We start from the raw sequence: 121,896 nt of genomic DNA, 5'->3' as shown, positions 1-121,896 counted from the left end.
GTCGGAGAATCCTGCCTGCAGTTGCTGGGCCGCTTCCTTATTGGGGTAGAGATTTAGCCAGGGGGCCATCGCGGTTACGCTCACTGGGGTTCTGCCTTGTAGGCCCTTTGTATGCCGGACGAGTGCACCTTGAAGCTGGGTGTCCCCCCCCGCAAGCGGAGCAGTCATGTCTGAATTTGTATAATGTGTGGAAACGGCAGTTTCCCTCGTTATATAGCCAGCAGGCCCTGGGTTTTCGCACGACCACTGAGTTCTGACCTGCAGCTGTGGAGTAATTAGTGGTCATAGCTGAAAAGGGGGGCTTCTTTTGGGACAGCATCAGCCGCAACCACACGTCTGTCGCTTTCACCCCCCAGCCTAGATCAGGCTGTAGGGCCAGACGCCTGCGGAACTCCCCGTCGTACCGTCGCCAGGCTGAACCGCCATGCGACTTGTACAAACTATATATCATGTCCTGATATATAAACAATTCGGAGCAGCGTTCCGGATGTTTCTGGCCCATAATACAGCCCAATACTGCGAAGGCCTGGAGCCAATTATTCATGGTTAATCCGATTTTTGATCTCCCCCTATCGAAACCCCTCTCGTTAGCTCTATCTACCATTTGTTGGTCCGCTGATAACAGCGACCATATATCAATATAATCGTTGTTCCAGATTTTCTGTCTCGTTTCCTGGTCTATATGAGCGCCTAGCGGGCTGATCCCGCAGAAGAAGGCGTCTTTGTGTAGATTAGCGGACTGTGGTGTTGAATTGTTCACCACATTTCCCCTTGCATGAGATAATTGTAGGATTATCTCCTTTAACGCTGAAGTTAGCTCCATTTCCTTTACATTAACCCCGTTGCGTAACGTTTCCTCGCTATCCTTGGGACACTCACCGCTGTGTGACTCTGGACGAGTGGACACCGATCCTGGAGGAACCCCCGCAGATGTTGACGGGGTGATGTCGCAGGACGGGGAAACTCTGGCTCCCGCTACAGCGAGGGACTGGCCGATGTGCTGAGTATCGTGCGTTGGAGCCCGATTACTACCACGTAGTGGCGGATTGATGGCTCTGTTTTCCGTGACTGCGTGGTGGTTATTGTGGCTGGAAGCCGCGGGGGATTGTTCTCCCCGGCTGAAAGCCCTAGGGGGTGCCCGCGATTTAGATGATTTACCACGTGCATGATGACTCCTATATGGACTTAGCGATACCTCGGACCCCTCGGATGTTGCTGATGACGGCCATCCTGTGGCCCGGGATCTGCGGCGGCTCCTATGGGAGCTGCGTCTGCGACGGTGACGGGAGGGGCGTTTAGAGGAGTAGCGGGAACGGCGATGGGAGTTATCGGAGGAAGATTGGGAGGACGTGCGGCGTCTACGCCTTCGTCCACCGTTATTATGCGGTGTAATGGGGGGATTCTATCAGTAGACAGAGGGGGATAATTGGCCGTAGATGGTCCTGTAGCGCTAATCGGAAGGGGGGGCGTCAGGAGGTAACCGTATTCCTCCCTATTGCTGGGATTTGACAGGGCGGTGGTAAACGGAAAATTTTTATTAAGATTTTGGGCTGTGGGGGGAGGTGATAATGTATCTGTGCTTGGCGCGTTTACTGAGGTGTCGCCGTGATTCCCGCTGTGCGGCTGTTGAGCGCCTTGCTCGGTCCCATGGGACCGAACAACGCTCTCTTCAGCCGCCCTGTGACCGTACAGGCATTAGTGCTGCGCCTGCCGGGGGTAAGCTGGAGGTCACGCCAGGAGATAAATCAGCACGCTGTTCGGACGAGTTCGACCGAACAGCGCACTCTGTGGAACGTGAGGGGTTAAAACCAGCCCCCAGGTTACCCCCTGCGGGCGGCATATATGTGCCCGCAGGGAAGGCAACCGAGGACTGGCCAGCGCTGTGTTCAGCGCTGATATGCGGTGACCGGAAGTGGATGGGCGGGGACCAGAAGTGGCTGGGCGGAGCCTCCCAGCGCTCCGAGCGGTGTCCGAGGCCTCCGGAAGACGCCTGCAGCTGCGAGGTGGCGAGGCCCGCCCCTCCCCGACCTGGAGCCGCTCCGGGGCGCGGGGTAAGCGGGCGGATCGCCTGCCACCCGGCGCCACCACCGGCCTCTCCGGAGCGGCCGGGGAAGGGGGCGACACCATGCGCCGCCGGGCGCCGCCGGATGTAGTCCCGCACAGCTGGGACGGAGTAACCGGCGCCGGCTGCCCATCGCCGCCTTCCGCCCCCACCGGAGTCCGGACAAGAGCCGGCGAGGAGACGCCGGCCACCCTCTGACGGGTGCGACGCCCGGCTCTGCCCCGCCGCCTTCGAGAGGCCCCCAGACCCTCTACAGCCGAGGGCCCCGATACCGGCAGCGGCGCAGAGAGGGGCCTCTGTCCAACGATCGGGGCCAGGCCAAACGACGGACCACAGCGTGCTGATGCTCCCGAAGGCAGCGGAGGTGAGCTAGGCCCGAGGGGGCCCGATGGCAGAGGGGTCAGGGAGAACAGCCCTGGAGAAGGGATACTGGGGGACGGACCTAGGGGACCAGAGGGTGATGAGGTAATGGAGGACGGACCTACGGGACCAGGGGACAAAGGGGGAATGAAGGACGGACCTATGGGACCAGGGGACGAAGGGGTGAGGAAAGACAAAGCGGGGTCGGGAGAAGGTCCAGGGAGGTGAGCCCTGACGCCGGTAAGGATGGCCTGAAGCCAGTGCTCACCTCTCTGCTCCAATCCTTTCCGCAGGGCCTCGACCAGGGGGTCCGACATTACTACAGGGATGCAGGGACAAAAGCTTCCAGGTGTCCTGCCGGGAGTGAAAGAGAAAGTTCCCGGCCGGACACCTGGATTTAACCCCTGTAGGAGTGGCCGTAGGACCCCTCCCCTCTAGTGCCCACTGGCCGGCTGGGGGTCTTCCAATTAGTGCATCACTAAGGGGGGAGTGATGCTAGGGGGGAACTGGCACTGACAACCTTTACGTGCAGCTGTCTATAAGTGCTCCCCAGTCAGAGACGCGTACCTTAATCAGTACCGCATCTGCCAGGATCAGTGATGGTCAATGGAGCAGATCTACATTCTTTCAGCTGGAGCCGTTGTTCCCCAACCTAGCATCCTGCAGAATGTAAAATCTGTGTCCCTCGTGATGGAGCCATTATGCCTTGGCTGCTGTCTTGTAAAGAGTCTCTGGGTCTTTGGATCTCTTGGCAGTCTGGTTGTCTTTGCTTAATATCTGTCTCATGTTTCAGGGGCATATAACCTTTTTTTATAGTTAACAACTGTCCTTCAATCTAGCTTTCACAGGTAAAGAGGAAGAATGGCAACGGGTAAACTGGCATTATTTGATTATTAAATCTATTTGAATAGTTTTTCCTCCTCTGTTTTGCAAGTCAACAAACTGGCTGGCCTGGACAATGTGTAATGAACATATCAGCAAACATCATTGTTCAATGACCCTGTATCACTAGTCATCCAGGATAACAGCACAATATGTTATATCAAATGTCAACTTTCAAGTCAAAATTATAGGCTTAAATTCAAAAGTGAATATAAACATAACAGTCTATTCCTCCTGGCTTGATGAACATAGACATCTGGTTAGTTTAGATAAAATGCTGTGTTGTCACAATAGGTAGGACCAGAGTTGCCAGGAATTTCTGGGCCCCATACTGGCAAAATTTTCCAGGTCCCCTTCAGACTCCGCCCAGGCCCCACCCCAGCCCCTCCACCTCTTAATCTGTCCACATTCCCTCCGCTCTCTCTTGGAAAAACTCCACTTCTCACCAATCACACATTAACAGTTCCCATCACCAGATCACATACATAGCCAGTAGCTTTTGTTTTGGCCAAAAGCTTTTTTAATCTGCTAGAACGACAAGGTAGACGCTTTTGTCCGGGCCCTACTATACTATACTGTAACTTATTAAACATTTGTTGAAATATACAATACAATTTAGGTATAGTTTTATTTATTTTTCAATTTTTAAAATGACCAATAATATCACATACAAGGGACAAATACCACCGCACCATGGCCAGACCACATATTACCACCACATAATGACCGAATACTACAATACTGATCATTAATAAAAAAAACAATACTAATATCACAATAAGTGCCATTATACACAGGAGATCTGTACTTAATATGCAGTGCCCATGTACAGGTAATACAGTGATCGCCGTTGACATTATACACAGGAGCTCTGCCTACATATCAGTGTACAGGTTACACAGTGATCAATGACATTATACACAGGAGCTCTGTACACAGTGTCAGTGTACTGGTAATACAGTGATCACTGGTGACATTGTACACAGGACCTCTGTATATAGTATACAGTGTATAGTGTCAGTGTACAGGTAGCACAATGACTCATCAGTGATGTCTCTAGTTAAAGTCCTTCATCTTCACTTTTCATCTTCATCCAGCACAGACCACCATCACTTCTTCCAGCCAGGGCTCATCTCTGCAATAAATAACAGTTATCTAGAGCACCACTTGCAGAGCACAGTACATAATTATTTCTCAACTTCTACACTATACCAGATGAAGAAAAAGGGTGACATAGTTTTGCTCTGCACAGTAATAGGAGCACCCCCATTTAAAACAATATCTTCAAAAGATAAAATAAATACATCACTGCAGTAAAAATATCCCTTAATTAGCCCGTATGGCAATAACATCCCCCATACTGGCACCCGTGTGTCTCATTCCTGGCTCCAGCCATGTGTTCTCCCATCCTACCCTCATGAGTATCCATTCTGCCCCCATGTGATGTCCCATCCTGCCCCATATGATCTCCCCATCCTGCCCCATCTGTCTCGATCCTGCCCCATCTGTCTCCATCCTGCCCCATGATCCTGCCCCATCTGTCTCCATCCTGCCCCATGTTGCTGCACTATCTGCCTCCATCCTGCCCCATGATCCTGCACCATGTGTCCCCATCCTGCCCTATGTTCCTTCCCCATCTGTCTCCATTCTGTCTAATGTCTCCATCCTGCCCCATGATCCTACCCCATCTGTCTTCATCCTGCCCCATGTTCCTACACTATCTGTCTCCATCCTGCCCTATCTGTCCCCATCCTGGCCCATGTTCCTGCCCCATCTGTCTCCATTCTGTCCAATGTCCCCATCCTGCCCCATAATCCTGCCCAATCTGTCTCCATCCTGCCCCATGTTCCTGCACTATCTGTCTCCATCCTGCCCCATCTGTCCCCATCCTGCCCCATGTTCCTGCCCCATCTGTCTCCATTCTGTCCAATGTCTCCATCCTACCCCCAGGATCCTGCACCATATGTCTCCATCCTGTCCCATGTCTCCATCCTGCCCCATGATCCTGCACCATCTCTCTCAATCCTGCACCATGTTTTCATCCTGCCCCATGAGCCTGCTACATGTGTCTCCTTCCTGCCCCATGTGTCTCCATCCTGCCCCATCTGTCTCCATCCTGCACCATGTGTCTCCATCCTGCACCATGTGTCTCCATCCTGCACCAATTATTTCCATCCTGTCCCATGTCTCCATCCGACATCATGTGTTTCCATCCTGTCCCATGTCTCCCCTCTGCACCATGTGTTTCCATCCTGCCCCATGTCTCCATCCTGCCTCATGTCTCCATCCTGTCCCTTTTCTCCATCCTGCTTCATGTGTTTACGGAGCACCCCCAGACACAGAGCCACAGGTCACTCCGTACCGGTCCTTTCTGTCTCAGTTCTGGGGTTGTCATGGTGGCTGGACCTGGTCCGTGACCCTGTTAAGGGGCGTCCAATGAAAGGTGATGCGAGTCTGTCAAGGTTTTGAGGTGTTCGGTCAGGGTGACTGACGCTGTTTGGGGTCCGCTGGGGTGATGGAATGGCAGCTGCTAGATGGTATACCTTCCCACAGGTGAAGTATGTCCCCAGGGCTTCCCAGTAATGTAGATGGTGATGGTGTGAGGTTCAGACAATAACAAGGACACAAGGTTGCAGTCTCTTTACCTCTTTACTGAAGACTTCAGGATCCGCAATCCAGAGCACAGTTAACAGGGCTGTCTGAGACCGGCCGGTCCGATGGCACATCCAGAGTTCCCTTTGCAGGTGGAAATCGTTGCCTACCAATAGCGCCTGTGTGTTGTAGTGCTACCCTGCTGAGCATTCGGAATAGTCCTCACAACTTCTGTTCTCGTTCGTTCGTTCTTTCTAATTCGTTCCAGATCTTTCTAGTTCTCCGTCCCCCAGGTATGTTATGGCTAGGACGCACCCGTTTGACGGGTAGGCTCGGAGCTCTTCCGGGACCCTAGAGATGCCCCTCTCCACGCATTGCCCCCTATGTCTGCTTAGGTGATGTAAGGTAGACAGCCAACCTATAATTAACTGTCCAGCGGAGTTTGAAGTAAGGCATAGAGTCAGTTACTTCCTCGGTGTTCCGGCCACCGGCTACGCGCCTCAGTAGGATGTTGCCGTTCTCCGGGCACGACTCCTACTGGCTCTCCTTTGTGCTTGATCTCGTTTCTCACTGTTCCACAATATCCTTCGCTTCGTGTCTCTTTCTTAGGATACCGCCGCGGGGTGTGCAGGCGTGGTTCCGTAACGTTCTGTTCTAGTCGCTAGGCACCTGCCAGGTTCCCACGCTTGACAGGGACCCCCCTGAATCTTCTCCCTGCAACACCCCCTGCCACGGGATGTTGCCTGAATCCAACCCAGTCAGCTTCTGACTAACTTCCTATCCAACCCCTAGTTTTACCAGTGTGAGGAGTGGCCCAATAAATAAAGCCAATTAAATAAAGTGTAATGTGTGCTGGTGATACCTGGTCAGAAGAACTCCTTTAGTGCCATCAGACGTACCATCACTCCCCTTAGCGGCAGAGCGTCATACTGCAACGACCAGGTCTCTGGGGCACTGCACTTACATCCTGCCCCATGTCACATGAACTGAATGTGCATCTCAGACCAAGGATCAGTTACTGCATCCCTTTAAACCCTTTACCCCCAAGGGTCGTTTGCATGTTAATGACTGGGCCAATTTTTACAATTCTGACCACTGTTCCTTTATGAGGTTATAATATTATATGGAGCTCAGATAGAAGCTAACTCGGTGAAGCCCAGCTAGCTTCTGCTCTCACTTCCTGTCCAGACTACCAGTTTCACCTAATTGTGAGGAGTGCTCTAATAGATAGAAGCATGGCTCCCCCTGGCGGCCTGGAGTGTGAAGTGTGATGTGTGGTTTGTGATACCTGGCAAGGTTATCTCCTTTATTGCCATCAGATGTAACATCACTCCCCCCTGGTGGAAGAATGACATTACTGCAACGACCAGGACCCTGGGGCGCTGCAACCCCATTTTGGAAACTAGATCCCCTAAGGAAAATATCTAGATGTGTGGTGAGCACTGCTTCACAGAAGTTTATAACGTAGACCCGTAAATATAAAAAAATCATATTTTTTCCACAAAAATGATCTTTTTGCCCCTAATTTTTATTTTCCCAAGGAGAAATTGGACCCCAAGATTTATTGTTCAATTTGTCCTGAGTACGCTGATACCCCATATGCGGGGGTAAACCACTGTTTGGGCGCATGGCAGAGCTCAGAAGGGAAGGAGTGCCAGATTTTACTGTTATGGCTTGCAGGTGCCATGAGATACTGGGAGAGCCCATGAGGTGCCAAAACAGCAGAACCCCCCATAAATGACCCCATTTTACAAATTAAACCTCTGAATGAATTCATCTAGGGGTGCAGTGATCATATTGACACTATGGGTGTGTCACAGAATTTTATACCATTAGGTAGCCATGCGGAGAGACTCAGGAGGAACGGAGCACTATTTGCCTATTCAAGTGAATGGGTCTGTGCACGTCAGTGTGTTTCCATGGATTGTGTGTCGTGGGTAAAACATGCTGACATGTCCGTTTTTTAATGTCAGCACAGGCCACAAAACATCCAGCACACGTGCATATGCATAACACACATGGATGTCATCCATGTGCAGGGCCGGACTGGCACAAAAATTCAGCCCTGGCATTTGAAGTTACACAGGCCCACTTGTCACATGGTGACTGTATAATATCTTTGTACACTTGTAGGCAGGGCCGGTTTTAGGCAAAGTGGGGCCCTAGGTAAAGTTTAAAATTGGGCCCAAAATGCTAACATATTGCACATCACACAAAAGCATTTCGGTTGTATTTACAAGTGCTGAGTTCAGGCCGCTAAATGAGTTTGATCGACAATACTGAAGTTGTTCAACACTTGTTTCCCGGCCTCTTTCCACCGTCTGAGAAAGAATGATGGGACAGAACGATCACTAACAGATCACTAACCGATCCCCATACAGTATCATGTTATCAGCAGCACATCTACAGTTTACAGCGGCAATGTGCTGCTGAGAACAATGATTTTTGTTCCGGCAAAAACAATCTGAATATGCAGCATTTTACTTGTTTAGTAAAATACACCCCACAGTCCTCCATATAGTATAATACACTCCCTATAGTCCTCCATATATTAAAATACACTGCTCAGTCCTCCACATAGTATAATACACTCCCTATAGTCCTCCATGTATTAAAATACACTGCTCAGTCCTCCACATAGTATAATACACTCCTCAGTCCTCCATATAGTATAATACACTCCTCATAGTGCTCCATATAGTATGATACACTCCTCATAGTGCTCCATATAGTATAATGCACCGCCATAGTCATCCATGTAGTACAATTCACTTCCCATAGTATAATGCACCCCATAGTTCTTCATATAGTATAACATATTCCCCATAGTCCTCGATACAGTATAATGCAGCCCACATATAGTATAATGTAGCCACCACTCTACAGAATATAATGCGGCAACCACAGAGTATAATGCAGCCACCCCACAGTATAATGCAGCCACCCCACAGAGTATAATGCAGCCACCCCACAGAGTATAATGTAACCCCGTAGAATATAATACAGCCCACCTCCCCATAATATAGTATATAACCCAACCTCCCCCATAGAATATAATACACCCCCACAACAGTATATACCACAGCCACATAGTACATAACATGGCCTCCCCATAGAAGATAATATACTCCCCATAGTATATAGCAAAGCCCGCATAGTATATAGCACAGCCCGCATAGTAGATAACACAGCCCACACAGCAGTATACAGCACAGCCCACACAGTAGTATATACAGCACAGCCCAAACAGTAGTATATACAGCACAGCCCACACAGTAGTATATACAGCACAGCCCGCACAGTGGTATATATAGTGGTATATCCGGGCAGCACGGTGGCGCAGTGGTTAGCACTACAGCCTTGCAGCGCTGGGGTCCTGGGTTCTAATCCCACCCAGGACAACATCTGCAAAGAGTTTGTATGTTCTCTCCATGTTTGCGTGGGTTTCCTCCGGGCACTCCGGTTTCCTCCCACATTCCAAAGACATACTGATAGGAATTCTAGATCGTGAGCCCAATCGGGGACAGTGATGATAATGTGTGCAAAACTGTAAAGCGCTGCGGAATATGTTAGCGCTATATAAAAATAAAGATTATTATTATTATATATAGCACAGCCCGCACAGTGGTATATCCAGCACAGCCCGCACAGTGGTATATACAGCACAGCCCGCACAGTGGTATATCCAGCACAGCCCGCACAGTTGTATATCCAGCACAGTTGTATATCCAGCACAGCCCACACAGTGGTATATACAGCACAGCCCGCACAGTGGTATATCCAGCACAGCCCGCACAGTGGTATATCCAGCACAGCCCACATAGTGGTATATACAGCACAGCCCGCACAGTGGTATATCCAGCACAGCCCGCACAGTGGTACTGTATATCCAGCACAGCCCGCACAGTGGTATATCCAACATAGCCCACACAGTAGTATATACAGCACAGCCCATACAGTGGTATATCCAGCACAGCCCGCACAGTGGTATATCCAGCACAGCCCGCACTGTGGTATATCCAGCACAGCCCCCGCACTGTGGTATATCTAGCACAGCCCGCACAGTGGTATATCCAGCACAGCCCGCACAGTGGTATATACAGCACAGCCCGCACAGTGGTATATCCAGCACAGCCCACACAGTGGTATATCCAGCACAGCCCACACAGTGGTATATCCATCACAGCCCACACAGTGGTATATCCATCACAGCCCGCACAGTGGTATATCCAGCACAGCCCACACAGTGGTATATCCAGCACAGCCCACACAGTAGTATATACAGCACAGTAGTATATCCAGCACAGTGGTATATCCAGCACAGCCCGCACTGTGGTATATCCAGCACAGCCCACACAGTGGTATATACAGCACAGCCCACACAGTAGTATATACAGCACAGCCCACACAGTAGTATATACAGCACAGCCCACACAGTAGTATATACAGCACAGCCCGCACAGTGGTATATCCAGCACAGCCCACACAGTGGTATATCCTGCACAGCCCGCACAGTGGCATATCCAGCACAGCCCGCACAGTGGTATATCCATCACAGCCCGCACAGTGGTATATCCAGCACAGCCCGCACAGTGGTATATCCAGCACAGCCCGCACAGTGGTATATCCAGCACAGCCCACACAGTAGTATATACAGCACAGCCCGCACAGTGGTATATCCAGCACAGCCCGCACAGTGGTATATCCAGCACAGCCCACACAGTAGTATATACAGCACAGCCCGCACAGTGGTATATCCAGCACAGCCCGCACAGTGGTATATACAGCACAGCCCGCACAGTGGTATATCCAGCACAGCCCGCACAGTTGTATATCCAGCACAGTTGTATATCCAGCACAGCCCACACAGTGGTATATACAGCACAGCCCGCACAGTGGTATATCCAGCACAGCCCGCACAGTGGTATATCCAGCACAGCCCACATAGTGGTATATACAGCACAGCCCGCACAGTGGTATATCCAGCACAGCCCGCACAGTGGTACTGTATATCCAGCACAGCCCGCACAGTGGTATATCCAACATAGCCCACACAGTAGTATATACAGCACAGCCCATACAGTGGTATATCCAGCACAGCCCGCACAGTGGTATATCCAGCACAGCCCGCACTGTGGTATATCCAGCACAGCCCCCGCACTGTGGTATATCTAGCACAGCCCGCACAGTGGTATATCCAGCACAGCCCGCACAGTGGTATATACAGCACAGCCCGCACAGTGGTATATCCAGCACAGCCCACACAGTGGTATATCCAGCACAGCCCACACAGTGGTATATCCATCACAGCCCACACAGTGGTATATCCATCACAGCCCGCACAGTGGTATATCCAGCACAGCCCACACAGTGGTATATCCAGCACAGCCCACACAGTAGTATATACAGCACAGTAGTATATCCAGCACAGTGGTATATCCAGCACAGCCCGCACTGTGGTATATCCAGCACAGCCCGCACTGTGGTATATCCAGCACAGCCCACACAGTGGTATATACAGCACAGCCCACACAGTAGTATATACAGCACAGCCCACACAGTAGTATATACAGCACAGCCCACACAGTAGTATATACAGCACAGCCCGCACAGTGGTATATCCAGCACAGCCCACACAGTGGTATATCCTGCACAGCCCGCACAGTGGCATATCCAGCACAGCCCGCACAGTGGTATATCCATCACAGCCCGCACAGTGGTATATCCAGCACAGCCCGCACAGTGGTATATCCAGCACAGCCCACACAGTAGTATATACAGCACAGCCCGCACAGTGGTATATCCAGCACAGCCCGCACAGTGGTATATACAGCACAGCCCGCACAGTGGTATATCCAGCACAGCCCGCACAGTTGTATATCCAGCACAGTTGTATATCCAGCACAGCCCACACAGTGGTATATACAGCACAGCCCGCACAGTGGTATATCCAGCACAGCCCGCACAGTGGTATATCCAGCACAGCCCACATAGTGGTATATACAGCACAGCCCGCACAGTGGTATATCCAGCACAGCCCGCACAGTGGTACTGTATATCCAGCACAGCCCGCACAGTGGTATATCCAACATAGCCCACACAGTAGTATATACAGCACAGCCCATACAGTGGTATATCCAGCACAGCCCGCACAGTGGTATATCCAGCACAGCCCGCACTGTGGTATATCCAGCACAGCCCCCGCACTGTGGTATATCTAGCACAGCCCGCACAGTGGTATATCCAGCACAGCCCGCACAGTGGTATATACAGCACAGCCCGCACAGTGGTATATCCAGCACAGCCCACACAGTGGTATATCCAGCACAGCCCACACAGTGGTATATCCATCACAGCCCACACAGTGGTATATCCATCACAGCCCGCACAGTGGTATATCCAGCACAGCCCACACAGTGGTATATCCAGCACAGCCCACACAGTAGTATATACAGCACAGTAGTATATCCAGCACAGTGGTATATCCAGCACAGCCCGCACTGTGGTATATCCAGCACAGCCCGCACTGTGGTATATCCAGCACAGCCCACACAGTGGTATATACAGCACAGCCCACACAGTAGTATATACAGCACAGCCCACACAGTAGTATATACAGCACAGCCCACACAGTAGTATATACAGCACAGCCCGCACAGTGGTATATCCAGCACAGCCCACACAGTGGTATATCCTGCACAGCCCGCACAGTGGCATATCCAGCACAGCCCGCACAGTGGTATATCCATCACAGCCCGCACAGTGGTATATCCAGCACAGCCCGCACAGTGGTATATCCAGCACAGCCCACACAGTAGTATATACAGCACAGCCCGCACAGTGGTATATCCAGCACAGCCCGCACAGTGGTATATCCAGCACAGCCCGCACAGTGGTACTGTATATCCAGCACAGCCCGCACAGTGGTATATCCAGCATAGCCCACACAGCAGTATATACAGCACAGCCCATACAGTGGTATATCCAGCACAGCCTGCACAGTGGTATATCCAGCACAGCCCGCACTGTGGTATATCCAACACAGCAGCCCGCACTGTGGTATATCCAGCACAGCCCGCACAGTGGTATATCTAGCACAGCCCGCACAGTGGTATATCCAGCACAGCCCGCACAGTGGTATATCCAGCACAGCCCGCACAGTGGTATATCCAGCACAACCCACACAGTGGTATATCCAGCACAGCCCGCACAGTAGTATATCCAGCACAGCCCGCACAGTGGTATATACAGCACAGCCCGCACAGTAGTATATCCAGCACAGTGGTATATCCAGCACAGCCCAAACAGTGGTATATACAGCACAGCCCACACAGTGGTATATCCAGCACAGTGGTATATCCAGCACAGCCCGCACAGTGGTATATCCAGCACAGCCCGCACAGTGGTATATCCAGCACAGCCCGCACAGTGGTATATCCAGCACAGCCCGCACAGTGGTATATCCAGCACAGCCCGCACAGTGGTATATCCAGCACAGCCCGCACAGTGGCATATCCAGCACAGCCCGCACAGTGGTATAGCCAGCACAGCCCGCACAGTGGTATATCCAGCACAGCCCACATCTCTCCTCCTCCCCCCCCCCCCGAGAATGTCCCCACAGTCCAGCAAAAAAAAAAAAAAAACACTCTCCTCACCTTTCCTTGTGCCCCGCGTTGCTTCCTGCTCCTGTCTCAGCGGCTGCAGTCTGCCCGGGACACAGCAGGTGCGCGATGATATCACGCACCCAGTGTCAGAGGCAGAGCGGGGAATAATGGGAGAGGGAGTGTCTGTAGACGCTCTCTCCTCCATCATTGCTTTCAACTGTACCGGCGTCATAGACGCTGGTATAGTTGAATGCAACGGCAGGGGGGTGAGTCGGCGGCGGCAGGGGGAGGCGGATCGAGCGGCCCATGACTGGCACCAGCCCTTCTGGCATTTGCCAGAAGTGCCCGATGGCCAGTCCGGCCCTGTCCATGTGACATGCATCGGTGCCCGGGAAGAAGCATTACAGTAAGCGCTGTTCCCCGGCGCCAGGTGCTGAACATGACTCTCATCATTCTCCCCTGCTCTGCCAGCGATCGGCACAAGCAGGGGAGATTGAGAGCCGTTATTCTACCCCGCTTGTGCCGTTCACTGGCAGAGCAGGGGAGAATGATGAGAGCCGTGTTCAGCACCCGGCACCGGGGAACAGCGCTTACTGTAACGCTTCCTCCCTGACACCCGTCCTTGTGGTACTGATGCGGCACACAAGGACACTGACATCTCCGGTACCGCAAATATCAGGATGTGTGAAAGAGGCGTTATATTGGGTCTTTATAGCTGGTTTTTATGTTTGGCAGCTGTCACAAGCTAAAAGATGTTTTTATTTCAAAAAATAGTTTTTGCATCACCACATTTTAAGAGCTATAATTTTTCCATATTTTGACCCACAGAGTCATGTGAGGTCTTGTTTTTTGAGGGACAAGTTGACGTTTTTATTGGTACCATTTTCGGGCACATGACATTTTTTGATTGCTTTTTATTCGTTTCGGCGTTTATACCGTTCTGCGTGTGGTAAAATTGATAAAGCAGTTTTATTCTTCGGGTCAGTACGATTACAGCGATACCTCATTTATGTAAATTTTTTTATGTTTTGGTGCTTTTATACAATAAAAACTATTTTTTATAAAAAATAAATATTTTTGCATGACTTTATTCTGGGAGCAATAACATTTTTATTTTTCCACTGATGGAGCTGTATGGGGGCTCTTTTTTGCAGGACAAGATGATGTTTTCAGCGGTACCATGTTTATTTATATTCGTCTTTTTGATCAAGTGTTGTTACACTTTTTGTTCGGCGGTATGATAACAAAGCATTGTTTTTTGCCTTGGTTTTTTTATGGTGTTCACTCAAGAGGTTAACTAGTGGGACAGTTTTATAGGTCGGGTCAATACAAAATATGTGTACTTTTATTGTTTAGATTTTTTTTTCATTTAAATATTTATTTACTGATAGAATAAATATTGATTTTTTTATTATTATTTTTTAAATATTTTTACAATTATTTTTTTTTTTTATTATTTCATTCTTACTGCTACACTGTGTCCCTCTATGGGACAATCATTTTTTGCAGGCTGATCGCTTCCATAGCATGCACATCTGCATGCTATAGAAGCTGTCAGCGCTGCAGCTTCTATTACACTGACCTGAGAGACTTCCTGGTCATCACTGCGCATGACAGGAAGTCTCTCAGCTCTGGAGATCCGGATGTCGTCATGATGACATTGGGTCTCCATGGCAGCGATCAGGACCCCACGGGGTGCCGCGGGGTCTCCGATCCAAAGGCAGATGGGCTGTCAGCCCCTGTGCCGCTCCGGAACTCCAGGTTCTCATGCTTGCTCCGCTAGTAGGCATGTCGGTTCTTTTTTTCTTGATTTTTCACATTTTCTTTTTTCCTTTAAACGTCCTTAATGGTTTCCCATGCAGAATTCTATTGCAATAACCAATAATTATCTTATCACATTTAGTTTATGTTTTTTTCATTTATATATGTCATGTGCTGTATCATGTGGCACCAGACTGAGCTCTGACACTTCTGTCATGTGGTTCAGTTGGTGCCCACATTAAAAAAAAACTAACCTATTTAAACATTACCTCTGCATTCTCTGTATACATGCGTTCAGTGCTGAGGAAGAAGTAATTTTGTACTTCGAAACGCGTCGAATAAACCACTACCTTTTCAGTTATTATACCGGAGTATGCAGTATGTCTGAAGCTCATCTAGCAGTGCGGAAGCCACCCACAAATATCCCTTTATTTGATGGCTCTCCACAAGAAGAAACATTAACCCTTAGATCCTTGGCATTATTGACTAATTTATAACAGCTAACTAGAGATGAGCGAAATTGTTCACAAAACGTTCTCCAATCTCACCAAGTTGTGAGAATTCAGAAGCCTGCAATGTAGTAGTCATACATGGACACTTCACTCACATGCGATTTTCATACTTGTGGTCCTGTGACAACGAGCTTCTCTTCTGCTTCTCTCAGTTTTCACTGAACATTGAGAGCATTAGGGAGCGGCGGGCGCCAAACTGAATTCTTGCCCCGGGTGCCAGAAAACCTAGATACACCTCTGTATTCTTGATGTATGGACTAAGAATTAAAATGACTGTTACACTTAAAAATATGCTTAAAGGCTCCTCAAAAACCCTATGTTCCCGTACCCTTATACTTCAACTGATTCTTCTTCTTTTAATACTTGTCCACTCTTTTTGATGTCATAGATCAGTTATGGAGCTGTTGACCATCTCTTGGGCGATAGACTACATTTCCCACACTTTTTCCGGACAATCCAAACTGAATATTACATAAGTTACAATTTAGCAAAACTTATCAAACATTTCGGATGGACTTGGGTTGGAATTATCACGTCCAATGATGACAGTGGAGAACAAGAGTCCAATTTACTGTATCGATTTCTAACTTACTTTCACGTTTGTGTCGCATTTATATTCAGAAATTCAGTGAGAATAGATGATATTACAAAAACAAGTCATGAACGTGTTAAACATTTTGCTGTGAAGGTTGTTATACTTTGTGGCAGCTATCATGATCTGATCTTGGAATCCTCGGTCTCTAAATGGCTCAATAATGTGACGATAATCTTAACACCTTCCTGGGGACAGAACATCGTTCTCATTGAGAAGTTTCCAGAGATTTTCAATGGAAGCTTGTCCCTGGAACCATCCTCAAAACGTAATGCAGAACTGAAGCATTTCATTGATGGCTTCTGTCCTGCAAATTATCCAGAAGACATGTTACTTGAGGATTTATGGATGATATTATGCCGTTGTGCATCAGGGAAAAAAGAGAAGGATCAATTGTATGAAAAGACTTATGGAATTTCCTTTCAAAATTGCACAGGACTGGAACGTCTAAAGGATTCGTGGAATTACTTGCAGGATGACGTTTATGATCCAGTATCTCATGCGGTGAGCATTATGGCCAATGTCCTACGTCTAGTACATTATTCCAAAAACAACTGGTCAAGAACAGACGCATCCTATCGATTCCAGGTAAATGGAAGAAGTCCACCCTATCCAGCTTTACTCATATAGGAGAACAGGGGTTCCCTTACCTGTCTTTGCCTTGACTGGGTATACATATATATATATCTATATCTTTTCTTTGGGTGAAGGACATCCTGTTATTACCAGCACCCGTCATGTGGGGGCGCTCATAGCTGTTGCTAGTGACTGATTAAGGGGTTTTCCACTTAATAGCTATCCCTGATGGGCTCAAGGTGATATAATAAATCAGACACCTATACCCCCTCCTGCAGCAGCGCTATGTATTGTGTTCCCAGATAGCCTCTAATGGAGGAGGTGTCACAGGACCACTGCTGCCAAACATTAGCTGCTGATCGACTGCAGCCATCACATTCTGAAGGTAAACAAACCAAATTTGCAGACAATGTAAAGCTAGGAGGGATAGTGAACACTAGAGAACACATAGAAAGGATTCAGAAGGATCTAGATAAGCTTGAACAATGGACAGCGACTAATAGAATGGAATTTAACCGGGAGAAATACAAGATTCTACATCTGGGCAAAAAAAGGAAAAGGAGAATCTGTGCCAATGCAGAGGGTGAAGATAGTTTTTTTTAAATTTTTACACCACCATATGGCTCTATAAGATAATTTCCTAGAGTAGTAGACAACCCCTTTAAGATCAGTATAGGGCTCTGAGAGCTACCTTAGGAATTTGACTCCTCTTGATCATCTATAACAGTTACATATCTTGTAAGAGAAGTAGTAAGCCATGCACACGAGCCTTTGAGTTCTATTCTAGCTCCCCCACTAGAATTTAAACGAGAAAGTCACACACATGCGGTCAAAGGTTGACTCTTCTCAGCTGAAGAGGATCACCATAATGCCATCAGGATGTTATGGGCTCATCTGTCCATGTGGATCCTTTAAAAAATAACCATCATTTTAATTTTGATTTCATAAATCTATAGCGTTACACCCAGGTACTGACTGGGGCTGAAATTTAGTCCTGGCATTTGAAAACACACAGGCCCATGATGTCCCTGTCCCCAAACACCAGATGGGATACATTACTAATATTACCCTGGATGGAGGAAAGCAAGATTTACTACAAGACCAATATTTCTAATGATCCTCGTGGCTGCTGGGGTAAGTGACGGAGTCAGTGACTTTGTGCTTCGTCACTACTCTTAACAGTATGAGTGTCTTGAGAACACTGATACTTTTAACAACGTAGCAGACAAGGCAGCACATGACCAGACAGGCCCTTCTGGCATTTACCAGAATTGCCAGATGGCCAGTCCGGTGCTGGTTACACCAGTTGTTACAGTGATGTTGCCTTCCTTTCGGGGAGGGTGATATAATGCTTGGAGGCAAGGAGGATTCCCTTTATCAGGTAACGCACATACATGAAACACAGTCTGAAACCAGTCCAGAAGGCGGAGCTCTGAACCCGGATTCAGGGGAGCTTCCTCAGCTTTAAGTATTCTGGTCTGGAGGAGGAGTCAGACAGTTGGTCCAAGGAGACCAGGAGAGAAGGAAGTCTGGACAGTAGAGGAGGAAGGATGGAGAGCAGAGGGGCCATACATGCACGAGAAAGTGGTGCAGCCCCTGGAAAGAAAGAGAGTTGGACAGAGATTGCCAGAGAGGAGCTTGTCGAGGAACATCAGCTAGGCGGAGCTGGTAAGAGAGGTGTGTAGCTGATCAGACGTGGGAGTCTGCGGCTCCTGGTAGAAAGTGGAAGAGAGCAGTGAGAAGCACTAATGGGGCCGTGCAGCAGATGTATGAGCTGCAGCTCCAGGAAAAGAAGATAACCTGAAGGGTTGGAATGTTAGTGAGCATCAGAGGCTTACGGACCTCACCTGGGAGAGGGATCACCATTGCCTCCAAGCCGGCCGGACCACATCACCACCTATTGCTGGTACCCTGGACTGTGGCCTGCTACCACCAGTAAACCAGGTAAAGACGTTACAACTCTGTGTCCTCCGTTTATTTGCTGGCATTCACCTTCCTTGCCATACACATTGGGAGCCATGGGGACCCCGCTTCACCTGTGAGAAGTGTCACCATCTTTGCTGCAGTAGCATCACCCCAGAGGACCCCTTTAAGCAGCGTCGGTCCCCTCTGACCGAGAACCACAGGTGGCATCACGAACACAAACTTTATTACAAATCCCTTTAAAGGACCTTCCCCTTTTACTTGGATGCCCAGGGCCACGGACTGGGTCGCAGCCACCGTGACATCCCCTTTAATGATGACCGGACCCGGTATTGAGTACCCCACGGCCCTGGAGGGCGACTCAATAGTACACATGAAAATAAGCAGATTTGTAATATATCTTATCAGATAAATCTGCGTCTTTCTCCTCCTGGATAGATCATTGATACTTCTCAATTCACAGGTAAAATCTGTATTCAGTGAAGAAAGATTGTTCCATTACTGATAGCGGAGATGGCAGTGGTTACTGATCACATTCTATGTAGATGAGCGGGTGGAGGAGGAGCTAGAGGCAGCGCTCATCCCGCCTTTTCTCACCACGTCTATAAAGAATCTTATCAGTAACCACTGCCATCTCCAATCTCAGTAATGTAATAATTTGTCTTCACTGAATACAGATTTTACCTGTGAATTGAGAATTATGAAAAATGATTCATCAAGGAGGAGAAAGAAGCTGATTCCTGTGCTAAGATATATTGCTAAATTGCTTATTTTCCATGTACTATTTATTGATTTATAATATAAAATTAAAATGACAATTACTATTTACGTTGCAGGTCAGGGTTAGCAGGATGGAACAGAGACGATGGCGCTGTAAAGCAGGGCTTAAGGTCGGGTATGAGGATTAGCAAGGACCAGGACCGGGTGTATACAGGAGCAGGACGCACCAGATGCAGCAGAGCTAGGAGTGAGGAATCACATGGAAACAGTAGAACTTGATTTCACAGAGTCAGGTGTGAATAACACTCAATAGCAGAGATGAAGGTGTAGCTTACAGATTGTGTCACGCTGGGTAAGGGAGGAGTAAGGTGCACAACAATGGGGAAAGGGAGGAAGAAGCCCAAACACTAGGGGAGGGGGGAGTGGAGACCCCCTAGGCAGATCTAACAACACCCTGTCTGCCCTAAATGTCCCTAAATAGGTTCCGCCCCTATCGCCAAGCAGAAACCCAATACCTGCCTGACCCTAGCGATAGGCCCTGGATAGGGAGGGGATGGGGTATGCACTAGTCAGCCCCCACTGCAACTAAAGACAGAGAGGGTGGACGAACAAGGTGATACACTTAGCTTGAGAAGACCACCAATATATCATGCCAGCAATCCTCCAATGGTACTCCAAGAAGACACTAGCCAACTGCTAGTACTTCAACCAGACAGAGGAAAATTGAGCTAACACCTGCACCCTGCTGAGGAAGCTGAATGTATTTAAACCTTCAACAAGAGGTGAGTTAATTAACAGCAGAAAGTGGAGGTAACTGTTGGCTCCAAGATGGAGAAGGATCACTCCTTAACAAAGATGCAAAAATCAAGCAGGTGCTTGTGGCGCTAAGTGCAAAGACCTTCTACAGTCTGATCCAGGATGACTATCTGTCACACCAGACATACCCGTGACAGTACCCCCCTTGTACTAGTGGCCTCCGGACACTTAGGACCCAGTTTCTCAGGATGGGAGGCATGGAACGAACTAACTAGTCTAAGGGCATTAACCTCTGATGCTGAAAACTACATCCTCTCTTCTGGACCATAACCCCTCCAGTGCACCAAGGACTGCCGGGAACGATGCTGAAGATGAGAATCAACAATCCTCAAAATCTGGAACTCCAAATTACCATCAACAATGATTGGGGGTGGTGGCAGGGGGAGGACTCAAGAGGTTCAACATACTTCTTGAGTAGTGATGAGTGAGTATACTCGTTGCTCGGGTGGTCTCCGAGTATTTGTAAGTGCTTGGAGATTTAGTTTTTGTAGGCGCAGCTGCATGATGCTTGAATTGCCTAGCAACCATGCAACCCCCACATGTACTCATGCTGGCTAGCAGCTGTAAATCATGCAGCTGCATCGACAAAAACTAAATCTCCGAGCACTCACAAGTATTTGGAGACCACCCGAGCAAGAGTATACTCGCTCATCACTATTCTAGAGCAGAGACCTGTGGAACACATTGTGAATTTTAAGAGCCTGGGGTAACTCAAGACGAAAAGCTGCAGGGTTAATGACCGCGGTTATTTTATAAGGGTCAATAAACCTAGGTCCCGGTTTCCAGGAAGGGATCCTCAACTTGATATTCCTGGCAAACAACCACATTATTATTATTATTTATTTATATAGCACCATTAATTCCATGGTGCTGTACATGAGAAAAGTTGTTACATACAGGATTATAGATATCGTTAACAGTAAACATATTTACAATGACAGACTTTTACAGTGGGGAGAGGACCCTGTCCTTGCGGACTTACGTTCTACATAAAGTCAATAACACTTAGGTCTGACCTGGCGAGCGTTTCCTGTCAGCCATACGTTTGTACCTGTCTCCCATGATCTTCAAATTATTCTGAACCCCCAGCCACACAGAAGAGAGGGACGGAGCAAAATGTTCCTCCTCGGGAACTTCTGAAGCCTCTCCCCCACTAAAAGTACCAAACGGTGGATGGAAATCGTATGCAACAAAGAACGGTATCCTGCTGTTAGACTCTTGGCGATGATTATTAATAGCAAACTAGGCCAACGGTAAGATGCCTAATCTTCCTGATTTTTGGAGACAAAATACCTGAGGTAAGTCTCGAAATTCTGATAAGTGCACTCAGTCTGTCCATTCAACTGAGGATGGAAAGCAAAGGAAAGGGACAGATGCACCTCCAGTCGAGTACAGAACGCTCTCTAGAACTTAGAAACAAGTTGGGTCCCCTGATCTGACGCCACGTCGGAGGGAACCCCGTGAATCTTCACGATGTCATTAACAAAAACCTGCGCACGAGTCTTGGCATCTGGAAGTATCGGTAAAGAGATGAAATGCACCATTTTACTGAACCTATCCATAACCAATAGAACCACAGTCTTGCCTGCCGATACCAGTAGGTCGGTAATAAAATTCATGGACAAATGTGTCCATGGTCTGCTAGGAATGGGTAGTGGAAGGACTGACGGACAGGTATGAGATCCTTTAGAATGTATGCTAACACCTCAAGCAGACACCTGTACAACCACATTCAGATACAACCCTGGCAACCAAAAACGACGAGAAAGAAGGTCCACGGTTGACTTACCCCCTGAATGACCAGCAAGTACAGAGTTATGATGTTCCCTAATTACATTGGACTGGACTGAGACACTTACCATACAGCGCGGGAGAAATTTAGAAAAGTTTTGGGGAGTTTACAATGGGAGTCAGGGGGTTATATAAGGATTTAGGGATCAGTGCAGATGCTGAGTAAGGTGATATTTTTAGCAGCTATTTCACAAAACTGGTGACAGGTTCACTTTAATATCTGATGCCCCTGATGTGTCTCCAAATCAGGTGAATAAACCAAAATGTCATCCAGATAGACCACCACAAACCTGCCCACCAAATGATGGAGAATATCATTTATGAAATGCTGGAACACCACTAGTGCATTGGTTAGACCGAAAGGCATAATCGGACTCTCAAAATGTCTCTCAGGGGTATTGAATGCCGTTTTCCATTCATCCCCTTGTCTGATTGTAGCCAGGTTATAGGCCCCCCTTAAATCCAACTTGGAGAAAACATTGGCTCCCACCAGATGGTTGAATAAATCTGGAATACCAGGAAAAGGATCTGGATCTCGGATATTTTTAAAAAAAACTTTTTATTAAAAGATTCCACAGGATAAAGTTACAAACATATAATATCACAGTATATGGTCAGAATGATCAAACAGTCACTCTTTACAATAACATGTAGGTAACATTACACTCTCAATAATAGAGTAAACAAATAACAAAAAATGAACAAACAATATAGAACATAGCATATTAGGATAATTTCCATTATGAAGCATTGCACACTCAATAAACTTAACAGGTTCTGTATCAAAATTGAGATCACGTACTGTTAGGGGTCGAGTTCCCGCTTCTGCACAGGGGGAATCTCGAGCTATCTCTGCTGCGGTCTCCCATTCTTCTCCTGCCGCAGTGGAACCTGCTCGGCGGAGACTTCGGTTCTTGCTTCTGGCTCAGTCTCACTCTGTGCTTAGGCTTGCTGTTGCTTTTCCAGCTTTTGCCATTAAAGCCAGTGCTGGGCAGCAGCGAGCGGATGCTTTTGGGACTAAGTCCTGCTTTTTCACTTCTGAGTATGCCCATGGTGAGATCTCCCATTGGAGATCGAGGGTCACATGCTCAGATGCTGTAGCATCCATTGGTCCTCCTGGAAGGTTCGGAAGGTGCTAACTTCTGTGGCAGCTTCCCATTTGTCTTTTATTTGAAGGTCCTGAACGTGCTGCAGCTATATAAGCTTCGCATGACTGCACGGCCATGCGCTAGTGTACAATTGTATACGTGTGTTTGTTGTGAGTGCAAGTCGTTCATTAAATACCCGTATCCTATTGTATGACTGTTCGCGTAAGGTGTATGGCTGCTATCTAGCGCCCGACTAACCTCTCAACATTTTACACACGAATCAGCGTCTATTGCTGTGACCGCCAGTGCGGCGCCACGCGACAGTAGTGCGCTTCCTAACCCACGTCCAGGTGCTTAGTGGTGTCTGCCAGAACGGCACAGTTCGCACTTTGGTGCTCTTACTATATCTAACAGTTATCTAACACACCCAGTTGCGGTGTTGTGCGCAAGTAGTCTGAACGGACTTCAACCCTGAGTCTTGGGATTGAGTTTGCTGACTCCTTGCTTGCACTCATTAGTGTGGTATTGCGGACCTGTGGCTTTACAGGGTTCGCTTCCACCGCCAGATAGCACTGCCATTTACTAGCAGCAGGTTTTCACCTGCACGGTGTACCCCGGACTGCGAACGCACCAATATTATTTCACCTTATACTTGGTGCGTTCCGCCAGTCCTAACACGTACTAATTTGGGTGATAATAAAAGTGCACTCTTGCAGTTTACACACATCATCACCTTCCATATGTTGACAGGAACAACATCAGTGTTCATATTGTGAGCTAGATGAAGTCATGGCATTAGGGGATAGATGTGTTAAGGGTGAATCACACCATCTCTCCCGTATCTTAAGGAATTTCTGAGGGCATCTTCTATTTCTGTATAATATCTTCTCATATGGTATTATATCATTCACTGTTTTTCCCACTGATTAATAGTAGGAGGCTTCCCCCCATCCACCTTAGTGCTTTTGCTTTCCTAGCAATAAATAAAACCTACGGAGAAATATTTTATCATAGTGCAACCACAGTTCTTCATCCACAATACCCAAGATACATAACTCTGGACCATATTCTATTGGTATCCCAAGCATCCGTTCTAATGTAGTTATCACTTCGCTCCAGTATCTTTGTATTATCCCACAACTCCCAATAAGATGCCAGAAGTGCGCTCCCGATCCCCCACACCTATGACATTCATCAGTTACCAGTCTGCCGAATCTATGTAGTCTACTCGGGGTCGGGTAAGATTGATGTAGGATATATAGTGAATTAACTTAATATTTGCGTCTGGCGACACCATCGTATGAGCCTCTAGAGCATCATTCCACTGATCATCAGTGACAGAAGAGATAAATTGCCGCCATTTACTCTCAACAGCAAGTTGAGTAGAAGCAATCCTGGAGTTTAGTAGAAAGGTATATACGGAGGATATTACGCCCGTGGCCCCTTGAGTTGTCAGCACTCCTATCAATGGATATCTGGATATTCGCATCCTAGGAAATGGAAACTGGTGCGTTATGGCATGTCCCATTTGCAAATATTTATAAAAATCCCTATGAGGAATCCCAAACTTTATATGATTTTTTTCAAATGATAATAAAATTTCATTTTCAAAAATCTGATTAAGTGCTGTTATTCCATATTGCTTCCAGAGAATTGGGTCCTGTAAGTTTTTGAGGTGTGGAAACTCGAGATTATTCCATAGCTCTCTCCCATTTGGTCACTGAATTTCATGTTACGCTTACTTTCTCGCCACACCTGTATTGCCAAGCTGTGTACAAATAATAAACCTTGTGGCGTCTACAGGTCCTTCTCAAAAAATTAGCATATAGTGTTAAATGTCATTATTTACCATAATGTAATGATTACAATTAAACTTTCATATATTATAGATTCATTATCCACCAACTGAAATTTGTCAGGTCTTTTATTGTTTTAATACTGATGATTTTGGCATACAACTCCTGATAACCCAAAAAACCTGTCTCAATAAATTAGCATATCAAGAAAAGGTTCTCTAAACGACCTATTACCCTAATCTTCTGAATCAACTAATTAACTCTAAACACATGCAAAAGATACCTGAGGCTTTTATAAACTCCCTGCCTGGTTCATTACTCAAAACCCCCATCATGGGTAAGACTAGCGACCTGACGGATGTCAAGAAGGCCATCATTGACACCCTCAAGCAAGAGGGTAAGACCCAGAAAGAAATTTCTCAACAAATAGGCTGTTCCCAGAGTGCTGTATCAAGGCACCTCAATGGTAAGTCTGTTGGAAGGAAACAATGTGGCAGAAAACGCTGTACAACGAGAAGAGGAGACCGGACCCTGAGGAAGATTGTGGAGAAGGACCGATTCCAGACCTTGGGGAACCTGAGGAAGCAGTGGACTGAGTCTGGTGTGGAAACATCCAAAGCCACCGTGCACAGGCGTGTGCAGGAAATGGGCTACAGGTGCCGCATTCCCCAGGTAAAGCCACTTTTGAACCATAAACAGCGGCAGAGGCGCCTGACCTGGGCTACAGAGAAGCAGCACTGGACTGTTGCTAAGTGGTCCCAAGTACTTTTTTTCTGATGAAAGCAAATTTTGCATGTCATTCGGAAATCAAGGTGCCAGAGTCTGGAGGAAGACTGGGGAGAAGGAAATGCCAAAATGCCTGAAGTCCAGTGTCAAGTACCCACAGTCAGTGATGGTGTGGGGTGCCATGTCAGCTGCTGGTGTTGGTCCACTGTGTTTCATCAAGGGCAGGGTCAATGCAGCTAGCTATCAGGAGATTTTGGAGCACTTCATGCTTCCATCGGCTGAAATGCTTTATGGAGATGAAGATTTCATTTTTCAGCACGACCTGGCACCTGCTCACAGTGCCAAAACCACTGGTAAATGGTTTACTGACCATGGTATTACTGTGCTCAATTGGCCTGCCAACTCTCCTGACCTGAACCCCATAGAGAATCTGTGGGATATTGTGAAGAGAAAGTTGAGAGACGCAAGACCCAACACTCTGGATGAGCTTAAGGCCGCTATTGAAGCATCCTGGGCCTCCATAACATCTCAGCAGTGTCACAGGCTGATTGCCTCCATGCCACACCGCATTGAAGCAGTCATTTCTGCCAAAGGATTCCCGACCAAGTATTGAGTGCATAACTGAACATTATTATTTGATGGTTTTTTTGTTTGTTATTAAAAAACACTTTTATTTGATTGGATGGGTGAAATATGCTAATTTATTGAGACAGGTTTTTTGGGTTATCTGGAGTTGTATGCCAAAATCATCAGTATTTAAACAATAAAAGACCTGACAAATTTCAGTTGGTGGATAATGAATCTATAATATATGAAAGTTTAATTGTAATCATTACATTATGGTAAATAATGAAATTTAACACTATATGCTAATTTTTTGAGAAGGACCTGTATATGATCCTTCTAATATTGCCCGTGATATATTCCCATCTAAGAAGTGTATAAGCTGAGCTTCTGCATTAGGAAGTCTGCCCCCAACTCTCCACTGCTTCAAGTAACGTATTTGACCGGCCAGATAATACAAAAGTAGGTCAGGTACTGCGTATCCACCCTGGTTTTTGGTTCTCTGCAGAGATCCAATACTTAATTTGGACCTTGATGATCTCCATATCAATGTCGCCATCATGCCATGCATTTTCCTAAAAAACCCTTTGGGGACTTTAGTTGATGAATGTCCCAACACGTACAAACATTTTGGTAGAATTATCATTTTGATTAAGCCAATTCTGCCTGCCACAGAGAGGGAAAGCTGAGACCAGCACTCAAACCACTTCATCATATCATAAAAGGAGTATACGTTATCCTTAAAGGGAACCTGTCACCTGAATTTGGCGGGACAGGTTTGCGGTCATATGGGCGGGGTTTTAGGGTGTTTGATTCACCCTTTCCTTACCCGCTGGCTGCATGCTGGCCGCAATATTGGATTGAAGTTCATTCTCTGTCCTCCATAGTACACGCCTGTGCAAGGCAAGATATACCTGTAAGTCATCTCCTCCTGTATATAGTATATACCTGTGTGTCATCTGCTCCTGTATATAGTATATACCTGTGTGTCATCTGCTTCTGTATATAGTATATATGTGTGTGTCATATCCTCCTGTATATAGTATATACCTGTGTCATCTCCCCTGTATATAGTATATATGTGTGTCATCTCCTCCTGTATATAGTATATACCTGTATGTCATCTCCTCCTGTATATAGTATATACCTGTGTAATCTCCCCTGTATATAGTATATATGTGTGTCATCTCCTCCTGTATATAGTATATACCTGTGTCATCTCCCTTGTATATAGTATATACCTGTGTGTCATCTCCCCTGTATATAGTATACACCTGTGTGTCATCTCCCCTGTATATAGTATATACCTGTGTGTCATCTCCCCTGTATATAGTATATATCTGTGTGTCATCTCCTCCTGTATTAGACCTTGTTCACACGTTATTTGCTCAGTATTTTTACCTCAGTAAGCTAAATTGGCAGCCTGATAAATCTCCAGCCTCCTCCCCCCTGGCAATATATATTAACTCACACATACACATAATAGACAGGTCATGTGACTGACAGCTGCAGTATTTCCTATATGGTACATTTGTTGCTCTTGTAGTTTGTCTGCTTAGTAATCAGATTTTTATTTTTGAAGGATAATACCAGACTTGTGTGTGTTTTAGGGCGAGTTTCATGTGTCAAGTTGCGTGTGTTGAGTTGCATGTGGCGACATGCATGGAGCGACTTTTGTGAGATGAGTTTTGTGTGGCGACATGCGTGTAGCAACTTTTTGTGTCGAGTTGCATGTGACAGGTTAGTGTAGCAAGTTGTGTGCAGCAAGTTTTGCGCATGGCGAGTTTTGCGCGTGGCGAGTTTTATGTGTGGTGCATTTTGAGTATGTGCAAGTTTTGTGTGAGGCAACTTTTGCATGTGTTGCAACTTTTGTGTATGTGGCAATTTTTCCGCGTGTGGCGAGTTTTCCATGAAGTGAGTTTTGCACGTGTGGCGAGTTTTGCCTGAGCCTAGTTTTGCACGTGGTGTGTTTTGCGCATGGCGAGTTTTGAGCGGCGACTTTTGTGTTTCGACTTTTATGTGGCGAGGTTGGTCTATGTGTGGTGAAATGTGTGCTGAGGGTGGTATATGTGTTCAAGCACGTGGTAGTGTGTGGTGCATTTTGGGTGTGTGTTCATATACCCGTGTGTGGCAAGTATCCCATGTCGGGGTCCCACCATAGCAACTGTACGGTATACACTCTTTGGCGCCATCGCTCTCACTCTTTACATCCCCCTTGTTCACATCTGGCAGCTGTCAATTTGCCTCCAACACTTTTCCTTTCACTTTTTCCCCATTATGTATATAGGGGCAAAATTGTTTGGTGAATTGGAACGCGCGGGGTTAAAATTTCACCTCACAACATAGCCTATGACGCTCTCGGGGTCCAGACGTGAGACTGTGCAAAATTTTGTGGCTGTAGCTGCGACGGTGCAAATGCCAATCCCGGACATACACACACACACACACACACACATTCAGCTTTATATATTAGACTAGCTATTGAACCTGTTCTACGCCCGGGTGGCGAGCATTTATATTGGTATATGGTCTCCATCCTGGTATGTGCTGCTCCATCCTGCGTCCCCATCCTGTCATGTGCTGCTCCATCCTGCATCCCCATTCTGTCATGAGCTGCTCCATCCTGCGCCCCCATCCTGTCATGTGCTGCTCCATCCTGCGCCCCTTCCTGTCATGTGCTGCTCCATCCTGCACCCCCATCCTGTCATGTGCTGCACCCATCCTGCGCCCCCATTCTGTCATGTGCTGCACCCATCCTGCGCCCCAATTCTGTCATGTGCTGCTCCCATCCTGCTCCGCCATTCTGACATGTGCTGCACCCATCCTGCGCCTCCATTCTGTCATTTGCTGCTCTCATCCTGCGCCCCCATCCTGTCATGTGCTGCTCCCATCCTGTGCCCCCGTTCTGTCATGTGCTGCTCCCATCCTGCGCCCCCGTTCTGTCATGTGCTGCCCTATTCTGTCATGTGCTGCTCCCATGCTGCGCCCCCATTCTGTCATGTGCTGCTCCCATCCTGCGCCACCATTCTGTAATTTGCTGCTCCCATCCATATGCCCCATACGCTGCTCCATAAAGGTTGATGGCCCCATAAGATGCTCCATAGTATATGCCTCATATGCTGCTTCATTATGGTTGATGGCCCCCATAAGATGCTCCATAGTATATGCCTCATATGCTGCTCCATTATGGTTGATGGCCCCCATAAGATGCTCCATAGCATATGCCTCATATGGTGCTGCATTATGGTTGATGGCCCCATAAGATGCTCCATAGTATATGCCCCGTATGCTGCTCCATTATGGTTGATGGCCCCCATAAGATGCTCCATAGTATATGCCTCATATGCTGCTGCATTACGGTTGATGGCCCCCATAAGATGCTCCATAGTATATGCCCCATATGCTGCTCCATTATGGTTGATGGCCCCCATAAGATGCTCCATAGTATATGCCCCGTATGCTGCTGCATTATGGTTGATGGCCCCCATAAGATGCTCCATAGTATATGCCCCATATGCTGCTGCATTATGGTTCATGGCCCCCATAAGATGCTCCATAGTATATGCCTCATATGCTGCTCCATTATGGTTGATGGCCCCCAAAAGATGCTCCATAGTATATGCTGTTGTGAATTCTGTTGTCAAGCTCCCTCCTGTGGTCGTGAATGGTACTTCGGTGAGTTCGGTCCGTGGGCTCCCTCTGGTGGCTGTGAGTGGAGCTGCTGCTTCTGAGGTTCCTTACACAGGTGACGTGGTTTATCCTTTGGTTGGCTTCTCTATTTAACTCCACTCAGATCGTTTCTCCATGCCAGCTGTCAATGTTTTAGCATTGGTTCAGTTCGCTCCTGGATCTGTCTGGTGTCCTGTCTTCTCCTGCAGAAGCTAAGTTCCTGATTGTTATTATTGTTCTTGTTTCTTTGTCCAGCTGGTTATCTTGATTTTGTCTTGCTAGCTGGAAGCTCTGGGATGCAGGGTGGCACCCCCGCACCGTGAGTCTGTGCGGAGGACCCTTTTGCACACTCTGCGTGGTCTTTTGTAGGTTTTTGTGCTGACCGCAAAGATTCTTTTCCTATCCTCTGTCTATTTAGTAAGTCGTGCCTCCCTTTGCTGAAACCTATTTCATTTCTGCGTTTGTGACTTTCATCTTTACTCACAGTCATTACATGTGGGGGGCTGCCTATTCCTTTGGGGAATTTCTCTGAGGCAAGGTAGGCTTTATTTTCTTCTCTAGGGCTAGCTAGCTCTTAGGCTGTGTCGAGGTGCCTAGGGAGCGTCAGGAGCGCTCCACGGCTATTTCTAGCTCCTAACCACCAGGTCATAACAGTACAGCTGGCCCAAAGTATTAATGCATCTCAATAGAGGGATAAGAGAAGTTCTGAGACCATTTTTTTTCTTTGCACTGTGTTTTGTCTTTCTTTTCCCCTAGACCTTTGGGTGGTTCAGGACACAGGTGTAGAGATGAACATTCAAGGTCTGTCCTCTTGTGTGGATCATCTCACTGCAAGGGTACAAAACATTCAAGATTTTGTGGTTCAGAATCCGATGTTAGAGCCTAGAATTCCTACTCCTGATTTATTTTCTGGAAATAGATCTAAGTTTCTGAATTTCAAAAATAATTGTAAACTGTTTCTAGCTTTGAAACCACGCTCCTCTGGTGACCCCGCTCAACAAGTAAAAATCATTATTTCTTTATTACGTGGTGACCCTCAAGACTGGGCATTTTCCCTTGCGCCAGGAGATCCTGCATTGCGTGAAGTTGATGCGTTTTTTCTGGCGCTAGGATTGCTTTATGATGAACCAAATTCCGTGGATCAGGCAGAGAAAATCTTGCTGGCTTTGTGTCAGGGTCAGGATGAGGCAGAGGTGTACTGTCAGAAGTTTAGAAAGTGGTCTGTGCTTACTCAGTGGAATGAATGTGCCCTGGCGGCAATTTTCAGAAAGGGTCTTTCTGAAGCCCTTAAGGATGTCATGGTGGGATTTCCCACGCCTGCTGGTCTGAATGAGTCTATGTCATTGGCCATTCAGATCGATCGGCGCTTGCGTGAGCGCAAAGCTGTGCACCATTTGGCGGTGTTCTCTAAAAATAGGCCTGAGCCTATGCAGTGTGATAGAACTTTGACCAGAGCTGAACGGCAAGAACACAGACGTCGGAATGGACTGTGTTTTTATTGTGGTGACTCCACTCATGCTATCTCCGATTGTCCTAAGCGCACTAAGCGGTTCGCTAGGTCTGCCACCATTGGTAGGGTACAGTCAAAATTTCTTTTGTCCGTTACTCTGATTTGCTCTCTGTCGTCATATTCTGTTATGGCATTTGTGGATTCAGGCGCTGCCCTGAATTTGATGGACTTGGAGTTTGCCCAGCGCTGTGGTTTTTCCTTGGAGCCCTTGCAGCATCCTATTCCATTGAGAGGAATTGATGCTACTCCTTTGGCCAAGAATAAACCTCAATACTGGACGCAATTGACCATGTGCATGGCTCCTGCACATCAGGAGGATATTCGCTTTTTGGTGTTGCATAATCTGCATGATGTGGTCGTTTTGGGGTTGCCATGGCTACAGGTCCATAATCCAGTGTTGGATTGGAAATCTATGTCTGTGTCCAGCTGGGGTTGTCAAGGGGTACATGGTGATGTTCCATTGTTGTCAATTTCACCTTCCACTCCTTCTGAAGTCCCTGAGTTTTTATCAGATTACCGGGATGTATTTGAGGAACCCAAATCCGGTGCCCTACCTCCTCATAGGGACTGCGATTGTGCTATTAATTTGATTCCCGGTAGTAAGTTTCCTAAGGGCCGACTGTTTAATCTATCTGTGCCAGAGCACGCTGCTATGCGGAGTTATATAAAGGAATCCTTGGAGAAGGGTCATATTCGCCCGTCGTCGTCACCATTGGGAGCAGGGTTCTTTTTTGTGGCCAAGAAGTATGGCTCTTTAAGACCTTGTATTGATTACCGCCTTCTTAACCCCTTACCGGCATCGGACGTACTATACCGTCCGATGCCGGCTCCCCTGCTTTGATGCAGGGCTCCGCGGTGAGCCCGCACCAAAGCCGGGACATGTCAGCTGTTTTGAACAGCTGACATGTGCCCGTAATAGGCGCGGGCAGAATCGCGATCTGCCCGCACCTATTAACTAGTTAAATGCCGCTGTCAAACGCAGACAGCGGCATTTAACTACCGCTTCCGGCCGGGCGGCCGGAAATGACGTCATCGCCGACCCCCGTCACATGTCCGGGGGTCGGCGATGCGTCTCGATTGTAGCCATAGAGGTCCTTGAGACCTCTATGGTTACTGATTGCCCGTCGCTGTGAGCGCCACCCTGTGGTCGGCGCTCACAGCACACGTGCAATTCTGCTACATAGCAGCGATCAGCAGATCGCTGCTATGTAGCAGAGCCGATCGTGCTGTGCCTGCTTCTAGCCTCCCATGGAGGCTATTGAAGCATGGCAAAAGTTAAAAAAAAAAGTTTAAAAAAATGTGAAAAAAATAAAAAAAACATAAAAGTTTAAATCACCCCCCTTTCACCCCAATCAAAATAAATCAATAAAAAAAATATCAAATCTACGCATATTTGGTATCGCCGCGCTCAGAATTGCCCGATCTATCAAATAAAAAAAAGTATTAACCTGATCGCTAAACAGCGTAGCGGGAAAAAAACTCGAAACGCCAGAATTACGTTTTTTTGGTCGCCGCGACATTGCATTAAAATGCAATAACGGGCAATCAAAAGAACGTATCTGCACCGAAATGCTATCATTAAAAACATCATCTCGGCACGCAAAAAATAAGCCCTCAACCGACCCCAGATCACGAAAAATGGAGACGCTACGAGTATTGAAAAATGGCGCAATTTTTTTTTTTTTTTTTTTAGCAAAGTTTGGAATTTTTTTTCACCACTTAGATAAAAAATAACCTAGTCATGTTTGGTGTCTATGAACTCGTAATGACCTGGAGAATCATAATGGCAGGTCATTTTTAGCATTTAGTGAACCTAGCAAAAAAGCCAAACAAAAAACCAATGTGGGATTGCACTTTTTTTGCAATTTCACCGCACTTGGAATTTTTTTCCCGTTTTCTAGTACACGACATGCTAAAACCAATGATGTCGTTCAAAAGTACAACTCGTCCCGCAAAAAATAAGCCCTCACATGGCCAAATTGACGGAAAAATAAAAAAGTTATGGCTCTGGGAAGGAGGGGAGCGAAAAACGAACACGGAAAAACGAAAAATCCCCTGGTCATGAAGGGGTTAATAAGATCACAGTCAAATTTCAGTATCCTTTGCCGCTGATGTCTGATCTGTTTGCTCGGATTAAGGGGGCTAGTTGGTTCACTAAGATAGATCTTCGAGGGGCGTATAATCTGGTGCGAATTAAACAGGGCGATGAATGGAAAACAGCATTTAATACGCCCGAGGGCCATTTTGAGTACCTGGTTATGCCATTCGGGCTTTCTAATGCTCCATCTGTGTTTCAGTCCTTTATGCATGACATCTTCCGAGAATACCTGGATAGATTCATGATTGTATATTTGGATGACATTTTGGTCTTTTCGGATGATTGGGAGTCTCATGTGAAGCAGGTCAGAATGGTGTTCCAGGTTCTTCGTGCTAATTCCTTGTTTGTGAAGGGGTCTAAGTGTCTCTTTGGAGTTCAGAAGGTTTCATTTTTGGGTTTCATTTTTTCCCCTTCTACTATCGAGATGGACCCTGTTAAGGTCCAGGCCATTTATGATTGGACTCAGCCGACATCTGTGAAGAGCCTACAGAAGTTCCTGGGCTTTGCTAATTTTTACCGTCGCTTCATCGCTAATTTTTCTAGTGTTGCTAAACCGTTGACTGATTTGACCAAGAAGGGTGCTGATGTGGTCAATTGGTCCTCTGCGGCTGTAGAGGCTTTTCAGGAGTTGAAGCGTCGTTTTTCTTCTGCCCCTGTGCTGTGCCAGCCAGATGTTTCGCTTCCGTTTCAGGTCGAGGTTGATGCTTCTGAGATTGGAGCAGGGGCTGTTTTGTCGCAAAGAAGTTCTGATGGCTCGGTGATGAAACCATGTGCCTTCTTTTCTAGAAAATTCTCGCCTGCTGAGCGCAATTATGATGTTGGCAATCGAGAGTTGTTGGCCATGAAATGGGCATTCGAGGAGTGGCGACATTGGCTTGAAGGAGCTAAACATCGCGTGGTGGTCTTGACGGATCACAAGAATTTGACTTATCTCGAGTCTGCCAAATGGTTGAATCCTAGACAGGCTCGATGGTCGCTCTTTTTCTCCCGTTTTGATTTTGTGGTTTCATACCTTCCGGGATCTAAGAATGTGAAGGCTGATGCCCTGTCAAGGAGTTTTGTGCCTGACTCTCCAGGTGTTCCGGAGCCGGCGGGTATTCTTAAAGAGGGGGTAATTTTGTCTGCCATCTCCCCTGATTTGCGGCGCGTGCTGCAGAAGTTTCAGGCTGATAGACCTGACCGTTGTCCTACGGAGAAACTGTTTGTCCCTGATAGATGGACTAGTAGAGTTATCTCTGAGGTTCATTGTTCGGTGTTGGCTGGTCATCCTGGAATCTTTGGTACCAGAGATTTGGTGGCTAGATCCTTTTGGTGGCGTTCTTTGTCACGGGATGTGCGTTCTTTTGTGCAGTCCTGTGGGACTTGTGCTTGGGCTAAGCCCTGCTGTTCTCGTGCCAGTGGGTTGCTTTTGCCCTTGCCGGTCCCGAAGAGGCCCTGGACGCATATTTCCATGGATTTTATTTCTGATCTCCCTGTTTCTCAAAGGATGTCGGTTATTTGGGTGGTTTGTGATCGCTTCTCTAAAATGGTCCATTTGGTACCCTTGTCTAAATTGCCTTCCTCCTCTGATTTGGTGCCATTGTTTTTCCAGCATGTGGTTCGTTTGCATGGCATTCCGGAGAACATCGTCTCGGACAGGGGTTCCCAGTTTGTTTCAAGGTTTTGGCGGTCCTTTTGTGCTAAGATGGGCATTGATTTGTCTTTTTCTTCGGATTTCCATCCTCAGACTAATGGCCAAACCAAACGAACTAATCAGACTTTGGAGACATATCTGAGATGCTTTGTTTCTGCTGATCAGGATGATTGGGTGTCCTTTTTGCCTTTGGCTGAGTTCGCCCTTAATAATCGGGCTACTTTGGTTTCTCCTTTTTTCTACAATTCTGGTTTCCATCCTCGTTTCTCTTCAGGGCAGGTTGAGCCTTCGGACTGTCCTGGTGTGGATACTGTGGTGGACCGGTTGCAGCAGATTTGGACTCATGTGGTGGACAATTTGACATTGTCCCAGGAGAAGGCTCAACGTTTCGCTAACCGCCGGCGCTGTGTTGGTCCCCGACTTCGGGTTGGGGATTTGGTTTGGTTGTCATCTCGTCATGTTCCTATGAAGGTTTCCTCTCCTAAGTTTAAGCCTCGTTTCATTGGGCCATATAAGATTTCTGAAATTCTTAATCCTGTGTCATTTTGTTTGGACCTTCCAGCTTCTTTTGCCATCCATAATGTGTTCCATAGGTTGTTTCTTGCGGAGATACGTGACGCCTATGGTTCCCTCCGTTGATCCTCCTGCCCCGGTGTTGGTCGAGGGGGAGTTGGAGTATGTTGTGGAGAAGATCTTGGATTCTCGTGTTTCGAGACGGAAACTCCAGTACCTGGTCAAGTGGAAGGGTTATGGTCAGGAGGATAATTCCTGGGTCTTTGCCTCTGATGTTCATGCTGCCTATCTAGTTCGTGCCTTTCATTTGGCTCATCCTGATCGGCCTGGGGGCTCTGGTGAGGGTTCGGTGACCCCTCCTCAAGGGAGGGGTACTGTTGTGAATTCTGTTGTCGAGCTCCCTCCTGTGGTCGTGAATGGTACTTCGGTGAGTTCGGTCCGTGGGCTCCCTCTGGTGGCTGTGAGTGGAGCTGCTGCTTCTGAGGTTCCTTACACAGGTGACGTGGTTTATCCTTTGGTTGGCTTCTCTATTTAACTCCACTCAGATCGTTTCTCCATGCCAGCTGTCAATGTTTTAGCATTGGTTCAGTTCGCTCCTGGATCTGTCTGGTGTCCTGTCTTCTCCTGCAGAAGCTAAGTTCCTGATTGTTATTATTGTTCTTGTTTCTTTGTCCAGCTGGTTATCTTGATTTTGTCTTGCTAGCTGGAAGCTCTGGGATGCAGGGTGGCACCCCCGCACCGTGAGTCGGTGCGGAGGACCCTTTTGCACACTCTGTGTGGTCTTTTGTAGGTTTTTGTGCTGACCGCAAAGATTCCTTTCCTATCCTCTGTCTATTTAGTAAGTCATGCCTCCCTTTGCTGAAACCTATTTCATTTCTGCGTTTGTGACTTTCATCTTTACTCACAGTCATTACATGTGGGGGGCTGCCTATTCCTTTGGGGAATTTCTCTGAGGCAAGGTAGGCTTTATTTTCTTCTCTAGGGCTAGCTAGCTCTTAGGCTGTGTCGAGGCGCCTAGGGAGCGTCAGGAGCGCTCCACGGCTATTTCTAGTGTGTGCGATAGGATTAGGGCTTGCGGTCAGCAGAGCTCCCACATCCCAGAGCTCGTCCTGTATGAGTTTTACTATCAGGTCGGGTGCTCCTAACCACCAGGTCATAACAATATGCCCCGTATGCTGCTGCATTATGGTTGATGGCCCCCATAAGATGCTCCATAGTATATGCCTCATATGCTGCTGCATTATGGTTGATGGCCCCCATAGTAACATAGTAACATAGTAACATAGTTAGTAAGGCCGAAAAAAGACATTTGTCCATCCAGTTCAGCCTATATTCCATCATAATAAATACCCAGATCTACGTCCTTCTACAGAACCTAATAATTGTATGATACAATATTGTTCTGCTCCAGGAAGACATCCAGGCCTCTCTTGAACCCCTCGACTGAGTTCGCCATCACCACCTCCTCAGGCAAGCAATTCCAGATTCTCACTGCCCTAACAGTAAAGAATCCTCTTCTATGTTGGTGGAAAAACCTTCTCTCCTCCAGACGCAAAGAATGCCCCCTTGTGCCCGTCACCTTCCTTGGTATAAACAGATCCTCAGCGAGATATTTGTATTGTCCCCTTATATACTTATACATGGTTATTAGATCGCCCCTCAGTCGTCTTTTTTCTAGACTAAATAATCCTAATTTCGCTAATCTATCTGGGTATTGTAGTTCTCCCATCCCCTTTATTAATTTTGTTGCCCTCCTTTGTACTCTCTCTAGTTCCATTATATCCTTCCTGAGCACCGGTGCCCAAAACTGGACACAGTACTCCATGTGCGGTCTAACTAGGGATTTGTACAGAGGCAGTATAATGCTCTCATCATGTGTATCCAGACCCATAAGCTGCTCCATAATATATGCCCCATATGCTGCTGCATTATGGTTGATGGCCCCCATAAGATGCTCCATAGTATATGCCCCGTATGCTGCTCCATAAAGGTTTATGGCCCCCATAAGATGCTCCATAGTATATGCCCCGTACTCTGCTCCATAAAGGTTTATGGCCCCCATATGATGCTCCATAGTATATGCCCCGTATGCTGCTCCATAAAGGTTTATGGCCTCCATAAGATGCTCCATAGTATATGCCCCGTATGCTGCTGCGATATATATAAAAAAAAATAACATACTCACCTATTGTCGCTGGGCGCCGAGTGCTGGGGGGCCTGAGCAGGCGGGGACACCGGCGCGCTGTGGGCGTCAGGTGCCGGAATCGCTGCTAGCTCAGGCCCCCGACACTTGCTATATTCACTTGTCCCGTTCCAGCGCTGTGTGCCGCTCCGGCGTCTTCCGGGTCCTCTGGCTGTGACTGTTCAGTCAGAGGGCGGCGCGCATTAAGCGCGTCATCGCGCCCTCTGAACTGTGAACGTCACAGGCAGAAGACCCGAAAGATGGAGCGGCGCGCAGCGCTGGAACGGGACAGGGGAATATAGCTTATACTCACCCTCCTGGCACGTCCCTGCTTCTCCGTTGGAGATCGCGGTGTGCGTTCAGTGCTTACGCATACTGCGATCTCCTGGGCTGCGTCACTCTGTGGGGTCCAGACTATGAAAAAACAAGAAAAAAGAAGAACCACTCTATAATACTGCACACCACAATGAGTATTAATTAGTAAAAAAAGGCAAACTTTATTGATGCACAAGTAAAAACATTAAAAACAAGTGAACACACCACAAGTCCCCACAATGATCCGTAAATATTACAGTGGCCAAACAGGGGCATGTACCCCATAAATGATGCAGAATAAAGTATCATATGACCTAAGCAATATGCATGTCTAAATAGCACATCAATATAGTAAGCATACACTAGGTATAACACATGAAGATGGCCCTGTATGTCAATGCCTCCTAAATGAACACAAAGTACCCTAAGCGGAAAATATATATAATAAATGTTCAGGTAAGAACGTGGACCCTGTCAAAGAATATGGACAAAGATGGCAGAAATGATAAACACCTGTATGTCAGCACACAATCTCATAGCCCTATAAGGCTTATGTCAGATAACAGTCAAAGAGCAAAGTGCCAAAAGAGAAGGTGAATGCATTAAGTGCCCTATGTATGGGGCTACAGTGGCCACATACCCACAATATATGTGAAAGTCCTAGGTCCAGCCATACAGAGCAAACCGAGCAAAACCGCCAGGAGAACAATGTGCAAGGAGGCAGGGATCAGAGCGGGGAGAGACCCCACGCGTATCGCCGTTACAAGGACGGCTTCGTCAGGGGAAGGGTGCCAAACAAACATCAAGATCAGTTTAAATACCTTATGATAATGGCCGGATTTTAGTCTAGCATTCACCTTCTCTTTTGGCACTTTGTCCATATTCTTTGACAGGGTCCACGTTCTTACCTGAAGATTTATTATATATATTTTCCGCTTAGGGTACTTTGTGTTCATTTAGGAGGCATTGACATACAGGGCCATCTTCATGTGTTATACCTAGTGTATGCTTACTATATTGATGTGCTATTTAGACATGCATATTGCTTAGGTCATATGATACTTTATTCTGCATCATTTATGGGGCACATGCCCCTGTTTGGCCACTGTAATATTTACGGATCATTGTTGGGACTTGTGGTGTGTTCACTTGTTTTTAATGTTTTTACTTGTGCATCAATAAAGTTTGCCTTTTTTTACAAATTAATACTCATTGTGGTGTGCAGTATTATAGAGTTGTTCTTCTTTTTTCTTGTTTTTTCATAGTCATTTTATTACCACTTTGCTGCACCCCTCTTTACTTGATATACAGTATTGGTAGTGCGCTGGTGCCCCATATTCTGTTAACTCTGTGGGGTCCAGACTGCGCCGGTGCTTGCGCAGTCTATAAAGGCTTCGGACAGAGTGACGCTCCCAGCCTTATATTATAGATTATAGATATCGGTATTTTTCTAACTGCTCCATATGAATGTCTGATAATGCCACCTCTTTGATTTTTTATTTCTTCGTTTATATATGAATTATGGAAGAGGGTTTTCCCCTCTGTGTCCCTGTACATTGTGTGATTTTCAGAGGGCTTTGTCTCTGACCATCCAACATGGGGTGTTTCTGACAAGCCCCGCAGTTGTATATCACTTCCTTCCTTATCCTTTGTGGCATTATATGATCTGCCTCCCTCAGCGCTTATCGGCCCCGGCACAAACACCGGTAAATCATGTCTCTAATTACTTCTTTGATCGATGGGAGCTGAAGAGATCCCCCCAATGTGTGGTGTTAATGCCGGTGATTCTCCTTCCTTTCTCCTCTGCATCGTCGCAGCGTCATGTCTGTGATCACTTCTTTGGACACGGAGAGCTGAGGAGAACTCTCCGTGTCTGTGCAGTGCTGAAGATGGTGAATCACCATCTTTTTCTGTTTGCTGCGTCATACCTTGTGAGAACTCCACGGCTCCCCTGCTCCTCTTCTTATGTCTGGCAGCTTGCATTAGATCTCCATCGTCTCCACGTCTTCTCCTGCTTCCTCCTTCCGCTATGTCACAGCTCCGGCAGCCATCGCGATCCCTCGGCGCATCTTTGGATATCTGTCAGCTGGAGCTCCGGAAAGGGCGGGAGTTGTTGCCGCGTCGCCATTTTCTCCTCTCCGCTGCTTCTTCATTACCTCAGAATCTCCGCGCTCCTCCGGTTTCTTTGCAGGACAGCATCAGCTGATGTCTCGGAGAGTGCAGGATGTTTTATAACAGATGTCTTACACGCCATATGACTGTTGTGAAGCTGTGACTCTGGTTTTTTGCAGGGATCCATTTTGTGAGGGAAAGGCTTTGTCACCTTTACCTCAGATGAGAGCAGGCTTTCATTAGATCTTCTCCAGGTGTCCCTCCTTTTAATAAAGGGATTTTCTTGGTTGAAAGTTCTTTTTTCTTCTTATAAACCAGTCCAGGCATGTTTTAGTAGGTTTTATAACCAGGTATTCCACAATTTAATATGCTTTAGGTAGCTGAAATAGGGGAATATTAGGACGTAAAAACACGTCTGCTCCTGTCCTTCGCCATCCACGCCCCCCTTCGTGTTTTGTGATCCGTATTAAGTATGGATATGGGGTGATAAGAACCACACTCCTCAACTGGTTTATCTGGCTTTGGAATTACTGGATCTCGGACATTAATTAGATTCAATTCCCGGATATCTAAACGGATGGAGACCGCCATCTTTCCTTTTCATGAAAAAGAACTCTGCCACCACAGGCGAAGATGAAGGTCTGATATGTCCCTTCTCAAGTCTCTCAGTAATAAATTCTTTCATGGCTTGTGTCACGTACCCACTTCAGAGCACGCGACTTGGTGTTGCGCCTGCAAGGGTTAATCTATCTCCCCTCTCTCAGTCCAGCATTCAATCTCTGTCCTATGCTGTAATGGGAGCATAAATCACACACTGACCCAGGCCACACACCCGTTCATACACGCTGCCACCACTCACCAAACACACAAGTGATGAGTCCCGGAAATATTACTACTGTCTGCCAATCATAAGGCTCAAACACTTTAAGGCTATGGATTCTTTATAACATGCAAGGTTCAGCTTATTAAAGTTTTATGCTTTAATAGAAAAGGTACAGTGCTTACAATAAAAAGGTTATAAAAAAATGGTAATAAAAGTGACATACAAATATGCAAAACCATTATAAAAATAAAAGGGAGAAAACTTACAGAAATATCTAACTTTGTAGTCTGCTTTCTGCTCCCTGAGGGGGGATGAATATGGACTGGATCACATCAGCTTGGCTGTCCCTCAATCTGTGAACCCTGTTCTTTGTGTGTAGGCCTAAATTTATAGAGTTTAGGCAGTTATCATGGCAGTAATCTCCCCACTCCACAATTTCTCTGGATTGCCAATTCTCAGATTATGTTTCACCAACCAGGGCAAACCCAGAACAATTGGAGTGGGGAGACCTTCCAGGACATAACAAGGAATTACCTCATAATGAAAAGACCCCACCTTCAGTCTTATGTTATGTACAATCTGCTTCAAAGCTCTTTGTGCAGTTTATGGCGTCAATAGGAATAGGCTTAGCTAAGGTAGAGCAAGCCCATAAGTTCTAGCAAACTAAGCATCCACCATACTGACTCCAGCTCCACCGTCTACAAAAACAAATTCTCTCAGTCCTGCTCTCTGGCACCACCTCTGCTGTCAGGACAAACCGAGAATTACAAGTTGAAGACGAACATACCCTCGAAGTGAGGGTATGAACCCCTCCATGAGGCTACAAAATCCACTGATGAATCCTTAAATTGGAAGAAACGTGTTGGGAGGTGGTCGCTCGTCCTGCTAAAAAGAATTTACCCCTATACTGCCCTTAAGAATTAATGCATAAGAACGGAAAGTTGCGGGCGTTTGCACCCTGATGGGCTGTTAATAAGGGCTGGTATATTTTGAAACAGGACTTCAATCAAAACATGGGTGAGATTGATCTGTGTCTTTTTTGAATAATGTAATACTCATCTATGCTTAATTATTAGTCATATACCACTTACCGGTATGTGAATTTCTGGGTCTCCAATACACGTTGTTGTGGAAAAATGCAGTAAGTTTCCTTTTTGAGCTGTAATTACAGCATAGCTGGGGCTGAGAGACCTCTGACTGTGGTAATACTTGGCGAAGGGAAGTGGTACATATATTCTCACTATAATAATTTTTTTTTTTTTTTTTGCTGTATTCCCACAGTGGGAGACTAGTTTTCAGCTAAACAAAGTTCATAGAAATACTCCTTTTGTGCTATTACTTTTAAATAAGTGCGTGGCATTCAGTATCCTCGTCCTCTTTCTAGCTGTTATACATTGCTACAGACAGATACAGCGTGATTATAGTCCTTTTATATACAAATAAGGGGCTGCTGACATCAATTCGGTTTAACTTACGGTGTTGTATAATTACCATACAAACTATTGATCTTTTGCTTAGGAGTCTTTACTATACAGGTCCTTCTCAAAAAATTAGCATATAGTGTTAAATTTCATTATTTACCATAATGTAATGATTACAATTAAACGTTCATATATTATAGATTCATTATCCACCAACTGAAATTTGTCAGGTCTTTTATTGTTTTAATACTGATGATTTTGGCATACAACTCCTGATAACCCAAAAAACCTGTCTCAATAAATTAGCATGTTTCACCCATCCAATCAAATAAAAGTGTTTTTTAATAACAAACAAAAAAACCAACAAATAATAATGTTCAGTTATGCACTCAATACTTGGTCGGGAATCCTTTGGCAGAAATGACTGCTTCAATGCGGCGTGGCATGGAGGCAATCAGCCTGTGACACTGCTGAGATGTTATGGAGGCCCAGGATGCTTCAATAGCGGCCTTAAGCTCATCCAGAGTGTTGGGTCTTGCGTCTCTGAACTTTCTCTTCACAATATCCCACAGAATCTCTATGGGGTTCAGGTCAGGAGAGTTGGCAGGCCAATTGAGCACAGTAATACCATGGTCAGTAAACCATTTACCAGTGGTTTTGGCACTGTGAGCAGGTGCCAGGTCGTGCTGAAAAATGAAATCTTCATCTCCATAAAGCATTTCAGCCGATGGAAGCATGAAGTGCTCCAAAATCTCCTGATAGCTAGCTGCATTGACCCTGCCCTTGATGAAACACAGTGGACCAACACCAGCAGCTGACATGGCACCCCACACCATCACTGACTGTGGGTACTTGACACTGGACTTCAGGCATTTTGGCATTTCCTTCTCCCCAGTCTTCCTCCAGACTCTGGCACCTTGATTTCCGAATGACATGCAAAATTTGCTTTCATCAGAAAAAAGTACTTGGGACCACTTAGCAACAGTCCAGTGCTGCTTCTCTGTAGCCCAGGTCAGGCGCCTCTGCCGCTGTTTATGGTTCAAAAGTGGCTTTACCTGGGGAATGCGGCACCTGTAGCCCATTTCCTGCACACGCCTGTGCACGGTGGCTCTGGATGTTTCCACACCAGACTCAGTCCACTGCTTCCTCAGGTTCCCCAAGGTCTGGAATCGGTCCTTCTCCACAATCTTCCTCAGGGTCCGGTCTCCTCTTCTCGTTGTACAGCGTTTTCTGCCACATTGTTTCCTTCCAACAGACTTACCATTGAGGTGCCTTGATACAGCACTCTGGGAACAGCCTATTTGTTGAGAAATTTCTTTCTGGGTCTTACCCTCTTGCTTGAGGGTGTCAATGATGGCCTTCTTGACATCTGTCAGGTCGCTAGTCTTACCCATGATGGGGGTTTTGAGTAATGAACCAGGCAGGGAGTTTATAAAAGCCTCAGGTATCTTTTGCATGTGTTTAGAGTTAATTAGTTGATTCAGAAGATTAGGGTAATAGGTCGTTTAGAGAACCTTTTCTTGATATGCTAATTTATTGAGACAGGTTTTTTGGGTTATCAGGAGTTGTATGCCAAAATCATCAGTATTAAAACAATAAAAGACCTGACAAATTTCAGTTGGTGGATAATGAATCTATAATATATGAAAGTTTAATTGTAATCATTACATTATGGTAAATAATGAAATTTAACACTATATGCTAATTTTTTGAGAAGGACCTGTAGTTGGAATTTATTCTGGGAAGAGTGCAAGCTTATATTTGTAGATTGTTTGTGTACAGGTTCATGTATTTATTGTTCTATTAAACTTACGTCCACTTTATCTTTGATCTCGTTGTGCGCGAATTTATATATATGTTTTATATTACATTTTTTGACAAATAAGTGGTTATTGTCTAAATTCGCAGCAATACTAGACCTGTATACTCAGCGCCGCAGTAATTTTTTATAATCTTATTTATCCCTAAACCATATTTACAGCTGGCAGCAGAGTATTTTTATTATTGTTTTTTAACACCATTATGGGGGACCTATGGTTGGAACGAAAAAATAGGATTGATAATATCCACAAATTCTTTAATCATGCACAAAACAAGCTCCCAAAGAAAATAGTAAACACAACATTGCCCCCGTAAAAGAATCTTTGAGTAAATTAGAGGCACTCTTAATTAAAGAGATGAGGGTTCTTTGGGAGGTGGCCACCTTGGAACGCTATTTAGCGTATGACTGTATTCCAAAAGGCTTGATAGTCCAGAAGGCGTTATCTGGTGACATAGGGGATCCTAACACCTTGGTGGAGTGGGACAGTATGTTCAAAGAATTTTCAAAAAGAGCAGTTAGTTTTATCATTGAAAAAAGGCGTAAACAGCTTATGGAAAGCAAACAAAAAATTGCTGCTCTTTTTGATATCATAAAACCTTATAAGAACCATCCCGAGATCATTAGGATTTCTACAAATATTAGCAATAGGATTAAGAATAAAGAAAAGGAAATTGTTGAACGTAAAAAGAGTAAATTTGGGCGTGATGCCATTCCAGAGTGTGCCTTTAAGGGCATATCTCAGAATGAACATATTTTTGAAACTCTAGATGAGACAGGAGGAAATGTATCTACTTCTCTGATTTCAGATAATCAGTTCTCTATTCATCCCACTCCACCTTCGAGTACTGTATATACTCCTGATCCACCTACTGGCATTAATAGAAGGTCCTCTATAAACATAGAAATAAACTCAATTCATTCTAATTCTGACATTAATTCTTCATCTACACCTTTGGCCAGTCATAATAGATTCAATGCTCTAGAACCCAACCAGGAGGAATATGTAAATAATTCTAATCATGATAAATCATCAGCTATAACGACAGAGAAAAAGCAAACAAAAACAAAACATACAAATTCACAAGCGCGTAATAACCAATCCATAAAGCCTTTTTTTCAATCAGGTCCCAGAAAAAATCAAAAAGGGGCTGCAGGGGGGGGGGGAAATTCACCCAAAAGAAAAAACTTATAAAACATAACATTGATAATACTTCGGGTATTTTTAATTTAAGTAACCATGTGCTTGATAAGAATGAACTATCCTTGCTCAATAAAGGCTTGAAATATGCTCCCTCCACCAAAATGGATAAATTTCAAGCATTTATTGGAATAAAACTATTCATGAGGAAATTATCCATAAAAAGACATTTTATGAAAACAGCCACCAGTACAGCCCAAAATAGTATCTCTACTGACCCCTATGTTCACACAGCTTTAAAAAAGAAGTCATATTTTCACCCCCGGAACGAATATTCAGAGCCCATGGAGACCTTCCAAAAGAATGTTACCGACGAAATAAAGAAGATCAGTGATACTAGATGCTCTAAGTTTAATTATAATCTTACAGCAAAGGAAAGACAAGCGATTATCAGTCTACAAAATAATAAAAATATAGTAATACGCCCTGCAGATAAGGGCGGAGGCATAGTGATCTTAAACCAAGATGACTACCAAACAGAAGTCCTTCGCCTTCTCAATGATTCACGCACGTATAAACTACTCAAAACGGACCCCACTGAGAAGTATACGACAGATATGAAACATATTCTAACTGTAGGGCTTAATAAAGGGTTTTTGAGTAAACAAGAATTCGAATTTATAAATGATCCCTTTCCAAGGCTAGACACCTTCTATTACCTACCAAAAATCCACAAAAATGCCACAAATCCTCCGGGGCGCCCTATTGTATCAGGCATACAATGTTTAACTGCCAATATGTCGCACTTTTTGGATCAACATCTACAGCGAATTGTGCCCCTCCTTCCATCCCATCTCAAAGACAGTACCCATATACTAAATATTTTGAAGGAGATTGAATGGAAAGATCATTATATAATGGGTACATTGGATATTACATCACTATATACGGTTATTGAAAACCAAAAAGGATGTGAAGCTGCTGTGTACTTCTTGGAGAAAGCCTCATCAATTCCCAGGGAACAGATCCAATTTCTTAGGGACTGTATGTTTTTTATCCTCACACATAATTATTTTAAATATCAGGAGAACTACTACACCCAGCAATGGGGTACAGCAATGGGGACCAGGTTCGCGCCCAGTTATGCAAATTTGTACGTTGGACGTTGGGAGGATCTCTATATCCATCCTGACGGCATTCTGTGCGCGGACCTGGTCCTCTGGCGCCGATATATTGATGACGTGATATTTATTTGGTCGGGCGGCCCTCAATCTCTCGAATTATTTTTAACTGGGATTAATCAAAATGATTTTTATTTAAATTTTAACGCTACTACTAGTATGCAAAGCATTAACTTTTTGGATTTAACAGTTTTTATTGAAGACTCCTGTATACACACCCGCACTTTTAAAAAGCCTACTGACGCTAACAGTTTTATTAACATCAATAGTTGCCATTTACCTACATGGCTGATTAACGTACCCAAAAGCCAGTATATGAGGTTACATCGCAACTGTTCAAAAATCCAACACTATGAGAAGGAAGCAAATGAACTAACAAAAAAATTTTTGGAAAAAGGCTACAATTTGCAGACATTAGAAGCCTCAAAAAAATTTTGTTTCCACTCTTCCTCGTACAGACCTATTAAAAGAAAAACCCCAGAAGGTCAGTATTGACCAAATGGGGGTTGTCCCTATTATTACACAGTACAATTCAAATTCTTTCCTTCTTAGGAACATAGTAAAAAAACATTGGGGTATCTTGAAAGACGACAAAATTTTAGGCAGTCATATCCCTACTCACCCACGTTTTATTTATAAAAAAGCTCGGAATTTGGGAAATCTGATTGCACCAACAGTACAAACTCAGCAGATTACCAGTACAAAAAATTTTTTTGATCAAACTCTTGCGGGCTTTTTTCCATGTCGCAAATGCGCAATGTGTAGAAAGACACAAACGAAAAAACGACGCACATTAGCCAGGAACGGAAAAGATCACGCCATTAAGCAATATATCACTTGCACAACGGAAGGAGTCATATACACTATGAAGTGTCCGTGCGATAAATTATACGTGGGCAGGACTAAGCGCCCACTTAAAATAAGAATCAGCGAACACATGCGTAATGTTAAACGAAATTTCACTGGACACCCTTTGTCTAAACACTTTGTGGAAAGGCACAATAGTGATGTTAACTTAATGGAAATAACTGGACTGGAAAGAATACAAATACCATGGAGAAAAGGTAATTACATCGCTCTGATGTCCAGAGCAGAATGCAAATGGATCTTTGTATTGGATACTCTTATTCCAAAAGGACTAAACAGTGACTTTGAATTGTTTGGTTTTATGTAAGGATACTATTGGTCCTTTCTGCTATCTGCACATTCACTCTATTGGAACTTTTTTCATTGCATCACGTGACTGGTGATGTCACGGCAGGTCCTGCTCTGTGATCACACATGTAGCAGATTGGACCCCTTCCCCTATATAAGGGTTAATTAGGGCATTAAGGACCATCCCTGATGAAGGAAAGCGCTTCTTTCCGAAACGCGTTGGATACTATTGGTCCTTTCTGCTATCTGCACATTTACTCTATTGGAACTTCTTTCACTGCATCACGTGACTGGTGATGTCACGGCAGGTCCTGCTCTGTGATCACACACTGTGAGGAGATCGCTATCACCGCGTTCAGCCACTACTACGGGCAGCAGGGACTCTCCAGACAACACAGGACGCTGGACATCTACATCAGCAGGAGCAACGTGGAAGGAATACCTCTCGTCTATCCACTATCAGTGTTCTGCTTAAGGTAACCAGTGGCGTACATGCATCGGATTTCCGACCCGGTTTAATCCAATTGCAGTACGCCTCATTACCCTCATTTTTTAGTGAAGCTTTGCCACCGGCCGGGGCCGCTTCTTGCATCATGACTGTTATCACCAGTTTTTCATTTTTATAATATAATTTTTTTTTTTTTTTTTTTGCTGTATTCCCACAGTGGGGGATTAGTTTTCAGCTAAACAAAGTTCATAGAAATACTCCTTTTGTGCTATTACTTTTAAATAAGTGCGTGGCATTCAGTATCCTCGTCCTCTTTCTAGCTGTTATACATTGCTACAGACAGATACAGCGTGATTATAGTCCTTTTATATACAAATAAGGGGCTGCTGACATCAATTCGGTTTAACTTACGGTGTTGTATAATTACCAAACAAACTATTGATCTTTTGCTTAGGAGTCTTTACTATAGTTGAAATTTATTCTGGGAAGAGTGCAAGCTTATATTTGTAGATTGTTTGTGTACAGGTTCATGTATTTATTGTTCTATTAAACTTACGTCCACTTTATCTTTGATCTCGGTGTGCGCGAATTTATATATATTTATTATATATTCTCACTATACCTCATATTTCATAGATCACGTGAAATCAGAAGGTGAGGGATAGTATTATAGGTCCTTTCCTCTGATTGTCATGTAGTGGCGACTAGTGTGTGTTACTGGACCAAGGATGTTTATGTTAGATGTTGTGTGTGTCTTCTTTTTAATCTTTTAACCAGCATGTTAAAAGTTAGGTTTTAAAGATTCCCTTTTTTTTGCTATAGCATTAAAGAACATGCCCACATATTCTATCTATAAACTGGCCATGGCAGACTTTGTGACAATCGCAATTCACCATTTAGACGTGCCCTTCCTCAATTTCCTGCAAACTTTTCTTAAGGTCTTTCATTTCTCATGACACACATTCAATTCATCATCGTGACAAAACCATTGCCTTTCTGAAACCCACATATTGACACGCAGAGCTTTTAAATATCTCCTGATAGTATCACAAAATCATGTTTTGATCAAAGCTGCTCATCTTCTGCCGTTAATCTTGGGAAATGATGAGCTAAGAGGAAGGACATATCTATTTATGTGTAGGTAGGTCGCTTTTTAGGCTTTCCGTGGCTGCCGGTGGTTATATTTCTCAACGTATGGTTATATATATTTTTTTATTTTAATCCATAGGTATTGCTTAATTTGAAATATTTGAGCCTTTTTGGTAAAAGGGTTTTCTCGATGTTTGGAGATCTCTTAGAGGATTACCAAATTAATAATCACTTTATAGTCAATCAAAGATTGCACTCGAACGTTGTTGGTAACATTTCACCTAAAATTATAGATAACCTCAATCTGCCAGTCTTCTTCATCAACGACAGTTTAATTCAGTGGAAAACCATTAACAATGAGGTAATGCTTTACCCTGGAGATACTTTGGCGTTCAGGCTTTATATTTGATACATTTTCTAATTAAGAAAAACTTTGTGTCTTGAATTTAGAAACCAAAGTCTCAATGTACAAAAAGTTGTCTACCAGGAAGTAGAAAAGTCCCAGGAAATTCAATCTATTTTTGTTGTTATGGGTGTATTCCTTGTTCTGAAGGAGAAATATCAAACACCTCTGGTAGGTACTACTTCTACATCTGAGCCTTGACCACAAATTCAGTCATATGTGATATTTTTTGTCTTCTTTCCTATAGATAATGAAAACTGCAGGAAATGTCCTGATCATGAGTGGTCCAATGAGAACAAGACCCAATGTGTCCCCAAACTGGTAGAATTTCTCTCTTACTCTGATGATGGAATACCAGTAATTGCTCTATCAGGATCCATTTTGCTTCTTACAGTGACAGCAGTAATATTGGGGATTTTTATTAGATATCAACACACCCCAATCGTGAGAGCAAATAACAAGAACCTGAGCTTTATTCTCCTGATCTCCATCATGCTCAGCTTCCTCTGTGTCTTCTTGTTCCTGGGTCGTCCAGTGGATAGTACCTGCATGTTTCGTCAGATCTGTACTGGACTACTACTCTCAGTATCCATCTCTTCATTGTTGGCTAAGACCATAATGGTTTACATCGCTTTTAAAGCCACCAAGCCTGGAAGTGTGTGGAGAACTTGGACTGGAGTAAAACTCCCGAATTGCGTGCTCCTGATCTGCACCTCTGTCCAGGTGGTCATCTGCATGAGTTGGGTGACCCTCTGTCCCCCCTTCCAGGATCTGGACACACACTCTTATATAGAGAAGATGATAGTTCAGTGTAATGAAGGCTCAGATCTTTGGTTCTACTCTGTCCTGGGATATATGGGGATTCTGGCTGCTGTTAGTTTTATTACAGCTTTCTTGGCCCGGACATTACCGGACAGTTTTAATGAGGCCAAGTACATCACGTTCAGCATGTTGGTGTTCTGCAGTGTCTGGATAGCCATGATCCCGGCTTATCTCAGCACTAGAGGTAAATACACGGTGGCGGTGGAGATATTTGCCATCCTGACCTCTAATGCTGGACTTTTAGGCTGTATATTTTTCCCTAAATGTTACATAATTTTCTGCAGACCTGAGCAAAATACAAAGTCCTATATAATGAGCCGGACTGCGTGAGACTGGACATTATTCTATCCTTGTAAACTTATGCCATATTTTATTACTGTGTACATATTTCATTTAATGTTGATGTAGATTATTGAAGTAAAATTCAATTTATCACATTGCTAATGACTGATTGAAACATTTATTACGGCCGTCCTTGTCGAAAGTGGGTTGTATTTTATAGTTGTAGTCTGAAGATTCCTTGGCCTCAGGTATACCATAGTGAAAGCGAGACAATAATAAAATGTGTGCTGTGTAATAAGGGTGAAAGGCGGGGCACAGGGAGAAGTCTGTATGAATGGCGGGGCAAAGGAAGAAGTCTGTGTGAAAGGCGGGGCACAGAAAGAAGTCTGTGTGAAAGGCGGGGCACAGGAAGAAGTCTGTGTGAAAGGCGGGGCACAGGGAGAAGTCTGTGTGAAAGGCGCGGCACAGGAAGAAGTCTGTGTGAAAGGCGGGGCACAGGGAGAAGTCTGTATGAATGGCGGGGCAAAGGAAGAAGTCTGTGTGAAAGGCGGGGCAAAGGAAGAAGTCTGTATGAATGGCGGGGCACAGGAAGAAGTCTGTGTGAAAGGCGCGGCACAGGAAGAAGTCTGTGTGAAAGGCGGGGCACAGGGAGAAGTCTGTGAAAGGCGGGGCACAGGAAGAAGTCTGTGTGAAAGGCGGGGCACAGGAAGAAGTCTGTGTGAAAGGCGGGGCACAGGGAGAAGTCTGTGTGAAAGGCGGGGCACAGGGAGAAGTCTGTGTGATAGGCGGGGCATAGGGAGAAGTCTTGTGAAAGGCGGGGCACAGGGAGAAGTCTGTATGAAAGGCGAGGCATAGAGAGAAGTCTGTGTGATAGGCGGGGCATATGGAGAAGTCTGTGTGAAAGGCGAGGCATAGAGAGAAGTCTGTGTGAAAGGCGGGGCACAGAGAGACATCTGTGTGAAAGGCGGGGCACAGGAAAAAGTCTGTGTGAAAGGCGGGGCACAGGAAGAAGTCTGTATGAATGGCGGGGCAAAGGAAGAAGTCTGTGTGAAAGGCGCGGCACAGGAAGAAGTCTGTGTGAAAGGCGGGGCACAGGGAGAAGTCTGTGAAAGGCGGGGCACAGGAAGAAGTCTGTGTGAAAGGCGGGGCACAGGAAGAAGTCTGTGTGGAAGGCGGGGCACAAGGAGAAGTCTGTGTGAAAGGCGGGGCACAGGAAGAAGTCTGTGTGAAAGGCGGGGCACAGGGAGAAGTCTGTGTGATAGGCGGGGCATAGGGAGAAGTCTGTGTGAAAGGCGGGGCACAGGGAGAAGTCTGTATGAAAGGCGAGGCATAGAGAGAAGTCTGTGTGAAAGGCGGGGCACAGAGAGACATCTGTGTGAAAGGCGGGGCACAGGAAAAAGTCTGTGTGAAAGGCGGGGAACAGGAAGAAGTCTGTGTGAAAGGCGGGGCACAGGAAGAAGTCTGTGTGAAAGGCGGGGAACAGGGAGAAGTTTGTGTGAAAGGCGGGGCACAGAGAGAAGTCTGTGTGAAAGGTGGGGCACAGGAAGAAGTCTGTGAAACGCGGGACACAGAGAGAAGTCAGTGTGAAAGGCGGGGCACAGGAAGAAGTCAGTGTGAAACGCGGGGCACAGGAAGAAGTCAGTGTGAAAGGCGGGGAACAGGAAGAAGTCTGTGTGAAAGGCGGGGCACAGGGAGAAGTCTGTATGAAAGGCGGGGCATAGGGAGAAGCCTGTGTGGAAGGCGGGGCACAGAGAGAAGTCTGTGTGAAAGGTCGGGCACAGAGAGAAGTCTGTGTGAAAGGTGGGGCATATGGAGAAGTCTGTTTGAAAGGCAGGACACAGGAAGGAGTCGAAAGTTGCTTGTGTTTTATATTTGTAGTCTGAAGATTCCTTGGCCTCAGATGTACCATAGTGAAAGCGAGACAATAATATGTGTGCTGTGTAATCAGGGTGAAAGGTGGAGCACAGGGAGAAGTCTGTGTGAAAGGTGGGGCACAGAGAGAAGTCTGTGTGAAAGGCGGGGCACAGAGAGAAGTCTATGTGAAAGGGGGGGCACAGAAAGAAGTCTGTGTGAAAGGCGGGGCACAGAGAGAAGTCTATGTGAAAGGGGGGGCACAGAGAGAAGTCTGTGTGAAAGGTGGTGCACAGGGAGAAGTCTGTGTGAAAGGCGAGGCACAGAGAGAAGTCTGTATGAAAGGCGGGGTGTTGTGAATTCTGTGACAGAGCTCCCTCCTGTGGTCACAAGTGGTACTTCGGCTGGTTCTCTCTGTGAGCTTCCGTTGGTGGAGGAAAGTGGTACTGCGGCTTCTGAGTTTCCTTCCTCAGGTGATGTGGTGAAGTCGTTGGGTGCTGCTCTATTTAACTCCACCTAGTGCTTTGATCCTGGCCTCCAGTCAATGTTCTAGTATTGGACCTGTTTCCTCCTGGATCGTTCCTGTGGCCTGCTGCTCTGCATAGCTAAGTTCCTCTTTGCTATTTGTTTGCTGTTTTTTTCTGTCCAGCTTGTCAATTTGTTTTTTACTGCTTGCTGGAAGCTCTGGGACGCAGAGGGTGTACCTCCGTGCCGTTAGTTCGGTACGGAGGGTCTTTTTGCCCCCTTTGCGTGGTGTTTGTAGGGTTTTGTGTTGACCGCAAAGTTACCTTTCCTATCCTCGCTCTGTTCAGAAAGTTGGGCCTCACTTTTCTAAATCTATTTCATCTCTACGTTTGTCTTTTCATCTTAACTCACAGTCATTATATGTGGGGGCTGCCTTTTCCTTTGGGGTATTTCTCTGAGGCAAGGTAGGCTTATTTTCTATCTTCAGGCTAGCTAGTTTCTCAGGCCGTGCCGAGTTGCATAGGGAGCGTTAGGCGCAATCCACGGCTGCCTTTAGTGTGGTTTGAGAGGATTAGGGATTGCGGTCAACAGAGTTCCCACGTCTCAGAGCTCGTTCTTGTTTTTTGGGTTATTGCCAGGTCATTGTATGTGCGCTGACCTCTATGTCCATTGTGGTACTGAATTACCTTTCACAACAGTACTGGAGGCCTAAAGTACTAATGATTCTCAATAGAGGGAAAAAAGAAGTTCTGAGACCATTTTTTTTTCTTTGCACTGTGTTTTGCCTTTTTTTTCCCCTAGACATTTGGGTGGTTCAGGACACAGGTGTAGCAATGGACATTAAAGGTCTGTCTTCATGTGTAGATCAGCTCACGGCAAGAGTACAAAGTATTCAAGACTTTGTGGTTCAGAATTCTATGTTAGAACCGAGAATTCTTATTCCTGATTTGTTTTTTGGAGATAGAACTAAATTTCTGAGTTTCAAAAATAATTGTAAACTATTTCTGGCTTTGAAACCTCGCTCCTCTGGTGACCCAGTTCAACAAGTTAGGATCGTTATTTCTTTTTTGCGTGGCGACCCTCAGGACTGGGCATTTTCTCTTGCGTCAGGAGATCCTGCATTAAGTAATATCGATGCATTTTTCCTGGCGCTAGGATTGCTGTACGATGAGCCTAATTCTGTGGATCAGGCAGAGAAGAATTTGCTGGCTCTGTGTCAGGGTCAGGATGAAATAGAGGTATATTGTCAGAAATTTAGAAAGTGGTCCGTACTCACTCAGTGGAATGAAGGTGCGCTCGCAGCTATTTTCAGAAAAGGTCTCTCTGAAGCCCTTAAGGATGTCATGGTGGGATTTCCTATGCCTGCTGGTCTGAATGAGTCTATGTCTTTGGCCATTCAGATCGGTCGACGCTTGCACGAGCGTAAATCTGTGCACCATTTGGCGGTATTACCTGAGCTTAAACCTGAGCCTATGCAGTGCGATAGGACTTTGACCAGAGTTGAACGGCAAGAACACAGACGTCTCAATGGGCTGTGTTCTACTGTGGTGATTCCACTCATGCTATCTCTGATTGTCCTAAGCGCACTAAGCGGTTCGCTAGGTCTGCCACCATTGGTACGGTACAGTCAAAATTTCTTTTGTCTGTTACCTTGATCTGCTCTTTGTCATCGTATTCTGTCATGGCATTTGTGGACTCAGGCGCTGCTCTGAATTTGATGGACTTGGAGTATGCTAGGCGTTGTGGGTTTTTCTTGGAGCCCTTGCAGTGTCCTATTCCATTGAGAGGAATTGATGCTACGCCTTTGGCCAAGAATAAGCCTCAGTACTGGACCCAGCTGACCATGTGCATGACTCCTGCACATCAGGAGTTTATTCGCTTTCTGGTGTTGCATAATCTGCATGATGTGATCGTGTTGGGGTTGCCATGGCTACAAGTCCATAATCCAGTATTAGATTGGAAATCCATGTCTGTGTCCAGCTGGGGTTGTCAGGGGGTACATGGTGATGTCCCATTTCTGACTATTTCGTCATCCACCCCTTCTGAGGTTCCTGAGTTCTTGTCTGATTACCGGGATTTATTTGATGAGCCCAAGTCCGATACCCTACCTCCGCATAGGGATTGTGATTGTGCTATCGATTTGATTCCTGGTAGTAAATTCCCAAAAGGTCGACTGTTTAATTTATCTGTGCCTGAGCACGCCGCTATGCGGAGTTATTTGAAGGAGTCTTTGGAGAAGGGGCATATTCGCCCGTCATCGTCGCCAGCTAGAAGATCGTTGGGTACAGCCGGGACCAGCTGCTTGGAAAGCATCACCAAACCGCGTGCCGTAAGGCGCGCAAATTTTTGCCTGTAGGACATTATTGCAAGACAGCTTGGCTGAGTAGATTACACAAGAAGGAAAGCAGATCGACCAGAAGAAGAATCAAATTTCACCTGTCAGAAGTGTAGACTAGTGGCCCTTTTAGAAGAAAAGGTGCGGGGTCTGGAAGAAAGAATAGCAACTTTGAAACTCATCAAAGAGAATGAAGACTTTCTAGACAGAACAGAAGCATCTCTACTGGTCACAGAAGGTGAAAAAAGTGTCAGAGAACCTCCAAAAGCAGATGAGTGGAAGCATGTGACCAAAAGAAGCAAGAAGACCATGGAGAAATCACCAACCACACAACTGAAGAACCGATATCAAATCTTTGTAGAGGATGAAGATGGCACACCTAAGGATGAAGCAATACCAGCAAGCAAAAAAGAAAAGGGCACACAGCAACAAGTGACAGCAAAAAGTACAGCCAAGAAGCAACGAAGAGTGGTGGTGGTGGGAGACTCACTACTGAGAGGCACAGAAGCAGCCATCTGCAGACCGGACATAACCAAAAGAGAAGTATGATGCCTTCCAGGTGCGATGATCAAGGATGTGACCGATAGGGTACCAAAGCTCTTCAGCTCCAAGGATGTCCACCCATTTCTTCTGATACATGTTGGCACCAATGACACGGCAAGGAAGGACCTACCGACAATCTGCAAGGACTTTGAAGAGTTGGGGAAGAAAGTAAAGGAACTGGATGCACAGGTAGTTTTTTCTTCTATCCTTCCAGTAGACGGGCATGGCACCAGGAGATGGAACAGGATCCTTCATGCAAACAACTGGCTAAGACGATGGTGCAGACAACAAGGATTCGGATTCCTGGACCACGGTGTGAATTACTTGTACGATGGACTCCTCGCCAGAGACGGACTACACCTCAACAAACCTGGGAAACACACATTCGCCAGAAGACTCGCTACACTCATCAGGAGGGCGTTAAACTAGAAGAAGAGGGGACGGGAAGAAAAACATTAGACTTGAACAAAGACGACCCAGGAAAACATACTCAGAAGGGAGGTAAGAACATTTCTAAAGCAATCCACAGCGAGGAGATTGGAGCAAAACAAAATCCTCTAAACTGCATGCTCGCAAACGCCAGAAGCCTGACAAACAAGATGGAAGAACTAGAAGCAGAAATATCTACAGGTAACTTTGACATAGTGGGAATAACCGAGACATGGTTAGATGAAAGCTATGACTGGGCAGTTAACTTACAGGGTTACAGTCTGTTTAGAAAGGATCGTAAAAATCGGAGAGGAGGAGGGGTTTGTCTCTATGTAAAGTCTTGTCTAAAGTCCACTTTAACCCCTTCCCGACCTTTGACGCATACGCTGCGTCATGAAAGTCGGTGCCATTCCGACCCATGACGCAGCATATGCGTCATGGAAAGATCGCGTCCCTGCAGATCGGGTGAAAGGGTTAACTCCCATTTCACCCGATCTGCAGGGACAGGGGGAGTGGTAGTTTAGCCCAGGGGGGGTGGCTTCACCCCCTCGTGGCTACGATCGCTCTGATTGGCTGTTGAAAGTGAAACTGCCAATCAGAGCGATTTGTAATATTTCACCTAAAAAAATGGTGAAATATTACAATCCAGCCATGGCCGATGCTGCAATATCATCGGCCATGGCTGGACACACTAATGTGCACCCACCCCACTCCTCCGATCGCCCCCCCAGCCCCCCGATCTGTGGTCTGCTCCCCTCGGTCCTGTGCTCCGCTCCCCCGTCCTCCTGCCCGCTCCCCCCGTGGTCCAATCACACCCCCCGTGCTCCAATCAAACCCCCCCGCACTCCGATCCCCCCCCGCACAGCGATCCCCCCCCGCACAGCGATTTCCCCCCCCCCGTGCTCCGATCCACCCGCCCGCACAGCGATCCCCGACTCCGTGCTCCAATCCACCCCATGTTCCGATCCACCCCCCCGTGCTCCGACGCCCCCCCCCGTGCCCTGATCTCCCCTCCCTTATACTTACCTGGCCTCCCGGGGACCGTCCGTCTTCTTTCCTGGGCGCCGCCATCTTCCAAAATGGCGGGCGCATGTGCAGTGCGCCCGCCGAATCTGCCGGCCGGCAGATTCGTTCCAGAGTGAATTTTGATCACTGAGATATAACCTATCTCAGTGATCAAAATAAAAAAAAAGTAAATGACCCCCCCCCCCTTTGTCACCCCCATAGGTAGGGACAATAAAAAAAATAATTTTTTTTTTTTCCACTAAGGTTGGGGTAAGAACTAGGGTTAGGGTTAGGGGTAGGGTTAGGGTTAGGGTTAGGGGTAGGGTTAGGGTTAGGGTTAGGGTTTCGGTATGTGCACACGTATTCTGGTCCTCTGCGGATTTTTCCGCTGCGGATTTGATAAATCCGCAGTGCTAAACCGCTGTGGATTTATGGCGGATTTACCATGTTTTTTCTGCGCATTTCAATGCGGTTTTACAACAGCGATTTTCTATTGGAGCAGTTGTAAAACCGCTGCGGAATCCGCAGAAAGAAGTGACATGCTGCGGAATGTAAACCGCTGCGTTTCCGTGCAGTTTTTCTGCAGCATGTGTACAGCGATTTTTGTTTTCCATAGGTTTGCATTGAACTGTAAACTCATGGGAAACTGCTGCGGATCCGCAGCGTTTTCCGCAGCGTGTGCACATACCTTTAGAATTAGGCTATGTGCACACGGTGCGGATTGGCCGCTGCGGATCCGCAGCAGAGTTCCATCAGGTTTACAGTACCATGTAAACATATGGAAAGCCAAATCCGCTGTGCCCATGGTGCGGAAAATACCGCGCGGGAACGCTGCGTTGTATTTTCCGCAGCATGTCAATTCTTTGTGTGGATTCCGCAGCGTTTTACACCTGTTCCTCAATAGGAATCCGCAGGTGAAATCCGGACAAAAAACACTGGAAATCCGCGGTAAATCCGCAGGTAAAACGCAGTTCCTTTTACCCGCTGATTTTTCAAAAATGGTGCTGAAAAATCTCATACGAATCCGCAACGTTGGCGCATAGCCTTAGGGCTAGGGTTGGGTTGGAATTAGGGTTGTGGTTAGGGTTAGGGATGTGTTGGGGTTACGGGTGTGTTGGGGTTAGGGTTGTGATTAGGGTTACGGCTACAGTTGGGATACGGGTTAGGGGTGTGTTGGAGTTAGAATTGAGGGGTTTCCACTGTTTAGGCACATCAGGGGGTCTCCAAACGCAACATGGCGCCACCATTGATTCCAGCCAATCTTGTATTCAAAAAGTCAAATGGTGCTCCCTCACTTCCGAGCCCCGACGTGTGCCCAAACAGTGGTTTACCCCCACATATGGGGTACCAGCATACTCAGGACAAACTGCGCAACAATTACTGGGTCCAATTTCTCCTGATACCCTTGTGAAAATAAAGAAATGCTTGCTAAAACATCATTTTTGAGGAAAGAAAAATGATTTTTTATTTTCACGGCTCTGCGTGAAAGTCTGTGAAGCACTTGGGGGTTCAAAGTGCTCACCACATATCTAGATAAGTTCCATGGGGGGTGTAGTTTCTAAAATGGGGTCACTTGTGGGGGGTTTCTACTGTTTAGGCACACCAGGGGCTCTGCAAACGCAATGTGACGCCCGCAGACCATTCCATCAAAGTCTGCATTTCAAAAGTCACTACTTCCCTTCTGAGCCCCGACGTGTGCCCAAACAGTGGTTTACCCCCACATATGGGGTATCAGCGTACTCAGGAGAAACTGGACAACTTTTGGGATCCAATTTCTCCTGTTACCCTTGGGAAAATAAAAAATTCTGGGCTAAATAATTATTTTTGAGGAAAGAAAACGTATTTATTATTTTCACGGCTCTGCATTATAAACTTCTATGAAGCACTTGGGGGTTCAAAGTGCTCACCACACATCTAGATAAGTTCCTTTCGGGGTCTAGTTTCTAAAATGGGGTCACTTGTGGGGGGTTTCTACTGTTAAGCCACATCAGGGGCTCTGCAAACGCAACGTGACGCCCACAGAGCATTCCATCAAAGTCTGCATTTCAAAATGTCACTACTTCACTTCCGAGCCCCGGCATGTGCCCAAACAGTGGTTTACCCCCACATATGGGGTATCAGCGTACTCAGGAGAAACTGGACAACAACTTTTGGGGTCAAATTTCTCCTGTTACCCTTTGTAAAATAAAAAATTGCAGGCTAAAAGATCATTTTTGAGAAAATAATTTTTTTTTTTTTTTCATGGCTCTGCGTTATAAACTTCTGTGAAGCACTTGGGGGTTCAAAGTCCTCACCACACATCTAGATTAGTTCCTTGTTTCCAAAATGGGGTCATTTCTGGGGGATCTCCAATGTTTAGGCACACAGGGGTTCTCCAAACGTGACATGGTGTCCGCTAATGATTGGAGCTAATTTTCCATTTAAAAAGCCAAATGGCGTGCCATCCCTTCCGAGCCCTGCCGTGCGCCCAAACAGTGGTTTACCCCCACATATGGGGTATCAGCGTACTCAGGACAAACTGGACAACAATATTTGGGGTCCAATTTCTCCTATTATCCTTGGCAAAATAGGAAATTCCAGGCTAAAAAATCATTTTTGAGGAAAGAAAAATTATTTTTTATTTTCATGGCTCTGCGTTATAAACTTCTGTGAAGCACCTGGGGGTTTAAAGTGCTCAATATGCATCTAGATAAGTTCCTTGGGGGGTCTAGTTTCCAAAATGGGGTCACTTGTGGGGGAGCTCCAATGCATAGGCACACAGGGGCTCTCCAAACGCGACATGGTGTCCACTAACAATTGGAGCTAATTTTCCATTCAAAAAGTCAAATGGCGCGCCTTCCCTTCCGAGCCCTGCCGTGTGCCCAAACAGTGGTTTACCCCCACATATGAGGTATCGGCGTACTCGGGAGAAATTGCCCAACAAATTTTATGATCCATTTTATCTTACTGCCCATGTGAAAATGAAAAAATTGAGGCGAAAAGAATTTTTTTGTGAAAAAAAGTACTTTTTCATTTTTACAGATCAATTTGTGAAGCACCTGAGGGTTTAAAGTGCTCACTAGGCATCTAAATAAGTTCCTTGGGGGGTCTAGTTTCCAAAATGGGGTCACTTGTGGGGGAGCGCCAATGTTTAGGCACACAGGAGCTCTCCAAACGCGACATGGTGTCCGCTAACGATGGAAATAATTTTTCATTCAAAAAGTCAAATGGCGCTCCTTCCCTTCCGAGCCTTACCATGTGCCCAAACAGTGGTTTACCCCCACATATGAGGTATCGGCGTACTCAGGAGAAATTGCCCAACACATTTTAGGATCCATTTTATCATGTTGCCCATGTGAAAATGAAAAAATTGAGGCTAAAAGAATTTTTTTGTGAAAAAAAAGTACTTTTTCATTTTTACGGATCAATTTGTGAAGCACCTGGGGGTTCAAAGTGCTCACTATGCAACTAGATAAGTTCCTTGGGGCGTCTAGTTTCCAAAATGGGGTCACTTGTGGGGGAGCTCCAATTTTTAGGCACACGGGGGCTCTCCAAACGTGACATGGTGTCCGCTAAAGAGTGGAGCCAATTTTTGATTCAAAAAGTCAAATGGCGCTCCTTCCCTTCCAAGCCCTGCCGTGCGCCCAAACAGTGGTTTACCCCCACATATGAGGTATCAGCGTACTCAGGACAAATTGGACAACAACTTTCGTGGTTCAGTTTCTCCTTTTACCATTGGGAAAATAAAAAAATTGTTGCTAAAAGATAATTTTTGTGACTAAAAAGTTAAATGTTCATTTTTTCCTTCCATGTTGCTTCTGCTGCTGTGAAGCACCTGAAGGGTTAATAAACTTCTTGAATGTGGTTTTGAGTACCTTGAGGGGTGCAGTTTTTAGAATGGTGTCACTTTTGGGTATTTTCAGCCATATAGACCCCTCAAACTGACTTCAAATGTGAGGTGGTCCCTAAAAAAAATGGTTTTGTAAATTTCGTTGTAAAAATGACAAATCGCTGGTCAAATTTTAACCCTTATAACTTCCTAACAAAAAAAAATTTTGTTTCCAAAATTGTGCTGATGTAAAGTAAACATGTGGGAAATGTTATTTATTAACTATTTTGTGTCACATATCTCTCTGGTTTAACAGAATAAAAATTCAAAATGTGAAAATTGCGAAATTTTCAAAATTTTCGCCAAATTTCCGTTTTTATCACAAATAAACGCAGAACTTATTGACCTAAATTTACCACTAACATGAAGCCCAATATGTCACGAAAAAACAATCTCAGAACCGCTAGGATCCGTTGAAGCGTTCCTGAGTTATTACCTCATAAAGGGACACTGGTCAGAATTGCAAAAAACGGCCAGGTCTTTAAGGTCAAAATAGGCTGGGTCATGAAGGGGTTAAGGGAGGATATTAGCGAAGGAAATGAGGATGTCGAGTCCATATGGGTCGAAATTCATGGAGGGAAAAATGGTAACAAAATTCTCATTGTGGTCTGTTACAAACCCCCAAATATAACAGAAACCATGGAAAGTCTACTTCTAAAGCAGATAGATGAAGCTGCAACCCATAATGAGGTCCTGGTTATGGGGGACTTTAACTACCCGGATATTAACTGGGAAACAGAAACCTGTGAAACCCATAAAGGCAACAGGTTTCTGCTAATAACCAAGAAAAATTATCTTTCACAATTGGTGCAGAATCCAACCAGAGGAGCAGCACTTTTAGACCTAATACTATCTAATAGACCTGACAGAATAACAAATCTGCAGGTGGTCAGGCATTTAGGAAATAGCGACCACAATATTGTGCAGTTTCACCTGTCTTTCACTAGGGGGACTTGTCAGGGAGTCACAAAAACACTGAACTTTAGGAAGGCAAAGTTTGACCAGCTTAGAGATGCCCTTAATCTGGTAGACTGGGACAATATCCTCAGAAATGAGAATACAGATAATAAATGGGAAATGTTTAAGAACATCCTAAATAGGCAGTGTAAGCGGTTTATACCTTGTGGGAATAAAAGGACTAGAAATAGGAAAAACCCAATGTGGCTAAACAAAGAAGTAAGACAGGCAATTAACAGTAAAAAGAAAGCATTTGCACTACTAAAGCAGGATGGCACCATTGAAGCTCTAAAAAACTATAGGGAGAAAAATACTTTATCTAAAAAACTAATTAAAGCTGCCAAAAAGGAAACAGAGAAGCACATTGCTAAGGAGAGTAAAACTAATCCCAAACTGTTCTTCAACTATATCAATAGTAAAAGAATAAAAACTGAAAATGTAGGCCCCTTAAAAAATAGTGAGGAAAGAATGGTTGTAGATGACGAGGAAAAAGCTAACATATTAAACACCTTCTTCTCCACGGTATTCACGGTGGAAAATGAAATGCTAGGTGAAATCCCAAGAAACAATGAAAACCCTATATTAAGGGTCACCAATCTAACCCAAGAAGAGGTGCGAAACCGGCTAAATAAGATTAAAATAGATAAATCTCCGGGTCCGGATGGCATACACCCACGAGTACTAAGAGAACTAAGTAATGTAATAGATAAACCATTATTTCTTATTTTTAGTGACTCTATAGCGACAGGGTCTGTTCCGCAGGACTGGCGCATAGCAAATGTGGTGCCAATATTCAAAAAGGGCTCTAAAAGTGAACCTGGAAATTATAGGCCAGTAAGTCTAACCTCTATTGTTGGTAAAATACTTGAAGGGTTTCTGAGGGATGTTATTCTGCATTATCTCAATGAGAATAACTGTTTAACTCCATATCAGCATGGGTTTATGAGAAATCGCTCCTGTCAAACCAATCTAATCAGTTTTTATGAAGAGGTAAGCTATAGGCTGGACCACGGTGAGTCATTGGACGTGGTATATCTCGATTTTTCCAAAGCGTTTGATACCGTGCCGCACAAGAGGTTGGTACAAAAAATGAGAATGCTTGGCCTGGGTGAAAATGTGTGTAAATGGGTTAGTAACTGGCTTAGTGATAGAAAGCAGAGGGTGGTTATAAATGGTATAGTCTCTAACTGGGTCGCTGTGACCAGTGGGGTACCGCAGGGGTCAGTATTGGGACCTGTTCTCTTCAACATATTCATTAATGATCTGGTAGAAGGTTTACACAGTAAAATATCGATATTTGCAGATGATACAAAACTATGTAAAGCAGTTAATACAAGAGAAGATAGTATTCTGCTACAGATGGATCTGGATAAGTTGGAAACTTGGGCTGAAAGGTGGCAGATGAGGTTTAACAATGATAAATGTAAGGTTATACACATGGGAAGAAGGAATCAATATCACCATTACACACTGAATGGGAAACCACTGGGTAAATCTGACAGGGAGAAGGACTTGGGGATCCTAGTTAATGATAAACTTACCGTATATACTCGAGTATAAGCCGAGATTTTCAGCCCAAATTTTTGGGCTGAAAGTGCCCCTCTCGGCTTATACTCGAGTCAATGTGGGTGGCAGGGTCGGCGGATGAGGGGGTGAGGGCGCTGAGGTATACTTACCTAGTCCCAGCGATCCTCGCGCTGTCCCTGCCTTCCTCCCCGGCTTCTGTGCTGCAGCCTCTACCCCTCTTCAGCGGTCACGTGGGACCACTCATTAGAGATATGAATAAGCGGCTCCACCTCCCATAGGGGCGGAGCCGCCTATTCATTCCTCTAATCGGCGGTGCCGGTGACCGCTGACAGGAAGAGCTGCGGCACCGAAGACCAGGCAGAGGGACAGCGCGAGGATCGCCAGGACTAGGTGAGTATGTCATATTCACCTGTCCTCGTTCCAGCCGCCGGGCGTCGCTCCATCTTCCCGGCCGGCGCCTCCATCTTCCCGACGTCTGCGCTCTGACTGTTCAGGCAGAGGGCGCGATGACGCATATAGTGTGCGTGGCGCCCTCTGCCTGATCAGTCAGAGCAGAGACGCCGGGAAGATGGAGGCGCCGGAACGAGACGCCGGGAGCTGCAATCAAGGGAGGTGAGTATGTGTTTTTTTTTTTTTATTGCAGCAGCGGCGGCGGCAGAGATTTCTATGGGGCACAATGAACGGTGCAGGGAGCAGAGCTGTGTATATATGTGGGACATGCAGGGAGCAGAGCTGTGTATATATGTGGGACATGCAGGGAGCAGAGCTGTGTATATATGTGGGACATGCAGGCGGCAGAGCTGTGTATATATGTGGGACATGCAGGGAGCAGAGCTGTGTATATATGTGGGACATGCAGGGAGCAGAGCTGTGTATATATGAGGGACATGCAGGCGGCAGAGCTGTGTATATATGTGAGACATGCAGGCGGCAGAGCTGTGTATATATGTGGGACATGCAGGGAGCATATGGCACCGTATATGGCACAGCAATGGGGCACAATGAACGGTGCAGAGCACCGTATATGGCACAGCAATGGGGCACAATGAACGGTGCAGAGCACTATATGGGGCACAGCTATGGGGAAATAATGAACGGTGCAGAGCACTATATGGCACAGCTATGGGGAAATAATGATCTATTTTTATTTTTGAAATTCACCGGTAAATGCTGCATTTCCACCCTAGGCTTATACTCGAGTCAATAAGTTTTCCCAGTTTTTTGTGGCAAAATTAGGGGGGTCGGCTTATACTCGGGTCGGCTTATACTCGAGTATATACGGTACCTGGAGCAGCCAGTGCCAGGCAGCAGCTGCCAAGGCAAACAGGATCATGGGGTGCATTAAAAGAGGTCTGGATACACATGATGAGAGCATTATACTGCCTCTGTACAAATCCCTAGTTAGACCGCACATGGAGTACTGTGTCCAGTTTTGGGCACCGGTGCTCAGGAAGGATATAATGGAACTAGAGAGAGTACAAAGGAGGGCAACAAAATTAATAAAGGGGATGGGGGAACCACAATACCCAGATAGATTAGCGAAATTAGGATTATTTAGTCTAGAAAAAAGACGACTGAGGGGCGATCTAATAACCATGTATAAGTATATAAGGGGACAATACAAATATCTCGCTGAGGATCTGTTTATACCAAGGAAGGTGACGGGCACAAGGGGGCATTCTTTGCGTCTGGAGGAGAGAAGGTTTTTCCACCAACATAGAAGAGGATTCTTTACTGTTAGGGCAGTGAGAATCTGGAATTGCTTGCCTGAGGAGGTGGTGATGGCGAACTCAGTCGAGGGGTTCAAGAGAGGCCTGGATGTCTTCCTGGAGCAGAACAATATTGTATCATACAATTATTAGGTTCTGTAGAAGGACTTAGATCTGGGGATTTATTATGATGTAATATAGGCTGAACTGGATGGACAAATGTCTTTTTTCGGCCTTACTAACTATGTTACTATGTTACTATTAGGAGCAGGGTTCTTTTTTGTAGCCAAGAAGGATGGTTCACTGAGACCTTGTATGGATTACTGCCTTCTAAATAAGATCACGGTTAAATTTCAGTACCCCTTGCCTTTGTTATCTGATTTGTTTGCTCGGATTAAGGGGGCTAGTTGGTTCACCAAGATAGATCTTCGTGGTGCGTATAATCTTGTGCGTATTAAGCGAGGCGATGAGTGGAAAACTGCATTTAATACGCCCGAGGGCCATTTTGAGTATCTAGTAATGCCATTCGGACTTGCCAATGCTCCATCAGTGTTTCAGTCCTTAATGCATGACATCTTCCGAGAGTACCTGGATAAATTCCTGATTGTGTACTTAGATGACATTTTGATCTTCTCGGATGATTGGGAGTCTCATGTGAAGCAGGTCAGAACGGTGTTTCAGGTCCTGCGTGCTAATTCTTTGTTTGTGAAGGGATCAAAGTGTCTCTTTGGTGTTCAGAAGGTTTCATTTTTGGGGTTCATCTTTTCCCCTTCTACTATCGAGATGGACCCTGTTAAGGTCCAAGCCATCCATAATTGGACTCAGCCGACATCTCTGAAAAGTCTGCAAAAGTTCCTGGGCTTTGCTAATTTTTATCGTCGCTTCATCTGCAATTTTTCTAGTATTGCTAAACCATTGACCGATTTGACCAAGAAAGGTGCTGATTTGGTCAATTGGTCTTCTGCTGCGGTGGAAGCTTTTCAAGAGTTGAAGAGTCGTTTTTCTTCTGCCCCTGTGTTGTGTCAACCAGATGTTTCGCTTCCCTTCCAGGTCGAGGTTGATGCTTCTGAGATTGGAGCAGGGGCTGTTTTGTCGCAGAGAAGTTTTGATTGCTCGGTGATGAAACCATGCGCCTTCTTTTCCAGGAAGTTTTCGCCTGCTGAGCGAAATTATGATGTGGGCAATCGAGAGTTGCTGGCCATGAAGTGGGCATTCGAGGAGTGGCGTCATTGGCTTGAAGGAGCTAAGCATCGCGTGGTGGTCTTGACTGATCATAAGAACTTGACTTATCTCGAGTCCGCCAAGCGGTTAAATCCTAGACAAGCTCGTTGGTCGTTGTTTTTTGCCCGTTTTGACTTTGTGATTTCATACATTCCGGGCTCTAAAAATGTGAAGGCGGATGCTCTGTCTAGGAGTTTTGTGGCCAACTCTCCGGGTGTATCTGAGCCGGCGGGTATCCTCAAAGAGGGAGTAATTGTGTCTGCCATCTCCCCTGATTTGCGGCGGGTGCTGCAAAAATTTCAGGCTAATAAACCTGATCGTTGCCCAGCGGAGAAACTGTTTGTCCCTGATAGGTGGACGAATAAAGTTATCTCTGAGGTTCATTGTTCGGTGTTGGCTGGTCATCCTGGAATCTTTGGTACCAGAGAGTTAGTGGCTAGATCCTTTTGGTGGCCATCTCTGTCGCGGGATGTGCGTACTTTTGTGCAGTCCTGTGGGATTTGTGCTCGGGCTAAGCCCTGCTGTTCTCGTGCCAGTGGGTTGCTTTTGCCCTTGCCGGTCCCGAAGAGGCCTTGGACACATATCTCTATGGATTTTATTTCAGATCTTCCCGTCTCTCAAAAGATGTCAGTCATTTGGGTGGTCTGTGATCGCTTCTCTAAGATGGTCCATTTGGTACCCTTGTCTAAATTGCCTTCCTCCTCTGATTTGGTGCCATTGTTTTTCCAGCATGTGGTTCGTTTACATGGCATTCCAGAGAATATCGTTTCTGACAGAGGTTCCAAGTTTGTTTCGAGGTTTTGGCGAGCCTTTTGTGGTAGGATGGGCATTGACTTGTCTTTTTTCTCGGCTTTCCATCCTCAGACTAATGGCCAGACCGAACGAACCAATCAGACCTTGGAAACATATCTGAGATGCTTTGTTTCTGCTGATCAGGATGACTGGGTGTCCTTTTTGCCTTTGGCTGAGTTCGCCCTTAATAATCGGGCCAGCTCGGCTACCTTGGTTTCACCGTTTTTCTGCAACTCTGGGTTCCATCCTCGTTTCTCTTCAGGGCAGGTTGAGTCTTCGGACTGTCCTGGTGTGGATACTGTGGTGGACAGGTTGCAGCAGATTTGGACTCATGTAGTGGACAATTTGACCTTGTCCCAGGAGAAGGCTCAACGTTTCGCTAATCGCAGACGCTGTGTGGGTCCCCGACTTCGGGTTGGGGACTTGGTTTGGTTATCTTCTCGTCATATTCCTATGAAGGTTTCCTCTCCTAAGTTTAAACCTCGTTTTATTGGTCCGTATAGGATTTCTGAGGTTCTTAATCCTGTGTCTTTTCGTCTGACCCTTCCAGATTCTTTTTCCATACATAACGTATTCCATAGGTCATTGTTGCGGAGATACGTGGCACCTATGGTTCCATCTGTTGATCCTCCTGCCCCGGTTTTGGTGGAGGGGGAGTTGGAGTATATTGTGGAGAAGATTTTGGATTCTCGTGTTTCAAGGCGGAAACTCCAGTATCTGGTTAAGTGGAAGGGTTATGCTCAGGAAGATAATTCCTGGGTCTTTGCCTCTGATGTCCATGCTCCCGATCTTGTTCGTGCCTTACATATGGCTCATCCTGGTCGTCCTGGGAGCTCTGGTGAAGGTTCGGTGACCCCTCCTCAAGGGGGTGGTACTGTTGTGAATTCTGTGGCAGAGCTCCCTCCTGTGGTCACAAGTGGTACTTCGGCTGGTTCTCTCTGTGAGCTTCCGTTGGTGGAGGAAAGTGGTACTGCGGCTTCTGAGTTTCCTTCCTCAGGTGATGTGGTGAAGTCGTTGGGTGTTGCTCTATTTAACTCCACCTAGTGCTTTGATCCTGGCCTCCAGTCAATGTTCTAGTATTGGACCTGTTTCCTCCTGGATCGTTCCTGTGGCCTGCTGCTCTGCATAGCTAAGTTCCTCTTTGCTATTTGTTTGCTGTTTTTTTCTGTCCAGCTTGTCAATTTGTTTTTTACTGCTTGCTGGAAGCTCTGGGACGCAGAGGGTGTACCTCCGTGCCGTTAGTTCGGTACGGAGGGTCTTTTTGCCCCCTTTGCGTGGTGTTTGTAGGGTTTTGTGTTGACCGCAAAGTTACCTTTCCTATCCTCGCTCTGTTCAGAAAGTTGGGCCTCACTTTGCTAAATCTATTTCATCTCTACGTTTGTCTTTTCATCTTAACTCACAGTCATTATATGTGGGGGCTGCCTTTTCCTTTGGGGTATTTCTCTGAGGCAAGGTAGGCTTATTTTCTATCTTCAGGCTAGCTAGTTTCTCAGGCCGTGCCGAGTTGCATAGGGAGCGTTAGGCGCAATCCACGGCTGCCTTTAGTGTGGTTTGAGAGGATTAGGGATTGCGTCAACAGAGTTCCCACGTCTCAGAGCTCGTTCTTGTTTTTTGGGTTATTGCCAGGTCATTGTATGTGCGCTGACCTCTATGTCCATTGTGGTACTGAATTACCTTTCACAACAGCGGGGCACAGGAAGAAGTCTGGTTGAAAGGCGGAGCACAGGGACAAGTCTGTATTAAAGGCGGGGCACAGAGAAAAGTCGGTGTGAAAGGCGGGGCACAGGAAGAAGTCTGAAAGGCGGGGCACAGGGAGAAGTCTGTGGGAAAGGTGGGGTACAGGAACAAGTGTGTGGGAAAGACGGAGCACAGGATGAAGTCTGTGTGAAAGGCGGGGCACAAGAAGAACTCTGTGTGAAATCCAGGACACAGGAAGGAGTCGAAAGTGGCTTTTATTTTATATTTGTAGTCTGAAGATTCCTTAGCCTCAGATGTACCATAGAGAAAGTGAGATAACAATAAAATGTGTGCTGTGTAATCAGGGTGAAAGACGGGGTACAGAGAGAAGTCAGTGTGAAAGGCGAGGCACAGAGAGAAGTCTGTGTGAAAGACGGGGCACAGGAAGAAATCTGTGTGAAAGGCGGGGCACATGGAGAATTCTGTGTGAAAGGCGGGGCACAGGAAGAAGTCTGTGAGAAAGGCGGGGCACATGGAGAATTCTGTGTGAAAGACGGGGCACAGGAAGAAATCTGTGTGAAAGGCGGGGCACATGGAGAATTCTGTGTGAAAGGCGGGGCACAGGGAGAAGTCTGTGTGAAAGGCCGGGCACAGGGAGAAGTCTGTGGGAAAGGTGGGTCCAGGAAGAAGTTTGTGTGAAAGGCGGGGCACAGAGAGGTCTGTTTGAAAGGCGGGGCACAGGGAGAAGTCTGTGTGAAAGGCAGGACACAGAAAGGAGTCGATAGTTGCTTGTATTTTATATTTGTAGTCTGAAGATTCCTTGGCCTCAGATGTACCATAGTGAAAGAAAAACAATAATAAAATGTGTGCTGTGTAATTAGGGTGAAAGGTGGAGTACAGGGAGAAGTCTGTGTGAAAGGCGGGGCACAGGAAGAAGTCTGTGTGAAAGGTGGGGCACAGGGAGAAGTCTGCATGAAAGACAGGACACAGGACAGAGTCGAAAGTGGCTTTTATTTTATGTTTGTAGTCTGAAGATTCCTTAGCCTCAGCTGCACCATAGTGAAACTGAGACAACAATAAAATGTGTGCTGTGTAATCAGGGTGAAAGGTGGAGCACAGGTGGAAGTCTGTGTGAAAGGCGGGGCACAGGAGAAGTCTGTGTGAAAGGCGGGGCACAGAGAAGTCTGTGTGAAAGGCGGGGCACAGGAGAAGTCTGTGTGAAAGGCGGGGCACAGAGAAGTCTGTGTGAAAGGCGGGGCACAGAGAGAAGTCTGTGTGAAAGGCGGGGCACAGAGAGAAGTCTGTATGAAAGGCGGGGCACAGAGAGAAGTCTGTGTGAAAGGCGGGGCACAGAGAGAAGTCTGTGTGAAAGGCGGGGCACAGGAGAAGTCAGTGTGAAAGGCAGGGCACAGAGAAGTCTGTGTGAAAGGCGGGGCACAGGGAGAAGTCTGTGTGAAAGGCGGGGCACATGGAGAAGTCTGTGTGAATGGCGGGGCACATGGAGAAGTGGGGCAAAGTCAAGTATTGCAATAAGGGTTAATGTGTACTTGAGGCAGTTGGAGGTAGATCCAGAACAGGTCATTATTGCTGTCACTATATGATGGTAAATGCAACATAGTCTTTAAATAGACTCTGTCAGCACAGAATGACTTTTCAAACCAAGTACAGGTTCTCGGTGCACAATGGCATGGCCAAACATGAAGTGCCCCTCCCCTCATTTTTTGCTACACATCTGTCCCAGGTATCCTGGGCTCTGCTTCCTTCACTTCTGTCCACTGCCCTATATTGTGCTCCATGTCAAGGTTCACAGGTTGGTTTTAATGGATCAGTGATGTCATGTCCCTAATCCGATTTAAGGCCCATTAGCATACACACTTGTATCTTAAAGGGATTAGCCACTACTAAGACAGCCTGTGTGAAAGGAGGGGCATATGGAGAAGTCTGTGTGAAAGGCGGGGCACAGAGAGAAGTCTGTGTGAAAGGCGGGGCACAGGGAGAAGTCTGTGTGAAAGGCGGGGCACATGGAGAAGTCTGTGTGAATGGCGGGGCACATGGAGAAGTGGGGCAAAGTCAAGTATTGCAATAAGGGTTAATGTGTACTTGAGGCAGTTGGAGGTAGATCCAGAACAGGTCATTATTGCTGTCACTATATGATGGTAAATGCAACATAGTCTTTAAATAGACTCTGTCAGCACAGAATGACTTTTCAAACCAAGTACAGGTTCTCGGTGCACAATGGCATGGCCAAACATGAAGTGCCCCTCCCCTCATTTTTTGCTACACATCTGTCCCAGGTATCCTGGGCTCTGCTTCCTTCACTTCTGTCCACTGCCCTATATTGTGCTCCATGTCAAGGTTCACAGGTTGGTTTTAATGGATCAGTGATGTCATGTCCCTAATCCGATTTAAGGCCCATTAGCATACACACTTGTATCTTAAAGGGATTAGCCACTACTAAGACAGCCTGTGTGAAAGGAGGGGCATATGGAGAAGTCTGTGTGAAAGGCGGGGCACAGGGAGAAGTCTGTGTGAAAGGCGGGGCACAGGGAGAAGTCTGTGTGAAAGGCGGGGCACAGGGAGAAGTCTGTGTGAAAGGCGGGGCACAGGGAGAAGTCTGTGTGAAAGGCGGGGCACAGAGAGAAGTCTGTGTGAAAGGCGGGGCACAGGGAGAAGTCTGTGTGAAAGGCGGGGCACAGAGAGAAGTCTGTGTGAAAGGCAGGGCACAGGGAGAAGTCTGTGTGAAAGGCAGGGCACAGAGAGAAGTCTGTGTGAAAGGTGGGGCACAGGGAGAAGTCTGTGTGAAAGGTCGGGCACAGAGAGAAGTCTGTGTGGAAGGCAGGGCGCAGGGAGAACTCTGTATGAAAGGCGGGGCACAGGGAGAAGTCTGTGTGAAAGGCTGGGCACAGGGAGAAGCCTGTGTGGAAGGCGCGTGTCACAATTCACACTGTGACCGTCACCCCCACGTCACAGATCAAGGTGACTTTAGGCCAACAGATGGCTATCACATGTGCAGGGGGGCTTATCTTAGTTATCCCTCCACTCCACAATGTGATGAAAAAACACACACAAGCCTACTGACCTCTTAGTTTACAGCAGGGGCTTATTTTAGGTATCGCACTGCTCTTCAATATACCACGAACTGCAGGGATTTATGTATATCCTGCTTACAGTTCCACTTGAAACTTGCAGCTCTCTGGTGCCCCCCCCTTACTCTCAGGTCAGATTAGGTACTGCACCTAGGGTAATTAGTTGCCAGAAAGGCTGCCTGCTATGTATTGGCTATTGGGCACGCTGCAGCAAAGCAATAACTACTCCCACTCAGGCAGGAACAATAATTATCAACGCCGCAGTCGCTACAACAGTAGTAAGATATAAGGTTCACTGCACATTCTTTAACATAAAGTATAGTGTGAATTTATTGTATACACAATCTGGGAGCGGAACAGAATATACAACTTATGCGATCTTTCTACAACGTTTCGGCTCCACCAGAGCCTTTATCAGGGTGAAAGGTGGAGCACAGGGAGAAGTCTGTATGAAAGGTGGAGCACAGGGAGAAGTCTGTGTGAAAGGCGGGGCACAGGAAGAAGTCTGTGTGAAAGGCACTATACTTTATGTTACTAAAGAGTGTGCGGTGAATCTTATATCTTACTATAGTTGAGACCTTTGGTCTATTACACCAGCACCTCGCTCTTTAAGGCTGAGTGCACACCATTACATTTCTTCTATGCAGTCGCTACAACGACACCCAAAGGCACTGTACAAATGTATGCTGCCACCAGCTTCGATTAAACGGTTCCGAAGCTAACCCAAAACAGTAGTGTAATTCCCTTCAGAAGACTTAGGGTACGTTTTAGAGCAGGAAGAACGAAAACTAGTAATTTATATATTTTACTCCGTTAGAATTAAGGAAGGTCTATAAAAAGATGTTACAATATGAGACAAGTGAAATATGTACAAGGTAAATTATAAAATAAACAGGGATTAAATAAGAAAAGGTACAACTTACATGTTCTCAGTTCATATCAGGCAAAACCATGCTGGTGGGCGGAGCTCCCCAAATGTCCCAGTGCATGAGGACTCTGGTAAGGAACAGCTCTTCAAGTCAGACTCACATAGGCTCCAGCAGACAGACAGACTTATAGCTCAACCTGGTGACATCACAGAAAGGGCTGGTTTTTCCAGACCCTCCTACCTCTTCAGTTTAACTAAATTTAACCTAAATTTGTCTAATGCCTGTAACTGCGCTACAGAACATGTCATAGTCATAACAAACCCAGCATTCATCTCATATTAACATTGGCATTCTAATGAGATCAAATATGTCCTAGTTGCAATGCATAATTACAGAGAAATCCCTACTTTTTTACCTGATGGAGTTAGAAGCTCATGTTTACAGTGGTTGACAGATCCGCCGATGGACGTAAAGAATATGTATTTTTCCTTTTTCTAGCCTAAATCGTTAGCCCAATATCTTACAAGAATGGAACAGAGGACTTCTTGCATTTACAGAAGGGAATCAGACCGGTTTTAGCTAGTACACTTTCCACTGCAGCTATGCCAGTCGTAAATACCTTTCTTCAATAAAACTTCCCCACATACATTGACAAGGCAAGCTAAACACAGAGTGAAGGGGGGTCAACGCCCACCCTATATGTGCTGGCAGAGAAACTAAACTTATATGATATTTCATACAATATAGTGACAGCGGGGCACACAGAGAAGTCTGTTTGAAAGGTGGGGCACAGAGAGAAGTCTGTGTGAAAGGCAGGGCACAGGGAGAAGTCTGTGTGTAAGGCGGGGCACAGGGAGAAGTCTGTGTGAAAGGCGGGGCACAGAGAGGTCTGTGTGAAAGGCGGGGCACAGAGAGAAGTCTGTGTGAAAGGCGGGGCACAGAGAGAAGTCTGTGTGAAAGGCGGGGCACAGAGAGAAGTCTGTGTGAAAGGCGAGGCACAGAGAGAAGTCTGTGTGAAAGGCAGGGCACAGAGAGAAGTCTGTGTGAAAGGCGGGGCACAGAGAGAAGTCTGTGTGAAAGGTGGGGCACAGGGAGAAGTCTGTGTGAAAGGCGGGGCACAGGGAGAAGTCTGTGTGAAAGGCGGGGCACATGGAGAAGTCTGTGTGGGGCAAAGTCAACTTTTGCAATAAGGGTTAATGTGTACTTGAGGCAGTTGGAGGTAGATCCAGAACAGGGCATTATTGCTGTCACTATATGATGGTAAATGCAACCTAGTCTTGAAATGGACTCTGTTGGCACAGAATGACTGTTCAAACCAACCAAGTACAGGATCTCTGTGCACCATGGCATGGCCAAACATGAAGTGCCCCTCCTCTCCTTTTTTGCTACACATCTGTCCCAGGTATCCTGGGCTCTACTTCTTTCACTTCTGTCAACTGTCCTCTATTGTGCTCCATGTCAAGTTTCACAGGTTGGCTTTAATGGATCAGTGATGTCATGTCCCTAATCTGATTTAAGGCTCATTAGCATACACACTTGTATCTTAAAGGGATTAGCCACTACTAAGGGTACCGTCACACTATACGATTTACCTACGATCATGACCAGCGATACGACCTGGCCGTGATCGTTGGTAAGTCGTAGTGTGGTCGCTGGAGAGTTGTCACACAGACAGCTCTCCAGCGACCAATGATGCCGAGGTCCCCGGGTAACCAGGGTAAACATCGGGTTACTAAGCGCAGGACCGCGCTTAGTAACCCGATGTTTACCCTGGTTACCAGCGTAAAAAAAACCAAACAGTACATACTTACATTCCGGTGTCTGTCCCTTGCCGTCTGCTTCCCGCACTCACTGACTGCCGGCCGTAAAGTGAAAGCACAGCACAGCGGTGATGTCACCGGTCTGCTCTGCTTTCACTTTACGGCCGGCAGTCACTGAGTGCGGGAAGCAGACGGCAGGGGACCTGACGGACACCGGAATGTAAGTATGTGCTGTTTGTTTTTTTTTACATTTACGCTGGTAACCAGGGTAAACATCGGGTTACTAAGCGCGGTCCTGCGCTTAGTAACCCTATGTTTACCCTGGTTACAAGCGAACGCATCGCTAGATCGGTGTCACACACACCGATCTAGCTATGACAGCGGGAGATCCAGCGACGAAAGAAAGTTCCAAACGATCTGCTATGACGTACGATTCTCAGCAGGATCCCTGATCGCTGCTGCGTGTCAGACACAGCGATATCGTATGGATATCGCTGGAACGTCACGAATCGTACCGTCGTAGCGATCAAAATGGCACTGTGTGACGGTACCCTAAGACAACCCCTTCATGATCTAAATGTTTGGCCCGGATAAACAAAAAAAGCCTATACTCATCTATCATGCAGGTGATGTTCCAGCGGTGTCAGCACTCACAGTATCAGGGCTCTCATGTGGTTCTAATGACATGTGAGCCCGTCTCCCAATTAGCGCTGGCGTCACTGTCTCCACCTTCGTATAAACTGAACATGAAGAGGAAGTCCAGGCTACAGCCGCTCTCTGGCTTTCTCTTCATGTTCAATACATACAAAGGCAGGGACAGTGATGCCAGTGCTGATTTGGCGCCAGGCTCACGTGTCATAACACCTGCATGTGAGCTCCGGGACTGCGAGTGCTGACACCGCTGGAACAAGTACAGCATGGGTGGTGAGTGCAATATTTTTTATTTTATCAGGGCCAAACATTTAGATGAAGAAGCGGTTGCCAAAGTAATGAACAACCCCTTTAAGATTGAGACTCTACTGTTCCATATTTTGTTTCCTCCATTACATGATCATAATGTGCTTTCAACTTGCATCCATCCATGCTGGCTTCCACTCCATCTGTTATTTTTATTATTATTATTATTATACATTTTTATAGCGCCATTTATTCCATGGCGCTTTACATGTGAATACGGGGCAAATATAATCAAATACATTAAACATGAGCAGATAACAAGGCACACGAGTACATAAGGAGGGAGGACCCTGCCCGCGAGGGCTCACAGTCTGCAGGGGGTGGGTGAGGATACACTAGGAGAGGGAAGAGCTGGCTGTGCGGCTGTTCAGTAGGTTGAGGATCACTGCAGGCTGTAGGTTTGTCGGAAGAGATGAGTCTTCAGGTTCTTTTTGAAGGTTTCTATGGTAGGCGTGAGTCTGATGTGTTGGGGTAGAGAGTTCCAGAGTATGGGGGAAGCACGGGAGAAGTCTTGGATGCGGTTATGGGAAGAAGAGATGAGAGGGGAGTAGAGAAGGAGGTCTTGGGAGGATCGGAGGTCGCGTGTAGGTAGGTACCGGGAGACCATGTCACAGATGTATGGAGGAGACAGGTTGTGGATGGCTTTGTATGTCAGTGTGAGGGTTTTGAACTGGAGTCTCTGGGCGATAGGAAGCCAGTGAAGGGCTTGACACAGGGGAGAGGCTGGGGAATAGCGGGGGGACAGGTGGATTAGTCGGGCAGCAGAGTGTAGGATGGATTGGAGTGGTGCCAGAGTGCTAGAGGGGAGTCCAGAGAGTAGGAGGTTGCAGTAGTCGAGGCGGGAGATGATAAGGGCATGCACTAGCGTTTTTGCAGTGTTGCACTGCAAAAATCTGTCTGACTGTTCTTGAGATTCCACAAAATCCAAGTCCTTGATTCTGCATGTACTCTAGAAGGTTGCACCAACGGCTGAATCCATGTGCTCTGAACAGTGATCCGCATGTCCGCCACACTTATTCTTAACATGCTGACATACGCTCTAACAGTTTTGGCTCCCTTACTCCTCACTCTCCTTCGCTATCCTCAAACCCCAGCACCCCCTAACCAAGTAATAATCTCTCCTTCCCTCCTGCCTCCCCACCTGACCTCCTCTGCTGACCTGCTCCTCAATCTCAGATCTCTCTTAATAAAACACAAAACAAGCCGTCCACTCTCCTCCCACCTGCTCTGTCTCTCTCTGCTTCTCCTCACTGCTGGAGACATATCTCCCAACCCTGGGCCCCCACTGCCCTGACCAAAATTACTGACTTACTTACAGCCAAAGCTAACAGACAATTCTCTATACTCCTCCTCCTAGACCTGTCATCTGCCTTCGACACAGTTGACCACTGCCTCCTACTACAGATCCTCTCTTCCTTTGGGGTCAAAAACCTTGCCCTATCTTGGATCTCCTCATACCTTGCCCACCGCACATTAACGTTTCCTACTCCCATACTACCTCTTCATCTTGCCCACTCTCTGTTGGAGTCCCCCAAGGCTCTGTCCTAGGACCCTTACTCTTCTCAATCTATACACTCGGCCTGGGACAATTCATAAGGTCCTATGGCTTCCAGTACCATCTATATGCCGATGACACTCAGATCTACCTCTCTGGCCCAGACGTCACCGCTCTGCTCTCCAGAATCCCAGAGTGTCTATCAGCCATATCCTCCTCTTCTTGCTTCCTCAAGCTCAATGTGGACATATCCGAACTCATTATCTTTCCTCCATCACGTATATCTTCCCTACGTGATCCATCTATCAAAATAAATGAAATCACACTTTCCCCTGTCCCCAAAATCCGCTGCCTCGGAGTAACCCTTGACTCTGCCCTGTCCTTCAAACCGCACATCCAAGCTCTCGCCACCTCCTGTCGCCTCCAGCTCAAAAATATTTCCAAAATCCGTCCTTTCCTCAACCCACACTCTACCAAAATGCTCGTGCATGCCCTAATCATCTCCTGCCTCGACTACTGCAACATACTCCTCTGTGGCCTCCCTGCTAACACTCTCGCACCCCTTCAGTCCATCCTTAACTCTGCTGCCCGACTAATTAATCTCTCTCCTCGCTACACTCCTGCTTCACCTCTTTGCAAATCCCTTCACTGGCTCTCAATTTCCCAGCGTATCCAGTTTAAATTACTAACACTGACCTACAAAGCCATCCATAACCTTTCTCCTCTGTATATTTCCACACTTATCTCTCAATATCTTCCCTCACATAATCTCCGATCCTCCCAAAACCTCCTCCTCTCCTCCACACTTATTCGCTCCTCACCCAATCGCCTCTCCCGAATATCACCCATCCTCTGGAATTCTTTGCCCCAACACATCCGGTTATCCACTACTTTTGGATCCTTTAAAAGAAACCTGAAAACCCACCTCTTCAAGGAAGCTTGCAGCCTGTAAAGACCACACGGCCACCTCAACACCATTGGAGCTACTGCAACCCTCGACCTACTGTCTCCTTCCCCATAATCCTGTAGAATGTAAGCCCGCAAGGGCAGGGTCCTCTTCCCTCTGTATCAGTCTGTAATTGTTAGTTTTGTTTACTATAAGTGATATTTGTATTTTGATGTAACCCCTTCTCATGTACAGCACCATGGAATTAATGGTGCTATATAAATAAATAATAATACAAATAATAAGTACGGCTTGTATAGTTGTCTAGTCATGCAAAGGTATGGGCAAGTTGTGTGGGATCCACGCCTGGTTCATTTGCAGCAATGTTAGGTTCCCCATGTTGGATGTGGACAGACAAACTCGCCTGTCTGTGATTACACCATCTACATTGCTAAACAAACAGCTGGCAACTGAGTTTCATCATCATCTGACATGTGCTGCGGTGGTGCACTGACCATGTGCACTAGCCCTCCAACGTACCTATCCTCCAACCTAACAAGTGGTTGATCATCAATGCACTCAGTCTCTTCACTTCTGTGGCAGAGCCAGGTGGATGGCCCACGGAACCCCAGCCAGCGGAGTAATCAAAAAGCAGAAGAGACTGCTGCATGACTTGAGGCTCAGACTGCTTGGCTGATTGCAAGGGAGTAACATAGTAACATAGTAACATAGTTAGTAAGGCCGAAAAAAGACATTTGTCCATCCAGTTCAGCCTATATTCCATCATGATAAATCCCCAGATCTACGTCCTTCTACAGAACCTAATAATTGTATGATACAATATTGTTCTGCTCCAGGAAGACATCCAGGCCTCTCTTGAACCCCTCGACTGAGTTCGCCATCACCACCTCCTCAGGCAAGCAATTCCAGATTCTCACCACCCTAACAGTAAAGAATCCTCTTCTATGTTGGTGGAAAAACCTTCTATCCTCCAGATGCAAAGAATGCCCCCTTGTGCCCGTCACCTTCCTTGGTATAAACAGATCCTCAGCGAGATATTTGTATTGTCCCCTCATATACTTATACATGGTTACTAGATCGCCCCTCAGTCGTCTTTTTTCTAGACTAAATAATCCTAATTTCGCTAATCTATCTGGGTATTGTAGTTCTCCCATCCCCTTTATTAATTTTGTTGCCCTCGTTTGTACTCTCTCTAGTTCCATTATATCCTTCCTGAGCACCGGTGCCCAAAACTGGACACAGTACTCCATGTGCGGTCTAACTAGGGATTTGTACAGAGGCAGTATAATGCTCTCATCATGTGTATCCAGACCTCTTTTAATGCACCCCATGATCCTGTTTGCCTTGGCAGCTGCTGCCTGGCACTGGCTGCTCCAGGTAAGTTTATCATTAACTAGGATCCCCAAGTCCTTCTCCCTGTCAGATTTACCCAGTGGTTTCCCGTTCAGTGTGTAATGGTGATATTGATTCCTTCTTCCCATGTGTATAACCTTACATTTATCATTGTTAAACCTCATCTGCCACCTTTCAGCCCAACTTTCCAACTTATCCAGATCCATCTGTAGCAGAATACTATCTTCTCTTGTATTAACTGCTTTACATAGTTTTGTATCATCTGCAAATATCGATATTTTACTGTGTAAACCTTCTACCAGATCATTAATGAATATGTTGAAGAGAACAGGTCCCAATACCGACCCCTGCGGTCCTCACTGGTCACAGCGACCCAGTTAGAGACTATACCATTTATAACCACCCTCTGCTTTCTATCACTAAGCCAGTTACTAACCCATTTACACACATTTTCCCCCAGGCCAAGCATTCTCATTTTGTGTACCAACCTCTTGTGCGGCACAGTATCAAATGCTTTGGAAAAATCGAGATATACCACATCCAATGACTCACCGTGGTCCAGCCTATAGCTTACCTCTTCATAAAAACGGATTAGATTGGTTTGACAGGAGCGATTTCTCATAAACCCATGCTGATATGGAGTTAAACAGTTCTCATTGAGATAATCCAGAATAACAACCCTCAGAAACCCTTCAAATATTTTACCAACAATAGAGGTTAGACTTACTGGCCTATAATTTCCAGGGTCACTTTTAGAGCCCTTTTTGAATATTGGCACCACATTTGCTATGCGCCAGTCCTGCGGAACAGACCCCGTCGCTATAGAGTCCCTAAAAATAAGAAATAATGGTTTATCTATTACATTACTTAGTTCTCTTAGTACTCGTGGGTGTATGCCATCCGGACCCGGAGATTTATCTATTTTAATCTTATTTAGCCGGTTTCGCACCTCTTCTTGGGTTAGATTGGTGACCCTTAATATAGGGTTTTCATTGTTTCTTGGGATTTCACCTAGTATTTCATTTTCCATTGTGAATACCGTGGAGAAGAAGGTGTTTAATATGTTAGCTTTTTCCTCGTCATCTGCAACCATACTTTCCTCACATTTTTTAAAGGGCCTACATTTTCAGTTTTTATTCTTTTACTATTGATATAGTTGAAGAACAGTTTGGGATTAGTTTTACTCTTCTTAGCAATGTGCTTCTCATAGTAACATAGTAAAAGTTAGTAAGGCCGAAAAAAGACATTTGTCCATCCAGTTCAGCCTATATTCCATCACAGAGGTGTATCTAGCATTTCTGGCACCCGGGGCAAGAATTCATTTTGGTGCGCCCCCCCCCCCCCCTCCAAGGGCATATGCCCCCCGTCAGCCCCATCATTGCCCTCTCCTCCCCCCCCACACACACCATTCACTTCTCTGCACATTCCCCTGCAGCACGATACACACACACACAATACTGAGACACACACATACGCACACACTCACATACACACACACACACACACACTCACACACATACACATTCACACACACACATTCATACACATTCACACACACATACATACTCACATTCACACACTCCTCTCACCTCTCCTCGCGCTCTGCGCAGCAGGTCCATCACCTTCCTCTGACACAGCCGGCCGCTGAATGATGACGTCATCCAGCGGCGCGTCTGTGTGAGAAGAAGCAGGAAGAAGACACATCATGCGGCTGGGCAGTGGAGCTGCAGGGATTTCTCCCTGCCCGCCGCAGCCACTCTGCAGGGGCTCCCCTCCCCCTCTGCACACACTGGGAGCCGGCACTCTGCAGCTTCTCTGTGCCGGCTGTCAGCTTGACAGTCGGCACAGAGAACAGCTGACTCCCAGTGCGGGGGGGCGGCAGAATGCAGCCGCCGGGGGAGACACTGCGGACCGCCGAATTAGGCGGCCCGACTGCGCCCCCCTGCCGGCTGCGCCCGGGGCAAATGCCCCGGCTGCCCCCCCCTAGATACGCCACTGTTCCATCATAATAAATGCCCAGATCTACGTCCTTCTACAGAACCTAATACCGTATATACTCGAGTATAAGCCGACCCGAGAATAAGCCGACCACCCTAATTTTGCCACAAAAAACTGGGAAAACTTATTGACTCGAGTATAAGCCTAGGGTGGAAATGCAGCATTTACCGGTGAATTTCAAAAATAAAAATAGATCATTATTTCCCCATAGCTGTGCCATATAGTGCTCTGCACCGTTCATATTTGCCCATAGCTGTGCCCCATACAGTGCTCTGCACCGTTCATTTTGTCCCATAGCTGTGCCCCATATAGTGCTCTGCACCGTTCATTATTGCCCCATATCTGTGCCCCATATATGCTCTGCACCGTTCATTATTGTCCCATATCTGTGCTGTTGTGAATTCTGTGGCAGAGCTTCCTCCTGTGGTCACAAGTGGTACTTCGGCTGATTCTCTCTGTGAGCTTCTGTTGGTGGAGGGAAGTGGTACTGCGGCGTCTGAGTTTCCTCCCTCAGGTGATCTGGTGAGGTCGTTAGGTGCTTCTCTACTTAACTCCATCTAATGCTTTGATCCTGGCTTCCTGTCAATGTTCCAGTGTTGGACTTGCTTTTCCCTGGATCATTCCTGTGGCCTGCTGCTCTGCATAGCTAAGTTCTTCTTTGCTATTTGTTTGCTATTTTTTCTGTCCAGCTTGTCTAATTTTTTGCTGGAAGCTCTGGGACGCAAAGGGTGTACCTCCGTGCCGTTAGTTCGGTACGGAGGGTCTTTTTGCCCCCTTTGCGTGGTTTTCTTTAGGGTTTTGTGTAGACCGCAAAGTTACCTTTTCTGTCCTCGCTCTGTTAAGAAAGTCGGGCCTCACGTTGCTGAATCTATTTCATCCCTACGTTTGTCTTTTCATCTTAACTCACAGTCATTATATGTGGGGGGCTGCCTTTTCCTTTGGGGTATTTCTCTGAGGCAAGGTAGGCTTATTTTCTATCTTCAGGCTAGTTAGTTTCTCAGGCTGTGCCGAGTTGCATAGGCAGAGTTAGGCGCAATCCACGGCTGCCTCTAGTGTTGTTTGGAGAGGATTAGGTATTGCGGTCTGCAGAGTTCCCACGTCTCAGAGCTCGTTCTATGATTTTGGGTTATTGTCAGATCACTGTATGTGCTCTGACCACTATGTCCATTGTGGTACTGAATTGCCTTTCATAACAGTACAGGAAGCCAAAAGTACTAATGATTCTCAATAGAGGGAAAAAAGAAGTTCTGAGACCATTTTTTTTTCTTTGCACTGTGTTTTGCCTTTTTTTTCCCCTAGACATTTGGGTGGTTCAGTACACAGGTGTAGCGATGGAGATTAGAAGTCTGTCTTCATTTGTGGATCAGCTCTCGGCGAGAGTACAAAAGATTCAAGACACTATTGATCAGAAATCTAGGTTAGAACCAAGAATTCCTATTCCTGATTTGTTTTTTGGAGATAGAACTAAGTTTCTGAGTTTCAAAAATAATTGTAAATTATTTCTGGCCTTGAAACCTCGCTCCTCTGGTGATCCAGTTCAACAGGTTTTGATTGTTATTTCTTTTTTGCGCGGCGACCCTCAGGACTGGGCATTTTCTCTTGCGCCAGGAGATCCTGCATTGAATAATATCGATGCGTTTTTCCTGGCGCTCGGATTGCTGTACGATGAACCTAATTCAGTGGATCAGGCAGAGAAAAATTTGCTGGCTCTTTGTCAGGGTCAGGATGAGATATAGGTATATTGTCAGAAATTTAGAAAGTGGTCCGTGCTCACTCAATGGAATGAATCTGCGCTGGCAGCTATGTTCAGAAAGGGTCTCTCTGAAGCCCTTAAGGATGTCATGGTGGGATTTCCTATGCCTGCTGGTTTGAATGAGTCTATGTCTTTGGCCATTCAGATCGGTCGACGCTTGCGTGAGCGTAAATCTGTGCACCATTTGGCGGTATTACCTGAGCTTAAACCTGAGCCTATGCAGTGCGATAGGACTTTGACCAGAGTTGAACGGCAAGAACACAGACGTCTGAATGGGCTGTGTTTCTACTGTGGTGATTCCACTCATGCTATCTCTGATTGTCCTAAGCGCACTAAGCGGTTCGCTAGGTCTGCCACCATTGGTACGGTACAGTCAAAATGTCTTCTGTCTGTTACCTTGATCTGCTCTTTGTCATCGTATTCTGTCATGGCATTTGTGGATTCAGGCGCTGCCCTGAATTTGATGGACTTGGAGTATGCTAAGCGTTGTGGGTTTCTCTTAGAGCCCTTGCAGTGTCCTATTCCATTGAGAGGAATTGATGCCACGCCTTTGGCCAAGAATAAGCCTCAGTACTGGACCCAGCTGACCATGTGCATGGCTCCTGCACATCAGGAGGTTATTCGCTTTCTGGTGTTGCATAATCTGCATGATGTGGTCGTGTTGGGGTTGCCATGGCTACAAGCCCATAATCCAGCATTAGATTGGAAATCCATGTAGGTGTCCAGCTGGGGTTGTCAGGGGGTACATGGTGATTTTCCATTTCTGTCAATTTCGTCATCCACCCCTTCTGAGGTTCCAGAGTTCTTGTCTGATTACCGGGATGTATTTGATGAGCCCAAGTCCGATGCCCTACCTCCGCATAGGGATTGTGATTGTGCTATCAATTTGATTCCTGGTAGTAAATTCCCAAAAGGTCGACTGTTTAATTTATCCGTGCCTGAGCACGCCGCTATGCGCAGTTATGTGAAGGAATCCCTGGAGAAGGGGCATATTCGCCTGTCATCGTCACCATTAGGAGCAGGGTTCTTTTTTGTAGCCAAGAAGGATGGTTCGCTGAGACCTTGTATAGATTACCGCCTTCTAAATAAGATCACGGTTAAATTTCAGTACCCCTTGCCATTGTTATCTGATTTGTTTGCTCGGATTAAGGGGGCTAGTTGGTTCACCAAGATAGATCTTCGTGGTGCGTATAATCTGGTGCGAATCAGGCGAGGAGATGAATGGAAAACTGCATTTAATACGCCCGAGGGTCATTTTGAGTATCTAGTGATGCCATTCGGACTTGCCAATGCTCCATCAGTGTTTCAGTCCTTTATGCATGACATCTTCCGAGAGTACCTGGATAAATTCCTGATTGTGTACTTAGATGACATTTTGATCTTCTCGGATGATTGGGAGTCTCATGTGAAGCAGGTCAGAACAGTTTTTCAGGTCCTGCGTGCTAATTCTTTGTTTGTGAAGGGATCAAAGTGTCTCTTTGGTGTGCAGAAGGTTTCATTTTTGGGGTTCATCTTTTCCCCTTCTACTATCGAGATGGATCCTGTTAAGGTCCAAGCCATCCATGATTGGACTCAGCCGACATCTCTGAAAAGTCTGCAAAAGTTCCTGGGCTTTGCTAATTTTTATCGTCGCTTCATCTGCAATTTTTCTAGTATTGCCAAACCATTGACCGATTTGACCAAGAAGGGTGCTGATTTGGTCAATTGGTCTTCTGCTGCGGTGGAAGCTTTTCAAGAGTTGAAGCGTTGTTTTTCTTCTGCCCCTGTGTTGTGTCAACCAGATGTTTCTCTTCCGTTCCAGGTCGAGGTTGATGCTTCTGAGATTGGAGCAGGGGCTGTTTTGTCGCAGAGAGGTTCTGATTGCTCAGTGATGAAACCATGCGCTTTTTTTTCCAGGAAGTTTTCGCCTGCTGAGCGAAATTATGATGTGGGCAACCGAGAGTTGCTGGCCATGAAGTGGGCATTCGAGGAGTGGCGTCATTGGCTTGAAGGAGCTAAGCATCGCGTGGTGGTATTGACTGATCATAAGAACTTGACTTATATTGAGTCTGCTAAGCGGTTGAATCCTAGACAGGCTCGTTGGTCGCTGTTTTTTGCCCGTTTTGACTTTGTGATTTCGTACCTTCCGGGCTCTAAAAATGTGAAGGCGGATGCTCTGTCTAGGAGTTTTGTGCCCGACTCTCCGGGTTTGTCTGAGCCGGCGGGTATCCTCAAGGAAGGAGTAATTGTGTCTGCCATCTCCCCTGATTTGCGGCGGGTGCTGCAAAAATTTCAGGCTAATAAACCTGATCGTTGTCCAGCGGAGAGACTGTTTGTCCCTGATAAGTGGACCAATAAAGTTATCTCTGAGGTTCATTGTTCGGTGTTGGCTGGTCATCCTGGAATCTTTGGTACCAGAGAGTTAGTGGCTAGATCCTTTTGGTGGCCGTCTCTGTCGCGGGATGTGCGTACTTTTGTGCAGTCCTGTGGGATTTGTGCTCGGGCTAAGCCCTGCTGTTCTCGTGCCAGTGGGTTGCTTTTGCCCTTGCCGGTCCCGAAGAGGCCTTGGACACATATCTCTATGGATTTTATTTCTGATCTTCCCGTTTCTCAAAAGATGTCAGTCATTTGGGTGGTCTGTGATCGCTTTTCTAAGATGGTCCATTTGGTACCCTTGTCTAAATTGCCTTCCTCCTCTGATTTGGTGCCATTGTTCTTCCAGCATGTGGTTCGTTTACATGGCATTCCAGAGAATATCGTTTCTGACAGAGGTTCCCAGTTTGTTTCAAGGTTTTGGCGAGCCTTTTGTGGTAGGATGGGCATTGACTTGTCTTTTTCCTCGGCTTTCCATCCTCAGACTAATGGCCAGACCGAACGAACCAATCAGACCTTGGAAACATATCTGAGATGCTTTGTTTCTGCCGATCAGGATGACTGGGTGTCCTTTTTGCCTTTGGCTGAGTTCGCCCTTAATAATCGGGCCAGCTCGGCTACCTTGGTTTCGCCATTTTTCTGCAATTCTGGGTTCCATCCTCGTTTCTCTTCAGGACAGGTTGAGTCTTCGGACTGTCCTGGTGTGGATACTGTGGTGGACAGGTTGCAGCAGATTTGGACTCATGTAGTGGACAATTTGACCTTGTCCCAGGAGAAGGCTCAACGTTTCGCTAATCGCAGACGCCGTGTGGGTCCCCGACTTCGTGTTGGGGATCTGGTTTGGTTATATTCTCGTCATATTCCTATGAAGGTTTCCTCTCCTAAGTTTAAACCTCGTTTTATTGGTCCGTATAGGATTTCTGAGGTTCTTAATCCTGTGTCTTTTCGTCTGACCCTTCCAGATTCTTTTTCCATACATAACGTATTCCATAGGTCATTGTTGTGGAGATACGTGGCACCTATGGTTCCATCTGTTGATCCTCCTGCCCCGGTTTTGGTGGAGGGGGAATTGGAGTATATTGTGGAGAAGATTTTGGATTCTCGTGTTTCTAGACGGAAACTCCAGTATCTGGTTAAATGGAAGGGTTATGCTCAGGAAGATAATTCCTGGGTTTTTGCCTCTGATGTCCATGCTCCCGATCTTGTTCGTGCCTTTCATGTGGCTCATCCTGGTCGGCCTGGGGGCTCTGGTGAGGGTTCGGTGACCCCTGCTCAAGGGGGGGGTACTGTTGTGAATTCTGTGGCAGAGCTTCCTCCTGTGGTCACAGGTGGTACTTCGGCTGATTCTCTCTGTGAGCTTCTGTTGGTGGAGGGAAGTGGTACTGCGGCTTCTGAGTTTCCTCCCTCAGGTGATCTGGTGAGGTCGTTAGGTGCTTCTCTACTTAACTCCATCTAATGCTTTGATCCTGGCTTCCTGTCAATGTTCCAGTGTTGGACTTGCTTTTCCCTGGATCATTCCTGTGGCCTGCTGCTCTGCATAGCTAAGTTCTTCTTTGCTATTTGTTTGCTATTTTTTCTGTCCAACTTGTCTAATTTTTTGCTGGAAGCTCTGGGACGCAAAGGGTGTACCTCCGTGCCGTTAGTTTGGTACGGAGGGTCTTTTTGCCCCCTTTGCGTGGTTTTCTTTAGGGTTTTGTGTAGACCGCAAAGTTACCTTTTCTGTCCTCGCTCTGTTAAGAAAGTCGGGCCTCACTTTGCTGAATCTATTTCATCTCTACGTTTGTCTTTTCATCTTAACTCACAGTCATTATATGTGGGGGGCTGCCTTTTCCTTTGGGGTATTTCTCTGAGGCAAGGTAGGCTTATTTTCTATCTTCAGGCTAGTTAGTTTCTCAGGCTGTGCTGAGTTGCATAGGCAGAGTTAGGCGCAATCCACGGCTGCCTCTAGTGTTGTTTGGAGAGGATTAGGGATTGCGGTCTGCAGAGATCCCACGTCTCAGAGCTCGTTCTATGATTTTGGGTTATTGTCAGATCACTGTATGTGCTCTGACCGCTATGTCCATTGTGGTACTGAATTGCCTTTCATAACACTGTGCCCCATATATGCTCTGCACCGTTCATTATTGTCCCATAGCTGTGCCCCATATAGTGCTCTGCACTGTTCATATTGTCCCATATCTGTGCTCCATATATGCTCTGCACCGTTCATTATTGCCCCATATCTGTGCCCCATACAGTGCTCGGCACCGTTCATTATTGCCCCATATCTGTGCCCCATATATGCTCTGCACCGTTCATTTTGTCCCATAGCTGTGCCCCATACTGTGCTCGGCACCGTTCATTATTGCCCCATATCTGTGCCCCATATACAATGCTCTACACCGTTCATACTGCCCCATAGCTGTGACCCATACTATGCTCAGCACCGTTCATTATTGTCCCATATCTGTGCCCCATATATGCTCTGCACCGTTCATTTTGTCCCATAGATGCTCCACATAAATCTGTGCCATGGCCGCTGCTGCTGCAATAAAAAAAAAAACACATACTCACCTTTCTTGCTTGCAGCTCCCGGCGTCCGGTCCCGGCGCCTCCATCTTCCCGGCGTCTCTCTCCGCTGTGACTGATCAGGCAGAGGGCGCCGCGCACACTATATGCGTCATCGCGCCCTCTGACCTGAACAGTCAGAGCGCAGACGCCGGGAAGATGGAGGCGCCGGGAAGATGGAGCGACGCCCGGCGGCTGGAACGCGGACAGGTGAATATAAAATACTTACCTAGTCCCAGCGATCCTGACGCTCACTCTGCCTGTCACAGCTGGTCTTCGGTGCCGCAGGCTCTTTCTCTATCAGCGGTCACCGGCACCGCTGATTAGAGAAATGAATACGCGGCTCCACCCCTATGGGAGGTGGAGCCGCCTATTCATTTTTCTAATGAGCGGTCCCACGTGACTGCTGAAGAGGGGAAGAACTGCAGCACCGAAGACCGTAGGACGGCAGGGACAGCGCCAGGATCGCTGGGACTAGGTAAGTATACCTCAGCGCCCTTTCCCCCTGACCCGCCGACCCCACCGCTACCGTGACTCGAGTATAAGCCGAGAGGGGCACTTTCAGCCCAAAAATTTGGGCTGAAAATCTCGGCTTATACTCGAGTATATACGGTAATTGTATGATACAATATTGTTCTGCTCCAGGAAGACATCCATTCTCTGTTTCCTTTTTGGCAGCTTTAATTAGTTTTTTAGATAAAGTATTTTTCTCCCTATAGTTTTTTAGAGCTTCAATGGTGCCATCCTGCTTTAGTAGTACAAATGCTTTCTTTTTACTGTTAATTGCCTGTCTTACTTCTTTGTTTAGCCACATTGGGTTTTTCCTATTTCTAGTCCTTTTATTCCCACAAGGTATAAACCGCTTACAGTGCCTATTTAGGATGTTCTTAAACATTTTCCATTTATTATCTGTATTCTTATTTCTGAGGATATTGTCCCAGTCTACAGAGTGAGGTGGTAGTATCAGATGACCATGGTCCTTAGGTGGTTTGCAGTGGACCGATGGATGGAAGATAATGCAAAGGAACTGGAGCCACTCTCGGCCATTTAATCTAACACCTTTTCAACATCTTGTGGCCTCACCATTCGCGCAACGGTATTCGGGCACCAGACGATTTGCTGATGACACAAAGCTAGGAGGGATAACTAATACTAGAGAAGAGAGAGAGGATTGAAAAAGATATAAATAAACTGGAGCAGTAGCCAGCAACTACAGAGTGGTTTTTAACAGGGAAAAATGCAAAGTACTACATCTGGGCAATAAAAATGCAAAAAAAACATTTACAGAATGGGAGGAATAGGGCTAAGCAACAGCACATGTGAAAAAGACTTGGGTATACTAATACAGTAGATCACAGACTGAACATGAGTCAACAGTGTGATGCAGCATCCAAAAAATCAAATACAATTCTGGGATGTATTAACAGAAGCATACAGTCTAGATCATGCAAAGTCATTATTGCCCTCTACTCCTCTTTGGTCAGATCTCATCTGGAATATTGTGTCAAGTTTTGGGCACCACATTTTAAAAAAGACATCAACAAACTGAAGCAAGTTCAGAGAAGAGCGACCAGAATGGTGCAAACCATGTCCTATGAGGAATGGTTACAGGATTTGGTAATGTTTAGCTTGCAGAAAAGAAGACTGAGAGGAGACTTAATAACTGTCTAGAAATATCTCAAGGGCTGTCATATTGTAGAAGGATCATCTTTATTCTCATTTGCACAAGGAAAGACTAGAAGCAACGGGATGAAACGGAATGGGAGGAGACACAGATTAGATATTAGAAAAAACTTTTTGACAGGGTGATCAATGAGTAGAACGGGCTGCCACGAGAGGTGGTGAGTTCTCCTTCAATGGAAGTCTTCAAACAGAAGCTGGACAGACATCAGTCTGGGATGATTTAGTGAATCCTGCTTTGAGCAGGGGGTTGGACGAGAGGACCCAAAAGGTCCCTTCCAACGCTAACATTCTATGATTCTTCCTGCATCAGATGCACCACCACAAACATCAGCAGCGACAACAGCACCACCCCGGTCACGTCCACGTTACTTATTTGATGCTCTCCTCATTTTTGGAAATTGTTTTTCTAAACACTACTCTCAAAGAGCTGGTGGAAAAGTAGATTTATTCGCAACACTACTATAAAACACACAGCAGTCCTGAAAAACTATTTATTTGGCTTATATAAATGGCAACTAGTTGGCTGATGCCAATTATTTATTTCCCAGATTACTAACAAACACACAGCGGCTTAAAGGCAGAGTACTGCCACAGGCAGGAGGGTGCAGAGTACACAAAACAGCTTTAAGGCACAGTACTCCCACAGGTGATGGTGCAGAGTATACACAGTAGCTTAAAGGCACAGTATCCCTCGGGCAGGAGGGGGGCACAGTACACATAGTGGCTTAATGAAACAGTACTCCAACAGGCGGGGTGGAGGGGCAGATTACACCCACAGATATGGGTTACAGAGTACACACATCGGCCTTTAGCACAGTACTCCCACAGATATGAGTTGCAGAGTACACACAGTGGCTTTTTTGCAGAGTGCGCAGTCCAAATCTTTCTGTCACTCCAGCAGCATCTTATTCCTACACCAATGAGAGAAAAATATTTAGAATTGAGAGTCCTCAGTGGTTGATACCTTTTAATGGCTAACTGAAAATGAGACCAATGAGAGCATAATGGCAGCGGAACTGGTCGTCCGGCCAATCGCTCACTGCCCGGGCAATACTTGGCATGGCCATGATTGCTCTGGAAGTGCAAACAGTCTAAAAGCTTGTTGATTGGCTGTGCTGCAGCATTTCAACAAGCTTTATTAGACTGGTGAGACTTTAATTCGCAGTCATTCACATAAGAATGGAACCTTCTCCACGTGACAATCAAAAAAAACGCAATACCCTAAAAAATAACTTTTAATAAATAATGTTAAGATCTGATAGATAATTAAGCAAATAATGACCACCAACACCAACAACCCTGGGTCTCTATGGGGTAGATAAAGCAGCCGAGATATACAGTCATGGCCAAAAGTATTAACACCCCTGCAATTCTGTCAGATAATACTCAGTTTCTTCCTGAAAATGATTGCAATCACAAATTCTTTGGTATTATTATCTTCATTTAATTTGTCTTAAATGAAAAAACACAAAAAGAATTGTCCTAAAGCCAAATTGGATATAATTCCACACCAAACATAAAAAAGGGGGTGGACAAAAGTATTAGCACCATTCGAAAAATCATGTGATGCTTCTCTAATTTGTGTAATTAACAGCACCTGTAAGTTACCTGTGGCACCTAACAGGTGTTGGCAATAACTAAATCACACTTGCAGCCAGTTGACAAGGATTAAAGTTGACTCAACCTCTGTCCTATGTCCTTGTGTACCACATTGAGCATGGAGAAAAGAAAGAAGACCAAAGAACTGTCTGAGGACTTGGGAAACCAAATTGTGAGGAAGCATGAGCAATCTCAAGGCTACAAGTCCATCTCCAAAGACCTGAATGTTCCTGTGTCTACCGTGCTCAGTGTCATCAAGAAGTGTAAAGTCCATGGCACTGTGGCTAACCTCCCTAGATGTGGACGAAAAAGAAAAACTGACAAGAGATTTCAACGCAAGATTGTGCGGATGTTGGATAAAGAACCTCGACTAAAATCCAAACAAGTTCAAGCTGCCCTGCAGTCCGAGGGTACAACAGTGTCAACCCGTACTATCTGTCGGCGTCTGAATGAAAAGGGACTGTATGGTAGGAGACCCAGGAAGACCCCACTTCTTACCCCGAGACATAAAAAAGCCAGGCTGGAGTTTGCCAAAACTTACCTGAAAAAGCCTAAAACGTTTTGGAAGAATGTTCTCTGGTCAGATGAGACAAAAGTAGAGCTTTTTGGTCAAAGGCATCAGCATAGAGTTTACAGGAGAAAAAAGAGGCATTCAAAGAAAAGAACACAGTCCCTACAGCCAAACATGGCGGAGGTTCCCTGATGTTTTGGGGTTGCTTTGCTGCCTCTAGCACTGGACTGCTTGACCGTGTGCATGGCATTATGAAGTCTGAAGACTACAAACAAATTTTGCAGCATAATGTAGGGCCCAGTGTGAGAAAGCTGGGTCTCCCTCAGAGGTCATGGGTCTTCCAGCAGGACAATGACCCAAAACACACTTCAAAAAGCACTAGAAAATGGTTTGAGAGAAAGCACTGGAGACTTCTAAGGCGGCCAGCAATGAGTCCAGACCTGAATCCCATACAACACCTGTGGAGAGATCTAAAAATGGCAGTTTGGAGAAGGCGCCCTTCAATTATCAGGGAACTGGAGCAGTTTGCCAAAGAAGAATGGTCTAAAATTCCAGCAGAGCATTGTAAGAAACTCATTGATGGTTACCGGAAGCGGTTGGTCGCAGTTATTTTGGCTAAAGGTTGTGCAGCCAAGTATTGGGCTGAGGGTGCCAATACTTTTGTCTGGCCCATTTTTGGAGTTTTGTGTGAAATGATCAATGTTTTGCTTTTTTCTTCATTCTCTTTTGTGTTTTTTCATTTAAGACAAATTAAATGAAGATAATAATACCAAAGAATTTGTGATTGCAATCATTTTCAGGAAGAAACTGAGTATTATCTGACAGAATTGCAGGGGTGTTAATACTTTTGGCCATGACTGTAGCAGGACCTCTTTTAATAAAGAGAATACCAGGGATTCAAGCTTCAGGAGGCTAATTTGCATATTCCAGGTGCCTTCTGGGAGAAGCGAAGTCTCCCTAAGCTAGAAGATCGTTGGGTACAGCCGGGACCAGCTGCTTCGAAAGCATCACCAAACCAGGGATTCAAGCTTCAGGAGGCTAATTTGCATATTCCAGGTGCCTTCTGGGAGAAGCGAAGTCTCCCTAAGCTAGAAGATCGTTGGGTACAGCCGGGACCAGCTGCTTCGAAAGCATCACCAAACCAGGGATTCAAGCTTCAGGAGGCTAATTTGCATATTCCAGGTGCCTTCTGGGAGAAGCGAAGTCTCCCTAAGCTAGAAGATCGTTGGGTACAGCCGGGACCAGCTGCTTCGAAAGCATCACCAAACCAGGGATTCAAGCTTCAGGAGGCTAATTTGCATATTCCAGGTGCCTTCTGGGAGAAGCGAAGTCTCCCTAAGCTAGAAGATCGTTGGGTACAGCCGGGACCAGCTGCTGAATTTTTGCCTGTAGGACATTATTGCAAGAGAGCTTGGCTGAGTAGATTACACAAGAAGGAAAACACACAGCAAGTCAGCAGGATCTAGGAGCAACATGGCAGATGTGACAACCTACATGGTGAGCTGCAGCATGTGCTACATGTTCACAGATCGACCAGAAGAAGAATCCAATTTCACCTGTCAGAAGTGTAGACTAGTGGCCCTTTTAGAAGAAAAGGTGCGGGGTCTGGAAGAAAGAATAGCAACTTTGAAACTCATCAAAGAGAATGAAGACTTTCTAGACAGAACAGAAGCATCTCTACTGGTCACAGAAGGTGCAAAAAGTGTCAGAGAACCTCCAAAAGCAGATGAGTGGAAGCATGTGACCAAAAGAAGCAAGAAGACCATGGAGAAATCACCAACCACACAACTGAAGAACCGATATCAAATCTTTGTAGAGGATGAAGATGGCACACCTAAGAATGAAGCAATACCAGCAAGCAAAAAAGAAAAGGGCACACAGCAACAAGTGACAGCAAAAAGTACAGCCAAGAAGCAACGAAGAGTGGTGGTGGTGGGAGACTCACTACTGAGAGGCACAGAAGCAGCCATCTGCAGACCGGACATAACTGCAAGAGAAGTATGCTGCCTTCCAGGTGCGATGATCAAGGATGTGACCGATAGGATACCAAAGCTCTTCAGCTCCAAGGACGTCCACCCATTTCTTCTGATACATGTTGGCACCAATGACACGGCAAGGAAGGACCTACCGACAATCTGCAAGGACTTTGAAGAGTTGGGGAAGAAAGTAAAGGAACTGGATGCACAGGTAGTTTTTTCTTCTATCCTTCCAGTAGACGGGCATGGCACCAGGAGATGGAACAGGATCCTTGATGCAAACAACTGGCTAAGACGATGGTGCAGACAACAAGGATTTGGATTCCTGGACCACGGTGTGAATTACTGGTATGATGGACTCCTCGCCAGAGACGGACTACACCTCAACAAACCTGGGAAACACACATTCGCCAGAAGACTCGCTACACTCATCAGGAGGGCGTTAAACTAGAAGAAGAGGGGACGGGAAGAAAAACATTAGACTCGAACAAAGACGACCCAGGAAAACATACTCAGAAGGGAGGTAAGAACATTTCTAAAACAATCCACAGTGAGGAGATTGGAACAAAACAAAATCCTCTAAACTGCATGCTCGCAAACGCCAGAAGCCTGACAAACAAGATGGAAGAACTAGAAGCAGAAATATCTACAGGTAACTTTGACATAGTGGGAATAACCGAGACATGGTTAGATGAAAGCTATGACTGGGCAGTTAACTTACAGGGTTACAGTCTGTTTAGAAAGGATCGTAAAAATCGGAGAGGAGGAGGGGTTTGTCTCTATGTAAAGTCTTGTCTAAAGTCCACTTTAAGGGAGGATATTAGCGAAGGGAATGAGGATGTCGAGTCCATATGGGTTGAAATTCATGGAGGGAAAAATGGTAACAAAATTCTCATTGGGGTCTGTTATAAACCCCCAAATATAACAGAAAGCATGGAAAGTCTACTTCTAAAGCAGATAGATGAAGCTGCAACCCATAATGAGGTCCTGGTTATGGGGGACTTTAACTACCCGGATATTAACTGGGAAACAGAAACCTGTGAAACCCATAAAGGCAACAGGTTTCTGCTAATAACCAAGAAAAATTATCTTTCACAATTGGTGCAGAATCCAACCAGAGGAGCAGCACTTTTAGACCTAATACTATCTAATAGACCTGACAGAATAACAAATCTGCAGGTGGTTGGGCATTTAGGAAATAGCGACCACAATATTGTGCAGTTTCACCTGTCTTTCACTAGGGGGACTTGTCAGGGAGTCACAAAAACATTGAACTTTAGGAAGGCAAAGTTTGAACAGCTTAGAGATGCCCTTAATCTGGTAGACTGGGACAATATCCTCAGAAATGAGAATACAGATAATAAATGGGAAATGTTTAAGAACATCCTAAATAGGCAGTGTAAGCGGTTTATACCTTGTGGGAATAAAAGGACTAGAAATAGGAAAAACCCAATGTGGCTAAACAAAGAAGTAAGACAGGCAATTAACAGTAAAAAGAAAGCTTTTGCACTACTAAAGCAGGATGGCACCATTGAAGCTCTAAAAAACTATAGGGAGAAAAATACTTTATCTAAAAAACTAATTAAAGCTGCCAAAAAGGAAACAGAGAAGCACATTGCTAAGGAGAGTAAAACTAATCCCAAACTGTTCTTCAACTATATCAATAGTAAAAGAATAAAAACTGAAAATGTAGGCCCCTTAAAAAATAGTGAGGAAAGAATGGTTGTAGATGACGAGGAAAAAGCTAACATATTAAACACCTTCTTCTCCACGGTATTCACGGTGGAAAATGAAATGCTAGGTGAAATCCCAAGAAACAATGAAAACCCTATATTAAGGGTCACCAATCTAACCCAAGAAGAGGTGCGAAACCGGCTAAATAAGATTAAAATAGATAAATCTCCGGGTCCGGATGGCATACACCCACGAGTACTAAGAGAACTAAGTAATGTAATAGATAAACCATTATTTCTTATTTTTAGTGACTCTATAGCGACAGGGTCTGTTCCGCAGGACTGGCGCATAGCAAATGTGGTGCCAATATTCAAAAAGGGCTCTAAAAGTGAACCTGGAAATTATAGGCCAGTAAGTCTAACCTCTATTGTTGGTAAAATATTTGAAGGGTTTCTGAGGGATGTTATTCTGGATTATCTCAATGAGAATAACTGTTTAACTCCATATCAGCATGGGTTTATGAGAAATCGCTCCTGTCAAACCAATCTAATCAGTTTTTATGAAGAGGTAAGCTATAGACTGGACCACGGTGAGTCATTGGACGTGGTATATCTCGATTTTTCCAAAGCGTTTGATACCGTGCCGCACAAGAGGTTGGTACACAAAATGAGAATGCTTGGTCTGGGGGAAAATGTGTGTAAATGGGTTAGTAACTGGCTTAGTGATAGAAAGCAGAGGGTGGTTATAAATGGTATAGTCTCTAACTGGGTCGCTGTGACCAGTGGGGTACCGCAGGGGTCAGTATTGGGACCTGTTCTCTTCAACATATTCATTAATGATCTGGTAGAAGGTTTACACAGTAAAATATCGATATTTGCAGATGATACAAAACTATGTAAAGCAGTTAATACAAGAGAAGATAGTATTCTGCTACAGATGGATCTGGATAAGTTGGAAACTTGGGCTGAAAGGTGGCAGATGAGGTTTAACAATGATAAATGTAAGGTTATACACATGGGAAGAGGGAATCAATATCACCATTACACACTGAACGGGAAACCACTGGGTAAATCTGACAGGGAGAAGGACTTGGGGATCCTAGTTAATGATAAACTTACCTGGAGCAGCCAGTGCCAGGCAGCAGCTGCCAAGGCAAACAGGATCATGGGGTGCATTAAAAGAGGTCTGGATACACATGATGAGAGCATTATACTGCCTCTGTACAAATCCCTAGTTAGACCGCACATGGAGTACTGTGTCCAGTTTTGGGCACCGGTGCTCAGGAAGGATACAATGGAACTAGAGAGAGTACAAAGGAGGGCAACAAAATTAATAAAGGGGATGGGTGAACTACAATACCCAGATAGATTAGCGAAATTAGGATTATTTAGTCTAGAAAAAAGACGACTGAGGGGCGATCTAATAACCATGTATAAGTATATAAGGGGACAATACAAATATCTCGCTGAGGATCTGTTTATACCAAGGAAGGTGACGGGCACAAGGGGGCATTCTTTGCGTCTGGAGGAGAGAAGGTTTTTCCACCAACATAGAAGAGGATTCTTTACTGTTAGGGCAGTGAGAATCTGGAATTGCTTGCCTGAGGAGGTGGTGATGGCGAACTCAGTCGAGGGGTTCAAGAGAGGCCTGGATGTCTTCCTGGAGCAGAACAATATTGTATCATACAATTATTAGGTTCTGTAGAAGGACGTAGATCTGGGTATTTATTATGATGGAATATAGGCTGAACTGGATGGACAAATGTCTTTTTTCGGCCTTACTAACTATGTTACTATGTTACTATGTTACTATGTAATATTTATTCCTGACTAGGTCCCTAATGTTAGCCCTAATAGAGCTCACACCTTCCTAACAGCGGAGGTTGGCACTCTAAAATTCAATATGGCGCCCCCGCTCAACGTCAGCTATCCCTTCTTGCCCTAATCCGGGCCCTAACAACTACCCACGCCCAAGTAACAACTACCCACGCCCAAGACCCAAACACCATACATACAATATAAACCTAGGTCACGCTAATGTGAAACGAATAAAACCAATGCAGCATAAGTGATCTTACTGCACAACATATATTATCCCCTTAATCCCATATGATACGTACTATCCCGTCAAGGTGCCCTGGGACTTAATTCCCAGTGACGGGATAGTACGTCATATGCGATCGGCCGCGCTCACGAGGGGAGCGCAGCCGATCGCGGCCGGGTGTCAGCTGCCTATCGCAGCTGACATCCGGCACTATGTGCCAGGAGCGGTCACGGACCGTCCCCGGCACACCGCGATCAAACATGATCGCGGTGTGCCTGCTGTGCAGGGAAGCATCGCGCAGGGAGGGGGCTCCCTGCGGGCTTCCCCGAGACCCCCGCAGCAACACGATGTGATCGCGTTGCTGCGAGGGTCTCCTTACCTCCATCCCTGCAGCAGGCCCGGATCCAAGATGGCCACGGCATCCGGGTCCTGCAGGGAGGGAGGTGGCTTCACAGAACCTGCTCAGAGCAGGCACTTGGTAAGCCTGCAGTTCTGTAAGGCAGATTGCTGATCTGACAGAGTGCTGTGCAATCTGTCAGATCAACAATCTGTGATTTCCCCCCCCTGGGACAAAGTAAGAAAGTAAAAAAAAAATTTTTACACATGTGTAAAAAAATTTTTTTTTTAAATTCCTAAATAATGAAAAAAATATAAATATATTATTCCCATAAATACATTTCTTTATCTAAATAAAAAAAAACAATAAAAGTACACATATTTAGTATCGTTGCGTCCGTAACGGCCCGACCTATAAAACGGTCCCACTAGTTAACCCCTTCAGTAAACACCGTAAGAAAAAAAAAAAACGAGGCAAAAAACAACGCTTTATTATCATACCATCGAACAAAAAGTGGAATAACACGCGATCAAAAAGACAGATATAAATAACCATGGTACCGCTGAAAACGTCATCTTGTCCCGCAAAAAAACGAGCCACTATACAGCATCTTCAGCAAAAAAATAAAAAAGTTATAGTCCTGAGAATAAAGCGATGCCAAAATAATTATTTTTTCTATAAAATAGTTTTTATCGTATAAAAAGCGCCAAAACATAAAAAAATTATATAAATGAGGTATTGCTGTAATCGTACTGACCTGAAGAATAGAACTGCTTTATCAATTTTACCAAACGCGGAACGGTATAAACGCCTCCCCCAAAAGAAATTCATGAATATCTGGTTTTTGATCATTCTGCTTCACAAAAATCGGAATAAAAAGCGATCAAAAAATGTCACGTGCCCGAAAATGTTACCAATAAAAACGTCAACTCGTCCCGCAAAAAACAAGACCTCACATGACTTTGTGGACTCAAATATGGAAAAATTATAGCTCTCAAAATGTGGTAACGCAAAAAATATTTTTTGCAATAAAAAGCGTCTTTCAGTGTGTGACGGCTGCCAATCATAAAAATCCGCTAAAAAACCCACTATAAAAGTAAATCAAACCCCCCTTCATCACCCCCTTAGTTAGGGAAAAAATAAAAAAATTTAAAAAATGTATTTATTTCCATTTTCCCATTAGGGTTAGGGCTAGGGCTAGGGTTAGGGCTAGGGTTAGGGCTAGGGCTAGGGTTGGGGCTAGGGTTGGGGCTTGGGTTAGGGCTAGGGTTAGGGCTAGGGTTGGGGCTAGGGTTGGGGCTAGGGTTAGGGCTACAGTTAGGGTTGGGGCTAAAGTTAGAGTTAGGGTTTAGATTACATTTACGGTTGGGAATAGGGTTGGGATTAGAATTAGGGGTGTGTCTGGGTTAGAGGTGTGGTTAGGGTTACCGTTGGAATTAGGGTTAGGGGTGTGTTTGGCTTAGGGTTTCATTTATAATTGGGGGGTTTCCACTGTTTAGGCACATCAGGGGCTCTCCAAATGCGACATGGCGTCCGATCTCAATTCCAGCCAATTCTGCGTTGAAAAAGTAAAACAGTGCTCCTTCCCTTCCGAGCTCTGCCGTGTGCCCAAACAGGGGTTTACCCCAACATATGGGGTATCAGCGTACTCAGGAAAAATTGGACAACAACTTTTGGGGTCCAATTTCTCCTGTTATCCTTGGGAAAATACAAAATTGGGGGCTAAAAAATAATTTTTGTGGGAAAAAAAAGATTTTTTATTTTCACGGCTCTGCGTTATAAACTGTAGTGAAACACTTGGGGGTTCAAAGTTCTCACAACACATCTAGATAAGTTTCTTGGGGGGTCTAGTTTCCAATATGGCATCACTTGTGGGGGGTTTCTACTGTTTAGGTACATTAGGGGCTCTGCAAATGCAATGTGACGCCTGCAGACCAATCCATCTAAGTCTGCATTCCAAATGGCACTCCTTCCCTTCCGAGCTCTCCCATGCGCCCAAACAGTGGTTTACCCCCACATATGGGGTATCAGCGTACTCAGGACAAATTGTACAACAACTTTTGGGGTCCAATTTCTCCTGTTACCCTCGGAAAAATACAAAACTGGGGGCTAAAAAGTTATTTTTGTGGGAAAAAATTTTTGTTTTAATTTTACGGCTCTGCATTATAAACTTCTGTGAAGCACTTGGTGGGTCAAAGTGCTCACCACACCTCTAGATAAGTTCCTTAGGGGTCTACTTTCCAAAATGGTGTCACTTGTGGGGGGTTTCAATGTTTAGGCACATCAGTGGCTCTCCAAATGTAACATGGCGTCCCATCTCAATTCCAGTCAATTTTGCATTGAAAAGTCAAATGGCGCTTCTTTCCTTCTGAGCTCTGCCATGCGCCCAAACAGTGGTTTACCCCCACATATGGGGTATCGGCGTACTCAGGACAAATTGTACAACAACCTTTGTGGTCTATTTTCTCCTGTTACCCTTGGTAAAATAAAACAAATTGGAGCTGAAGTAAATTTTTTGTGAAAAAAAGTTAAATGTTCATTTTTATTTAAACATTCCAAAAATTCCTGTGAAACACCTGAAGGGTTAATAACCTTCTTGAATGTGGTTTTGAGCACCTTGAGGGGTGCAGTTTTTAGAATGGTGTCACACTTGGGTATTTTCTATCATATAGACCCCTCAAAATGACTTCAAACGAGATGTGGTCTCTAAAAAAAAAATGGTGTTGTAAAAATGAGAAATTGCTGGTCAAGTTTTAACCCTTATAACTCCCTAACAAAAAAAAATTTTGGTTCCAAAATTGTGCTGATGTAAAGTAGACATGAGGGAAATGTTACTTGTTAAGTATTTTGTGTGACATATCTCTGTGATTTAATTGCATAAAAATTCAAAGTTGGAAAATTGCGAAATTTTCACAATTTTCGCCAAATTTCCATTTTTTTTCACAAATAAACGCAGGTATTATCAAAGAAATTTTACCACTATCATGAAGTACAATATGTCACGAGAAAACAATGTTAGAATCACTGGGATCCGTTGAAGCGTTCCAGAGTTATAACCTCATAAAGGGACAGTGGTCAGAATTGTACAAATTGGCCCGGTCATTAACGTGCAAACCACCCTTGGGGCTTAAGGGGTTAAATCGACAAAAAAGCTGCACATAAACGTGTACCCTATGAATTGAATCTATGCGTTTACAGGCCAAAAGGTCTAACCTACTAAATCTAATATCCGGGGCAGGAAATACCTTCTCAGATCTATACAGTACAAAAGGGTGGCAGAGGAGCGTGGATCTCCTAAAGTGCTATTGTGCAATCAGCGTATACCCGCTGCCTAGATTACCATAGACAAAAAATTCGCTATGACCTAGACAGGACCATAGCAGACATAGATATAAAGTGCTCTTGTGCATATAGCATTATATCGCTGCCATTCGTTAACATATACAGTAGATTCACTGTGACCTAATAGTAACCATAGCAGACATAAATACAGGCTTCTTTTTTCTAGATATCAATAATCATCATATTGTACAATATCACATTTCTATCAACACCTGTCGAAAAGATCACATAGTGTATATCATGTCTGTATATCGATGTAACAAACATATATAGAAGCCCATACAGATAGAGCCATGGCACTAGTCTCTCATGGCACCCGTGCTGCACATTTAAGCACTTTGCATATTGTTGTCATAAAAAGCTATACACAGTCTGCTACGATTAAGATAGACTTATCTGAATAAATGTGACGTAATATGTCCCATCTCTCCATCCCTACGCGTTTCACCCCTTCCCAGTACAAGGGATCATTTGGGATCTAGCAGCAATGGCTTGAGAAATAGATGTGAACAGATGGAGGTATAGTAGCGCTATATTTATAGACTCAATTACCGTAATTAATATAGGTGGCTGCCTTTAATGATAGCCTTGGTAGATCTATACTATGATCATCTCCAATAGCAGCACTGCTGCTCTATTCACAAGTGCACGCTTACCGTGTATCATGAGGTGAGACGACGCACGCCGTCTCATAGTCCAAGCCTCGCTCCATGTATCACTTCCGGCAGCGAGTCCCTCATAGCACAGTGGAACGCAGATGCGTCTCACAGGAGTGGGCGTGCGCAGTGCATAGTTCGCAGCACAGCATTTCACGGGCAGAGATGCTTCTCACAGGAGCGGGCGTGTGCAGTGCATGGTTTTCAGCACAGCACCTCATGTCTCATGCTACACCTCCTCCTCAGGCAGAGCTGTATCCCAAGGCTGCACAAAAACATAAGCACTGATCTATATTGTATAATCGCACCTCCCGGGGAGACATTAGTGTTGCAACCCCAAAGTAAAGCTAAATGTAGGGCCGTCACATGTCCCCACTATCAGGGCAGCCAGGCCGCATAGATGAGTGTATATTTCACCATTACGGCGCTCCATAATAGAAAAACCTCAAACATTGAGCATGTAGGTCAAACAGTCACCACATCCTCAACATACATTGTTCACATCCTTAATACTGTAAGGCTGTGTGCACACGTAGCAGATTTTTGTGCGGTTTTTCGCTATAAAAACACTATAAAAACACTATAAAACCGCAAAAAAAACGCTCACATTAAGCATCCTATTTAATGGAATGCAATCCGCATTTTTTGTGCACATGCTGCATTTTTTTCCTGAGCGGATTCGCATTCCAGAAAAAAACGCAGCATGTTCATTAAATTTGCGGAATCGCGGGGATTCCGCACACCTAGGAATGCATTGATCTGCTTACTTCCCGCATGGGGCTATGCCCACCATGCGGGAAGTAAGCAGATCATGTGCGGTTGGTGCCCAGGGTGGAGGAGAGGAGACTCTAGGAGACTCTCCTCCACGGACTGGGCACCATATAATTGATAAAAAAATCGTGGTATACTCACCTTCGATGGCCCCCGGAGTCCTCCCGCCTCTCAGCGGAGCACGCGGCCGCTTACATTCCTGTAGATGGTTGTGAAGGACCTGCGATGATGTCACGGTCACATGACCGTGATGACGTCATCGCGGTCACGTGACCACGACGTCAAGGAAGGTTCTGCACACACACCATCTATAGGAACGGAAGCCGCTGAGGAGATCGGCTGTTTGCGGTGAGTATAACCATTTTTAATTTTTTTAAAATTATTTTTAACATTCTATCTTTTACTATTGACGCGGCAAAGGCTGCATCAATAGTAAAAAGTTGGTCACACTTGTCAAACACTATGTTTGACAAGTGTGACCAACCTGTCAATCAGTTTTCCAAGCGATGCTACAGATCGCTTGGAAAACGCTAGCATTTTGCAAGCTAATTATGCTTGCAAAACGCTAGTTTTCTGCGGGAATATGCATGCCAATTCCGCATGCGATATACCCGCGGCAGGAGGCGCAGAATTGCCGCGGAAATTTCCATGTCAATTCTGCAACGTGTGCACTTAGCCTAAGTGTGTCTTGCGTATCATGATGTAAAGTAGAGGGCAAACAAGCCCAGACCCATGAACGCCCTCAAACTTGTATTGATGAAGGTACTGCCACATGGATATAGTTATCCTGCAGTTTCTACAGACTATAGTTAGTCAGTTATTGGACTAAGAGGGTAATCCACCAGAAATAAAAATCCCTATATACAAACATTTTATATGAAGCAGGTATAGGTCAACTGCTCATTTAGCCCACCAGGACTCATACTCTCCATCCAGAAAATCCACCTGCATTCTCGTTGGAGGATTTTCTTATCCCAATCCCCCTGTCTATTGAGGGGTACACCACCTCAATAATCTTAAAGGTGATACTGTCCGTATCCCCGTTATGTACGGAGTTAACATGTCTAGCTAACGGGGATTCTCGTTTGTTTCTTATGTCTCCCAGATGTTCACTCATCCTGACCCGTAACTGTCGTTTTGTTTTTCCCACGTAGTCCATGGGGCATGAGCAGGTGCAGACATATGACTCCCTCTGTTTTGCAGTTTCCAAATTGTCTGTTTTTGTATATCCTTTTCATGACAGAACTTTGGAATGTACTAGATGGTGCAATATATTTGCAGAAACTGCAATGACCGCATTTGAAGGTGCCCAGCGATCTATTGGCTAGCCATGTCTCTTTAGTTTTAGGGGGATTATAATGGCTATTGTGAAGCGATAGCCCCCCGGCCACCACTATGCAGGAAGACTACTGTACACAAGATGAGGTGCAAAAAACAAAGGGTTGATTTATTAGAAGGCAAGGAATGAAGGGAATGAGGAACATGCAAACAGGGGTTTACAATGGCAAAAGACAATGTACATGTGTAATCTTTCCTGTAAAATAGCACGGTGCTACAACTATTACAGACCCAGAATATGTCTCACAAGCAAGTTTAAACAATTAACAAATAACGATGCTACTCTATGTATAACCTCTCTGGCCTTTACTAAGCAGGCCCCACGGCTCCCGTGTACTGGCTACTGAAGCCTACACTAGGCCCTAACAGGTGCACCAAACAGGAGCAGACTCACGGTGATGTTGGGGACTCAGGTCCAGTCCCAGGGGGCCTCCAGAAGTCCAATATGATGGTGCGCACGGCTTTCTGTCGGCTCTGTGAAACGTGGTCTTCTCCTTGCTTCCGGATCCTAGGTATGCTCCTGGAAACTGTAAGTCCCTTTCTCAGTATCTTCGTGGCTTCACAAACTAGCACAGAACAGCCATCTTTGCTGTACCCGGAAAAGTCTTGCAAATTTCACAAGTAAACTTCGACCCAAGCTGTGGGACTTTTCTTGTAGCAAACAGCACACAGTTCTCTCTCTAGCAGCTTCAGCTCACACGCACAGTACAGGCTCAACTCCTCCCCTCAACCTAGGGCAGTTTACCTTCACCGTCTCTAGCAGGGGGAAGCAGAACATTCCATCATACCAGACAAGGGGTGCTGTCTCTTAAAGTGGCAGCATGTTACTGTCCATAACAGCACTACCCTCTTACATGCCTCCCTTCTTAGTGATGGTTGTCCTCGACCATCACAGAATCATGGGTGAAGCGTAATGAAGGAACGTGCAATGCGGAACAGCACCTATAGAGGAGGTAACAAAGGTGTAAAAACAGACAGAGCACACTGTTCTATATATCGGACTGGTGGAACCCCTGCATTAGATCTCTGGGATCTCCGAAGCTCTTGGCTGTCAGGCAAGGCTTGACTATCTTCCAGAGGAACACTTGTTGCAGGAGACATTGTGAGCTCTTGTCTGGTCTAGTCCTCGCATGGCGGTACTGGTACATCCATGGGATTACCGTCTCTGTGCGGCTGAGGACCCCCTACTGTGTCAGGGACGGTCCATCACTCATCATCGATTTCACCATCAGGCATGACAGATTCAGGAAGTGGAGTGGCACCTTCAGGCGACAATGGCGTAGAACAGACCTCAGACCGGCAAGGCCGCAGCATATTTCTGTGAAGTACTCTAGGGGCGGATGCCCCATTCTCAATCTGTACCTTGTAGACAGGGCCGTTAGCATACACTCGCTCGATAACCTTGTACGGCTGTACTTCCCATCTCTCATTTAGTTTTCCCTTAGGGCGTTTCTCTCTGACTAATACTCGGTCTCCAGGTTGGAGCGGTAACTCTTGAGTCGGTTTGCGGCCCGTATGTTCTTTTTCTTGCAGTTGCTGACCCGCCAACCGCCGTATCGTTTGCAATCGTTGTCGATGCTCTTTTACCCATGAGGTGACAGTTCGCTCCATCAGCTCCTCTGGCTGTTCCAAATTCAGCTCGATGATCTCTCGTCCAGCTCTTCCAAACAACAGTAGATAGGGGGTATAACCCGTGGTGGAGTAGACCCGATTGTTGTAGGTCCAGACCAATTCTGGCAGATAGTCTGGCCAACACGCCTTCTTATCTTCCTCCAACGTTCTCACCATTTGAAGTAAGGTTCTGTTGAAGCGTTCACAAGCACCGTTGCCTTGAGGGTGGTAAGGGGTGGTCCGGGACCGCTCGATGCCTTACATGCGATACAATTCTTCCATCACCTTGCCTTGGAAACATGCGCCTTGGTCGGAGTGGATGCTCTTTGGGCACCCATACACCCGGATGAAGACTTGACAGATGGCTCGCGCCGCCGATTCCGCAGTCTGGTCTCTAGTTGGAGTGACTACTGCAAACTTAGAGAAATCATCGGACATCACCAAACGGTATTGTAGCCCTCGGGCCGAGTGTCCCACGAGGAGATAGTCGATCATCAAGACTTCTAGCGGTTCCTTAGTTTGTATGGTCTGGATGGGTGCCCTCTGTTCAGTACTCTTAATGAGGTCACATACTCGACATTGCCGGCAAACCTCTTCCACCACAAGCTCCAACCGGGGGCAATACACATACCGCTGTAACCATTGGTAGGTCTTTGTGGGGCCGAAGTGTGCTCCGAAATCGTGTGCTTCTCTAGCTACTTCTTGAGCCATTCTTCCTGGGATGACCACTTGCCACCTTACTTCCATATCTTTTGGCTGTTGCCTCTTACGATATAGCACTGACTCTCGCACCTCCAGTCTATCCCACTGATGTAACACACTCCTCATTTCAGAGTCCAGATCATCTCTCTCTTGTTTGCCAGGCTTCCGCTTTTGCGTTACCCACCATTTCATCTGTCTCAGCCCTTCATCTTCATCCTGAACGTGTCCCCATTCCTCATTGGTTCTCCCCAGGGACCGGGGTAATGCGCAGGCCTCCCTTCTTGACTGGGCTGCAACCATTGGGGGCTCAAACTTGTGAAAATCTGGGGTTTCCTCCTCTTCGACTTGCTCATCAAGATCCCCCACTGGAGTCTCCACAGTCACTCTTGACAGCCTATAAGCATTTGCGTTTTCGGTAGCAGGGCGATAACGGATGGTAAAGTCGAACTTGGCTAGGCGAGCCACCCACCGTTGTTCTAAGGCCCCCAATTTAGCATTCTCAAGGTGGGCCAGGGGATTATTGTCTGTTCGAACTTGAATCTCGGCACCTGTCAGGAAGCCTGCAAACTTTTCTGTCATGGCCCACGCCAGGGCCAGGAGCTCTAACCGGAAGGAGCTGTAATTGTGAGGGTTTCTTTCGCTGTCTCGCAGGGACCTGCTGGCATACCCGATGACTCTCTCATGTCCATCCTGTATCTGAGAAAGTACAGCACCGAGTCCATGAAGGCTACCATCTGTGTACAACAGGAACGGTTGATCGAAGTCTGCGTAGGCCAAAATCGGGGCTGAAGTAAGGGCATTCTTTATAGCCTGAAAGGACTCGTCTTGTTCCTGTGCCCAGGGGATGCACTGGGTCTTCGGCACTCCAGCGGTCCCCCTCAGCAACTCATTGAGAGGACCCGCCACCTTCGCGAAGTCTTTAACAAACCGGCGGTAGTACCCAGCGAGTCCCAGGAAGGCCTGGAGTTCTCTCACTGTTCGAGGGACTGGCCACTTTTGGATAGCAGCCACTTTTTCTGGCGAGGGTAGAACTCCATCTTGTGACACTATGTGGCCCAGGTACTCGATCTCTCTCTTGAAGAGGTGGCACTTCTTTGGCTTCACCTTCAGGTTTTGAGCCCGCAGTCTTCCGAGTACCTGTCCAAGCAGAGCAAGGTGTTCTTCGAATGAAGCCGAAAACACAATGATGTCATCCAGGTAGATCAGGGTAGCCTCAAAATTTAAGTCTCCCAAACACTTTTCCATCAGCCGTTGAAATGTGCCTGGAGCATTGAAGAGCCCGAAGGGCATCCGGTTAAACTCGAACAGCCCCATAGGGAGGATGAAGGCAGTTTTCTCTTTGTCTTTCTCTGCCACAGCTACTTGCAAGTATCCACTTGCTAGGTCCAGGGTGTAGAAGTACTTGGCTTTCCCCAATGCTGTCAAGAATTGCTCGATGCAGGGCAACGGATACGAGTCTCGAACAGTGCAGGCATTGAGTTTCCTGTAATCTACACAGAACCGGATGGTCCCATCCTTTTTCTTGACGAGCACCACCGTGGCTGCCCAAGGGCTCTGACTACTCTGCACCACTCCTGAATCCAGCATCTGCATCAGTAATGTTTTCACCTCTTGATACATCTTGGGCGGGATCTGCCGGTATCGTTCTCGAATTGGACGAGCTTCTCCTGTCGGTATCTCATGCGTGATGGCTTCAGTACAGCCAAAATCCTCGACGTGACGTGTTGTGAATTCTGTGGCTGAGTTCACTTCTGTGGTCACAAGTGGTATTGCAGTCTCTGGGCTTCCTCCCTCAGGTGTTTTGGTGAGCTCGTTGGCTGCCTTGCTATTTAGCTCCACCTGAGTCTGTCTTCCTTGCTCCTTGTCAATGTTCCAGTGTTGGATCTGAGCTACTGCATCTTTCCTTGGGCCTGCTGCTCTGCTAGATAAGTGCTTCTAGTTTGTTTTCTGTTTTTTTCTGTCCAGCTTGCTATTGTCTTTTGCTGGAAGCTCTGAGAAGCAGAGGGGTGCACCGCCGTGCTGTTAGTTCGGCACGGTGGGTCTTTTTGCCCCTTTGCGTGGTTTTCGTTTTAGGGTTTTTTGTAGACTGCATAGTTCTCTTTGCTATCCTCGCTCTGTCTAGAATATCGGGCCTCACTTTGCTGAATCTATTTCATTCCTACGTTTGTCTTTTCATCTTGCTAACAGTCATTATATGTGGGGGGCTGCCTATTCCTTTGGGGTATTTCTCTGAGGTAAGTCAGGCTTGTATTTCTATCTTCAGGCTAGTCAGCTCCTCAGGCAGTGCCGAGTTGCATAGGTAGTTGTTAGGCGCAATCCACTGCTGCTTATAGTTGTGTGAGGATAGATCAGGTACTGCAGTCTACAGAGATTCCACGTCTCAGAGCTCGTCCTATTGTTTTTGGTTATTGCCAGATCTCTGTATGTGCGCTGATTACTGCACGCTGTGTTGCCTGATTGCCAGCCATAACAGTACAAGGAGCCTTACCAATGATTCCCAATAGAGGGAAAAAAGAAATCCTGACATCATTTTTTTTTCTTAGCTCTGTCTTCAGTCTTTTTTTTCCCCTAGACATTAGAGTGCTTCAGGACACAGCTGTGGACATGGATATTCAGGCTCTGTGCTCCTCAATTGGATAATCTCGTTGTAAATGTACAAAAGATTCAAGATACTATTGATCAGAAATCGATGCTAGAACCAAGAATTCCGATTCCTGATTTGTTTTTTGGTGACAGAACTAAGTTCCTGAGCTTCAGAAATAATTGTAAGCTATTTTTGGCCTTGAAACCTCATTCTTCTGGTAATCCTATTCAACAGGTTTTGATTATTATTTCTTTTTTGCGCGGCGACCCACAGGACTGGGCGTTTTCTCTTGCACCAGGAGATTCTGCATTGAGTAATGTTGATGCATTTTTCCTGGCGCTCGGATTGCTTTACGATGAGCCTAATTCAGTGGATCAGGCTGAGAAAAATCTGCTGGCTTTATGCCAGGGTCAGGATGATGTAGAAGTATATTGTCAGAAATTTAGGAAATGGTCAGTACTCACTCTGTGGAATGAATCTGCACTAGCGGCTTTGTTCAGAAAGGGTCTCTCTGAAGCTCTTAAGGATGTAATGGTGGGATTTCCTATGCCTGCTGGTTTGAATGAGTCTATGTCCTTGGCCATTCAGATCGGTCGTCGCTTGCGCGAGCGTAAATCTGTGCACCATCTGGCGGTACTGCCTGAGAGTAAACCTGAGCCTATGCAGTGCGACAGGACTATGACTAAAGTAGAACGGCAAGAACACAGACGTCTGAACAGACTGTGTTTCTATTGTGGTGATTCTACTCATGCTATTTCTAATTGTCCTAAACGCACTAGGCGGTTCGATAGCTCTGCCGTTATTGGTACTGTACAGTCCAAATTCCTTTTGTCCATTACCTTAATGTGCTCTTTGTCATCGTATTCTGTCATGGCGTTTGTGGATTCAGGCGCTGCCCTGAATCTGATGGATTTGGATTATGCTAAACGTTGTGGATTTTTCTTGGAGCCTTTGCGGTGTCCTATTCCGTTGAGAGGAATTGATGCTACACCTTTGGCCAAGAATAAGCCTCAGTACTGGGCCCAGCTGACCATGTGCATGGCTCCTGCACATCAGGAAGTTATTCGCTTTCTGGTACTGCATAATTTGCATGATGTGGTCGTGTTGGGGTTGCCATGGCTACAAACCCATAATCCAGTATTGGATTGGAACTCTATGTCGGTAACCAGCTGGGGTTGTCAGGGAGTACATGGTGATGTTCCATTTTTGTCTATTTCGTCATCCATTCCTTCTGACATCCCAGAGTTCTTGTCGGACTTTCAGGATGTATTTGAAGAGTCCAAGTCTGATGCCCTACCTCCGCATAGGAATTGTGATTGTGCTATCGATTTGATTCCTGGTAGTAAATTCCCTAAGGGTCGTTTATTTAATTTGTCCGTACCTGAACACACCGCTATGCGCAGTTATGTGAAGGAGTCCCTGGAGAAGGGACATATTCGCCCATCGTCGTCACCATTGGGAGCAGGGTTCTTTTTTGTAGCCAAGAAGGATGGTTCGCTAAGACCGTGTATTGATTACCGCCTTCTTAATAAGATCACTGTTAAGTTTCAGTATCCCTTGCCATTGATTTCTGACTTGTTTGCTCGGATTAAGGGGGCTAGTTGGTTTACTAAGATTGATCTTCGTGGTGCGTATAATCTGGTGAGAATCAGGCAGGGAGATGAATGGAAAACGGCATTTAATACGCCCGAGGGTCATTTTGAGTATCTGGTGATGCCGTTCGGACTTGCCAATGCTCCATCTGTTTTTCAGTCTTTTATGCATGACATTTTCCGTGAGTATCTGGATAAATTCTTGATTGTTTACTTGGATGACATTTTGATCTTCTCAGATGATTGGGAGTCTCATGTGAAGCAAGTCAGAATGGTTTTCCTGGTACTGCGTGCTAATTCCTTGTTCGTGAAGGGATCAAAGTGTCTCTTCGGTGTGCAGAAAGTTTCATTTTTGGGGTTCATCTTTTCCCCTTCTACTATCGAGATGGATCCGGTTAAGGTTCAGGCCATCCAGGATTGGACTCAGCCGACATCTCTAAAAAGTCTGCAGAAATTCCTGGGCTTTGCTAATTTTTATCGTCGCTTCATCTGTAATTTTTCTAGCATTGCCAGACCATTGACCGATTTGACCAAGAAGGGTGCTGATTTGGTTAATTGGTCTTCTGCTGCCGTGGAAGCTTTTCAGGAGTTGAAGCATCGTTTTTGCTGTGCCCCTGTGTTGTGTCAACCTGATGTTTCTCTTCCGTTCCAGGTCGAGGTTGATGCTTCTGAGATTGGTGCAGGGGCGGTTTTGTCACAGAGAGGTTCTGGTTGCTCAGTGATGAAACCATGTGCTTTCTTTTCCAGGAAATTTTCTGCTGCTGAGCGTAATTATGATGTGGGCAACCGAGAGTTGCTGGCCATGAAGTGGGCATTCGAGGAGTGGCGTCATTGGCTTGAGGGTGCTAAGCATCGCGTGGTGGTATTGACTGATCATAAGAACTTGACTTATCTCGAGTCTGCCAAGCGCTTGAATCCTAGACAGGCCCGTTGGTCGTTATTTTTTGCTCGTTTTGATTTTGTGATTTCATACCTTCCGGGCTCTAAAAATGTGAAGGCGGATGCTCTGTCTAGGAGTTTTGTGCCCGACTCTCCGGGGTTATCTGAGCCGGCGAGTATCCTCAAGGAAGGAGTCATTGTGTCTGCCATCTCCCCTGATTTGCGGAGAGTGTTGCAGAAATTTCAGGCTAATAAACCTGATCGTTGTCCGGCCGAGAAACTGTTCGTCCCTGATAGGTGGACTAGTAAAGTTATCTCTGAACTTCATTGTTCGGTGCTGGCCGGTCATCCAGGAATCTTTGGTACCAGGGAGTTGGTTGCTAGATCCTTCTGGTGGCCATCTCTGTCACGGGATGTGCGTGCTTTTGTGCAGTCCTGTGGAATTTGTGCTAGGGCTAAGCCCTGCTGTTCACGTGCCAGTGGGTTGCTTTTGCCCTTGCCGGTCCCGAAGAGGCCTTGGACACATATTTCGATGGATTTCATTTCTGACCTTCCCGTTTCTCAAAAAATGTCGGTCATTTGGGTGGTCTGTGATCGCTTTTCTAAAATGGTCCATCTGGTGCCCTTGGTTAAATTGCCTTCCTCCTCTGATTTGGTGCCTTTGTTCTTCCAGCATGTGGTTCGTTTACATGGCATTCCTGAGAATATTGTTTCTGACAGAGGTTCCCAGTTTGTCTCGAGGTTCTGGCGAGCCTTTTGTGGTAGGATGGGCATTGACCTATCTTTCTCCTCGGCCTTCCATCCTCAGACTAATGGCCAGACCGAACGAACCAATCAGACCTTGGAAACATATCTGAGATGTTTTGTTTCCGCTGACCAGGATGATTGGGTGTCATTTTTGCCGTTGGCTGAGTTCGCCCTTAATAATCGGGCCAGCTCGGCTACCTTGGTCTCTCCATTTTTCTGCAATTCTGGGTTCCATCCTCGTTTCTCTTCAGGACAGGTTGAGTCTTCGGACTGTCCTGGTGTGGATTCTGTGGTGGACAGGTTGCAGCAGATCTGGACTCAGGTAGTGGACAATTTGACCTTGTCCCAGGAGAAGGCTCAGCTTTTCGCTAATCGCAGTCGCCGTGTGGGACCCCGACTTCGTGTTGGGGATTTGGTTTGGTTATCTTCTCGTCATATTCCTATGAAGGTTTCCTCTCCTAAATTTAAACCTCGTTTTATTGGTCCGTATAGGATTTCTGAGATTCTCAATCCGGTGTCTTTTCGTCTGACCCTCCCAGACTCCTTTTCCATACATAATGTATTCCATAGGTCGTTGTTGAGGAGATACGTGGCACCTATGGTTCCATCTGTGGAGCCTCCTGCCCCTGTTTTGGTGGAGGGGGAATTGGAGTATATTGTGGAGAAGATTTTGGATTCTCGTGTCTCTAGACGGAAACTCCAGTATCTGGTCAAATGGAAGGGTTATGCTCAGGAAGATAATTCCTGGGTTTTTGCCTCTGATGTCCATGCCCCAGATCTTGTTCGTGCCTTTCATGTGGCTCATCCTGGTCGGCCTGGGGGTTCTGGTGAGGGTTCGGTGACCCCTCCTCAAGGGGGGGGTACTGTTGTGAATTCTGTGGCTGAGTTCACTTCTGTGGTCACAAGTGGTATTGCAGTCTCTGGGCTTCCTCCCTCAGGTGTTTTGGTGAGCTCGTTGGCTGCCTTGCTATTTAGCTCCACTTGAGTCTGTCTTCCTTGCTCCTTGTCAATGTTCCAGTGTTGGATCTGAGCTACTGCATCTTTCCTTGGGCCTGCTGCTCTGCTAGATAAGTGCTTCTAGTTTGTTTTCTGTTTTTTTCTGTCCAGCTTGCTATTGTCTTTTGCTGGAAGCTCTGAGAAGCAGAGGGGTGCACCGCCGTGCTGTTAGTTCGGCACGGTGGGTCTTTTTGCCCCTTTGCGTGGTTTTCGTTTTAGGGTTTTTTGTAGACTGCATAGTTCTCTTTGCTATCCTCGCTCTGTCTAGAATATCGGGCCTCACTTTGCTGAATCTATTTCATTCCTACGTTTGTCTTTTCATCTTGCTAACAGTCATTATATGTGGGGGGCTGCCTATTCCTTTGGGGTATTTCTCTGAGGTAAGTCAGGCTTGTATTTCTATCTTCAGGCTAGTCAGCTCCTCAGGCAGTGCCGAGTTGCATAGGTAGTTGTTAGGCGCAATCCACTGCTGCTTATAGTTGTGTGAGGATAGATCAGGTACTGCAGTCTACAGAGATTCCACGTCTCAGAGCTCGTCCTATTGTTTTTGGTTATTGCCAGATCTCTGTATGTGCGCTGATTACTGCACGCTGTGTTGCCTGATTGCCAGCCATAACAGTGACGGGCGAATGCGGCCTGATTTTCCCACAGCATAGTTTCTATTGCTTGCACACGCTCAGGGCCCAGAGCCTTCACTGTTGTGAGTTCTGTTGTCGGGCTCCCTCCTGTGGTCATGAATGGTACTTCGGCTGGTTCTGTCCATGGACTTTCTCTGGTGGCTGTGGGTGTTTCTGAGTTTCCTTCCTCAGGTGACGAGGTTAATTCGTTAGCTGGCTGCTCTATTTAACTCCACTTAGATCTTTGCTCCAGGCCACCTGTCAATGTTCCAGTATTGGTCTAGTTCACTCCTGGATCGTTCTTGTGACCAGTCTTCCCAGCAGAAGCTAAGTGACTACGTTTTTCTCTGGTTTGCTACTTTTCTGTCCAGCTTGCTATTTCGATTGTTCTTGCTTGCTGAAAGCTCTGGGACGCAGAGGGAGCGCCTCCGCACCGTGAGTCGGTGCGGAGGGTCTTTTTGCGCCCTCTGCGTGGTCTTTTTGTAGGTTTTTGTGCTGACCGCAAACCTTTCCTATCCTCGGTCTGTTCAGTAAGTCGGGCCTCACTTTGCTAAATCTATTTCATCTCTGTGTTTGTATTTTCATCTTTACTCAAAGTCATTATATGTGGGGGGCTGCCTTTTCCTTTGGGGAATTTCTCTGAGGCAAGGTAGGCTTTATTTTTCTATCTTCAGGGTTAGCTAGTTTCTTAAGCTGTGCCGAGTTGCATAGGGAGCGTTAGGCGCAATCCACGGCTATTTCTAGTGTGGTTGATAGGATTAGGGATTGCGGTCAGCAGAGTTCCCACGTCCCAGAGCTCGTCCTATATTATCAGTAACTATCAGGTCATTCCGTGTGCTCTTATCCACCAGGTCCATTATTATCCTGACCACCAGGTCATAATACTTCACATCCACTTCCATTTGATCAAGGATGACCCGTCTACTCCACTCCGGGGATGGCGTCTCTTTGTCCCCCGCAGCAACTGCTAGTGTCCACCCCATGCCTTCTTTCAGTGATAAAGACATCTCCTTCTGACTCACCACTTCACCCTTATGTAGGTACACCAGGGCCAGATCTGTCCCTCATGGCAAGGTGACCTCCCCGGGGCCCACGTTCAAAGCTCTTATGGGGACATGTCCTCGTTGGACCACAGCTATCGTACAGGCTATCATGACTTCTTGGTCCACTCCTCCGCCTACCACAGGTTGAACAACCACTTCCAACCCATCAAGTTTGCGGTGAGTCCCCACTGGAAGGTATACTATAGTTTGTCGCTCAGGAGGCAGGATTACAGTTTCTTTACCAGGAGTCCTGATGACCCCTACTGTCTGATAAGATGGCACACTCTTCTGCATCCCACAGTCGCGGATCAGTCGTTAAAAGGCTTCTTGAGTAGGCTTATGTGTAGTAGCCTTCTTCCAATATCCAGGTCCCCGTTTGGTAAACCTAATCTGATCGAGTTCACGTAGGATGTTCATTCCCAGTACTACAGGCACATCTTCCTTGATGGGCTCAGGGACTAGCAGGATCCCTTTTCTCCCAACGTCTTGCCCACAGATTTGAATATTCATCCACACGACCCCTGTGACCGGGATCGGTTGTTGGTTGGCAGCAAACAACCGGATCAATGTCTCTTTTTCTGGCTTGGCCAGGTCCTGGAAATGCTGCTTGAAATACGCTTCTGGCATCGTTGTCACTTGTGACCCGGTATCTATCAGGCAATCCACTAGAACTCCTTCAAATTCAGCACATAGGATGGGGCTCCCAGCAATCAAGTGTTCGTTATGATATGGAGCGACCTCTCTCCTTGCCTCCCCCGCAGAGTGCTGCACTACTGCGGGGGTTGGAAGTTTAACGGCGGCTTCCGCTGGCCTTGAGTATAGTTCCGACAGTCTCTGGCAAGGTGCCCCCTTCCTCCACATTCCCAGCATTGGATGCCTCCTCCTCGCCAGGGGGTACCTTGAGCCTGTCCTCGTGCCTCCGATGCCTGACGGGAGGGGACTTGCTCCCACTGATCCCTTATTGGTCGGGCTGAAGTATGGTTGCATGAGTACGGTGGGTCAGACTGTTGTAGTTCCCCCACTCTTCGCTCCATCTGGGGCAGTTTCTCTTGCACGTTGACAAGGGACCACTGCAAGTCTTGCACCACCTGGACCAGCACCTCCTGATGGTTTGGGTCCCCTCTGGTATTGGCGCCCTGGACACGCATCACCCCAGACGCATAGCTTTCTTATTTACTTTGGGCCACTATTTCCGCCAGGATTTGATGAAACGTAAGGGCCGGATCTGCCCGGACCCGTTCTGACAGTGCTCACCTCAAGGATGTGCTGTGCAGTCCCAGAATCAATTGCTCCCGGAGTATCCGGTCTTTAGAGCCCATGCCGCCAAATCCATCCGCCTCCTTCCTCTGCACCTCTGCTAACACTTCTTGCAGTGCTGTTGCATACTGAGAAATTCCTTCTTCTTCCCACTGCAGCCTAGAGAAAAATTTGGCGCGAAGGTGTCCGGCGCTAGCAGTCTCGCCGTAGATCTCTTCCAGGAACTTCACTAGCTCCTTCAGGGTACTGCAGGTGACTTCTGGTTGTAGGCAGATGTTTCTATGGGCTTCTCCCTCTAGGGCACTTAACGCAATGTCCACTTCAAGGTCTGGGCTGATGTTATAAATCTTCAGGGTGCTTTGCAGCCGGGACACCCAGTTGGACAGTGGCATATTCTTGCCGTCAAACTTTGGTAGCACACTAAATATGGTGCCCATAGGGAGTGTCCTTGCAGCAGTTCCACCAATGCCCACAGCATCTCCATTAATATTAGCATTCCCGCCATTGCTGTCTGCTGCCTCCATCTTGGTGACAGTACCCTGCTCGCAGCGCCACTTGAAGCGATAGCCGGGGGACCACCACTGTGCAGGAAGACTACTGTACACAAGATGAGGTGCAAACAACAAAGGGTTGATTTATTAGAAGGCAAGGAATAAAGGGAATGAGGAAGATGCAAACAGGGGTTTACAATGGCAAAAGACAATGTACATGTGTAATCTTTCCTGTAAAATAGCACGGTGCTACAACTATTACAGACCCAGAATATGTCTCACAAGCAAGCTTAAACAATTAACAAATAACGATGCTACTCTATGTATAACCTCTCTGGCCTTTACTAAGCAGGCCCCACGGCTCCCGTGTACTGGCTACTGAAGCCTACACTAGGCCCTAACAGGTGCACCAAACAGGAGCAGACTCACGGTGATGTTGGGGACTCAGGTCCAGTCCCAGGGGGCCCCCAGAAGTCCAATATGATGGTGCGTACGGCTTTCTGTCGGCTCTGTGAAACGTGGTCTTCTCCTTGCTTCTGGATCCTAGGTATGCTCCTGGAAACTGTAAGTCCCTTTCTCAGTATATTCGTGGCTTCACAAACTAGCACAGAACAGCCACCTTTGCTGTACCGGGAAAAGTCTTGCAAATTTCACAAGTAAACTTCGTCCCAAGCTGTGGGACCTTTCTTGTAGCAAACAGCACACAGTTCTCTCTCTAGCAGCTTCAGCTCACACGCACAGTACAGGCTCAACTCCTCCCCTCAACCTAGGGCAGTTTACCTTCACCGTCTCTAGCAGGGGGAAGCAGAACATTCCATCATACCAGACAAGGGGGTGTTGTCTCTTAAAGTGGCAGCGTGTTACTGTCCATAACAGCACTAACCTCTTACAATTGACTACCATATCTCTAATAGATCTCCCTTTCCTGTATGTCACCGAGGGGTATGGGGAGATCCACTTGTTAAGGTCCGGATCGGTTCTTAGGATGCCCCAATGCTTTCTTAGTATACCCATGACCTTAGTGTGCTGGTCATCAAAAGTCCCAATGAGTCTTGTTTTAGAGATCTCATTCTCTCTCACCCATGGGTGAAGCAGTGTAGCTCTATCCATGCTTCTAGCATGATAACTCGCTTCATCCAGTAAGGCTCTGGGGTATCCACGGTCAGAGAACCTTTGTTTTAGGTCCCTTGCCTTATTATAATAATCATTGTTATCAGAGCAATTCCTCCTCAGCCTTAGGAACTGCCCTTTTGGTATCCCGCGCTTAAGCGGGATAGGGTGGTAGCTCTCCCACCTTAACAGGCCATTGGCCGCTGTTGGTTTGCGAAATAAGGTAGTTTTTATTGAGCCATTCTCCTCAATAGACAATTTCACATCTAGGAAGGTGATGCCTTTTCCTCCCACCTCGTAGGTAAATTTAAGGCCCAATTGGTTATTATTAAGAGACTCCATAAACGACCGGAAGGCAGATACCTCTCCTGTCCAGAGGACGAGGATGTCGTCTATGTAACGACCCCAAAATTGAATGTGGGGCCTCCAGACGACATCCCCGTCCCCAAAGACCACCGTGTCTTCTCACCAGCCCAGGAGCAAGTTTGCATAAGTGGGCGCACAGGGGCTGCCCATTGCAGTGCCCCTGAGCTGGTGGTAGAATCTCCCATTAAATAGGAAGAAATTATGACACAAGATGTACTCCAAAAGTGCCATTACAAATTCATTGTGTGGGGCAAAATGATTCCTTCTTGAATTCAAAAAATACTGGACTGCTCTCAGGCCAGCTTTGTGATGTATACTCGAATATAGGGCCTCAACGTCTATAGAAACCAGTAATGTACCTGGTTCCACAGAGATGACATCCAGTTTGGTAAGTAGGTCAGTTGTGTCTCTCATATATGACGGTAGAGCCACAACAAATGGTCTCAAAATTTGGTCAAGGTAGACGCTACTGTTCTGGGCCAGAGCGTCTATCCCAGACACTATTGGTCTACCTCTTAAAGGTGGATAACCCTTGTGAATTTTTGGAGTTGCATAGAATGTTGGAACTACAGGGTTTTTAGGTAGGAGAAACTTATATTCATTTTTTGAGATCAGGTGGGCTTCCTGAGCTCTAGTTAAGATATCATTCAGTCTTTTTTTATATTCGTGGGACGGGTCCTGGCGTAAAACCTCATATGTGGTCTCATCTGACAAGATATCCATACACATTTTGACATATTCCGATCTGTTCATCAAGACGTTGTTCCCCTCCTTGTCCGATGGCTTTATGACCAATGAAGCATCAGACTGGAGGCATTGTAGGGCATTTTTCTCCCCTTCGGATATATTGGGGATAGCAGGCCTGTATTTGGGATTGATCTTTTTAATATCATCCACAACCAATTTTTGGAAAGCATCTTTGATTCCATGATCACCTAAAGGTGGCATTTTTGTGCTTTTTTGTTTTAGATCAGTAAAGGGACCTTCCCCCAGACTTCTAGCTCCTTCATCTGCCAAATTCGCTAGGAGGCATACATCTTCAAGATCCTCGGGCATAATGCCTAGCTGTTGGCATTTGTGTCGATCACTATGAGCGAAAAATTTCTTCCATCTTAGCTTTCTCAAAAATAAATTTAAATCTTTAACCCAAGTAAAGGGATCAAAATTGGTTGTGGGAACAAACGACAGACCTGCCTGTAGTATGGTTTTCTCTGGTCCTGTCAAGATGTGATCAGATAAATTAATGATGTCATTTTTTCCTTCACCATTATTCTGTCGTCTTAAGATCACATCATCAGTAAATCCCATCATTTGTGTGCCACTGTTCGTCCCCGGAGGTGGTACCGTATGTCTCTGTTCTCTAAAAAAGACGGAATTGCAGAAGAGGTACCAGAGGAGGACGGCATAGCCGTTTCTCCACGTTCTGGTCCTCGCCATCTTGCTGAGTTATTCCTTTTGCCTTTCCCCTTCCCCCGTCTATAGGGTCTAGAGCAGGGGTCCCCAACTCCAGTCCTCAAGGCCCACCAACATGTCATGTTTTCAGGATTTCCTTAGTCTTGCCCAGGTAATAATTGCATCACCTGTGCAATGCAAAGGAAATCCTGAAAACATGACCTGTTGGTGGGCCTTGAGGACTGGAGTTGGGGACCCCTGGTCTAGAGGATTCCCTTGGTTGATAGTCAGAATCTGATGACTCGATATCTGAAGAGGATATATCAACTCCAGTAGATGTTCTACCATAATTGATGTTGTTATCAGAGAACAGGTAAGCTCTCTTCTCTTTAATCTCAGTGAGGTCTTTTAGGAACTTCTTATGTTTCCTATCTTTAAGTGCAGCTTTATATTTTTCTATTGCTGTTTTGAGATTTTCATCCTTGCTGGCAAAATCACCTATGGATTTATGTTTAAGAATCTCGTCTATCTGTTCCTTCAGTTTTTTTGATGAGGCCTCAAAAGTTCCCTTTTCCTCCTCTAGGAGGATCTGCATAAATCTCAGGGAGGAGGCTATGGACTCCTTTTCCCACTTTTCCAGAAGTCTAGTGGACCTAACCCTAAGTGCTGGGGTGATATTAATCCTCAAACCTCGTGGGACGATGCCTTGTTTTATATAGTTGTCTAATGATTGTACCTCCCACCACAATTTAATATTTTCTTTATATGTGGTTTGGAGGTCAAAGAAAAGGGCTTTAAGGTTAGGGCCTCCGGGTGTACCCGTATCTGCTTCTACTTCAGAGAACACTTCCCTAGCTTCATCTAACCAACTGTTTGTATTTAAGGATCCTGATAGAAACCCTGCCATGACACTTTAAGCGAAACAACAAAAAACAATATTAAAGGGGTATGTTCAATATGACAACCAAAAAAAATGCAATACCCTAAAAAATAACTTTTATTAACAACCAGGAATGCCTTCACCCATTGTGAAATTTCAATCTATGTCTGCTATGGTCCTGACTAGGTCATAGCGAATTTTTTGTATATGGTAATCTAGGCAGCGGGTATACGCTGGTTGCACAATAGCACTTTAGGAGATCCACGCTCCTCTGCCCCCCTTTTGTACTGTATAGATCTGAGAAGGTATTTCCTGCCCCGGATATTAGATTTAGTAGGTCAGACCTTTTGGCCTGTAAACGCATAGATTCAATTCATAGGGTACACATTTATGTGCAGCTTTTTTGTAGATATAATATATGTGGTGCAGTAAGATCACTTATGCTGCATTGGTTTTATTCGTTTCACATTAGCGTGACCTAGGTTGATATTGTATGTATGGTGTTTGGGTCTTGGGCGTGGGTAGTTGTTAGGGCCCGGATTAGGGCAAGAAGGGATAGCCGACGTTGAGCGGGGGCGCCATATCGAATTTTAGAGTGCCAACCTCTGCTGTTAGGAAGGTGTGAGCTCTATTAGGGCTAACATTAGGGACCTAGTCAGGAATAAATATTCTCTTTATTAAAAGAGGTCCTGCTATATCTCGGCTGCGTTATCTACCCCGTAGAGACCCAGGGTTGTTGGTGTTGGTGGTCATTATTTGCTTAATTATCTATCAGATCTTAACATTATTTATTAAAAGTTATTTTTTAGGGTATTGCGTTTTTTTTGGTTGTCATATTGAACATACCCCTTTAATATTGTTTTTTTGTTGTTTAGCCTTCTCCACGTTCAGTTTCAGGAATTTGGTTTCGAAATGCTTCTTGGCGAGAACTGCCAGGTGTTTGTCCAGGATCTTACATCTAAAAGTAGAATCTTTGTAAAAATGGCAGATCACATTTTTACTTTCCTTCACTTCCGTGAAGAACTCTCTCTCACTTGGTATTTCTCTGTACTCTCCATGCCCTTTGGATAGCCATTCCTGCTTTTGCTGCTGTGACTTCTTTAATGCCTCCAGATGCTTCTCTTTTAGACGTTCCATTTCATCTTCATCCATCTGATCCAGCTTATCCAGTTCTGCATCTAATTGTTCTTCCTGCCCGGTGTGAACGCAAAGCAACTTGCTGAAAAGATGGCAGCCGACATGTTTGCCAAAGTCATGGAGAA

The 121,896-nt window shown here is 46.0% G+C and overlaps 1 protein-coding gene across 1 annotated transcript; it reads left to right on the top strand.

The window, feature by feature from the left end:
* Positions 1 to 2,530: 2,530 nt before the first annotated feature.
* Positions 2,531 to 51,057, top strand: LOC138649504 (vomeronasal type-2 receptor 26-like). The gene is made up of 6 exons (XM_069739978.1): positions 2,531 to 2,646; positions 16,395 to 16,953; positions 23,158 to 23,244; positions 49,614 to 49,835; positions 49,925 to 50,048; positions 50,125 to 51,057. The coding sequence occupies exons 1-6, from the start codon at positions 2,531 to 2,533 to the stop codon at positions 51,027 to 51,029; spliced, it is 2,013 nt and encodes a 670-aa protein (XP_069596079.1). The 3' UTR covers positions 51,030 to 51,057.
* The last annotated feature ends 70,839 nt before the right edge of the window (positions 51,058 to 121,896 follow it).

Source organism: Ranitomeya imitator, chromosome 9 (genome assembly GCF_032444005.1).
Source record: "Ranitomeya imitator isolate aRanImi1 chromosome 9, aRanImi1.pri, whole genome shotgun sequence".
NCBI lineage: Eukaryota > Metazoa > Chordata > Amphibia > Anura > Dendrobatidae > Ranitomeya > Ranitomeya imitator.
The sequence above is the reverse complement of the archived record's forward strand: the minus strand, read 5'-3'. Positions and strand labels throughout refer to the sequence as shown.

What these genes read in the sequence shown, in the direction of transcription:
- LOC138649504 (XM_069739978.1), top strand. Translation starts at nt 2,531, where the DNA reads ATGGAGGACGGACCTACGGGACCAGGGGACAAAGGGGGAATGAAGGAC. An exon ending in TCGGGAGAAGGTCCAGGGAG is followed by an intron (nt 2,647 to 16,394) that starts GTGAGCCCTGAC and finishes ATTTATATTCAG; the next exon opens with AAATTCAGTGAGAATAGATG. An exon ending in ACGCATCCTATCGATTCCAG is followed by an intron (nt 16,954 to 23,157) that starts GTAAATGGAAGA and finishes TTGCTTTTCCAG; the next exon opens with CTTTTGCCATTAAAGCCAGT.